At 34.6% G+C, this 144,179-nt stretch overlaps 1 pseudogene; it reads right to left on the reverse strand.

The window, feature by feature from the left end:
* Nucleotides 1–122,682: 122,682 nt before the first annotated feature.
* On the reverse strand, nucleotides 122,683–123,165 carry LOC119041999 (60S ribosomal protein L21-like; annotated as a pseudogene).
* Nucleotides 123,166–144,179: the final 21,014 nt, after the last annotated feature.

Raw genomic sequence — 144,179 nt, forward strand, 5'->3', positions numbered from 1 at the left:
TGGATAATAACTTCTTATTGAAAGAAACCCAAAACAGCAATTCAAAAAAACATAAGCACCCCTATGTTCATTGCAGCATTATTTACAATTACCAAGATTTGGAGACGCCCAAATGTCCATCAGTAGATGAGTGGAAAAAAGACTATGAGATTTTTTATACAATGGACTACAACTTCACTGTAGAGAATGAAGAAAATTTTACCCATTGTGACACCATGAAGGTGCCTGGAGAACATTATGCTAAATGAAATAAGCCAGCAAGAGAAAGACAAATACCATATGATTTTACTCATATGTGGAATCTATTGAACTGAACTAACAAACAAAAGAGGTAGACACATGGATAGAGAGCAGGTTGACAGCTATGAGTGGGGGGCAGATTAGGGGCTGGAGGGACTGAGAAAAAGGAAAACAGACTTATGGACATGGACAACAGTGTGCTCATGGCAAGGGGAGAGGGTTAAATGGTAATGGAAAATACAATAAGAATATTTTAATGTATTATTATTTGTTCCTTACTTTGTGTAATTTCTACAAATATTAATTGTAGCCTTTAATTCTTAAAGTAAAGCGCATATCAGAATGTGTGTTGTTCAGAAAACCAAGTCGAACATGAGGATTTTATCTCAGCATACATTTAATTAAAGACACTATATAACTGGTAATTTGTTTTTTGTAGTTAAAATTGTTTTCATTCAAGTTACTTTTTTAAATATTTTCTTATAGATGAAACTTAATTAAATGCATTTTAATGAGACTCAACTTGTTATTTTTTACATTTGCTCTATATTTTAGAAAACTGCAATGTATTTGCTAATGAGTGTTGTAATTCTTAATAAAATATAATAGAATCTTTGCTGTTATTGTGGAGAAATCTAAATTTATTTTCTTAAAGCCCTTTGAAACTGGTACTTTATTTTTATTTTTATCTACAGGGGCATTTCATGTTTTGAAGCTGACGTGTCATAGTTGGCTGCCCTTGTCATATTACATCAATCATATTTCTTTCAGTGAGACGTAATCTGATTTTAGTTGATGAGCATAATTTGATTTGAGATAGTAGAATCCCATCTTATATAAAAGGTCAAAGAAAATAAAAGTAAAGGTGAAAATTTTAAGATTGAACACAAAGTAAAATCCTTTGTCATGAAGAATTAGAATATATAATATACAATTGAAAATATGTGATTTTATTCTTAGTCTTTAGAGTTTTATTTGTATGTAAATATAGAGCTTTAAAAGATATGTTTACAACAAAACCATTGTGTAGTAAATGCAATTATGTTAGTAGCAATATGCATAAAAGCTTTGACAAATACAAGAAAAAATTTACTAAGAAGATTTTGTTTCATTGCTGATGAAGGTGTTAAATACATTTAAACAATGTCTTTGCCAATACGTTTCAGAAAGTTGTACTTCATTTTGTATCCTTTTATTTTTTTGCAGAACCTAAATTCTATTCAACTATATGGTCTCAGATGGATTTCTCTAAAATCTCTGAGACCAATAGAATGTACCATTTTTGTCATCACAGATATGTCTTCTTTTGCTATTTTTTTTACTAAATAAAATATGCCTGCAATAGGCACAAAATAGTTTTATAATACTTTTCATTATTTATTAGGGCAAGTTATATTATTACTGAATTCAGAATATGAAAAAAGAAAGCAAAGATAAAACTAAATGTTTTCAGTTTGAAATATTCTATAAATATTTTACTATGCTCTTCAATTAGGCTGCATGAAAGATAAAATATCATTGCTTTTATGGACTGTCTTGCTTAGAAATTCTGAATATTTTTATTTTTAACTTACAGTTTTGGACTAAAGTTAGATATAACCATATCTTAATCTCTTTTCACCATGGTCAATAGGAAAATTGACCATGGTCACTGTAGGAAAATTGAAAAATGAATAAAAATCAACGTGAATGGTTCATTATCTTAAGATGCTGATAACCCATAATAGCTTTCCAGTTTGCACTCACAACGGTTGTATAACAAGTTAGTGTTTAATGAATGGCAGGGATGGCAGACCTGCAGTCACATTATATTTGAATTATTTTATCTGGTTTTTATTACAATTGTAGACTTTAGAGTATTGTACCGACTTTTCACATTGGTAGACTTACTTCTTAGAGGTCTTGTTGGTGTACTAAAATATAGAAGAGAGTAAAAAGTTCCCCAATATTGTCTCTTCTCCATCTAGAGTTTCTCTGTTGCTTTGATGTGTTACCTTTCCTACGATGGATGAGCAAATATTAATACATTATTATTACCAAAGCCTATAGGTTACTGTGTGGTTCATTATTCATACTGTTTTAGTCAAATTAATATGCTATATATCCATGCTAACAGTATCATATAGAACAGCTTCACTGTCCTAAGTGTCCCATGTCCCACTATTTACCTTTTTTTTGCCACCAAGCCCATGGTAATCACTGATATTTTATTTTTTCTACAGTCTACCTTTCTGAGAATACCATGAGGTTGGAATTAGATAATACATAAGATTTTTAGACTGGCTTCTTGCACTTAGCAATATGTATTTAAATTCCTCATATTTTGTATTGACATTTTAAAAAAATAAATGAATAATATTTTACTGTATAGACCTACATACTTTGTTCATTAATTCACTTGTTAATGCATATCTTGATTATTTCCAGTTTTTTGTAATTATAAATAATAATTTTTGTTTTTCCAGTATATATTTTCAACTTCAGTAAATGTGCAGGAAAGTAGATTCTGGATTGTGTGGTAAAATTATGGTTAACACTATAAGACATTGTCAAACTGTCTTCCAAAGTGGTTGTACCTTTTTTCAACAACCATGAATGAGAGTTCCGGTTGCCACAAATCCTAGTCAACATTAGGTGCTGTCTACATTTTGGATTTTAGCCATTCTAACAGATTTCTAGTGCTATCTCAGTTCTTTACTGTCCAAGTCCCTATTAACATATGATAGTGAACATATTTTTCTATGCTTATTTTTTGTTTATGCACATTTTCTTTGGTGAGGTGTCTGTTCAGATTTCTTTTGCCCACTTTTTAATTGGGTTTTTAAAATTTTCTTATTGTGGAATTTCAACAATTTTAGTTTATTTTTGGATACAAGTACTTCATCTAATGTGTGTTTGCAAATATTTCCTCCCAGTTTTGGCTTATCTTATAATTCTTTTAACTGTGTCTTTCACAGAACAGAAGTTTTACATTTTAATGAACTTTAATTTAGCAATTTTCCCTTCCATGGATTGTGCTTTTGTGTTGTATCTAAAAACTCTTTGCCAAAACGAGGTCACAAAGCTTTTATTCATTATTCTCTCCGTATGTTTTCTTTTAGAAGTTTTAGAGTTACTCACTTACATTTAATTCTATGTTCTATTTTGAGCCATCATGGAAAGGTGTATGGTTTGTGTCTACATTTATATTTTTATATGTGGATATTCAGTTTTACCAATATTTGTAGGGAATACTGTCCTTTCCCCATTGGATTTCCGGTGCTCTGATGTCATAGATCAGTCAAATATATTTGGATGGGTCTGTTTCTAGGCTCACTATTCCATTCCATTGATCTTTTTTTGTCTATTCTTTCACTAATATTTACACTGTATAGATGTAGTTTTTCTGAGTGTTGAGTGGTATCAATCTTCTGACTTTGTTCTTCAATATATTCTTCACTGGTCTAACTCATTTGTTTGTCTATATAGACACTAAAATATGTTGATCAAGATCCACTTGCTGATCATTTTTATTAGGATTGCATTAAATCTATAAATGAATTTGAGTATAACTGACATTTTAAACAATATTGAGACTTCAAATCCCTGAACATGGAATAACTCTCAATTTGTTGTTTATTTAGAGTTTTTTAAATCAAAGTTTGTAGTTTCTCTCATATTCATATTGTACATATTTTTGTCATATTTCTAACCAAATATTTCTTTTTGGAGGCAGGGTCATGTGAATGTTCTTTTTTTATTTCAAATACCACTGCTCATTGATAGAACATAAGAAAGTGATTGGCTTATATTAACCTTATACCCTGCAACTTTGATGTAAACACCTGTTATAATGTTCACGAGTATTTTTATTAGTTCTTCTGTGTTTTTCTACATTGATAATCATATTGGCAGCAAACAAAGTGGGTTTTATTTTTTTCTTCTCAGTATCTTATGTCCTTTTTCACATCATTGTATGAGGTAGGGCTTTCAGTGCATTTTTTAAAAGGAGTGGTAAGAGAGGACCTCTTTGTGTTTTCTCCTCAATCTTAGTGGGAAGGTATCTAGTTTTTTGCCTTTACGTAATGTTGGCTGTAGGATTTTGGAGGTGCCCAAGTTGATAAAGTTACCTTCTATTCCTATTTTTTCCGAGACTTTTTATAATGAATGCATGTTATTTTTTTGTCAAATGCTGTTTCTCCATCCATATGATCATATGACGTTTCTTCTTCAGCCAAACAATGTAATAGATTCTATTAATTGATTTTTTTAATACGAACCTGCCTTGAATAACCAGAAGAAATCTCACTTGATGGTGTTGTATGCTTTTTAAATACATCATTGAATATGATTTGCTGATAATTTGTTAAGGATATTTGCAACTATATTCATGAGAGACACTATAGTTTTGTTTTTCTTTCGTAATTTATTTGTCTATCTTTGGTTTTAGGGCAATGAGGCTTCATAGAATAAATTAGAAAATGTTCTCTCTGCTTCTCTTTCCCAAGTTAGACTTAAAAAAATAAATATTTTTTGTGCTTCACTTTTTGGTAAAATTCCCCAGTGCAACAAATGGGCTCCTTATTTTCTTATTTTGAAACATTATTGATTGACCTGATTCATTTAGTAGACACTGACTTATTCATATTCTTTAACTTTTATGAATTTAGGTTAATTGTTTATGTTTAAAGAATTATTACACTTTATCTGTTATTACATTTCTGGGCATAGAGTTGTTTGTAGTATTTTTGTTATTTTTTTAATGTCATTGGTATCACTAGTGATGGTCCCTCTTTTATTTCTGATGTCAGTAACTTGTATCTTACCTCCTTTTTTCTGGCTATGCTTGCTAGGTGGTTACCAATTTTACTGTTTGTATCAACTAACAGCTTTTTTTATCACTATTTTCCTTGGGTACCTGTTTTCAATTTTATTAACTTCTGCCCTGAACTCTTATGCTTACTTTGTATTAATATTTTCTTTTTTTCTGGTTTCCAAAGTAGAAAATATGCTTATTAGAACTTTTTTATTTTCTAATATATTAATCTCATTTACAGATTTACTGCTAAGCATTGTTTTTATTGCATCCCAAATTTTTTCGTAGGTTGTATTTCATTTCCATTTTATCCAAACTATTTTAAAAATTTAGATATCTTCTTGAAACTTGTGTAATTTAGAAGTTATAATTTTGCAGCCAAGTATTTGGAGATTTTCTAGTTATCTTTCTCTTATATTCTAGTTTCTGAGTACATTCATTGTACGCTGTCTATTCTTTTAAATTTGACCACATGTGTTTATGAGCAGAAATGTTGTCTCTACTGGAGAATGTTTCATGTAAACATGAGGATAATTTGTATTCTGGCATTGCTGGGTAAAGTATTTTATAAATGTCAATTATGTCCAGTTAATTGATGATACTGTTCAGTTCAACTGTATCCTTTATGATATTATGCATGCTGAATCTGTCAATTACTAATCCAATAGAAGGGTGTTGAAGTTTCCAACTGTGACAGTGGATTTGTCTATTTCTCCATTTAGTTCTATCAGTTTTTGTCTCATGTATTTTACTATTCTATTCTTAGTACTTACGTATCAAGAATTGCTGTTTTCTTGGATAATTCACTCCTTTATTATTATGCAATGTCACTCTTTATACCAATAATTTATCCTGCCTTGAAATCTTTTTTTTGTCTGTGATTAACATAGACACTCCAGTTCTCTTAATCAGTGATAGCATAATATATCCTTCTGTTTCTTTACTTTTAATATATATTTTTGTATTTAGTATAGGTTTCTGGTTGACAATATAATATATAATTGGGTGTTTTTTTGGTTTGGTTTCTTTTACCCATTTTCAAAGTCTGTCTTTCATTTAGTATATTTAGACCGTACATAGTTAAAGTAATAATAATATACTTGGATCCATATCTACATTTGTAATTGTCTTCATTCATTTTATTTATGTATTTATGTATATATATACACATAAATATATATATATATATATGTAAGTATGTATTTATTCCTTCTCTTTTTCTGCCTTCTTTGTTTTTAACCAAACATTTTATATTCTGTTTTCTGTTAGCATACTAGTTATAATTTTTAAATTTGAAAATCTTCAGTAGTTGTCCTAGAAATTGCAATATATATTTAAAAGTACCTCAAATCCCCTGACTGGTGTGGTTCGGTGGGTAGAGTATCAGCCTGTGAACAAAAGTTTCATCTGTTTGATTCCCATTCAGGTCACATGCCTGGGTTGCAGGTCGGGTCCCCATTTGGGGGCACATTAGTGGCAGCCACACATTGATGTTTCTCTCTGTTTTTCTCCCTCCCTTCCTCTCTCTCTAAAAATAAACAAATAAACAAAAAATAAATAATAAAATATTTAAAATATATAATTCAAATCCTCTTTCAAATAGCACTATACTAATTTGAAGGTAGTGTCAGTATCTTAAGACAAAGTACTTTTTATTCTGCCCTCCAATCCCTTCCAACATTGCTGCCATTCATTTCACTTGCATATTAACTACACTTACTAAATGTACTACTACTATTAATATTTTGAAGAAACTCTTAAATGTTATGTAAGTTAAGAAAAATAAAATATTTTATGTTCATTAATTCTTTTTCTAACCCTCTTTCTTACTTTATGTACATCTAAGTTTCTGACCTATTTTATTTTTATTCTTACCAAAGATCTTTAACATTTCTTATGAGTAAGCTTACTAGTAACAAATTATCTTAATTTTTACTTGTTTGAGATACTCTAATTCTTTTTCACTTTTGAAATATGATTTCTCTGGATACAGAATTCTAAGTCTGTGTCTTTATTTTCCTCTTTTTACACTTTAAATATTCTATGTCACTGTCTTCCTGCTTGCATGGTTTCTAAAGAAAAATCTGCTGTCTCTTTTACCTTTTTTGTAGGTAGGTTTCCCTACTCCCCCTGGCTACTTCTAAGATTTTCTCTTTGTCTTTGATTTTGTGAAGTTAGATCCCACTATGATATGCCTATGTCGAGGGTTTTTTTTTTTAAGATTTATCCCGCTTGGATTTTTTTTTTACTTCCTCGATCTCTGGTTTTGTATCTGCCATTAATTTGGGAAAATCACCAGTCATTATTACTGCAAATATTTCTTCTGTTCCTTGTCTTGTTGGTATTCCCACTATATATGTTACACCTTTTGTAACTGTTCCACATACCTTGGAAATTCTGTTTCACCTTTTTTTATTCCTTTATCTATCTGTATTTGAAGTTTTGGGTGTGTGTAATTTCATATTCAGCTTTGGTAATTTTTTTTCTCATCTGTTTGGGCCTAAGGTGATGAACCCATCAAAGACTTTCTTCATTTGGATACAGCCATTTTTTGTTTTTTTCTTAGCATCTTCTTTTGATTTTTCATAAGGTTTTCACATCTCTGCCAAAATACCCATCTCTGCAAAATACCCATGGGTAATGCATCTCTGCCTGCATTACCCATCTGTTTTTGCACATTGTTCAAATGAGAATGTACTAGATGAATCACAGTAATTTTAAATTTTTAGCCTAATAATTATAAAATGTTTGCCATGCCTTAGTCTAGTTTTGATGTTTTCTTTGTCTCTTCAGATTGTTGTTTGCCCTCTAACATACCTTGTAGTTTTTGCCTAAAGCCAGACATAGTATATTGGGTAAACAGAGTAAGGTAGTAAGACATTTATATTTTTTGGACTCAGAGTAAGGGTGTCTTTACTGCCTGTTGAACCTGTTTGGTCATGGGCTAAAATTTCCTATAGTATCCTTGTTTTTTGTTTCCTCTTTTGTTTGGGGGTTTTCCCAGAGACTCCTGAAATAAGGTCTGAAGTGTGCTGGTTTTTAGCTTTAACCCTCTTTTATTATACAGAAGCCCTATTGATGTGGTCTTAGGCCTGTGGGTAGGGAAGCATACTATAGCCTTATGATCAGATCTCAGTTTTTTGGTGACCTCAGATTTTTTGTCTTCTCCCAAATCAAAGGCCAGTAGGTGTTAGAGTTGGGTACTTGCCATTTCCCAGGTTGGTTAGACTCTGATACAATAGTTTCCCTTGAGGGCAGGTCTTAATAAAGAGAACAAAGAACTCTGAGCCTGTATCACAACAGTAACTTTCCCCCTCCTGGTGGAAGGTCAGGATCTTTTCTCCATCTTCAGATTAAATATTTGGTAGGGCTCCTGGAAATAAAATGCATAAAAGTGTGCTGGCCCCTTTAAGTCTGGATCCATCAGACGTTTTTACTCTCCAACTACTCTAATCTGAGCCTCCTACTATATGTCAATTACAGGTTCAAAGCCCCTCAGGATATGGGTGGAAGCTGCTGGGTCTGCTCTGAGCGGCCTCCCCTCCAGGCAGGCTGTGGTTTCCTGTATCTGTCTTTCCAGTGTTCATGACAAAAGTTTGCCCTGTAACCTCAATCCTGTGATTACTCTAGAAAGAATGGCTGATTTTTAGTGTATTTTGCTTTTTAATTGTCTCTTGGTTTATTATAAAAAAGAGAATGATGGTTTGCAAGTTCCATACATGTTGGGCTGGAGGAAATGAATTATATTTTAAAGATTGGCACTACAATGAACAGCTGTTCATACATTTTCAAAACTAATATTTTTAATAATTTGGCCTTATAAGTCTACAAGATTTCTATTTTAAGCAATTAATACTAAATTGTCTTATCAACAATTCTACTTTTCTATGGTAGAAAAGTCATCTATGTCTTCTCTAATTGTATCTTGCTTCAAAACTATCGTAAAGCTTAACTTAAAGTGTTGCCAAATAGTGGAATTTAGTAATTTAATGAAGGCTTGGAAGGCAAACCCTAGGAATGAAAGTAAATGTGGGAAAGGTCTGAGGGAAGGAGAAGAAAGATGCCTGCTTTCCTGAAAAAGCAGGAAGGAAATTTGTGTGTACCTGACCTTGTTTTGAAAATGATCGCAAAGCCCTGTGGGCCTGCGCTGTTTATTCTTGGGAAGTAGTTACTGATGTAGGAGTAGATTGATCCTAGTGCTTGCCCCTAGTTGATCTCTAAAGAAGGTGATTTGATTGTTCTAGAGAAACCAATATTTTTATGGGCTATACAAATACATTATGTGAGGGTTAGGGGTGGGGGTAAAGTTAAAAAGTAAATAATACACTCATACATACATATGTGTATACATCTATTTACACATGCATGCTCATATAAATACACATACAAGTATATGTATATTTTAAAATAATTTTGTATTTCAACTAATTTATACTAATTTTTATTTCATATTACTTCAAAGATAAAAATTTAAAATGGCAAAATACAAGGTTTAAAATTAATTTCAATCACCAAGGCAACTTAAATCATAGTCAATACTATTCTGGTCATTACAGTTCTTAACAGATTTACAGAAGTAATGGGGTGAAAGGTAACTGTCTTGCTTGTGATTGTTTGGTTTGAGGCTAATCTCCCTCTGTTCGGAGTCCACTTTGGACATCTGCGCCTGGCAGATATTTTCTAATGTCTTCACAAGTAAATCTAAATATTTATGTAACTATTACCTTTCTTCCTTTTTTTGTGATAGCATTTTACAGTATTAAATCAAGTACTTTAACAATCCAAGCTGATCTATTTACATTTAGGTCATATTAACAATATTTGAGGCTATGCTAAAGAATGGGATCATTTCTTGGCTTAGAGGGTTGAATGATCCACAGGGCTGGCTTATGAAGTCAAGCCTTTCCACATGAAAGTGTCCACTCATAGAAGCAAGGCAAACAAATGGATACTATCAGAGAAGTGTCCATTTTGTACGTGTTTCCATCTGCCGTGAGTTAAATGTTAGGGTTATCGATCATTCCAGCTTTCTCAGAACAGAGAAGGCTTACAGGACGTGGGAGTTGGAGAGTTAAACCTGAGATGATCCTGGACAGACTGTGCTGTTTTCTCAACTGATTCCAGAGCATGCACATTCATAACTGGAGAAAATATTAAATTATAAAAACAGAATCTTTACACTAAATATTTTATTTCCATTCTCACTATAGAAATTATATCAAGTTCCCAAGATCTGGAACACTTAAACAAGTAGTGTTGGGAACTGCCCTGCCTGGTTTCAGGAGCTATAACGCCCCATGGCTAAGGCTGAGTGAGCGACCTTCAGACCATAAGCCACTAAGCAGACAAAGCTTATCACGTTGGCAGGAGCACTGCTTCTGCTAGTTCATCCATAACTGGCTCCCAATGCTTGATCAGTTAGTCAATGAGGGTAAGATTCCCCAGGGAGAATAGGCCTAAGACAGGCATGATCACATGGAGGCCCCAGGGAAGGACTTGGGGGGCTATGTAGAAAGGGGGTGATGGACCCTCACCCCTCAGCTTTGACGAAGCTTGACTCCCCTGAGTTTGAGAGAAGTCTGCAAAATTCCCTTGGCTATCTGTCTCCTCTGCCTGACTTAAGCCTGAAACAATGACAGAGGGCGGTGCAGCCCTGTGCTGGAATGGGCAGGCACCCCTGGGGTGATCAAGCCTGAGAGAGGATATGTAAAATCCTGCGAAGCATGCTTTGCTAAGAATGCTCTTAGTTAAATGATAAATGTCCAAACAGGAAATGAGTTTGTTTCCCAAAATTTTGTAGCCTTTTAGCTGATACACCCTGACTCAGAAGAAGCCCTAATATTTCTGTGTATGCTATCTACTGTTTGATCCTCACTGCCTTACAGTGATTAATAAGCTGTACCTGTATTGCTGTGCAAATTAAACCCAATAAAAGCCTGTCTAGGTATGGGTCCGCACGCTCTTCCCTTGAGAGAGCGGCCAAGCTGTTCTGAGGTGCTCCCCCCTTGAGGGAGTAGCTGTGTGGCCCCTTTTCCTCCAAAGGACTCGGTAGTCCATGTGAGTTTGTATTGAATTCCATCTATAATGCTGTGTAAACTGAAGGCTGGTGTTTGTGTCAAAGTTGAATTGGACTCTTTATCCTAAAATGGTAGCTCACAGTCATACTGATACAGAACAACAGATTTTGTCAGGGGAGGGGTCATCACTTGTGGGTCATGCAGGCTTCAGTTTAGTAAATTTTTGGTAAAAATGAACAATGAACCACAAATTAAACAATTTAGAAAAGGGTTGATTTTCTATGTGAATTTAAAACTTCATTGTACTTAGCATAACCCTTTACAAAGAGGAGGAAATTTTTTCACATAAATTTAATATATAAAAAATAATAAAATACAACTTCAAAGTGGTGGAGAGTTTCTCTTTCTTTTGGGGGACTTCTAATTACACTCAGAGACAAGAGGTGGTTACTTTACCTTACCTACTTTACTAATAACTTTAATTATGTATTTATTAAACACCTATTATGTATACCTACTATGTGTACTTGTTATATACTATTTAGGAGCTAAAGATATCATAACAAACCTATTTGTGATATACCTGCTGTCAGTGACTTAATAGTTTAATGTATGTGACAAAATGTAAACACCTAAACAAATATATATATGGCAAAATATTAGATAGCCCTAAAAAGACAGACATATATTTGCCTTATTGAATATAAAGGTATGATGGATACTATTTATTTTATTTTTTTAACTTTTTAATTAGGTTTTCTTTAAATTATGGGAATATGTTTCAGCAAGGAAATAGATGATAAAAATTAATAGCATTCTTGGCTATGAAATCACACTTTAAAGTTGGTGACCAAACTTAAAACTTGCATTATCGATTTTGACAGTCTTTTGTACCAGTGGGATATAACTGGAAGCCTTAGAATATATTGAAATTGTTTTTGTATAATTCCAATTTCCTTCACAGTTCTTCTGTAGTTTTATAAGAAAGGAGGACAATTAAGTAGATTGCTGTTTCTGCAGTAAGTGAAAGCTTATCTTGGATTATTGTAATTTGTAGCCAGGATTTTAACTTTTGCTGAGCAGGAGGTGCTGGAAGAGAGAAGGCTACATGTAAATTGAGCTTACTGGTGGTTAACATTGGAGTCGCTCTCAGCACGCTGTCGGAGAGGTTCCTTGTTGCTCTCGACTCTACATCAGTTTATGAAGGAGCTGAAGGAAAGAGAAATAGAGAAACAGTGTCAGGATGAGTGGTGAGAATATGGGAGGAAAATGAACTTGGTTAACTATTTTTTATTTTACTAAGTTTTATTATAGAGAGACAATGAAGGAAAAACAACCAGTCTGTCTGTAGAAACAGAAAATGTCCCCAGTTGTTCATCGCTTTTTTCCAGTTGCTCATAATTTTATGAAGTGGTCAGAATATGCCTGTCTAGAGAAGTGACATTGAACAGAGATCTGGATAAAGCAGAAGAGTCTCATGCAAAATATGCCAGGTCCCGCAAGAGTAACACCTGCTTCAATATAGTTGGTAGGGTAATAATGTGGGTGAATAATTTATAGTTTTAACTTGAACATGTCACCCAAAATGTCATATGGTGTGCTTGAGTGTGATATTGTTATGTTACAGATTACATGCTAATGATTTTGTAATAAACAGGGGCATTATTTGTGTCGTACCTCTGTATTAAAGAGAATAAACAGGACTGAAAATGTTTTCAAGTTCTTGTTTGGAATGTTGGAGAAATATTAAAACAGTTTGTGTCATTGTTTGAAAATTATTCAGAAGTTGCCAGTTGCCCTGAGTTGGGTTACCACATAAGCTTTAGCCAATGGACCCTTGGTGTGGGTATATGTTAGAATCACCTGGGATATGTATTTTTTTTGGGGGGATGGATCTTTAAAACACACTAAAGTCTGTATTCTATCTGTAAACATTTTGACTTACTGAGTAAAGCGTGCCCCTTAGTCATCTGAATATTTTAAAGTTTACCAGGTGATTCTAATGGGCAGCAAGATTTGCCAGTATCACTGTGCTGTAAATTGTCTGAATCCTTGAGCAGCATAAATATTAAATTACATAATAAAAAACAAACTTCACATTCTGGCCTAATTTTTTCCCCAAATTGTATCTACTGTTATATCTTTTGCTGTGTTCATCAGATTTCCCAAGTCCTTTTTCTATCCAGTGCTTTTACTCACTCTGGGTGACACATGCCTTAAATTTTCCTTACTTTTGCCTGGCCTCTCTGAGTAGCTCCCCATTCAAGCTTAACTTCAGCTGTTCGTTATAAGTCATCTAACTCTACCAGGCTAGTGTTCCCATCGTCTCTGTCCATGTCCAGTTTGTTGTTCCAACAAAGTATCAGTAATGATTTCAATTTTGCTCATGAAAGACCCCAGTTTGTACCACAATTTATATGTACACCCTTTAATCTGCACCCACAGTTCACAGCTTATAATTTGTCATAGTACACCATAATTTTCAATTAACTTGAATACTTGCTTTACTATTTTGTAACACTGTACTATACATTTTGGTTTTTTATCTCCCACAAAAAGAACATGGCCCATTAAACAGTAGTCATGAAAACTGTAGAATTCACTTAATGGATGTCTAGAATTTAGTGTATGTGAGAAATGTTGCTCTATTTTTATAAAAAACAATGACAGATACTTGTATTTTAAATTTTAAAACAATTTTAATTCTTACATTTCAGGCCAATCTTTCATCAGGCTGTTTACAATATTGTGGATAGAATTTACACAAATCCAGTTAAGGTCACTTCTGCAACACAGTGAGAATGATTTTACCAACATAGCCTGAAACAAATTGAGGTCAGTGTGCATTTTCTCATAGCCTTGCTCTTCGCTTTCTTCCATAAACTGCAGAAGGTTTCAATTTACTGAAGCACCATGGTAGGTAAGATCCAATCAAAGTAAAAGCAAAATCAATAAATGCTAACCTGGAAAGGCTAAATAGTAGTGACATCAGTCACAAGGAAAAGTTGTTTGCCGGTTTGAAACACGATTGTTCTGTAATGGTGAGAGACTAAAACTGCCCCTATGGGCACTTGTAAGTTTTATTTAACTGAATAAATTGAACATGTAGACAAAGAGTTAGCAAGATGAATTGCAGTATGTTGATTAATAGACTAGTGCTTAATAGGATAAAATGTGCTCTTCTCACTTTATAATATGAAAATATTTGGGCATTTCAGAACATTTTTTTATAATAGGTTCTCAAAAATAGTAAGTTAAAATGTTCAAAGTTTGTGGTAATGTGTACATATGGTTATTTCTTTTAAAATTCATGCTTTTAAAGCATATATGCAAAGATATACATGCATTTAACATCTAGAGAAAAATTGTAATAAATACAAAGGAAGACTAAAACTATGGCTCACAAAACATCGAAAGTGGTTAAAAGCACATACATCTGAGTCAAGAGGCCACTTACTGCTGTGGGAATTTGATCAGGCTATTTATCTTCACTAATCCTACTTTATATTGTTAACACAATATTGCTTTTAAGTATATTGTAGTACGAGAGCACATTAGATGCTATTAAGTAATTATTAAATAAGTGAATAAGTGAGAGGATGCAATCGTAAACAATGCATGGACACTATGTAGCCAGGATGGCATACTTGGGGGGTACTCTGGTTAAATGAGTTAAATCATATAAGTGCCAATTATAAATTGTGAGTTTGTTTTCAGATTAGTTTTTACAGTTTTAGTATTATCATCCATTTTCGCTTTATTGATTCATGGATCAGCCACAGGTAATTGCTTTCTGTGATCATTTTGGACTCGCAAAACCATAGTATTCAACCTAATAGTTTCATTCTTCATATATTTAAGATTCTTAGAGTATCATCTTGTATCTGCTTTTTAAATCTATGAAAAAAATGAGGTAAGGATTGCACACATTTTGTATGATCACATAAAAAAGCTACAATTCTGAACTTTTGACAGGACTTTAAAAATTGTTTTGTACTATTCTGTCACCCAGTACAGGTACCATTATATTCACATTTACTGGTACCTTTCGATAATCATGTCAGTCCCTGTTATTTAAATGCATGATCTTTATACTAACTCTCTAGTATAGCAAAGACACTTCCCGAGCTAGAATGAATGTGGAGTTCATCATATTGCATTCAGCTTTCTGATTTTTAGCAGTGTATGCTTTTTCCAGAGATTTTATAATTCATCCAGGAAAAAGACGGGTTTTTAAACAGAACACCGAAATGAGGTGAGGCTTACATATATTTGCTTAGGGGCAGACAAGTTTATAGACATCACATTCATCTGCACATGAACAAGGTCCATATGAATATTATCCTCTCTCATTTTCCTCTTTTGTTTTCACTTATACCTAATAAAATTTTGATTGAGTGTCTAGTCTGATCTCATTTCTTCCAGGTGGAATGGATGATAGGGTCAAGCAGATAAGTGTGCTAAGGGCTGCTTGAGAACCATATATTATCACGTTAATGGCTTGGAGATCCGAAGGTTAAGATAAACAGGAGGGAAGCAAGAACGTGGCCTGATGAAGTCTAGCCGCATTTTTCACCCAAATGTCCTTTTCTTTTGACAACTTGGATGATATGTATTATTCAGCCTTAAACAAAGATAGAAATCTTCCCTTTCCGACAACATGGATAAACCTGGAGGACATTATGCTAAGTGAAATAAGCCTGACATGGAAAGACAATTATTGCATGATCTCACTTCTCTGGGGAATTTAAAATAGTCAGACAGAGCGTAGAATGTGCTTGCTGGGGCCTGGTAGTGAGAAAAATGGGAGAGATTGTGGTCAAAGCATATAAACATTCAATTATTGAAGTTTTAGAGACCTGCTGGATAGCATGGTGATTATAATGAATAGTAAGGTACAGTACATCTGAAATCTGCTAAGAGTAGATTTCAAGTATCTCAGCACACACTTGTAACTGTGTGGAGTGACTGATATATTAATTAACCTAATTGCTAATTGGCATAGTAGTTAAAATGTATGTATATGAAAAACACCTATATGTACACCTTAAACATACAAAATTTTTATTCATCCATTTTTCCTCAGTAAAGCTGTAGGAAATGTGAACTTCTTTTTCAAATGCTATAGAAAGAATCGGAGATAAACATTGTGTTTTATTTCTACAAATTAAAGAAGAAAATAATTATTTTTATTATTACTTTAACCATAATTTAAAAAATTTATATTTGATTTGAGAGAGAAAGAAAAAATCATTGATTTGTTGTTTCACCTATTTATGCATTCAGTTGGTTGCTTCTTGTGTGTGCACTGACCATTGGACATCACACCTGCAACCTTGGCATATTTGGCTGATGCTCTAACCAACTGAGCCATCTGGCCATGGTGACCATGATATTTTACTAACCCACTCAGGTTTTCAATCTAGAAAATAATGATAAGTATGACCAATACATTTTAATTTCTGAAATTGACGTATAGGTAGAATGAATACAAACTATCGCTTCATACATAGTCAGCATTCAATATTCGATGCCAGAAAGCCCCATACCCCTGGTTGAGAGACCAAAACATATAGCAGTCCCATCTGTGGCAGTAGCTAACATGCAAAAGGCAAACTGAGCTGGAAACGTAGGGGTTAACAAAAACCCAACACATCACCTCGGAAGTCTAGACATTACGGAAATGATAGTCTAGAAGCGAACATTAAAGCAAAAAGATGCAGTTGCAATCCAAGAAACAGGTCAGAGGATGGAAAAGAGGTCAGGAGCCTTGTCTGTCTTAAATCAGTCCTGTTCCCCCTTTTTAAATTAAGGAACATGTGCATAGAAAAAAAATGATTGACTGATTGCAGTAAAAAATAACAAAGTGCAGGAGGAGGGTTTCTGGAACTCATCTTCGGCTGCAGATAATTCAGTAGTAGTATCTATCTGGTTCTTGCTTTTCAGTTGCCTAGTTAGACTTGAAATAGTTATTGGTAGGTTTATTTTTCCTCTTGAAAAACTGGTGCCCAAAGACCAGCCTCAGTTTCTTGTACGACTATCACACATCCACTAACCTATGCCACTCACTCAGATGCTGCTTACAGGAGAAGCAGGAAGTGAGGTTTCACAGAAACTTTAAACAAATCTTAAACTGCCATAAAGTTATGCTTTACTTTGATAGAATTTGAAACTTACTACTCAGTGAAATCTTAAGGGTCCTTTGTGGTACTGATCTCTGGGGAGATAATGCCTCATTGTGAAAACCCACAGGGTCATAGGAGAAGATGATTCTCAAAATCTTTCAAATGCAATTAACTTCTTTTCTAGTTCACATTCCCCGCGTTAAAGCACTGTTTCTACCCACGAGGGACAAAACTCTATGCCCATTTGTGTGAGTGGACAAAGCACGTTACAGTTTTATAGGTCACTGGTTAGTATGGTGCATATGTCAGGTAAAAAGATTTTTGGCTTCACTGTAATGAGTCAAGGTTCACCTGGTTTCCAAGCGTCCTATCAGTTTTGGTTAAATATTGATCACTTTACACAGAAAAACACAGAATGTTTATTTTGTGGGCAGGTAGTAGTCAACTATTAGAATCAGTTTCTATATTCTGTGGGAAGTGCAGAAGTCAGATACTGTGTTAATGTAAAATCCAATGTAATAATAGAAACTTTACAAAGCACAAATGATAATGTCCTACAAGTAAAGTCATATGGTTAAAAACCAGAAATTCTGATCCCAAGTTAATATATAAACACTATTGCTCCCTACAGTAAATGTCATAATATGCCTCTGAGATAGGAGAATTATTAAATATAACTTAAGAAAATGTAACTTACTTTTCTCAGAGAAATTTTGGAAAATCAAGGAACACTATATCCAGGGTGGGACAAAAGTATGTTTACAGTTGTGAGTACATGAAGCACAGAGTTTATTCTTGTATTATTTCATCAGGAGTTCATGGCATAATATTGTTTATTAGTTGGTTCTACAGATGCTGCCATTCTCAACTGTTATTGATATAGTCAGGATGCTATGCTTCCTTACCATTCCTTAGATATGTCTTTTCTGGATAAGCCACTTTTACTGGTGTTTCCTAAACTGATTTTTCTCTAAACTAGTACCTACATATATTTCTATAGAAAACAGAAGTTGTCTTACTTTTTTAGGAAATAAGTTAAAAATATGCATTTCTGTAACTCTTTACACTTTCAACTGAAAATGATCCTCACTCATAGTAATTAGTTTATCATTTTCCATATGTACCTGATTTTTTCTCACCCTATATATTATTATCATTTAAAACTCTCAGAAACCAGAGATAATATTAGGTTTGTAAAATATTCAGTGCTATAGTTGCATATTCATAAGGTATTTGTGTTTCTTCAAACTTAAAATACTTTACATTTAACAAAATTATTTTGCATCATTACCCTATAAAATTATATGCCATTTTCTTCAGAATTTAATATTTTTTCAGCAGTTAGTTGATTAATATTATTAGAAGTAAAACTATCAAATTTTGAAGTAAAATTACATTTTATATAATAGTATAGAAAATAATTTTTGAAAGAGCCATAGCAGGAAATTTATAACAAGAGTAATTTTGTTCTCTCATTTTATCTTTCTTTTCAAAAATATCATTGATAATGGGTGCAAGGTAGAGAGATGATAAAGGGGAGAAAAAATTGGGAAACTTGTAATAGCATAATCAATAAAATATACTTAAAATATGTCATTGAGCAAAAATGTTGTATAATATAGATATACAATGGCAGTGAGCTGGGCTGACCTAGGCATTATAGAATTATGTCAATTTGGGGAATAGAATGTAAAATACCTAATTCTTTAATAGAGATTATAATAAACAGTGCATTGGTTCTTTTGTATATACCGGTAACATCATATCCTCTCGGCCTATTTTATTGCAGCAACTGCTGCAACATTTTGTTCGACACAGACTTTAAACAGTAGCTTTATGTCTTTGTCACCTGATTGTTTTGCAACCACAACCTGCTTGTCTTCTATCTTCTCAGGTACAAAAACCCACCAGCCATTCACACATGCTGTACTCAAAAGTAAGGCACAGTGAGCAACGTTAAATTATCTCTTGGTCAATGGGAGATGGGAAGTGATCAATACATCCTTTTTCTCCACCTTCCACCCTGTTCCACTTCTGTTCTCTAGGATAACATTTGCAAAGAGATCATTCACACATGACTCTTTGCTGTTGGCGCCATTCTGAGGTAAAACTCAGACTAAAATAATAAGCACCATAAATACCTTTAATTAGCAGATTCTACAGATGAGGTTGTGGAGCTAAATTATTCACCATTCAAGTAGCAATAATTATACTTGGCAGAAGTGATGATTCCCGGCATGCATTAATATGGCACAATTGTGCATATTTTCACTTGTAGTTTATTGGGATGGATACAGGTGAAAGGTGGAGTGTTGCCTCTGGCAATGGCTGTGGTACTTCATCAATATGGACAAGAGACTAAGTATAAATATTGTAGGATAATTTGACTTTTATGAACAAACTAAACTAACAAGGAAAATAGAGACCGACCGATAGAGAGCACGCTGACAGCTCTGGAGAGACAGGGGGTTGAAGGTGGGAAGACTGAGCAAAAAAGAAAAATAAAAGGAACTCATGGACGTGAATGAGAGAGTGGTGATTGTAGGGAAGAGGGAGTGGCTGGAACTGGAAGAGGGTATGGGAGATAAATGGTCATAGAAAAATACAATAAAAATAAAGGTAGTGTTACTAGAATTTGCTGATCAATTAGATGTGGAGTTGAGACAGAACAAAAATTGTATTAAGACCTTGGCTTGAGCCAATGGAGAAAGGAGTTACCTCAAAATGTGGAAAGCTATAGTGGGGCAAATTTGAAAAATCCAGATCCCTAAATCATATTTTAAATGTTAGAATTGAGTGTTCTGTTAAGCTTGCAAATTGAAATTGTGAATAGGCAATTTTACTCACACACAGGTCTAGTGTTGATGAAAGTGTTACCCAGAAGGTGAGGAAATGGATGCACTGACTATAAATGCTTCTTTGAAGAACCGTAGCTTCGAAAACAAGAAGGCAATTGAGGATGCAAATGAATATGAATGAAGAGTTTGAAAAAATTATTACATTTTATTTTACACAGACTTTTAAGATTTAGGAAGGTTCAAGTTAAAGAAGGGAGCAAAGATAAATAATCAAAGTTATATTGATATGCTTAATAACCCTGACTCATGGGCATGATATAAATACAATTTTATTTCAGCCTCCTGCTGCCTCCTTAAAACATTCAGTGAGGTAATTTTTTTCTGCCCTTCAATAAAAGTTAGACAAGTGTTATTACTTCCAATCATTCTTAAGACATGAGATCTTTTTAATTTTCAAGTATAGTTTGAACCCAGTATTTAAAATTCCAATCACAGTAAGTTGTGAGGTTAATCTAATACTAAGTATTTTCCCTTCCCTCACCTGGAGTCCTTTACCTTTTAGTCTAGGAAGCAAAGTCAAACCAGGACTAGTTCTTCTGTGAGGTTCACACAACAGTGCCGTTCTCTCTGGGCCTGTTTATACTCACAGATCAGGGCTTTTCTTATGTAATCATTATTCCAAGATGCTTATTATGCCTCTTTTAAGAGGGCAAATTTGTAGTCACTGCCCATCATTTTGTCTCACTAGGTAGTCATAGTTGGAATTCTATTTCTTTTTCCACATAGTTATTTTGTGCTGGGTGTAAATTGCCCTTAGAGATGGGTAATTACTATAAGTTTCAGAGTTGATTCATTAAAAAAACACGCCTGGCCCTGGTTGGCGTGGCGTTCTTGGTTGGAACATTGTCCCATGAACCAAAAGGTGGAGGGTTCAATTCCCAGTTGAGGCACATCCCTAGGTTTCAGGTTTGGTCTCCAGTTAAGGCATGTATGAGCCAACCAGTTGATGTTTCTTGCTCACATCAATGTTTCTCTCTCTTCTTCTTTCTCCTCTCTTTCTCTATCTCTAAAATTCATAAGCATGTCATTGGGTGAGGATAAAAAATAAAAAATAATCATGCCTGAAAAAATACTTCAAAAGGTAGTAATAGTATGCCCCAGACATAGTGGACACCTTCCTTTGCCATGTTACCCAAGTATGTATTTCACCTATGTTACTTCTGTTCTTGAAACTACCTGAGATGGACCAAATTTCAGTTCTTTGAGTAAAATCTAGTCTTTTGGGGTCTGGCAAGTTCTAGAAGTCATATTTCAAACTATCCGTCTCTTCTGTTGAAGTATTTTTCTGTTTCCCTTGGTAGAATAGCATCAATAAATATCTTTACATTTTTCATCCTGCACCTCCCTTTCCCTCACACTACTTCATTTATGAAAAGTGTTCAATAATTTTGATACTTGTACTACAGATTTCCAGCTTCAGGTCTATTAACCATATCAAAATGTCATATCTATTAAATTCAGATGACTCAAATTAAACCTTCTCATTTAACATTCTGCCACATGTAAATTTACTGAGAAGATAAGACTGAAAGTGTTGTAAAAAATAATCCAGTATAAATTGATACGGCAGTCAGCCAGATGGTTTTAATCAGAAATCTCCAAAGCATGAGCTGAGTTTTGTTAAAAACATGTTCTCAGAGGAATTTATAAAATTTATTCTTAATTGTACATTTTAGGGAACATTCCATCCCCCATAACATGATATATTGGAAATAAATTGATTATTTGCAATTTATTTAGGTGATTTTGGTTTGCAAATCACAGTGAGTAACCCTAGGACACAGTAGATCTTCTCTTAAACATACATAGGCCATGACTCCATTTTTTTACCTGGGTCTCCTGTGCTTTCTTTTCTTGTAGCTTAAATAATAAAAGAATCAGTTCAGGAGGACATTTCTGAGATTTTATATTTTGAATATCAGGAAATAAATCAACTACAACAGGAAGATACCAGAGATCCACCTTTTAGAGATCCACCTTTCTGTTAGTCAAAACACTTCTAAATAATACAAAGTAACACAAGTCTCATCCATATGTCAAAATAAATTAAATCCATATAGCAGAGATAATTGTTGGGATTTGTTGAGAGAAGGACTGGCTCCAATGTTATAAGTGTAAGGGAGAAAAATATGTGCAAACACTGAATTCTGTTAAGTTTAGAAGTTTTGTGTCTAGCAGATTTAAAGCCTTCCCAAAAGAGAAGTTGTCTTGAGTACCATCTTGAAGCTAGATGGAAAAGTAGTTGTATGATTCAAAGCATAGGGAGCAAATAATTGTACATGAAGAGAGTGGTAAGAAATGAAGTTGAAACAGAAATCAGGTACTGCATAACAACCTTAGGTGGTATCCTAAAAAGTCTTATATGGTAGAGACAATGGGGGATAAAAAAGCAATCTTCAATTAGGCAAAAATTTATACTGGTGGTGTATATATGTACGGGAATTATGGTGAATAAAGAATTCACACCAGTCAGAATGGCCATCACGAACAAATCAACAAACAAGTGTTGGAAAAGATGCAGAGAAAAGGGAACTCTAGAGCTCTGTTGGTGGAAATGCAGACTGGTGGAGCCACTGTGGAAAACAGTACAAATTTCCTCAGAAAACAAAAAGTGGAACTGCCTTTTAACCCAGAAATTCCACTGCTGGGATTATACCCTAAGAGCCCTAAAACATGAATCTAAAAGAGCCTGTGCACCCCAACGTTCATGGCAGCACAATTTACAATAGCCAAGTGCTGGAAGCAACCTAAGGGCTTATCAGCAAATGAGTGGATCAAAAAACTATAGTACATATACACAATGGAATTCTATGTAGCAGAGAGAAAGAAGAAAGGGTATAAGAGAAAGCTTATACCCTTTGCAACAGCATGGATGGAACTGGAGAGCATTATGCTGAGTGAAATAAACCAGGCGGTGAGAGACAAATACCATATGATCTCATTTTTAAGTGTAACATAATCAACAAAAGAAAACAGCAAACAGAATATAACCAGAGATATTGAAATTAAGAACACTCTAACAATAACCAGAAGGGAGGGGGCAGAGAACAGTGGGGAGAAGGGTTTTCAGGAACTACTATAAAGGACACATGGACAAAACCAAGGGGAAGGGGGGAAGCAAGGGAGGAGGTGGGTTTGGATGGGGTGGGGAGAAAATGCAGACAACTCTAATTGAACAACAATAAAGTAATTTATAAAAAAAAAAGTAAGACCTGGCCAGGCTGCTCAGTTGGTTGGAGTGTTGAACCCATGAACCAGAAGGCTGAGGGTTCAATGTCCAATCAAGGCACATACCAAGCGCATACAGGAGGCAACAGATCAATGTTTCTCTCATCGATGTTTCTCTCTCTCTCTTTCCCTCTCTCCCTCTCTCAATAGAAAGCATATCCTCTAACTGTGAGGATTTAAAAACAAAGCAAAACAGAGGCCACAAGTGAGATTCAGCTAAGGATGCTATTATAGTAGTTAAACTTATAGATAAGAGGGGGAGAATGTGAAGAAGAGTCACCAATTGACACAAATTGGCTAGACCTGGAAAATAACAAGGTACAAAAGTGAAGAGCCCACATTTAAGAATAAGATTAAAACTTTTTAAACAGATGCACATTTTAGTATCAACCAATATAAAATGAAAATGAAGAATTGCACTTTGAGAAAAAGGGGAAGCAATGATAATGTTGAAGAAATAATTTAGTTTTGTAAATATTGATTTTGAGATGCCCACTGGATATTCAAGCAAAGATATAAGGTACAGAGATGTATATCAGAATCTGAGGCTCAGAGGTGTGGGCCAGATAAATTGACTCATTATTCATCAAGATAGGTATGTGCTGAAATTTTGAGAATAGGTGAGATTATCCATATACAACTAGCCTTGTACTGTTGCTTTCTATAGAAGTCATATTACATTTGCAAGCCATAAAAGATGAAAAAACACTTATTTGGTCTTTTATTTGTGTATTTTATTAGATTTTCTTTTCAAATTGGATATATATATATATATATATATATATATATATATATATATTAAGCCAAGCAAACATTAAACTTTTTAAATGTTAAATGTTTTCTAGTTTTGATTATAAATAATTTTACTAATAATACCTTCTATTAAATATTTGGATGCCTTTTTATTTTCATCTCTCTGTAGTACAGGTATACTTTGTGGATATTATGAGTTCAGTTCAAGACCACCGCGATAAAATAAATATTGTGAGAAAGCAAGTCACATAAATCTTGAGGTTTCCTGGTGCATGTAAGAGTTACGTTTATCCCTAACTGGTGTGGCTTGGTTAGTTGGGTGGCATTCTGAATTGCGTAAGGTCACAGGTTTAGGTCCTGGTTAGGGTAAATGCCTTGGTTATAGATTGGGTACCCAGTCTGGGTGTGTACAAGAGGAAACCAATCAATATTTCTCTGTTGCATCAGTGTTTCTCTTTCTGTCTTTTTCTACTCCCCCAAACCATCTTCTCTCTTTAAAAAATAAATAATAAAATATTTTTAAGTTATGTTTATATAATAAGGTGGACTAATAAGTGTGCAGTAGCATTATGTCTAAAAATTGGTGCACACCTTAATTAAAAATATTTTATTGCTAAAAATGCTATCATCTGAACCTTCAGCAAATGCTACTTTTCTTGCTGGTGGAGTGTCTTGCTCCAATGCTTATGGCTGCTGACTGATCAGGTTGGTACTTGCTGAAGGTAGGACTGGGCAATTTCTTAAAATAAGACAACAATAAAGTTTTATGCATTGATTAGCTCTTTAATTCATGAATGACATCTTTGTAGCACACAGTGCCACTGGGTAGCATTCTACCCACAGTAAAACTTCTTTTAAAGCTGGAGTCAACCTTCTCAAACCCAGGTGATGCTTTATCAACTAAGTTTTTGTGATATTCTAAATCCTCTGTTATAATTTTAACAGTCTTCACAGCATCTTTTTAATTGAAATTATTAATTTCTTTATTTCTATTTTTACATTTTGCAGTTCCAATCATTTCCCCCTTTGTCCTCTCTATCCAGCCTGCCCCCCCCCAAAGTCAATCCCCATGCAGTTGTCCATGTCCATGGGTCCTTCCCATATGTTCCTTGACTAGTCCCTTCATGTTTATCAGGAGTGGATTCCATTTGAATGAATCATTTCTTTGCTGGTTTACAAGAAGCAACTCCTTATCTACTCCTTATCTAAAGCTGATCATGGCATTCCAACAATTCAGTCACTTTTTCAAGCTTCATTTTTAATTTTAGTTCTCTTGCTATTTTCACCACACCTGTAGTTACTTCCTTCACTGACATCTTGAACCCCTGAAAGTCATTCACAAGAATTGGAATGAACTTCTTCCAAACTGATCTTTGGACCTCTCTGGACCTCTAGATTTTTGGAGCTCTTCCCATGAATCATGAATGTTATTAACATCTAGAATGGGGAATCCTTTCTAAAAGGTTTTCAATGGTTTGCCCAGATCCATCACTATCTGTGGCAGCTATAGCTTACAAAATGTATTTTTTAAATAATAGAACTTGGAAGTTAACATTGCTCTTTAATCCATGGGCTGAAGAATGACTGATGTGTTATCAGGATGAAAACAACATCAGCACTTGATGCTTCCCTTGTGCTTTTAGGTTGTGGAGACGACTTCTGTCCTTAAACCTTGCACATGAACCTCTGCTAGCTTCCACCTTTTCTTCTGAAGCTTCCTCATTTGCCTCAGTCTTCATATTGAGGAGGATTATGGTCTTGTTCAGTTAGCCTTTGGCCAAAGGAAATGTTGCGGCTGGTTTTGATCTTCCAAAGCAGTCCAACTTTCTCCACATCAACTATAAATCTGCTTCACTTTCTTTCCTTTTTTATAGCCTTTTAAAGTGTTTTTATACTATTACAGTTGTTCTAATGTTCCCCCTTTTCTCCCCTCCTGCCATCCTCCCTTCCCACAGTCTATTTCCACACCATTGGCCATGTCCAGGGTGATGCATATATATGTTCTTTGTCTAATCCATTCATCTGTATTTCAATCAGTCCCTACCTCCACCCTCTCCTCTTACAGATGTTAGCCTTTTCCTTGTGTTTGTTCCTCAGACTCTATTTTGCTTGCTACTTTATTTTGTTTTTAGATTCCAGTTTTAACTGAGATCATATGGTACTTGTCTTTCATTGCCTGACTTACTTTACTTGTTTACTTTCTTATCATTCATGTGTTCCCTGGCTTATCACTTTTCATTTCCTTTCAAGATCTTTCCTTTTGTATTCACAACCCATCTAACTGTCTGGTGCAAGAGGTCCTGGTTTTGCCCTAAGTTTGTGACATACCTTCCTCACTAAGCTTAAATCATTTCTAGCTTCTGATTGATTATGAGAGATATATGATCCTTTCTTTCACTTGAATACTTAGAAGCCATCGTATGGTTATGAATTGGCCTGATTTTAATATTCTTGTATCTCAGGGAGTAGGGAAGCACGCAGATAGAGAGCAAGATGGGGAAATGGCTAGTTGATGTATTGGTCTGAAGACAAAAAACATTTATTGATTGTTTGGTATCTTATAAAGGGTGTGTGGTTTGTGGCTAGATACTTGCAGGCAGGAAATTTACTGGGCAATATACTTAAGAAAGATACCTCTAAGGAAGTGACTGAAATAGGACTGAGCAGAAGAGGAACTTGAATAGGAACACGGTTACAACACAGTCTTCAGTCCATTTTTAGGGGGAATCTGGATATGATATGTCCCTTCAGAGTGGTCCTGAAGGGGGGGGTAGATGACTAAATCCTTTAACAACCATATAAAATAAGTTTTACATGCAGGATGCTTCTGACAAAGGGGAAAACTTTGGATGAGACAACATTCAACACTCAAGGGCAAACTGCCGGAAGGAACTCAACTCTAAGGCTTCAGCAGCCATGACTTCCTACAGCTGTCTTGATCCCGAAGTGGAAGCTGGGTGCAAATCATGGTATTTACCATAAAGTGCAGTTATTTGATAAGCAGTGAGTCTTGTTTTTATGACTTAATCAATGTTAAGGGAGATGGTATATTTTGCTATTAAAAGCATAGGGTCAGTAACAACAAAATAATTATTTGACCTTGAACAAATAATGTAATTTCCCCCAAAATTTTCTCATCTATAAAGCAGTGACAATTAGAGTACAATTGTCCTTCAGTATCTGAAGGGGGATTGGTTCCCGACACCCAAGGAATATAAAAAGCCTTGGTTGCTCAAATCCTTTATATAAAATGATACAGCATTTGCATATAAGCTATCCACATTCCCTCATATACTTTAAATTATCCCTAGATTACTTATGATACTTAATACAATGTAAGTTTAATGCAAATGTTACACTACATTGTTTAGGGAATAATAACATTAGAAAAGCCTTTACATGTTTAGTACAGAGGCAATCATTGTAGGCCTAACTATGTCATATGTGTCAGCAAGAATGTGATTTTTCCCTTCTGAATATTTTTGGTCTGCTTTTGGTTGAATCCCTCAATGCAGAACCCGTGGAGATGGAGGGTCAATGGTACTTATAAAAAGGAATGGTTATGTGGATTATGTAAATGATGCTAGTAGTGGTTAGCAATGTGCTTGGTATGCAGCTTAGTATATAGTAAATATTTAATAAATGATACCTATTAAATATTTTAGGTTTCTTATTATGCCCAGGCACTATCCAAATAGAGATTTTACCCAGCTTTTTGCTATTATTCTAGTGCTTTGAAATGATGGACTATTAAACACAAAAATGCAAATAGCAAGCAAATAAACAAAAACTCTCTGAATCTCCTAACCTAGAGTTGCTACTAAGAACTTTGTGTTCTCACCCTTGACTACAGTACTACTCTTTTCTAGAAAGACGTTCAAATATGAAATGTTCAGTTAAAGCGTCAAAGCATGCAGTGAGGGTCTACTTGAACCGATGCTTCTAATGATGTGGTATTTCACCCAAAGAAAATGCTGTCAGCCTAGGAGAGTGGCAGAGCAATTTCTCAGGCAGGGTAAAAAGAAGGTTCTGGAACAGACAGAGCTGGAAAAAGTATAAGAGAGTGGAATCATACACACTTTTTTTTAAAAGACTGATTAATAAAAGAAGAAGAAGGAAGGTGAGAAAGAGAAGAATCAGGAAAAGAGATGAGGGCAGGAATGAAGGGAGGAAGAAAGGAAAGAGGGAAGGAAGGAAAAAGAAGTGTGAGGATATTAGTAGACTGAACTATAGAGGAGTCAATGAATGACTGTTTTTTATGTTAAGCCACAGAGGGTTTTTAAGTCTATTTTTATCTGAACATTCTAATATTTATCTCTGAAGGAGTTGAGAATGTCCACCCTTCATTACCCTGAAATACTTGCTCAGCCAATTTTTATTTTTCTCATTCAATGTTCTTTATTTTGTTTGTGAAAGACAAGAGGCAGAAGGAAAATGGGGAGAGGAGAAGGAAGGCCAGCTTCTCTATTTTTAGTGTCGTTAGCCATGATTGTCTAATATCCAGCCGTATTGTTATAGAAACAGAATCACCAGTTTCCTCGGTTGTTGGCAAGGGGAGGTGTGTCTCGGAGTCCTGCAGTGAAGACATCTATGGCTGCCATCTTCTTCGCATGAGTGTCCTATTTGGCAAATGTTCTGCATGACTGCTACTGAGCTACCATCTGTCCCAGCTCAGTGTAACACCAAGGACAGGCAATTCAAAAGGGCAATTACTCCACTGTCTAGTGGACTCAGAAATAAAGAAAAAGTAGATAGCATTGTGGGTGTCTACATTAAATAAAAGCAGAGGCTCATTTATTGAGCATGTCTTATGAGCCAAGTATTCTACATATGCTTCCCTTTTAATTAATACAGTATTCCTATGTATATAGCCATTATTTGGTAAAAGAAACCAAGCTCATAACTTAATGATTCTTAATACAGAATTCAAATCAAAATTATTCTATTTAAAAACTTCACTTTGTGTCTTCATCACAATTTTTTTAATACTTAGGAGTTAGCGTGACCTTTAAGATGCAAGAAAATCTTCATTTGAAAATATGCATTCCACATTCTATGTGTCTTCTCTGAAACCACGTCTCGATACTATGTTCTCTCTTGAACCCCCTTTAGACTGTCTCGCCCAGTGCTTAAATGATCCAATTTCATTTAAAAAATTAGATTGCCTCTAGCTGGTTATTTTCTGATTTCTTTTTTATTCTTATTTCATTTAGGAAAATGCATAAAATTGCATTCCTTTGAAAGCCTTCAGGACAGAACTCAGTTCCATCCTTCTAACCCAGCTCATTGTAAATCACATCCTACTCCTGCACCATCCACATGGGTGCATGGACTTAAATGCATTAGCAATGGGCACATGCCCTCCTCCTTCATGTTGTATGTGCTTTACAAAGTGTTGGCTTGCTTTCATTTTTTTTCTCACCTTTCCACAGAAAACATACTTTCTCTATCTGATGGATCATCACTTGTCATTCAAGAATCATGAGGGGTATTCTTTTCTTATCCTCTTTTAATCCCAAAACACCAGTCAGTTTTATTTTTGCTATATTTCTTATTATTCAAAGTATATTCTAATAAAAAGATGTGTTTGCTTTTTGTCTCTCTCCCTTTAGTCTAAAATCCTTGAGAACAAGTACTGGGTGTCATGGTTATTGTTGCAATTCTTCAGCTTAGGTGTGAGCAGATCAAACAAAAGTCTCCCTGTTACAATTGTGTACACAAAGGGGACAATTCATTCCCAACATTCGAAATACTACTTTGAAAAGCCTTGTATTATACTTACTCATAAATTAGAACACACGGCTCATTAACAAGTTTTATATTCTTGCTTAAATTAATAAAGTTCTTTGATAAACTTAAAAATAATATTTATGTTGTATATTTTGTCTTACATGTATATTTTTTAAATATATAGCTCTGCTTTTCTAAAAATTATAAGCTGATATTTAGTCTAACATTATGAACTCTTTCATGGATATTTATAACTGTCAAAACACTTTTTAAAACTTAAAATATCTGTAAAACAGAACAGCTGATTATATGGTCTATTTCAAAAAAGCTGTTTTTTTCCCGCCATTTGTATTTGCTTCCTGAAGTCTCAAAGTGGACTGTCTCATTATTGTTATATAAATTATTTCATCGGTGAAGTGTTTGCAAATGAAATGCAGAACTGATCAATGATGCAAAGTTCAGGATTTGTGGAACATGAGTAGTAAAACAGGAAACTGATGAAAATAGTTTTGTAGGAAAAAATTGAGTCCATATTACATTTTACCCAAAGCTTTATTTAGTAAAACTTCTTTTTATTACCATGCAGTTCACCGAGCATGAGTAATTTCCACATCAATTCTTCTATCCATTGGCAACATAAACACTCACGCTTTCTGAAATAAAGGCCTGGCAGTGTTACAGTTGCTCGGCTCAGGCGGCTATCTGTAAGGTTGTGTCAGCACTTCCATTACACATCCAGTTTCTTGAAGTTTATAACTTGCAGTAAAAACTAACCCTTGGGTTGAATCTTTACTTACCGAAGTATTTTTCAGTGCAACTTATGGAGATATAGCTGCAAGACACCCCATTTCTGTTAATAGAAGTCATGAATCCCTTCCTGGCACATTGAACAGATTTATCCTGTAACTTTCCCACTGGGATAAAATTATTTTTTATCAAAGTGGGAGAAATATTTATATTTGATTTCAGTAAAGTTATAAAGTGCAATACCTATCCCATGCAGGTATGAATTTCAATAGCTCTTCTACACTATGGCATAACACACTCCTCCCGCAAAGTGACCTTGGCAAAGTATAAAAGAGTTAAATCTACTCAGGTATAATTTAAAATAAGCTTATATGTTCTCTCTTAAATGAATTGTTTTTTTTTCCTTGCAGAAAAAAGTTTAAATATATTTCACAAAATAAAGTAAACTTAACAATGGATTATGAATACATCACAGTTCTACCCACAGTAAACATATGGTTCATTCGTTATTTGCTGCTAAGTATGTTTAATAAATAAATATAATAAATACTACAAAGCCCTGATATTTTATGAAAACTTAGGAAGATACAAAGCACATAACTAAAGAAATTACACAATTTTATCATTTATATAAGCAAAATTATACCAAGTTAAAATTGCTAAAATATAATTTAGTTATTTTGTACACTTTTTAAAGCATGACCATTTTATTTTATTTTATTTTATTTTTATTGTTATTCAAGTACAGTTGTCTCTATTTTCCCCCACCATTTTTGCTGACCCTTTCCATCCCTACCTCCCACCTCGATTCGATACCCCTTTGGTTTTGTCTTTGTGCCCTTTATACTTGTTCCTTGATGACCCATCCCCTTCTGCCAACCCCCATTGTGTTCACCCCTGTCTCTCTAGTTACTGTCAGCTTGTTCTTTATTTCAGTGTCTCTGGTTGTATTTTGCTTGCTTGTTTGTTTTGTTGATTAGATCGCACTTATAGGTGAGATCATACGGTAATTCTTTCTTACCAACTGGCTTATTTCACTTAGCATAATGCTCTTCATAATGCTGTCCATCTATTCTGTAGTGAAGGGTAAGAGCTCCTTCTTTCTTTCTGCTCTGTAGTATTTCATTGTAAATGTACCACAGTTTTTTGATCAACTCATTTACAGATAGGCACTTAGGTTGCTTCCAGCACTTGGCTATTGTAAATTGTGCTACTATGATCATTGGGGTGCATAGATTTATTTGAATTGGTGTTTCAGGATTCTTAGGGTATAATCCCAGGAGTTAAATTACTAGGTCCAAGGCAGCTGTTTTTGTTTTGAGGAAATTCTGTACTGTTTTACACAGGGGCTGCACCAGTCTGCATTCCCACCAACAATGCACTAGGGTTCCCTTTTCTCCACAACCTTGCCAGCGCTTGCTGTTTGTTGATTTGGTTATGATGGCCATTCTGATACATTTGACATTGTATCTCTCTGGTTTTAATTTGCATCTCTCTGAGGGCTAGCGATGATGAGCATCCTTTCATATGTCTCTGGGCCCTCTGTATGTCATCCTTGAAGAAGTGTCTGTTCGGGTCCTTTGCCCATTTCATAATTGGTTTGTTTGTTTTTCTGGAGTGTCTTCCTGGAGTCATGTGAGCCAAATAAGTCTTTACATATTTTTTGAGGTCAAACCCTTGTCCAAGGTATCATTGGCAAATATATTTTCTCATATGGTTTCTTTTACATTTTGCTGATGTTTTCTTTAGCCATGCAAAAGCTTTTTATTTTGATGAAGTCACATTGTTTTTCTTTCCCTAAGTCCCTTGCTCTAAGGGACATATTGGTGAAAATATTGCTGTGTGGAATATCTGAGATTTTTCTGCCAATGTTCTCCTCTAGGACTTTTACACTTCTAACACACACACTTAGGTGTCTTTACTGAGTCCATCAAACTATTTTGCCTCCCCCTCACAGACGATTAACTCAAATTTTTCACTGAGAACATATAGGTCATCAGAAGCAAGTATTTTATCTTCCTACCACTACGATCCAATGAATTCCATCTTGCCAGTTGCACTGATGGGGTCATTATCTTCATTTAAATTATTGAAAGTATTTGACATGGTTTATTATCCCATGCTCCTTTAAATGCATTTTTCATGTCACTTCAGGCACACTACATATTCTTGATTTTCCCTACATCACTGTTTTTTTTTCCTTCTTAATTTTCACCACTAGTTTTTTCTCCCCTTGTATACATATAAGGGTTCTCATAATGTTAAACAATGATTTTATTCTCCCTTCAGTATTCTCTAACATTTTAGGTAAACTTATACCCTCTCAAAATTTTAAGTATCTCCTGTTTACTAGAGTATCACACTTTAATTGTTCAACATGTTTTTCCAAAATGCCAGGATTATATTTCCAAATGTCTGTTCGACATCTCTTTAATTCAATGTCTAAATGGCATATCAAATGTAATATATGTATTGAAACCAATTTTTCACTCCTTAACTCAACCAAACACCAATCTTACCCCAGTTTTCCTCATTATGATGAAGCCAACAGAATTTCCCTGAGAATCAGCTTGGGTTTCCCTAGTGACTTATTCTTCACAAGCAAACCGTCAGCAAATTTTACTGGATCTGCAGGTGCCATGTGTTACTGACTCAGAGCCGTCCTCACATCACCAGTCAGTCCTGCCTGTAAACCCGTGGTGACATTTCATCAGGCAAAGGCACGCGGCTCAGTTTTCTAGTTTCAGTTTGGTGCTGCCAGATTCGAACTGAGATGCACATTGAGATTCGCACAAATAAACAAAAAATATTTACTATGCCTCTTAATTTTCAAAACTATTTTAATATAAAGTACTTGAAAATTCTATTTACAATTCTTTATTGGTATTAGAAGGAGTTATTATTGCCTTTTCATATACTGGCCTTATATCTTGCAACTCTTCTTTTTTTTTGTTTTTGTTTTTTAATTTTATTTAGTTATTTTTCAAGTACAGTTTTTTGTCTATTTTTCCCATCCCAGCCTCCCCAGCCCCTTACTCCCCAGCAACTTTACTTTTTATTCCTTATTTCTGTAAGGTTTTCGTAGAATCTTTGTGTGTTTTATGTGCTTTGTGTGTTTTTCCAGCTTTCATGAATCTGCTTGTGAAGATTCATGAAAGCTGGAAGAATAGGCAATTTTATTTTTATTTTTCTAATTTTTATACCTTTTACTATTCTTTCTTGCCATCTTGCCCTGGCTGTGATCCCTATAGGATATAAAATATGAGTAATGAGAGTAAATCTCATTGCCTTGATCCTGATTGTAGACGAAAACAATCTTGCATCACTAAGTATGTCATAATGAGGGTGGGCCATTTTACTGGTAGTTTTTGTCATAAATAATCATTTTCTTTATTATAATTCTCACCAATGATTTTTTATGAGAGAGGAAAATATCAACAATATTAATTAATTGCCCCCTCTATGTGCCCTGACTGGGGATTCAACCCAAAACTCAGGTAATGACCTGACTAGGAATCGAACCTTCAGCCTTTTGGTGCATGGGATAATGCTCTAATCAACTGAGTCACCTGACCAGAACTAAATGATAATGCTTAAATTATTTTTCTCATTCTGCATCTACTATAATAATGTTGTTTTTGTCCTTTATCCTATAGATACCAACTTCACTAATTTTCTAATATTGAATCAGATTTTTACTCCCAGATTAATCCCACTAGGATATTATGTATTATTTTTTAAATGTTAAGAGTAAATATCAATGTATTTGCTTGGCTAAATCTTTTCTTTTAGAATTTTTCATTAATTATTCAGTTTTTTACATTTTAATCTTACATTTATCTTTTTCAGGTTTTTTAAAATTTTATTTATTTATCTTTAGAAGGGAAGGGAAGGAGAGAGGGAGAGAAACATCAATGTGCGGTTGCTTCTGGTGCATCCCCTGCTGGGAACTGACCCCTGGTGGGAAATGGCCTGCAACTCAGGCCTGGGCCCTGATGGGGAATCGAACCGCATCTTTTGGTTCACAGGCCCGTACTCAGTCAACTGAACTACACCAGCTAGGGCTAGTTATTCATTTTTTGATTCATAAAGTTTACTGCTTGGTAGTTTTGTATTCTTATAATGTCTTTTCTTGCTCTGGTATTAGTGCAGTTTTGGCATCATGCAATGAATTGTTACCAGTTTCTTCCTATCCTATATTCTCAAAGACTTTTTGCTGAATTGATATTATATCTTCCTTAAATGATAGGAATAATTAGTCAGTTAAGCCATCTGATTCTGGAGATTTCTTTGTGGAAAAGTCATTAGTTGCAAATTCAATACCTTAAAAGATATGAGATGTTCAGGATATTTCTTTTGGAGTAAGATTTAATTTGTGTCTTTAAAGGAATTTGGTCATTTTACACAAAGTGTAGCATTTATGAACATAGAGTTGTTTGACGTTTTCCACTAATATTCTTTTAATACCTGTAGGTTTTATAGTAACATCCTCTTTTTCATTTTATTTTATTGCATGGAGCAGTGAGGGAGCAGAGCAAGGACCCTCACACAGGTACCTATGAAGGTGATGGGAGGGGTGACTTGTGGAATGTGGGAAACATTCTAATTGGGTAATTTTAATGTGAATGGGTCCACATGGAAAGGAGGGAAAGGGTAAAGGGGAGAAGTCATTATGAGGTGTCAAGCTTGAACACATGGTGGGGACAGATACTCCTTAACAAGCGGTATCTAGGTAAAGGATCCAAACAAGCCAAACAGGGTGAACATGCAAAGGGAGCTATTTATGCAACAAATAGCAGCTTTACATTACAATAGGATAGGGGGTCATGGACCACAGTCACAGCTGTGTAGCACAAAACCCAGATGTTTCTACATTATTGATCTATGAAGAGTAACAAGCTTGGAGAAAAAAGTTTGACGGTAATTAAACAAAGATAAACTTTACTGAAAATGTTTATTGCATAAGGTGGTATACCAGAAAGTTACGGAAAGCAAAACCTAAGCATAATCTGGGACTCAATTCCATAAAATTGTACTCTATCACTGAATACAGAAATTACCATGGTTAACCATTCTAAGACTTGAACTTTATACAATGTACTAACATCCCTGATAAACATGGTAAATTTAAAACAAAAATTTACAGACAAAGGCAAGGGATTTTAAAAAAACAAGGAACGTTTTAATGGACCAGCGTATCTCACAGACTGGTTTTCATGTCTCCATTTTCACTGAAAGGACAACTACCAGCTAATTTACTCTCAGTCCTGATGCTTACTAATTACTAATGTCTTAACCAGGTTATTCATTGACCAGGCAACATATTTTTTTCTTTTTGTTTTAATTTCCTGCAAGCTTCACTTTGGTTAAAAAAATCTTAAACTCTGTTTTTACTGGAATTTTACTACCTCCAAAGATTTAGAATCTGATGACTAATATTTGATCACTAGCTTTAAAGATGTATTTTCTTATGAAAACTGAAATTTCCTGTTCAATTTTTACTTATTTTCCTAGCTTTCTGACTTCAGTTTAAGCACCCTTAATTTCATCAGCTTTCTAGTCCTTCTACTATACAAGCCTTGTTAAAAACCTGTCACACGATATATATAACCATCTGTGTTCTCTCCTCCTGCCCGCAAGCTCTTGGGGTATGTTGGAGAAAATTACATAAGTGATCTGATTAGTGCCAGAGCATATTCACTGACTCACATTCAAAACTTGTGGGAACTTCAGAACTACTCACCAATTATATCCCTTCTCCCAACTTAGTCTTCTTTAAATGTACTATTTGCTAGGAAATGCTTTATCCTCATTCTGTCTAACCTAACTGGCCACGTTTCAATAGTTTGCTTTATAATGAAAATAAAAAATGAAATCCCCAGGAGAGAGTTTCTTAACACCTCAACTATCCCTTGGGTCATCTTTTTAAACATTTAATTCCCAATTACCTCCCAGTTCCTATCTTTCATACAGATTTTCAGTTTATTCATTTTATCTCTAAAGCCTTCCTCTCCCTCATATGTTTACCTTATAGTTTTCTTGCCTTCATGAGACATATTAAAAGGATAGCCTATGCTCACTGCAAATATTTTCTTTCTTCAGCCTATGAGAACCATATTAAACTCTAAAATTGAAATTGTTCTTAGATCATGAACAACCTACTGTATCGACTATTAATTTAATAGACTTGAATCAGATATGTACAGAATTGTAATTTATTATTATTATTATTATTATTATTATATGTAGAATCAAACATTTTTATATCTCGCCCCACTCTTTGTTCCACACTGATTATAATGTTATATCCAAAACGCAACTCATCCCAGTGCCTTTCATTTTCTTTATCTTATGAAAGAGAAAGCGAGGTTCAAATCCTGTGCAACTGTCCCTACTCAGTTTCCTGCATTGCCCTGCACCTCCTGTCTCCATCCTCTGGTCCTTGCTGTGCGACAGGTGAAACAAGCAGAGCATGGCCTATTCAGACCTCACCTATCAGGGGGGCTCAAAACTGCTGCCCCATCGGGGGGGCTCAAAATTGCTGCTCCTCTGCGTATGTCTGTGAATGACTGTGAGAGCAAAAGCATTAATTTGGGGTGACAAACAAGTTTCAGCCACTAGACAGTTTCACAGTTACAAAACTGAATAATGATAATCAATCCTATGTCTTTTAACAGATACGTGGATAAGTAATTTTATATGTAGATACTTTTTTAAAAGTCCTCATTTTGGGTAGATGTAGAAACATAGACATTTGGAAACATATTTCAAAGCAAGAGTCATCAAATCAGTCATTTTTTTTCAATGCTTCTGCCAATTTCTCTCTCCTCATGAGTCCTTTTCTCCTCCCATTCTTTACTATGCCCTGCTTCTAATCTCACCGTTGCCACTTCCCATGGCTAGTTAACAAAATACAGAAAGAACAATTTAAAAATAAGCATGATTGGGCAGACTTTAGTGGAAGCAGGAATCGATCATCCTTTTTTTTTTTGTTCTGTGGCAGACTGCAAAACCAATGGACCAGTTGCAATCTAACTCAGGGATGTTATACTTACCAAGGATATGAATTCACATAAACCTTTGGGGGCATTTGATGTGCTTCTCCTGTGAGCTGTGTGCTCCACAGTGTCTTTCTTTTATATATATCTGCTGGTGAAGAAAAAACAGCTTTTTCCCACCTCTTCTGGAATCACATCCACACCATTAAGGTCTTCTGCTGAGAGGCCAGAGAGATGGTCCATTTGCTTCCAGGGCAGGGCTCTTGCAAGTGCTGGCAAACAACCTGTGGATGCTTTGACATTTTTAATTTCTTCATAGGCTACAGGAAATATGTGGATTTGTGCTATACCAAGCTTGCCTATCCATAAAACTTGGTGCAATGTTTTACCTTTTCTAATACACTTGTCCTTTCACAAAATGGAACAAAGTAAAAAACAGACATCCCTGTGGTCTCTGCCTCTCAACATTTCCCTCATAGGACAGCTGCAGTTTTGCGTCCAAATCTATCCCCCCCACACAATAGCACTCATAATTTATTTCACTTTTTCTACTTAATTTTGGCCACTGTCTTAATTCAAACTCTCACCATTTTATGAAAGTCATTGAAATAATTTTCTAACACAGACATCTGTTTCTGGTTATTTGGTTTCATATTGTTGTCAGAATTGTGTTTTTAAACACAACTTTAAATGTCATAGTTGTCATTTAAAATTGCAATGTGATCTTTTAAAAGTGTTAGTAATAATTGTAATCACAATAAATCTCACATATGTAAGTTACAAAACAGCAGCCTGGGTTTTAAGTGTCACTGATGGCTGTCTGTGAGCCCCCATTTTTATAAGGTGTGATCTAAAATGTCTGGAATAACAATGAACACACTTCAAGATCCTTCCATCTGAATTATCTGCCTTACAAATTTTGAAGTTCCCACAAAATTACACATTAGCTACTTACATCATTTGCTCTTCCAAGAGCAATGTCATGCTTTTTATATACTTCCTTTTTTTATGACATATTCTTTTTAACTGATGGCTGGTAGATTGTTGTTTTCCCCCAAAGTGTATATGCAATGCATCCTTCTCTGTCAAACATTTCCCAGTCCACAAGGCACCATTGATTGTTCTGTTCTCTTATTAAAAAACAAGACTTGGTGTATGAGGAATAAATGTATTCTTGACTAACTGGTTAATAGAATAGACTCAATTTTATCCTTATGGATCCAACTCACTTTCTGTTCTTGGTAACAACACAGTGTCTGGAGTGCCTGTGTGTGTGACAGAGTGCCTTAACCAGAATTGACAAAGAATATATGCTAGAACTAATTCAAGGGCTTCCGAGACCTATGAGATTACTGAGATGTTTGTGAAAAAACACATGCACAGTCTCAACTCTTTTCTCCAAATTGTGTCATGGATGAGCTGTACCAGACATTAACTCCTTCATAGCAAGTTTAGGAATTGTCTGTGTCATCCTTGAGGGCTTGATATACAACCAGTTCAGGAGTAACATGTCCTGGTGCCTGACCTGGCAAAATAAATTTAAAATAATTGTGGCAGGAAAATAGTTATAGGATTGACAGGGACCTGCATTTGTTAAATAGCTGCACAAGCAATAATATTGAGTTCGTGAATAAGTGAATGAGTTCCGTCCAGTAGAAGGGAATCCTCATGGCTGAAAGCTGACAGCGTGGGTTCATTCTGAATCCAATCTAAAGGGGCAACTTTGGGGGAGATGAAACCTTGTGTAAAAGAAAAAGCTGCAGTTGAACTATTGCGTTCACCTGAGCCAAAAAGAAAGTGCTGGGAGGAAACATTTTATTTTTATTATTATAGTTGGGATTTGTTCCAAACCCAGTGTCCCTGAATGCTTATTCAAATGTTTGCTTTTGCTGTGTTATAAAAGAGACACAGGAGGGATGGAAGAATATCTGATAGACTTTTCATTTTCTGTTTTGAAAGCTACCAAAAGCTGTTTTTTTTTAAAAAAATCATATATGTAGTTCTGAACATTATCCACTCAGCTTCTCAGGGGATTTAGTGAGCTTTAAAAAATAATACTTGTAGGGGTTGGGCATAGGTAGGGCAGAGGAGAGTAATGAGGGAAAAATGGGGACAACTATAATTGAAGAAGAATAAAAAGTAATAATACGTGTATCAAAATTTAACTTATGGATAATTCTTATGAAAATTAATTTAGCTCATTGTAAGTGTTCAATTCTGAATATTAATAAATGTATACACAGTTGCCACAATCAGAGTAGATACTACTTACATCACCCAAGAAAGGTTGCTGTGTCCCTTCTGAGCTGACAATTTCACACCATGTCCAAACAACTGCCGATAATATTTTCTTCCATGATAGATTAGATTTGTCTTTTCTTGGCTTCCGATTTTTTCTCATCCCATTTTTCCAATCAATTTATATTTACACTTTTTGTATTTTTCTTTGTAATTGTTTCTTGTTTTTTAGATTAATGTGTGCTCAGCTTAGAAGTAATTGGAATTGGTTCCTTTTTTGTCAAATAATAAAAAACATAATATCATTTAACTCAGCAAACTATACTCCCAATGTAGATAATATTAGGTCAAGTATTTTTTTAATCACTTCTTGTTGACCTTAAAATTTAGATATAAAAATCATTATAGTATATCAATAGCATTGTATAACAATATAAAATAATTTTATTGTTATATATACTATTTCCTTTATAATTTATTTCTTTTCATCTATGTTTCATTAGTGACAGATCTTTTTTGTAGTTTCTGAAATAAATCATTTTAACATTTAATTTACACTTCTTTAAGATGGTGATTAAGAATAGACAAAGATACTGTGAGAAATAATTTCATTTTGATCCTTTGTTACATGAAATTATTTCATTTCCAGTTGGTTTGTATATGAAGATTTGGCCAATACACCTTATTCTTTAAATTTGCTAGTGAGTAACCAAGAGTCAGGGAGATTTCTAAAGACGTAAGTCTCATGGATGATGATTCAAAAAATATGGGATGACAAGTAGTTGTCCAACTATAAGAAGAAAGGCAAATAGAGTAAATTAGGCATCAATCTAAAGCATTTCCAACTATTCATGTTCCTATTTACCAGAAAACATAGTGTGCTTTCAAATTGAAAAGTGATTTGAATCATTCCAATAACTACTGCATGCATTATCTTTTCACTGCATTCAGTCTATGAATGGGACAGAAAAAAAGAGCATATAACTACTTAGATGCTAAGCAAATATTTTAGTAGTCTAATTTTGGGTCCTTTCTGCATACAGAGCAATCATTTAAATGTACAGTATGAGTAAAATTCACAGCAAAATTATTTGCTTGCACATTGATACTACTAAATTTCTTTAAGGATCAATAATTGTAATTTTCACTTTATATGATAAGATTCATTGCTACTGATAGTTTTCTCTTCAGTAACAGGCTTGTTTTATTGTGGATGAAAATATACTCTTGTTTTGGCACCAAAACACAGCAAAGAGTGTGTGTGTGATGGAACTGTTTCTCAGCAACTATGATCTTGCCAATGGTCCCATAGTTGATTCCTCCCCAGCAGGGCAGCTATGCAAGACCAACAGACATATTTCTTAAATACTTTGTTATTTTCTTTTCTATCCATTCTTAATTGCATTGTGGAACAATTCTAAGATCAGTTTCCTCTTGCTTAAATCACATCTTTAGAATTTCTTTTAGTTATAGTCTTTTAATACAAATACTATTTGCTAAGATTGTTTTCATTTTGTCATTCTTTTTAAAGATAGTTTAATCTGACATGATTTTTGTGCGATAGTTACTTTCTTTGTAACTTCAAACATCATTCTGTTGTCATACAACTTTCATTGTTGGTGCTAGTCCACCTCAATTTAATTGTTCCTTTAGGAATTTTTTTTCTCCCTTTGAGTGGTTTTATAATTTCTAGGTTGCTATTTCATTTGAAGTGCAAATGCCTTATAATTTTTCTGCTTCAATGTCATTTTCTTTCATGAATATGAACATTAAAGTCTTTTATAAATTTAAAGGGATTCTTAGTGTTTCCCAGAAATTCAGTTTGAAGTATTTTAGATCTCCTTGCCTTCCCTTTGTGTCTCTTGCAAAAACCTTCCCTTGATTGGTCTCTGTTGCCTTTTGAATACTTTTGTCAGATATAACTAATAGTTCATTGTTTTTTAATTACTCTGTATCCAAAATAATGTTTTATGCATCATTTGAGTTGTTCCTTTTAATACTATAATTCCAGAAGTCAATTATTTTGAAGATCTGCTTGTTACATTTTAGAGTGTCTCATTTGTTTTTCACCCCTTCCTTTTATTTCTTTAAAATATTCAAAATATTAAAATATTTGGGGAGCCAGCCTGGGTGCCGGGGACTCAGCTACGAGAGCCTGACACTCCAAACCCCTGTGACGAACCTGGGTGCCAGAGGAGTCAACTACGGGACCCGGGACATTCTCGGCCCCTGTGCCACTGCCATAGTGAGAGAACTGGATGCCAGGGAGTCAGGTATGGGAGCCGGGACACTCGAGGCCCCTGTGATGGGCCTGGGTGCCAGAGGAGTCAGCTGCGGGAGCTGGGACACTCTCCGCCCCTGTGCTGCTGCCATAGCTATGGGCCTGGTCTCCAGGGAGTCAGCTGCGGGAGCCGGGACACTCAGCAGTGGTAGGCAACCAGCGTGGGGACCAGCGAGAGGACCAGCGTGAGAGCATGTGGAGATGGAGAACATCAAGATACCTGAAGGATTCTGCACCACTGAACTTCACAGGTATCATACCACAGAATTTCACACCATACACCCAAGGAGTCAGAATAGATCAATTTTAGAAGCTGAGACTAACAAGAAGAGTCTCAAACAATGGGAAGACAAAGAAACAATTCCCAAATGAAAGAAAAAGCATAAACTTCAGAAAGAAAGTTAGATGAAATAGAGGCCAATCAACTATCAGATAGTGAATTCAAAGCACTGGTTATTACGAAGTTCAAAGAGCTCACAAGGAGCTATCAGAAACTGCAGGGGAACTACAATGATCTCTCTGAAAACTACATCAACGTGAAAAAGGAAATAGAAAATATCAGCAAAGGATAAGAGGAAATGAAGAATACAATTTCCGAATTGAAGTACACAGTAGATAGTTTCAAAAGTAGGATAGATGAGGCAGAGGATTGGATTAGCGAGTTGTAGGACAAAGTAGAAAGCATCTCACAGAAAGAGCAAGAAAATGAAAAGAGGCTCAGAAAGAATGAAGAGGAATTAAGAGAAATGCAAGACAATATGAAACGTAATAATATCCAAATAATAGGAATACCAGAAGGAGAAGAAGAACAATGGATAGAAAACATATTTAAAAGAGTAATGAGAAAAAATTTCCCTAATTTGATGAGAGAAAAAGTCACACAAATCCAGGAATCACAGAGAGTCCCAATCAAGAGGAACCCAACCAAGGAGGCCCACTTCAAGTCACATCATCATCAAAATGGCAAAATTCCAAGACAAAGAGAGAATCTTAAAGGCAGCAAGGGAGAAAAAAGAAGTAACATACAATGGAGCCCCTATAAGGTTAGCTACTGACTTCTCAATGGAAACACTCCCAGCATGAAGAGAATGGCAAGAAATATTCCAAGTAATGAGAAACAGAGGCCTCCAACCGAGGCTACTTTACCCAGCAAGGCTCTCAATCAAGATAGAAGGCCAAATAAAGAGCTTCCAAGACAAAAGAAGACTAAAAGAATATGCCTCCACCAAACCAGCTCTACAAGAAATATTAAAAGGACTGCTTTAAGGAAAGGAAGGAAAAGAGGGAGACAGAGAGGAACACAGGTACAAAAATGGCAATGACTAAGTACCTATCAATAATAACCTTAAACGTATGGGTTAAATGCTCCAATCAAAAGACACAGAAAAGCTGAATGGATAAGAAAGCATGACCCACACATATGCTGCCTACAAGAGACCCACCTCAGGTCAAAAGATCATCATAGACTAAAAGTGAAAGGCTGGAAACAAGTTTACCAAGCAAATGGACAAGAAAAAAAAGCTGGGGTAGCAATTCTCATATCGGACAAATTAGACTTCAAAAAAAGGGTCATAAAGAGAGACACAGAAGGTCACTTCATTATACTCAAGGGAAGAATCCACCAAGAAGACATTAACAACATATATATATATATATCAAACATAGGGGCACCAAAATATATTAAGAAAATCTTAGAGGACTTCAAGAAAGATACTGACAGCAACACAATTATAGTAGGGGATTTTAACACCCCACTATCAAAAATGGACAGATCCTCCAAACAAAATATCAAAAAAGATATTGCAGCATTAAAAAACACCCTAGATGAAATGGACTTAACTGCTATATATATAGAGCCCTTCATCCCCAAGAAGCTAAATACACATTCTTTTCAAATGCACATGGAACATTTTCAAAGATAGTCCACATGATAGGACACAAAATGAGCCTCAAAAAATTCAAGAAAATAGAAATCATACCAAGCATCTTCTCTGACCACAAGGGACTGAAATTGGAAACCAACCCCAAAGGAAAAAACCCAAAGCATCCAAAATCATGGAGACTGAATGGTACCCTATTAAACAATGAATGGGTCAAGAATGAAATTAGGGAAGAAATCAAAACATTTCTGGAAACAAATGAAAATGAATTCACAACAACCCAAAACTTATGAGACACAGCGAAGGCAGTCCAGAGAGGGAAGTTTATAGCAATACAGGCCTATCTAAAGAAAATAGAAACATTTCAAACAAACAACCTAACCCTATGCCTGCAAGAACTTGAGGAACAACAAAGACAGCCAAGAGCAACCAGAAGAAAGAAAATAACCAAGATTAGAGCAAAATTAAATGACATAGAAACTAAAAGCACAATTCTAAGGATCAATGAATCCAGGAGTCGGTTCTTTGAGAAGATAAACAAAATAGACAAGCCTTTAAGTAGGCTCATCAAGAAAAGAAGAGAGAGGACTCAAATAAATACAATCAGAAATGAAAGAGGAGAGATTACAACTGATACCACAGAAATAGAAGGGATTGTAAGAAATTACTATGAAGAACGGTATGCCAAGAAATTTGAGAACCTAGGGGAAATGGACACATTTCTAGAAAAATACAATCTTCCAAAACTCAGTGAAAAAGAAGCAGAAAATCTAAACACACCAATAACAGCAAAAGAAATTGAAGCAGTAATCAAAAAACTCTCATCACACAAAAGCCCTGGACCAGATGGTTTCACAGGAGAATTCTACAAAGCATTTAAGGAAGAGCTAACCTCTATTCTCCACAGACTATTCCAAAAAATCCAGAAGGGTGGAAAACTCCCAAATTCTTTTTATGAAGCCAGCATCATCTTAATTCCAAAAACAGATAGAGACACAACAAAGAAAGAAAACTTCAGGCCAATATCGCTGATGAACATAGACGCTAAAATCCTCAACAAAATATTGGCAAATCACATCCAACAATATATCAAAAAGATCATACACCATGACCAAGTGGGATTCATCCCAGGGATGCAAGGATGGTTCAATATTCACGAATCAGTAAATGTAATACATCACATAAACAAAAGCAAAGACAAAAATCACATGATCATATCAAGAGACGCGGAAAAATCTTTCGGTAAGGTACAACACCCATTTACGATAAAAACACTCAGCAAAGTGGGAATACAGGGAGCATTTCTCAAAATAATAAGGCCATATATGAGAGACCTACAGCCAATATCATACTCAATGGGAAAAAAACTAAAAGCTTTTCCACTAAGATGAGGAACAAGACAAGGTTGTCCACTTTCACCACTTCTATTCAATATAGTATTGGAAGTTTTAGCCACAGTGATCAGGGAAGAAAAGGAAATAAAAGGCATCCAAATAGGAAAGGAGGAAGCAAAACTGTCACTGTTTGCAGATGACATGATAGTGTACATGGAAAATCCTATAGACTCTACCCAAAAACTGCTCAAACTAATTAATGAGTTTGGCAAAACAGCTGGTTACAAAGTCAATATCCAGAAATCAAAGGCATTTTTGTATACCAACAGTGAATCAGCAGAAGCAAAAATAAAGAGAAAAATCCCATTTGATATAGCAAAAAGAAAAATAAAATATCTGGGAATAAACCTAACTAAAGAGGTAAAAAACCTGTATGCAGAAAACTACACAGCCCTGAAGAACGAAATCAAGGAAGACACAAACAAATGGAAACATATACCTTGTTCATGGATTGGAAGAATTAACATCATCAAAATGTCCATACTACCCGAAGCAATATACAGATTCAATGCAATACCTATTGAAGTACCAATGGCATATTTCACAGACATAGAACAAACACTTCAAAAATTTATATGGAATCATAAACGAGCTCGAATAGCAGCTGCTCTTCTGAGAAAGAAGAACAAAGTAGGGGGGATCACAATACCTGATATCAAACTGTATTACAAGGCCACTGTAATCAAAACAGCCTGGTACTGGCATAAAAACAGGCACATAGACCAATGGAACAGAACAGAGAGCCCAGAAATCAACCCAACTCTCTACAGTCAATTAATATTTGACAAAGGGGTCAGTAACATAAAACAGAGTAAAGATAGCCTCTTCAACAAATGGTGTTGCGAGAACTGGACAGCTACCTGCAAAAAAATGAAACTTGAGCACCAACTTACACCATACACCAAAATAAATTCAAGGTGGATAAAAGACTTAAATATAAGCCATGACACCATTAAAGTCCTAGAGGAGAACATCAGCAAGAAAATCTCAGATATTTCATGCAGCAACATTTTTACTGATATGTCCCCTGGAGCAAGGAATATAAAGGAAAGAATAAACAAATGGGATCTCATCAAAATAGAAAGCTTCTGCATGGCTAAAGAAACCAGTATTAAATTAGCAAGACAACCAACTGTATGGGAAAACATATTTGCCAATGAAACCTCAGACAAAGGTTTAATCTCCAAAATATACAAAGAGCTTACACGACTCCACTCTAAGAAGACAACCAACCCAATTAAAAAATGGGAAAAGGACTTGAACAGACACTTCTCCAAGGAGGACATACGGAACATCCAGAGACACATGAAGAGATGCTCAATATCGTTAGCTATCAGAGAGATGCAAATTAAAACCACAATGAGATACCACTTTACACCAGTCAGGATGGCTATCATAAACAAAGCAACAAACAACAAATGTTGGAGAGGTTGTGGGGAAAAGGGGTCCTTAGATCACTGTTGGTGAGATTGCAGACTGGTACAACCACTATGGAAAACAGTATGGAATTTTCTCAGAAAAATAAAAATCGACCTGCCTTTTGACCCAGCAATTCCACTGCTAGGATTATATCCTAAGAATCCTAAAACATCAATTTCAAAGAACCTATGCACCACTATGTTCATAGCAGCACAATTTACAATAGCCAAGAGTTGGAAGCAACCTAGGTGCCCATCAGTAAATGAATGGATCAAAAAATTGTGGTACATATACACAATGGAATTCTATGCAGTAGAGGGAAAGAAGGAGCTCCTACGGTTTGCAACAACATGGATGAAACTGGAAAGCATTAGGCTGAGTGAAATAGGCCAGGTATTGAAAGACAAATATCATATGATCTCACCTTTAACAGGAAGCTAAATAACAAAACAAACAAGCAAGTAGAATAAAAACAAAGACACTGAAATAGAGAACAAGGGGACAGTGACCAGAGGGGAGAGGGAAGGGAATTTAAGGGGGAAAAGTGGAGGGATTTGGAGGAACAAATACGAAGGACACAGGGATGAGAACTAAAGGGGGTGGAAATGGGAGGGAGGTGGGGAGCATGGGGTGGGTGGGGCTGGGATGGGAGAAATAGACCAAAACTGTACTTGAAAAATAACTAAATAAAATTAATTAAAAAAATAAAAAATATTTGGATCGTGTTAGTTATAGTAATTCCAATATTTTAAAATGTGCAAGATCTGATTATATACTTTCTTGTCTTCTTTCTTTGTAAGTTCATATTCTAATTTTTGTATTTGTATTTATTTTACTTGAAACATTTTTTTGCACTGAAGGTACATACAACTACAGAAGGTTCTCATTAGTTGCAGCCACATAACTGTAGATTACTGAAAATAAAAATTTATATTATAATTATATGTACCACATTGGTGGTGTGGATTTAGGCTTCAAAACAGTTTGTGGCAATGGTTTGGAGAAATTTTTATTTTTCTGTGACTGAAAACAAGACCGGCTCACAAGTTTCTTCATGTCCCTATCATTCTCACATGATGGTTTATATTGTCAGTTTTATGTTGATATCACTTCAGATCTCCCACCTTGGTGGAACACTGCTTTTTTACCCCCTGAACTTTGTACATAGTTTAAGCATCTCAGTATCATCAGAGCTGGTGTTTGCCTCCAGGGAAAACCCTGGTTTAAATCTTTGCCTCCCTAGATTAACTGCTGAGAGTCAACTCTTTTGAAACATACTCACATTGTATTTGGCCCTGATCTTGGTTCTTACCTTCTGAGTGTTTCCATAAAAAGATTTTGTAGTATCTTTTGCCACTTTTAGTTGTTGGCGAAAGGCATGCTCAGGGGCCTGCATGAGGTTGGTGCTGTGGCGATGCCTGGCATGAACAAAAGTAACCTGCAAAGAACATGCCTGTGTTTGTAAACACTCCAGTCTCCCGGGTTCATAAAAATGCAATGTACAAATTTCCACTGGGCTAGGTGCTATGGCTCCTCATTGAATGTAGAACAAAAATCAAACTATGACTTTAAAAATTAATGCACAGATTATCTTATACTTATTTGTATATATATATAGAAATACTGAAAACTAATGTAAGATTAAGATACTTTGTGAATACATCAAATTTCTTTTGTTCCCATTAAGAAGATAGAGGCTAATTACATATCATTATATTGCATGTATAATTAGTATGATATTTCACTTTTTATGTTATCTTGATATTGCATTATACCTAGTATCATATCATAGCTATTTACTGTAATTGTTGTAGTGTACTATATACTAATTGTGTCACCTTAAATGGATTTCACAAATTCTGCAGGCCTTGGATTTTCAATCCATAAACTAAAGCTTTAATTATAGCCTCAAATCGTTATTTTGAAAACTAAGTATTCAATTTCCTAGTCTGTGATAGTCTGTGGTACATAAAAACACTCTCTAATTTTTACTTTTCCTTTTTTCCCACCTTATTTAGGTTGTCACCTTTCATTCCAGTGGAGAGGAAAATGAATTTATCTTAATGTATGCTGACTCTAATACATTTCTTAATGTGGGCTACAGTTTTAAGGCACAACATAAAGCATTTAACTTTAGGCACTTAAAACTGGAACTAAAAGAATGTTATCTTTCTTTTTAAGAGACGGACCATTTAATATGGGGAAAATATACAACTCAGGGCCAGACAAACTTCTTGGCACATGCCCCTTGGACATGGCTAGTGTGAACAAAGCAGACATGACAGTTTTTTGGAATGAGAAGTTTGAACAGAGGTCTCCCAAGCCTGTAGAAAAATGAACTTAATGCCAAAGGAAGAATTAAGTTCCTTGTCAGTAGTGGATAGTAATGAACACATGAAATTAATTGTTTTTTCTAGAATCAAGAAACAATTAAGTTCTTATTTATCTTTGAATCTTAAATATTATTGGAGATTAAAGTCTTTCATTATTTTATCTGATTATATTTCAAGATAGTTATGAAAATTGTGTAGTTTGTTCTAAAAAGTATAATTTTCTATAGTTTCTATAAACTTAACTTTAGAAAGTTAATGTATATGTATATTGAATGGGTATCATTCATTTAACTCTCACAATTAGAAAGTCTTTATCTTACTAGATAGAAAGTAAAACATTTGTTAAGTCTTTACTGTAATAGTGATGATATTACCCCAGATATTATTATTATAGTTAATGCCTGATTGGTTGAGTTTCAATATAGTTGAAAAAACAGAGTTTTGATCCAGTAATCTATTTATAGACAAATGACTAGAAGTAAATTATAGGGAAATCTAAAAATAACATTATACTGGGGAAATTTTTTTTAGATTTTATTTATTTATCTTTAGAGGGGAAGGGAAGGAGAGAGGGAAAGAAATATCACTGTATGGTTGCTTCTCATGCGACCCCTGCTGGGAACTGGCCCCTGCTGGGAACTGGCCTGCAACCCAGGCATGTGCTCTGACTGGGAATCGAACCGTGATCTTTTGGTTTGCAGGCCCGTGCTCAAGCCACTGAGCTACACCAGCCAGGGCTATATACTGGGGACATTTTTAAAAATACTTTTTAAAAATAGGGAACATACAAGAAGAAACAGCTTAACTTGGGAAAAATATATATTGAATTCATTTTAGTAATAATGGAGTTTGTATTTTAATAGGATCTGTTGGTTTATCATAATACTCAGAATCATAATATTAATTACTAAAATAACTCATTTATATTAGTAAAATGTGCAATTCTTTGCTTTTCATTGTGTACCAAAAAAACCCCCAGATTATGTACTTGAAATTTTCCTAAAATAATTTGGAATGTCTTTACATCTTTTGAGTGAACATGGACAATAAAAAAATAAAAAGGGGAAAATCACCCTACATAGTGTACATTGTAAGAAATACGTTTATCTATTTCATTTACATTTTGCACAACTATAATGTTAGTCCATATTCAGTTTAGTGTCCTGATTTGTTTATCTTTTATTTTATTGATTCCCTGGAAAATAGAGACAGAAATGGTCTGTAAGATGATTAGTGGGAAACACTTGGAGAAAATGCAGAAGTCAGACTGGATGTAGAAGTTAAGCTTCAAAGCAATTGTCCCAGAGGTTTTGGCCAGTTTCTTATCCCTGAAGTTGGGATTGCATTTCAGCGACATGATGAATTGAATTGAGCTGAAAATATAGGACTTTTTATGCCCATGTCTACTAATCATTGGATTCAGGCTGATCCTATTGGGTGTAACTATGAGTTCAGCAGCTTCCTTCTGGCAAATGAAATTTCTTGGAACAATATCTTCTGTGATCTGTGTACCAACAACATCAGCAATTAGGAGCAGGATTACCTCAGTCTTAGATTGCGATCTATTACCAAAAACACTGCATCTTCACTTTTATAGGAGTAACTGTTGTCATATCAATGAATAATATGCAGTAGCAATTTTTGTTAAAAGCTATATCATATTTCACCGTAAAGAAATTATGAAATTACTTTTTCATTCCAATCTTGCTTCTGATTTGAATTGTTTTCAGTTTCCACAAGGAAAATATTATTGGAATTATGGTTTAACTTTTTGTTCTCTTTTCTCCTTTCTAGTTCTTTTTTTTCTTTTCCCTTATTTTTATCTTCTAGTAATTTTCCACAGGTTAAATTCAGAGACACAAAATTTGTTGAAGAGGTGAAAAATACTAATAATAGTTATTACCTCCCTGATATAATCCTGGTACCATCTAAAATGAGTCTCCTTAAAGGAGTTTAAGACCTCATGTGACAACTGATCTTGCAGGACCATGAGTACCATACATCTCGACATCATCTAAATGTATTACAAAATAGGCATGCCTTTGCCCTATCGTTGTAAGATTAAATAATAATCTGTTATGCCACAGACTTAATCATAATCCCAATTACAAATATGCCTTTATATATTTTTGGTACACACCCCAATATAATGTTTCTTCTGTTACTGTTTTTTTATTAATTTCTATTTTTTTATTTTTAAAAAAGTTATTGTTCAAGCACAGTTTTCTATCTTTTACTCCCATCCCAGCCCAGCTCCCCAGTGCTCCCCACCTCCCTCCCATTTCCATCCTGTTAGTTTTTGTCCATGTGTCCTCCATACTCGTTCCTGTGAATTCATACCCTTTTCCCCTGAAATTCCCTCCCCTCTACCCTCTGGTCACTTTCCCCCTGTTCTCTATTTCAGTGTCTTTGTTTATATTTTGCTTGCTTGTTTGTTTTATTGTTTAGGTTCCTATTAAAGGTGAGATAACATGGTATTTGTCTTTTACCACCTGGCTTATTTCACTCAGCATAATGCTTTTCAGTTCCATCTATGCTGTTGCAAAGGGTAGGAGCTCCTTCTTTCTCTCTGTTGCATAGAATTCCATTGTGTAAATGTACCATAGTTTTTGGATTAATTCATTTACTGATGGACACCTAGGTTGCTTCCAGCATTTGGCTATTGTAAATTGTGCTGCTATGAACATTGGGGTGTATAGGTTCTTTTGGATTGGGGTTTTAGGGTTCTTAAGATATAATCTTAGCAGTGGAATTGCTGCGTCAAAAGGCAGATTCATTTTTAGTTTTCTTAGAAAGTTCCACACTGTTTTCCATAGTGGTTGTATCAGTCTGCAATCCCACCAACAGTAAACTAGGGTCCCCTTTTCCCCACAACCTCTCCAACATTTGTTGCTTGTTGCTTTGTTTATGATGGCCATTCTGACCAGTATAAAGTGGTATGTCATTGTGGTTTTAATTTGCATCTATCTGATAGCTAGCTACCAATATGGTATTTCTGAGAAATACACACAATATCACTTAGAATTTAAAGGAGTGGATAATTACAAATTAAGCCTATTTGTACTCATTATACATCATTTGGTACTATGTACTTTATGGGTATTAAATTTTTTATTAGTACCTTTCTTTTGTTTACTTATTTGTTTATCCCACAGAGTTTTAGATTTCCAAGGATGGGTTTAGGCTTGGAATACAGGTCTCTGTCTCATGTACAGGACCCTGTCTGTACCATTGTCACTGTTGATACAGCCCATCCTCATTAGTCTGAATGTGTTGAGATATTTGGAAAAACTTAATATACTGTTTTCCATATCTGCTCCATTGGTTTATATGCCACAGCTAATCACCATATTTCATCATAATTTGTAATTCCTAATTTTTGGCACATTTTGTAATTTTAATGAGTGTAAAATTAATCCATTTAGGGTTTAATTTTATGTCTTAAATAATGAATGCGTTCATAGATTTCAGTTCATCTGTATAATATTTACCTTTTATTTATTTTTTTAACTTCTCAATTTTTCTTTTTCTTTTTAAATTTATTTTCTATTTATAGTTGACATGCAATGTTATATTTGTTTCAGGGGTACAACATAGTGATTAAACATTTATATACCTTACAAAATAATCACGCCAATAAATCTAGTGCTCATCTGATACCATACATAAATATTACAAAAATATCGACTGTATTTCCTGCATTGTACATCCCAGTGACTATTTGTTTAACTGCAGTTTCTACTTAATTCCTTTTCACCTTTTTCACCCATTGCCCCAGCCCAATCCCATCTGTGGATAATCTTTGATTTTTAAATTACAGGGAGTAAATTGTATATTGCAGAAGATGATAATGCAGAATGGTATAAAATGGAGAGTGCTCTAGGCACTGATGGTTAATACTTAACCTCTACCCTTCTTTCCCGTCCCCTGCCTTTCTCCTCTAGTCCCCCTCCAACTGATGATATAAACAGATACGTAGTTTCTTTTTATTAAACTAAAGAGCTAATGACCCCAGATGTTTCTTCCAGTTCTAAAATTGGATAATCCATAATAAATAGCAAATTGCAACATTAAAATATACTATTTATGTTCAATTATTCTAAAAGGTGATACTATTATGTAATTTTTGCAGATAGATATTTTTAAGCCCAAAGTTCATGGCAGCATCTATATCTGCTGACTTGAAATCCGCCCTCTCGATTCGATTGCAGACTCCATGCTGAGCTCTGAAAGTGAAGGTGTTGTTTGTAAGCCCACATGCGCTCAAGTAACATTTTCTGTCACAACAGCATTTTGTCTTCACCTGCATTTTTCCTGTATTTTCTGTTTCCTTTAAAGTTTAGACTGTTGATGCCTTCTTTGTTACCTATCCTTGACTGACTTGTTTTCATAATGTGTTCCTATATGAAAGTGTAATACTGTTAATTGTCTAATATTTTATTGAATTCTAGCTATCATCAAGATGCTTAAATAATGTATCACAAGGATTTATATCACTTATAGAAGTAATTTCCTAATTGATATTTAGAACACCTTAATACAGTTCCTAAGTCTTTCATTTTTCTTTATTGATAATTATTAATATTTTAAATTCATTATCTGCTCTCTTTACCATTTTCTTTCAGTACTTAAGTTTATAAGTTCAGTACTTATAAACTTAAGTAAAATTAAGTTTATAATGGTCCTTCTAACAACATGTTTAATATATTTAATAGAATACTTTTTAATGTATTATGTTGAGAACACTTCTTTCCATTCACTTTTATAAATATTTTTATCTCATGTGTTGTTTTTAATTTGTACTGTATGAAATCACTGCACAAAATAATTTTTTCAAAAAAATACTTCTTTAAAGAGAAAGTACTACAAAAGTACTTGATATCAGTATGTGGACTAATATAAATATTTGAGCCTTGCTTTATTAAGATAAATTTCTATGCAAATTCTCCCTGGAATAGACTCCGTTTGCAGCTGTAAAAATGAATACACGAAGAAATGACAAGACAGACAGCCCGTCACAGCAGCAGCTGCTCCGATCTGTATGAGAGACATGGAAGAGAATGAACAGCCTGTCTGGTTTTTTTTTTTTTTTTTTCTGCCCTGAGAGGAGTGAGCTGCTAAAGGGATCATGGCCTTAGGCTTGTCTGTACTCACACCACTTAATTGGAAAGTGAAATATGTGAATTTTTCTAAGTTAACAATGAATTCCAAATGAGAGAGTCTTATCGTTGAACATGCACATTTGTTCCTTAACTTATCTTTAAAGATTATTTGGTTTGAATAACTTCATAAAAATCTCCCAATTTTATAATTTGAATATTAGGTAAAAAATGTTAAGTGAGTCATCTTCATATAGCTTTCTGTTTTTCTTACAACTTTTTTAATCTATTAGGTACAAATTGTTTTTATACAAAATAAGAAAATTGTGTTGAAATATTTGATTGTATGCATTAACTGGTTCTAAGTAAAATAAATTAATATCTCCATAACATGGAATACTTGAAGCAAAGGTGCCTAAAGATTACACAAGGGTATGAATAATAATTAAGTATGGGATTTAGGCTAGTTAAAGACATAGGCGAGATGGAAAAGATAATCAATAGATCACAGATCCTTGTGGAGACTAGGATTATGGAAAGTGTTTCTAGAGTGAAGAAGCTTGAAAGGCAGGACACAATGGTTTTAGAATGAGGTACTTGCGGTCAGTAATACTTAGTAATTCATACTACTTGTAGTAACAATTCCTGGCATTCATGGCCATGGAGAAAATGACTGACTATAATGTAAGGAGAACAAGCCTATTAACCACAAGACTTACTGACAACATGAATAAAAAGCACCAACTATTAGAGCCAGGGTGGTGCTTCTGAGAACATGAAAGTGATCCTAGAGCGAAAATCTACAAAACTTAGGCAGGACCAAGATCTACAGATTACTGAAAGGAGAAGGGACAGTGATGTGTCACGTTGAATTATATGTCAGGTCAGTAGGGAAGATGACAACAGAATGGTCAAAGACAAGCTACCCTAATTCAGTCCTGTTGGTACCAAGGGCTGTGGAAACGTGATGCCAACACTTAGAGGGATTCATAGAAAGCAGTGTCTTCTGAAAAGATCCAACTTTTAGGACAAGAAAGTGAAAGGAATATTGAGAGAAGATAAAACTCAGAGATAAAATTAAGAATTTGAGGAAGGGGATAATTTTTCAGTGACTGAACTTGAATTCCAGTGTGTAGTTTCAGCAGTTCAATAGTAGTTAAGTAATTACAGAAAGAGACAGGTGGGATCAGGTATAAGATTGTATAGACTGTTATAGGAATTACATGATAAGAAATTAGAAAAGAACTCTGAAATAGCTTTCAACATGGATTATGACCAAGAGAGATTACTAATAATATACACAAGAAAGATAATTCTAGAGAATCTGTTAGTCCTAGATAGGGGGAGGGAAGTGGTGATCATTCAAAGCAGGGAAATTATGGGGCTTACGGAACACCCATACTGGTGATGTGGAGTCCAGCTAATGAATAGTTGACTTAGCTTTAGATGCAGCTAGTACCTCTCTTGATTCAGTCAGAGAGAATATGGAAGCCAAGGAGGAATCTGTCCTGATTCAAGCATGTGGGATTCCCAGTTGGCACAAGCGATAAATGCTGGCCAAATAATTCCCAAGACCCATTACAAAATAAAGATGCTGTACCCCTTGATTTAAAAAAAAATGAAAATAATGTTAAAAGCACTACAATTCCAAGTCATATCTGTCTTTCACAATTTAGCAAGGGGAGTTTTATTTGTTAAATATCCTAATTAAAAAATTAAATAATTTAGCATGAATTTTACCAGTTATTTTTGTGATGTGCAATATCAGTTTAAAATTCAAATATAAGAACATCTACACGATATATGAAATCATCAAAATTATACAATTTGTTTTTATGTCGCAGACATGCATTTGTATTTTGTTCTTAACAGGATAATGGAACAATGAAAAGCTAACTCAGATGATTTTTACCTTTTGACATGCATATATTCTACCAAAACTCTCTTTACCTGGGTAACTGATGAATAAGGAAGGATTAAACGAAAAAGGAACATGGGCTGCTTTATATTTCCCAAACTTCAGTGTCATCATTTTCTGTGTAAGTGCTTGGCTCACACAGGAAATAATGTAATCATAAATGATATGATAGGATCGTATGAGTGTGCATGTTTCTTGGAACATCGATGTCTTTTCCAGCATTTGAGGCAAGTTCTTGTTCAATTAGAAAGTGCATCCTCTCAAGACTGTCAGTGCCCCTACTTAATCAGTAGCCTGCTGTAACAAGCTTCTTTTGCACTTGCTTTGAGTCTCATCAAAACTACGTGCATCATGAGTTTACTATAGTTTTGTGCTCTTGGTGTTTGGGGAATGCTATATGTGAATGCCGCAGCAAAGTATAGCCATAGACATGCAATGCGTGTATCTCCTTTGCTCTTGCATATGCTCCCTTGTCTCATTGAATTTAAAACACAAAAGTTCAAAGATAAAATTAAAAGTTCTAAAACAGGAGATAGCAGAGCATTAAACCAAGCGCAGTACTTTTCAGATCATGGAGGCTTTTACAACTGCACAGGTCTCATGTTCATGAAAGATCCTACAGATGGTCTAATTCCAGTTAAAATATATCTGAATCTACATTCTTCAAGATTTCGGTGATCCTCAATTACCTAGACAAGTGTTTATGCCAGTAAAATGTTATTTTTGAATTAGATTTTTATTATGTAAGCATGCACAAGTTAAAATAAAACATTTCTAAGAAAATGTCCTGGCCAGTGTGACTCAGTTGGTTGGAGCACCATCCCATAAGCCTAAATGTTTCAGGTTCGATTCCCAGTCAGGGCACATTGCTAGGTTGTTTGTTGGTCCCTGGTCGAGGAATGTATGGGAGGCCACAAATCATTGTTCTCTCTCACACTGATGTTTCTCCCCTTCTTCCTTTCTCTCCCTTCCCATATCTCTAGAATCTATAACCGAATATATATATATATATATATATATATATACACACACACACACAAGTATATATACATATATATATATATACTTTCTCATATATATCTATCTGAGAAAATGAATTTGGAGAAGTGTTGTTTACTATGCAAATTAATTTGATATGTTTAAGAGAAAGATATTTCTGACTCAGCTTTTGTCAGCAAACGTCAGGAAAACCAATGTGAATGGAATATTCTCTTGGTTATTTATCCTCAATTATGTTTATGGCAAAGCTATATTTATTCTTCAATTCCTGACCAGTCAAATACTCCATGCTTTGATGGACCTTTTCTGGGCTTTTAATTATTGCTATTGTCTTTCAATCTCTCTTGCTCTCTGCACCTATTCATGATTTTAAAAGGGTCAGGACTCACACATTTATGCAGAGTATTTCTAATTATGCTATACTCATAAATCTGGTTTAAAGTACAGAAGTGTGTTGGATTAAAAATAATATTTTTCACATTAGTGTTCCAAAGCTATTTGTTTAAGGACAGATTTTTATTTTTCAACATGTGTAACCATCTCTAGATTTACAAAGTATTTTTATAAAAAATATATGTATATCTAATTAGTAAATATAGATAGAAATCTTCTCAGACACATATATGAAATGTAAAGCTCTGAGACAAGATTTTGCCATAAGTATATTATACCTTCATATTTTTTGTTGCTGTGGATTGCATCCACAATCTATTTGGTTCCTTCATTTATATTATTAACTTTATTTAACGTTAAATACTATTTTCTCTTTGTTTTTTTTGACCTAGGTTTTTTGGAGCAAATTTCTATTATTAGATTCATTTTGAAGGGGTAAGAAGAACAAAGACCATTTTTCTTTAGTGTGGGTACACATTCATCAATTTAGATGGGGATTCCACTGGAAATCAATAAACAGAGAACACAAAAAAGTGTCAAAACTTATCAACTAAATGGCTTTTGGAGCTAGGGAGCTTAGAAAAATCACCCAATTTATGATCACTGGATTAAGTGAGTGAAGTGTAGAGTGATCAGTTCCAAATACATCTTACATGTGATATTCGTCTAACAATTTGTTCTGCCTTTCTTTTTCGTTTTCCTCTGCACATTTCTCATCAAATAATAGGTAATAGTATCAGTTCCTTTGGTAGAATAACACAATTGTAAACTTGAAAAATACATTACAATAATTTCATCATCTAATCACCAGTATTTAGAAAAGTTTGTGTTCAAGAATATTACTAAGGAACCAAAGGAAGTAGTAATGATAAATAGGTTAAGAACAGTTTCTGTTTGTGTTAAAATAGCAAAACAATTTTCTTTAAATCTGGATTATAAATAATTAATATATTTGAGAAATTCACTTGTCCATAGTAAATATTCAGTATTTTTAAACACTAATTACTAAGTAAATAAAGTAGGTCTGTAGAGCTCTTTGTTCTAGAGGCAAAGAAATATGAATTACTGTGAAGTGTATAAATGTGCATGTATCAACCAAAAATGAAAGTGCTTCTTTCAAAATTATATATTTGTTTAAATTAAACATTTTTAGCAATTTCTTTGTTCATAAATTATAAACTTTGAATTGGACTTTACTCTTAATGTTTTTAATATAAGGATGTCTCTGAAGTAATAAATGATTAGTTTACATGTATGTATGTATCATTCTATATGTGCCATTATAGTAAATATGAAATTACATATCAATTTCATTATAAGGAAGAAGTAAAATATTAAAATCAGTTGTATGTAGCCATTTTATCCATAGAGTTATTGACTATATATTAATTTTAATATTTCTTAATGATACTAATAAGCAAATGAAATGTGATTTTTGTATCCTTATTTTTCATCATTTTTTCTCTTACCATCTCTTAAGACCACACAGTTATACTTAATTTATATTGTTTTTTCCATTCTAATAGGTGTCAATTTACTTTTACTGGAATAAAACAAATGACTTTAAAGTGTCAGGATCATTAAATCAAATTATTTTTCTTAAAGATATTGTATTAAATTATATTTAGCTAGTGTGTAAGGCACTGAACGTGCACTTATTGAATAATTCCCACCACTAAGCATATGGTAAACTTTTAGGAAATGCTAGAATGCTAGAGTGACAAATCTCATTTCTATTTTGTCATTCCCTACCCCCCAAGAGGAAAAGGGAGATACATACACAGACTCATACACACATATTGATCCATAGAGTATTATTTTATTAATTATGGTGAGCAACTTTTTTTTTAACTTTGGCTATTTGGGATCACATTTACTATATTTCACTCCTATTAGAAATAGGCTTAAATTTGAAAAAGAATAAATTGATTGCTGTGTAATTTGGGAATCCTTAATCTGTTTAGTTTATTTGCAAATAACCTGTTTTTTTTTCTTCAAAAGAATTTTAAGAGTCAATTAATGCCATTCAATACAATGGCCTAAAAATTGAGATATATAAATACAAATAATACATTTAACAGTCTGAACATATTTAAAAATTTTGATTTAGCCTGTGATGTCCTGGAATTTTTATAATGGGGATAGGAGGCATTATAAATTATTCACATAAGTAACTCATATATAACATTTTAGTATGTACAGTTTTTTTACATTTTTCATTTCATCTTTATTTATATACAAAAAAATATTTTTTCATAGTATCTAGCCGGTCAGCTTTATGTTATACTTAGCCTAACTCAATATCTTTAGGAAGGAATCTTGGGAAAGTATGAAAAGGAATCATAAAGAGTTAAAGATCTTTGGTAAGAAATACAAAACTCTTAGAGTAATTTAATTAATTAGAAAGGAAAATATTTTCAAAAGTTAGTAAGATCTGAAAACTGCTAAATAGAAAGAAATACTATTTCTTTCAGGCAAAAGCTGCAAAAATAATAATAACAAGGGAGTAGTGTTCATTTGGTAGGAAAGATGAGGGGGATAAAGGCAACATAATTCTTAGTTGTGTCCTCTGGGTCTATCAAGGTAACTGGGGTCTTTTTTTTTTTAAATTCTCTGTCACATTTTCTAATACCTTGAAGCTCAAGGAGACAAAGTTGAAGAGTGAAAAGTTTAACTTCAGGAAGAAAGATGGCAGAACATTCAGGTTTCATTTTGGCTTTTCACCTCTAATTTGCAATGCTCCCCTTGGGAGAGAGAGAAAGGATTGTGTATTTCACTGGGATATTTGAAGCTGGTCTTATCAAAAATTTTATTAAGAATACTTTTGTATCAAACTATTTTATATAAGTACTGTAATCATTCATTGTATTGAATATCTGTGGGAAATAAACTGATGCGCCACAGCGTATCTTCTGCTGTGAATGGAATTGGAAAAAATAAACTCTGGGAGTCACAAGACTTGATCAAATTTGGTAGATGTCACATCCCATATTTGTTTATTAAAGTAGGCATTTTAAGTTTTCATCTTGAATCTGTATGGTCTATAAACTTTCACATGGAGTAGGTGACCTTTTTTAATGCTTAGGATGAGTATAAATTTATTTTAAATAGGGCAATTAATATCTACATTAAAATACATTATCACTTAAATCATCTTATTTTTAGTGAGAGCACAACATAGTTTACATAAGGAAAATCAAAACTCCAGCAGAATCTAAAGTTGAATGTCTTACAGCCTCATTATGAACAGATAATTACTTTAGAAAAGGAGAAAAAAGTGAAGGTGACCTAATAGCAACACCAGATGTTAAGGTAAAAATTATAGCAACTGAAGGAACATCAATAATGCAATGTCAATAAATATGCAAATAAGTATTTGACCTACTAATTTCAAATAATTACAAATGTTCTCTAAGGAGCTAAACTCACATTTGAGAGGAAATTTTTTTCTGGAAAAGATTTTGGCACTGAGCCGGAGTTTGTATTCTGCTCTGATAGCTGGTCGAGTATGTACCCCAAATTTTATATTACTTAAGATACAGTTTAGTGTGTCTAAAACTCTCCTGTATTAAATTGTCGGTATCAATTCAGAAATTTAATTATTTAGTTATTTTGTCCTCAGAAGGAACTAAGGACATAATCAAAAGTGTATGTCTTGATTTGTTTTCAAAAAGCATTAATCCCAATCAGTTCTGCAAAGTTCTATTTGTTGATTCACTATGATGTTTTACATTTAAAATTGTAAGCATTTAAAAAATATGCAAGTAGTGGGGGGATTGTTTAAATAATTGCATCAACTTCAAAACAATGATAGGCAATTCTGCTGGCAAAATCTAATGTATTGGGAGAAGCAGGGAAATTTCACTTCAGGACAAGCAAACTATGGCCAACCTTAAATCTAGCAAAGAAAGGAAAAGAGTGTTATATAGAGGAAAGCAGGAAGTTAGGAGGAATTCTTCTGAACAAAATTTCAGTGGAGGAATATAACAGCTGGAATTGGTAGTGGCTTCTCATTGGCTGTCAAGGGCAACTTGATGTTGGCAGTAGAAAATAAATAGTCCTTCCTGCTGGACTATGTAAGCTGTAATGAGTGATATTTGAGACCCCTCCCTTCATCATTTCCAATATTGAGGTAAATTTCCTTAACATATTTTTTCACACCATATGCTCTCAACACTGAAGACATGTTGTTCCATGTTCAGTCATCAGCACAGACTGATGGTGATTCAAAGCTCTGTACGCTGTGAAAAGGGGAGAAATTTAAAGTTTGTTTAAATCAAATCAGTAAGTGTTTTGTCCAGGTCATTCAGTGGGGACAAATAGTTAATCATTAATGAGGCACAGAATGGGAATTTGGAAAGACTATACATGATCTTGTAATAGTTAGAATAGGGAATTATTTGTTGAGTGTTATACAAGTCATATAGGGAAGAGGCAGTTCTTGGAATGTAAAATGTTTGGGAGATTTCTTTATCATTGCTCCCTCCCAGAAGCACAGGGCTCATGTAAGTTTAAATTGCCAAGAGGAATAAATGAATGCATTATTCAAATTTTGTAGCTTACAGTGTGATATACATGGGTATTTATAAATCTACATATCTACCTACATTTTCCTGTGGATTTTATATTGATATGTGTATTTATATGATTTTTTATAAAAGTATGAGAAGATCAGGTTTTTAACATGTCCAATTGTAAGACTAACCTGTGTTTTGCAGCATGTTTATCATCCATGGCTTGTGACCACAATGTGCCAATGACTTCTTGATGTATTATGACAATTAAAAAATACTTCCACCTTTTAATCCAAAGGTAACTTTGCAGAGCAGTTCTGAATTTCTTTGGGAGTCATTAGAATGCAGATGTCAGGATTACATTATAGATCTCAAATACTAAAGCTATATTTTAATATGATGATCTATATTTATTCTCAAAGGGGTATGCGTTGTTACACTGCTTTGTTGCATCTAAATACCAGAAAATACTTGTTTTATTCCATATGATCTCTTTGACCATGAGTGATTCAACCGAGCCAATCATAAGACAGAAATTCTACTTACCTTGTCAGCTAGTGGAATTCTCCTGACAAATGTGACCTCAGGGTAGTCTGAGAAGTTTTTAAAAATGGGTTTCATGTTCATCAGTAAAACACAAACAAAGCAATCGCTTTGCTCTGTCTTGACATTTTCAAAAGTATGTAAAATATGACCATACTAGTTCATGGGAAAAGTCACAATCTATGGGATAAAAAGGAAGAAGTAGTGTGAGAACCCTAATATACAGTTTCTGGAGTTAGTCTTTCTGCAACTGTGTTCATGCAAGTAAACTTTTTTATTGTTTTAGCAAGTATGACTTTGAGATTTTATTAATAGTAGACAAAGTCATCTGATGTGACATACTATATTTTTACTGAGTCCAATAAAATTTTTAAAAAATATTTTTACTATTTCTGAAAACTCAGGAACACATAAGCTATCTTTCCCAAGTTAAAAATGAAATTTCTTTTAGAATAATAATATAAATTATTATTTTTTAAATAAAGAAATATTGACTTAGCAAAAACTTCCCTAATAAGGAAATTAAAGACACCTTTACTTCCTGGAAAGATTTTTTAACAAAAATCTTTTTGGTAGCCATCTTAGGGAGTCAACACTGGAGGTACATTTAAGGAACATGGAGAAATTGCTGTGGAAAATGTTATGTATAAATATTAGTCCACCCTTTGTGTTATATCTAAGTATTTTTTATGTGTGTGAGGCAAAATTAACAATATTTGCTTTTATATGAAATAGTTTTCCAAATAAACTTGTGCACTAGAAGTACTAAGAGAACAGAACCAATAAGAGGCTCTGAGAAGAGGAGAGAAGCAAATGAGGAAATATCAGGAGCTAACTCCACTGCTGGCTGATACTAACTGCTACTTATTGAAATTCCAGAAGAAAAATAAAACCTGAATACTGAAAAGGCTGGTATTAGAAAATTATTTACATGGACTAGGAAATACTGAGAGGGATAGAAACATCAAGTTACTCAGTCGAGATTATGTCTTGAAAACCCAAAACGTCTCAAGCACTGTATGATTCTGGGGATATAACGATCAGAAAGAGTAAGATATTACTTTTTCTCTGATAAAATTTATATTCTTTGTGGGATAAAAATTAACAAACAAGACATGCTTTACATAGCAATTTGTTCTATATGCACACAAAGGAGTGATGGTGGAAAAGGGACTACAATGAATAGAATGGTTTGGAGGAGACAAATAACTGAGAGATGACAGTTTTGTAGAATTCTGAAAAACAAGCATAACCTAGCTATGGGGAAAAATGTGCTGGAAAATGTAACTAATTATTTCAGCATGCAGGCTGAAAGAATCCGTTACAAAGAGGCTCGGGGTAGATTATATTTGCCTCGGTAGCCAATACAAACAAGGCCAGCAAACCTAGGGTATTTTGAGCAAGTGAGATTGTGGATCGAGATGGGATTAAAGGTAAATGTATGGGTCTGACTGAGAAAATTTGCACAGTAAGGAGTTTGGATTATACTCAAACTGCAAAGAAAAAGCTTTTGGGCAGTTATTAGAAGCTAAGTGACATATTTTTTTAACAGATCAAGCTCGGTGCTTAACTGGGGATCATTATAAAGTGGTAATAGAAGAAGTCAAGTGGTGAGTTAAAAGATTATTGCTATACAAGTTCTTAAGTCATTTGGGCTATAATACAGAAAGTGAAGAAATTCAGTAAGTCTTTTGGAAAGATATATAAGATTTTTTCGAGGATTTGGGTTCAGAGGAAGAAGAAAGAGAAGAAACAATAATTTTTAAATCTTTTTTTCTCCCATAAGTACATTGAAGTATGAGATCTCCATTTACTAAAATGGAAACAAAACAAAACAAAACAAAACCCTAGCAAATTAAGAAACTCTTTACTCTCTTTTACATATATCAATTTCAAAATGTATATTATACTTGAATTACTCTCTTTCCAGAAATGTCTGTGATGAAGATTGCTGATCTAAAATTTTTTTCTCACGTGACAATAGTAATCCATCCAGTATTCTTAATATGTTCCAAAGAATTTAATTATCCCTAGAATCCATCCATTAGTTTTAGGAAGAGAATTCACCAGTTTATATGGGCACATTGTTGCTGACCTAAAAAAGAGTTTATTATCTTCCCACAGAACATCACATAAAAATTCCGGATCATTACATCAAGGAATGAATTCCCCCATCCCTACTGGTGAAGAGATGGCATGACTGCTACCTTGAACTTGGACAGGGAGGCAATATTTTAAAACTAGAACCAGCATGGGAGCTCGGTAACCTTGGCTCATATGATAACTTTTTGTAACTAAACTTCCAAAGGTCCAGGACCCCTTCTCTCTATATCATTATGTGGAAGTAAATTTCTCTGTTATTAAAACCATTTTTGAGAATGAATTAGCTTAGCTTGTCCTTTTAGTGATAAATACAGACTTCCTAGAAAATCATGCCTACTAATTAGTGAAAGTTTTAACAACCATAGAAAGATGGACTGTTGGATAGGTGTGTGTGTGTGTGTGTGTGTGTGTGTGTGTGACAAAATAGTATGGGCCAACCAACTGGGAAATTGAATTAAAAATATTATCTAACATTCCAAGTGGAATAAATTGATACTGTTTGTTCTACATTGCTGAATGAGAAAGAATGTGAAATAATGTCCATAATCAATAAGAGTCACTGCTATACTAAATGCTTCTTACAAAAGAACTGAGGCAAGGGAGTGGTACTATGTAAGCAACGTGTTTTCAAATGTTAATCTAGAGTTGGAAATAAATGCCATAGTAAATCAGTCAGGAGATTAACGAGAACCAAGAAAATAATCTAAATTAAGTGTTGGCATCTCTCTGCATGCCACAGAATTCATATAACTTTTATCAAAATCCTGTTTAAAAATGCTTAAGATGTCTGATGCTTTTTAGTGGCGCTGGTGAGGATATAAAAGCCTAGGAAAACTTTATCTTGCAAGTAGGATAATCTGCAAATTTTTTAGTCCTATTTACAATTCTTAATATGGGCATTTTACTTGCTTTTGCATAGCAGCCAAACAGAAAAAAATGCTTTAAATAAGTGAATTAAATTCATTCTACATCCTTTAAAAAAATGAAGCAGATGCAATATGTTCTTCTTCTTGTTTCACAGAAATAAATAGCCATCAATAAAACTGCTATCTTGTATTTTAAAGTTTAATCAAAGTCACCAATTTCAACTTTATATTCAAGACATATTAGTAAGAGACCGGTGACCTGTGAACACCCTAACAAAATATACTTAATGCAAAGAAGATCAATTTAGTTGAAAAATAATGAGAAACGTAGCTCAAACATTTTATTTGTGTTTTACCTTAGTTAAACCTTAGTATGTCAGTGCCATCATGCTTTCCTGATGTGGAAATTTAAAAAAAAAGATAACTATAGATTTAGGTCTTCCTTCTATAATGTACATTGTTTCCAGAAAGAGGCTGTTCAGTTATTGTCTACATTTTCCAAATCACGTCAGAAATATAATAGTTAATGATACAGTAAATTTCATCAAGAGGAAGACAATGAAGAAAAGTTGCATGTTACAAATTGATAAATATTTTGAAATAGTAACATTTGAATTTATAATTATAAACAATCACAAAAACTTTTTGCCTAGCAAAAAACCTCCCTTTGGAAATAGGAAAGTTGGAAATATCACATCATCTATAATTTGTTGCTTTCTCTTGTTACTAAAAATTGGAATGATCAGACTGTATTGTTCAAGTAAGAACCTGAGCTCATTTGAACCACTACTTCTGCCTTGCATGTTTCAGCTGTAGCATTGATGTGGCAAAGCTTATAGAAGAAAAAGACTGGAATTGAGATCGTAATACTTTAACGTTTTCTTCCTACCAACCTCCAAACATGAACATAACCTTTACTTTTATTCTTTTACCAGATTTAAAGTATACTTTGTTAGTTGGATCAAGTGAAGTCTGGTACTTTGTTCATGCCATTGCGGAGAAAACCAGTACAAAATTTCTACAGGATAGGCGAGAACCTGGAGAAGCAGTTTGGAGCACTTCAGCGAGGATATCTATGTAACTGGGTGTAGATAAGTTATAAATTTACAGATTTGTGAACTCTATGCATTAAGCAATCTCTATAAGTTATCATTCCAACTATAATACTTCCGAGATAAGTTGATGATTAGTTGGCAGAGTAGAAATGCATAGAATTCCAGGTCAAAATAACAAGGAAAAAACAGTTACACATATGATCTCACCTATAAGTGGAACCTAATCAACAAAACAAACAAGCAAGCAAAATGTAAGCAGAGTCATTGAAATAAAGAACAAACTGACAGTGATCAGAAAGGAGTGGGGAGGGGGACATGGGGGGAAATGAGGAAGGGTTATCATGGAACATATATAAAGGACACATGGACAAAGCCAAAGGGGAGAAATGGAGACAACTGTACATGAACAATAAAACAAATTACTACCACACACAAAGAAACCACCATAAAATAAAGATGATAGTGATGATGACAATGATTTTTTTTAAGTTACACATAAATATTCTGGTAAAATTAACAGAAAAATCTTACAACTTTGTTGTAGAAAATACATAATATCTACAAAGAAAAAAATATCAAAAGACTACCTGGCATTATATCTTTTTGTTGTTGTTTGCACTAAAAGAAAAATATATTTTTAAAAAATCTGTATGTACAGAAGATTGCCAAGGAATAAGCTCATGACTCTTCAGAAATAAGCTATGAAGACCAGCCTGAAAGTCTGAGAAACACAGTATGATTCTCTAGGATGATAGGAACCATGGCTTAATCACATCTCAACTGATGGGTTGCCTTCTGTTACCAGTAAAATCTCACTTTAGTCTCTCTTAATTCTCAACAAAATTTTATATTTTTCCTCCTTAGTTTGTAATCAGTATACAGATAGCAAACCCAAGATATTTTCTACAAAAATATAAATAATTTGAATAGCCCTGTGTATAAACATATTAATATCTTTATTTCTCAAGCAATTTGATTCAGTATCAGGAGATGTTAGTTATAGATGTTATCATTAACACCACAGGTTTTTCACATTTTGTTTTTCTCACTTTGAAATCAGTAAATGTAATTAAAAGCTTAAAATTTTCAGTATCTTTGATTTTATGCTTTTAAATACAAGTAACTACATATACATTTTTCTTTATAGCATATTAATTTTACTTGAAAGTTATAGTTGAAATGTAGAATAATGTCTTTAGTGTTGATATAATTCATTTTTAACTGTAACCTTAAACTGTGCAGAGAATCAAATAATTCAGAAAAAAGCCAAGCACCGACAGTTTTGACACCAAAGTTATTCTAAAATATTTTATCTCATTCACAAACATGTTTCTCACCACTTGTCCCGCAATCTGCTGGGTGTTATTTTTTCTTTCCTATTTTGACAGGTTTTGTATATACCCTATGAAACTCAACAAGGTTTCAAAAAATATTAAAAAAATATCAGGTAGCTAACAATTTTTCCACATAGAAAAAATCTATTATCATATTAGCTAACAATTTTTCCAAGCAGAATTGTGTTTAAATGTCAACTAGTAATAAAGATGTTTATTATACATAGATAAAACTCAAGAAACAGAGAAAATATTAATAACAATTCAAAAATAAAATCACAGATAAACAAAATAAATTAATCAATTAGATATAAAATAACATTAAAATACTACATATTCATGTCCTTTGTATGATTATACCATATATTTATAGATACATACATAGATATCATAACAATATAGCACTTGTCATTGCATCCATATATTTAGGTAGCCTGGATTTAAAGTAGAAGAGAAGAAATAAATGTATTAGGGGAAGGAAAACAATTTTTGAAATAGCAATTTATTTTCTAGATGAAAAATATAAACTGCAACCTTACATTTGACATGAATATATATCAAAATCTTTCCTCAAATGTGAATTGTACCCTGAGTTGTTATTTGCAGGCCTGATTACAGTGCAAGTTAAGTCCAATAAAAATTATAACACTATACTTGTTATAGGCTCTTTTTTTAAATGAGTATTGATTTTGAAATATTGGTAAAGATTACAGTTTATAGGTAAGAAACTGTTGTCCCAAATAAAATACAAGTATTTTTCTCTAAGTGAACTTGTTAGCTATAATTTGCTGAAGCGATTTAATATGATTAATGAAATTAGAGGTAGCATTGCTTTCTGTTCATTGTCATGCTTGACATGTTAAAGATAGTTTAAAATGTAATGAAAATTCACATGATGAAAGCTCAAAACAAATGAACTCTGGTACGTCAAGTTTATTTAAAATGAGATAATTTATATCACAGATCACTGTACATTTGTTGGTCAATTCATAAGTGCCTCAGCAATTCACAAACCTCAGCAATTCAGTTCATTACCATAATCCATAAAGGCAATTTTTTCTAATCTTAGATACTTTAGAACAGAAAATACTCAAAAGGTGAAAAATTCATTAAATCTAAAAGAACCCTTATTATCAGTATTATAATGAATTGATTGCGATACCATACATTTTTAAACATAAATACTGTATTAATGAATACAGCTATTCTTTTAATAATCTCAATTGATCTCTATTGAATTACTGCATTACACGTAGCTGACAAGTATGATGTAAAATATTTTACTATATTTGTAATGTTTTTCCTAGAAAAAAGTAAAAAAAGATTTACACTTTGTTTAAGTGTAAATGAGTAACAAAGCATTAATCGTTCATATGTCTTAAAACCATCAAATAAAATTACTAAATTTTTTTGTATAATTAAGATTTTAATTAAAACCTTTTCTATAGTTTAAGAATTAGAGATATTACAGGTTGCCGGTACAGATTTGGACATCTTGCTATAGTTTTTCAGCCTCCTTTGCTCCCTGTTTTATCCATGACTAAATAGACTGAACACTAAATCAAAATATCAAATCATGCATGGGTTCTAGCATTGTTGGTTCAGAGGCACAAATACAACCAGGACATGAAACACATTAGCACAACAAGAAGACACTAGCATTTATATAACAATTATAAAACATTCTAATGTATAATTTGACAATACTAACTTTAAGGAAGTAATAGTTCAAATGAGAAATTAATTGTCCTGGAAATCAAGAAATATTTGATCACAAAAAGAGCTATGATTGTTCTACATGTAAGGTATATGCTATATAGTGGTAATGAAGGCATTTCCCACACATTGCAAATAGCTTAGCAAATATTCAATGGTGCAGAGAAGCATTAAGTATGAAATAAATTTATTAATATATATATTAATTAATTCTATTAACATTTACTAAGGACCAGGAACAATTGGGAATAAAAGATGAATATGATCTGACATTTGTTTTTAACAAGAATATCACATATTTTATTTATCAAGCACTTGCTTAATACTGACTAATTACATTCTCCTCTTCATTAAATTCTTAACTGAGTTCCAGGGTCATATCCTTTGGGAAGCCATCTTGGACTTCACTAGGATGGGTCTGTGATCTTCTAGAGTAATCAAAGCGTGGTGTTCTTTGAATATCCTTAGAATAATCATCACTCTTGTATAATTTTACTTAGCTCTGCATTGGACTGTGTAAACATTTAAAAGATACACTATTAGCTTCCAGATTAGTATTTGTCCATCTTTGCCCACTGCCAAACCCTCTCAAATTCAATAGGCATACAAATCATGCTGGGATCACATGAAAATGTAGATTCTGATTCGGTATTTCTTGGTTAGAGACTGCAATTCTGCATTTCTTATCTGATGTTTATAATGTTGATTGGTGGACCACAATTACAGTAACAAGGTAATAGATGTTATTAAATTACTAGCCATTTAATGACTTACAAAGATGACAGGTGAAGAATATTAATACTTAGTGAATGAATGGAGAATATTTTTAAAGATGTTACCAGAGCTTGGATAGCTAAAGAACAATAGAAAATGGAGGATTTAAAGATGCAGAAGTACATCTGGATGAAGTTCAATAAAAATGCAGCTCTTCTTATACCTAATAATTTGTGCAAATGGCCTAAGAATGAAATGGACAGAAGGATATAATCAGAGAGTAAGTGTAGTCTTTCAACATCCATTCATGGAGCAAATATTTATTGAGCATCTATTAAGTGTCAAAGTTTTTTCTAGGCATGTTGAAAAAATATAGTAAGATCCCTGTTCTTATGGGGCAAGAGTGGATAAAAACAAGTAAAGTGAATATGCAATGTAATATAAAGTAGTAATAAATGATGCTAAAAATTAAACATAAAAACAAGAGAAAGAAGTGGAATAGCCATTCTATATTTAATAGCTTTATTCAGCTAAAATTCATAAACCATGTAGTATACCCAGGTAAAGCATATAATTCAGTATATTTTAGTATATTCCCCAAATTGTGCATCTATCATATTACCACAATCAGTTTTAGAACATTTTAATACCTCAAAATAAACCCTTTACCCCTTAGTTGTTATCCTATATGCCACCCCCCTTCCCTAGGCAACTACTAATCTGCTTCTGTGATAACACACTTTTCTTCATAGAAAACAATAGCAGACACCTGCGTGAGATGAAGTGTTTTTTTGTTTAAACATCTAATGTACAGGTGTCCTCTGCTGGAGAAAGCAAATGCAGAAAGACTTTGAAATAGAAACAAGTTTAGTGCATTCTAATAAACATCTAGAAAACCACTATCTGTAACAGTGTGAGCAAGTGAAGGGCCCAAGTCGGAAGACCTGCAGAAATTTGTGGGACACCTCAGGGAGCGTGTCTTTTATTTGGAAATAATGAGAATCCTTTGAATAAATCTGAATAAAAACAGAGCATGAATCGTGTCGCATTGGGGAGTGTGTATATTTACTTGAGGACCGATTCTGGGGAGAACAGAGTGAGTGAAGAGAGACCCTATGAGGAGTCTAATTTAGGTTCCAGCAAACTACAGCCAGATCAAAGCCCCTCCTCTCTGACAAAAGCCCATGGACTAAGAATTGTTTTCATATTCTTAAATGACTGTTATATAAGCACAGGTGATCCTCATTATTCCTGGATACTGTATTTGCAAATTTGCCTGCTTACTAAAATACATTTGTGACACCAGAGTAGTTGAGTCGTCAGCAGACATGCACACAGAGCAAAGAAAATGTGAGTCACCCATGAGCATGTTCCCAGCAGAAATTCAACAGTGCTACACTCTCACTTCTCAATTCAGCTTTCTTACTGTAACTTGTACATTGTTCAAGTATATTTAGTGTCACATATTTCTTCTATTCTTGTGCATTTTGTGGGTGATTTCATTGTTTAAAATGGCCCCTAGAGTAGGGTTAGTGTGCTTTTTAGTGTTCCAAGGTGCTAGAAGGCTGTACTTTATGGAGAAAACACATGTTTTAAATAAGATCTGCTCAGGCATGAATCATACTGCTGTTGGCCCTGAGTTCAATGTTAATGAATAAACAATATACAATAAATAAGGTATCTTGAGACAGCAGCACATTGGAAACAAGTTTAAGTATTGCATGATTGATAAAAATGTTTGATCAGCGGCTCACAGGCACCCAAACTCTTATTTCCCCTAGGAGCAGTGAGTCAGTATTTGGTAATTCAGTGTTTGTAGAGACTGTATAAAACAAAACAACTATTTAGAACAAATCAACTTCAGTTTGCTAGAACTGTCTATAAATACATATATTCTCAGTTTACCTCCTAACCAGAAAAGCCTGAAGTAGTTACTACTTGTTACTATACAATTATGTTTGCCAACCCTATCCCAAGGTGTAATGCAGCAGAAAAAAAAAGAGGTTTCTTTAAACTAGAATGGTGGGTGTGGAGATATGTAGAGATCTTGAGAAGTTCTTATATATATTTACAATATGTATATATGATACATGTAAAGGTAGAGACTATAAAATATTGAAGAATATGTATAGTATATACAGTATGTCTAAATAAAAAAGATACATAGTTGACATTACCAACTATATTTTTTCAAGTACATTGCTTAATTCATTATTATTGCTGTGGAATAATATGTCATAATGATTGTATTTCAGTCTAATGCTACCAACACTATTTACTGTATTTTTTGGACTATAAGACACATTTTTTTACCATATTCTTTGCTTCTATTTTCCCCTATTTTCCTCCTCTAAAACTTAGGTGCATCTCGGATCTGCACCATAAGACTCACTTAGGTTTTTAGAGGAGGAAAATAGGGAAAAAATTTTTGAAGCAAAAAATGTGGTAAAAAAAGGTGTGTTTTATAGTCTGAAAAATACAGAAGCTTTTGGCTTATTATTGATTTTGATGATGGATTATTAGTCATATACATGTTCTCAATTTTTATTGAAGAAAATGTTGTTTTGTTGACTGCATTATAGTTATGATGGTCATTTTGTCAGTTGGATGAGGTTTAACATTTGCACACAGCTATTCTGATTACCATTCTCTAATTTATCTTAACTTTCTGACTGACATTCACATTATCCTTTGCAGAAAAAGTTACCCTTTGAGGATTAGTCAATCATTTCTTTCAAATAAAGCTATAAGGCGCAAGGTGGAAGGGTGAATTAACATGTTAATAGTGGTAATGATGGACTGACAGAATAACATTTGTAATGAAGTTTTAAAAAATATTTTTATTTATTTATTTTTAGAGAGAGAGGAAAGGGGAAGGAAAGAGAGGGAAAGAAACATCAATGTGTGATTGCCTCTCACATGACCCCCAGTGGGGACCTGGCCTGCAACCCAAGCATGTGCCCTGACTGGGAATTGAGCTATGAACTCTTTGGTTCACAGCCTGCACTCAATCCACTGAGCTACACCAGCCAGGGCTATGATGAAGTTTTGATAGGAATGTATAATTGCAGTTGAGATGTAAGTAAGAGTAAGAAAATAAGAAGACTCCTTTTCCTGAAAAGAAGAGTTAAAAAATGAAAATTGTTTTCTCCAACTATGCAATCTTAGAGCAAGTGACTTATGTAAAGTTTGATGCATGTTTTTTGGCATAAGGAAGATGTATTTGTCCAATGTTCAAGAGACATTTTTAGAAAAAGAGTTAAATATTTTGGATAAACCCATAATATGTATGAGAAATAAATGTAGAGAGGATATAAAAGGAATATTAATATGAATATATTTCTTAAAAAGAGAACAGAGTGGTAACCAGAGTATAGGGAATTAAATGATTTGGGATGGATTTAATACTTGATAAATCGCTAAAGAATGTACTTGAATTAACAGCACATATTTAAAAAATATTTTATTTAGCCCTGGCCAACATAGCTCAGTGGATTGAGTGTGGGCTGTGAATCTCACAATCGTGGTTTGATTCCCAGTCAGGGCACATGCCTGGGTTGCAGGCCAGCGCCCGGCAGGGGACTCATAAGAGGCAACCACACATTGATATTTCTCTCCCTCTCCCCTACCCTTCCCCTCTAAAGATTAAAAAAATTCTTTATTTATTTAGTTTTAGAGAGGGGAAGGTAGGGAGAAAGAGAGGAAGGGAAACATTAATGCGTGTTTGCCTCTCGTGTGCCCAACTGGGGACCTGACCTGAAACCCAGGCATGTGCCCTGACTGGGAATCATATCAGTGACTCTTTGGTTCACAGGCCAACACTCAGTCCACTGAGCCACACCAGACAGGGCAACAGCGCACACATATTCACTGCTGACTTTCAAGAAATATTTTTTTGAGAAATCTGCTACTAAAGTAAACTTCAATATATTAAAAAAATAAGTGATGAGAAAATAAGACGTATTTGCCTGTGAAGGGGAAATGAGAGGTACGATTACGGTTATACAATAACATGTTTAAAAAAAGGTTTAATGTTTTATAGAGAAAGTAAATCAACTTGCATTTGGCTATGGTCACACTACTAAATCATCCTACTTCAGTGCCTCATTTCTTCTCATTGTGTCCCAATCCAGTGGGTCAGAAATATTCACTTATTCCTTTATTTATAGCATTGCCACTGTGCACTCAGTTTGCAGTGGCCTAAATGACCAGAGCTGAAAAGGCACATTTGAAAAGAATATTTGTGATCTCTACCTTTTGAATCACCCAAATCACTGAAAATATTTGTTACTTGTTAGTTATCATATGTTCAAAATGGAGCATGACAATCCCAGACATATCTGTATCCTTCTAACACATCACTTCCACAAATGATAGCAGAAATAATATATGTTATACAAGTTTTTTTCCCCATAATGTAGAGCTACTAACTTTAGAATGCTGTTTTTTGGTTTAAATTCATATGGTCAACACAGTATGTTAGGAAGTACATAATACCTAAACTAACCTCTCTTTCTACAATTAAGTTCAAAACATTATTTTGCCAGTATTTGAAATTCTCAAGAGCATCTTGGTTATTTTTTTCCTCCACATTCATACTCATCTTTATTCTTAGCATATTTTGCTATGCTAGTAAACAGGATAATGAAAATTCTTTGTATTGTTTTGTAAAAGATGCACCACATACTAATGTCAAAAGTAGAACAGAATGGATAGGACAAATACCTCCTCCTATATTTTATTGTTGTCGATGTTTTGTTTGTTTATTTGTGATTGTGTCGGGTAATCTGAAATCTATCCAGTCTTTTACGCCCTGGCACACACATCATGGAGAAGTATTTGATAAGGCAGGGAGGAGGAATCTGAGGGAAAGAGTTGAGATCAGATTGGAGAAGCGAGGAATGCTGACCTTGTGGAAGCAACAATATTCTATTGATCCTGAGCGACACGTTTGCGTGTTATTCTTGATTAATGAGAAAACTTTCAGAAGCTGCTTTTGTTCCTTTTAATATCTCTACTTTTGTACTGAAATTTAGATCTATTATCCAGTAATTTCAATAATTACTTTCAAAGCATTTAGCAATTCATCACAATGTTCTACATGTTCCCTCCTAAATTCACTCATTATGAATCTGATTTCGCTTAATTTATCTCTAACATTTCACTAAAATAAAGTTATATGTTCTCATTTAAATGAAATGAGAACTGTATCACGAGATTTATAAAAGAACCATTTTTAATGTCTGTAAGTTTTATTTATTCATATTTTCATTCCATTTTTCTTAATGCCATTGTTTTTACTAGAAGTGTGTGTATTTCTATTGCTTGGTAATGTCTTATCATGAATAGTTATGAAAATACACTTACCACTACATTAAAAGTTCCACATTCTTTTAAATGTTTGTCATCAGAGACATTCAATGCTAATATTTTAAACGGGCTCTTTACTAAAAAGAAAGTGATAAAGCAACTTATTTTTGTGTATTTTATTAAAGAAACTCTCATTTAATTTGATCTTATTTTTACTGAAGATTCACATCTTCATTCATTCATTCCACATATTTTGAAAAGTGGACTTGAGGACAAATGGATGTCTTATTAGAATTTTTGAGTTGTAATTACTTCCAAAGTTTAAAAAGTATTTGCATGTGTATATATGAGTGTAAGTAGGTGACAGAACCTCAGGCAGTGAAGTGTTACAATTATAAACATTGAATAATTTAGGAATAGATTGAAAGTAGTTTTATCATTAAGGTGAAACTAATGTAACTTATATTAGAAATTTCAGTTATAAACAAAAATTATTCTAAGTTACAGAAAAGCAATCATCTCAAACTGACTTATTGTTTTGTTTAATCTTCTGAAAAAAGAGAATAAGAGATGTATTTGGGAATAATAAGAGTTACTCAATAAAAATCAGAACAAAATTAAATGTAAACTTTTTACATGAGGAAACTAATAACAGATACTACACCTTTATTTCATGCTTTGTACTTCATTAATGAGGAGTATTTACTCAAGATAATATTTAGAAATGATATGCTTTTGATTAATTTTAATGTCCAGTGTACTAAAATAATTTTAAGCAATATTTTTATGGAAGATATTTTAAATAATCTGTTTAGCTTATTTCCTTAACAATTTTACTTTTTAAAACCCAACTTACATTGTAATAGTTAGCTGAACAAATATTAAAGCCCTCCTCATTTGCTGTTCATTTTTCTATAATTTTCCTTTGTTGCCTGATGTCCAATATCTTGTAAACCTGCTGCTTTTTATATTATTCTAATTTCTTATCAGTTTGGGTGAAAAGATAAACTTAGTTCCTGTGACTTTTATCTTAACAAAGATGGGAAATATTAAGCTTCAGCGTTTAGGATATTGAGGTATGTTCCCAATTCAGATTTAAGAAATGCTGTGATTATCTTCAGTGCACAGTTTCCAGGTTTTTTGGTTGGTGGTGGTTTCAGAAGATAGAAGGTAGAATAAAGTATGATGTGAAATAAACATACATCACTGAGAAGGAAGTTAAGGAATAGATGTATTTATTCACTGTGTCTTGTGCTAGAACCTAGCACAAGAGCCAGGGCTTGTGCTCAGTTTTGGAGTAACTAAAACCAAGAAAATAAAAGTTTTTCTGTAGGAATTTCAAGTATGTTTGGGAAAACTTCACCCAAACAATATTTTACAGTTATCAATATATTCACCCAAATAAATATTTCAAGGTAGCAAGTTGTTGTAGACACATTAGGTTGCCAACCCAATAGTCATTTCTACTTGTGTCCTTAATAACAATTCAGGATTTGTTCATGTTTGGTGCTCAAGAGAAGGTCAGTCTCTACCATTCCTAGTTCAAAGCCTACTCCTCTTCGATAGTAATGTATAATGGTATGTGTGTGTAGCAAATCTGTAAAATGGCAAAGGGAGATGATGCTGTGGGAACTTCCGGGGAGAAAACAAGGTTTTATCTATAATACAAAGAGAGTGACATACAAAGAAAAAGATTCCGTTTTTCTTGCCTTTGTATGGGGCCATACAGCTTAAAGGAGTGGTAGTGATCTTAACGTCAGAGAGAGAAATCTGACGGCAAAAGTCAAGATGTTGAGAATAGAAGAGTAGACAGCAGAAAAGTTGCCTAATTTCCAAAATTATTTTTAAATTGTTATTTAATTACAGTTATCTTCATTTTCTCCCCATTACTCTCCCCTGCTCTACTGACCACTGACTTCCCACATTCAACCCTGCCCCAACATTGTCTTGGTCCGTGGGTCCTGTATACGCATTCCTTGATGACCCTTCCCCTTCTTCGCCCTCATTATTTCCCTCTACTCTTTGCTTGCTTGTTTGTTTTATAGATGAAGTTTCACTTATAGATGAGGTCATGCGGTATTTGTCTTTCACTGCCTGGCTTGCTTTTGTAATGCTCTCCTGATACATCCATGCTGGAGCAAGGGGTAGGAGCTCGTTTCTTTCCATTGTGTAGTATTCCACTGTGAGAATGTACCTCGGTTTTTTAATCCACTCATTTACTGAAGGGCACTTAGGCTGCTTCCAGAACTTGGCTATAGTAAATTGCATTGCTATGAACATTGGGATGCATAGGTTCTTTTGAACTGATGTTCATTTTTAGATAGGTTGGAAGAGAGGTAAAAAGAGAGGGAGAGAAACATCAACATGAAAGAGAAATATAGATCGGTTGACTCTTGTGTGCCTCTAAGCATGTTCCCTACCTGGGACATAACCCACAAGCCAGTCATGCGCCCTCACCTGGAATCAAACTGGCAACCTTTTGGCTTGTGGGACAACACCCAATCCACTGAGCCATACCAGTCAGGGCCAAAAATTCTTATTAAATGTAATATACTGTATACTCATTATTTAAGCTACATGTATTTGGTTTTGGTTGTTTACAGACAAATTATACTGATTGAAGTAAGTGTATCTTGTAAATGTAGTTTTCAGCCCCAAATGTTAGTACCTTTAGGCATTGCTTCCAGTTCTACAAGTTTTATCTGTAACTATGGAATTTAAAGGCATTAACTGGTTCGATCAGAGATATTTTCAGTACTTAGTTCAAGCACCAACTGACCAACACAATGGGTAAATTATACCTCATGGAACTTTTGATTCAAAATAATTAGTTTTCTAGGTCAAATGAATGGTAATAGTTAATAATTACTTTTTATTTCCTTAAATTTAATTGGAGATTGGAGTTAATGCTGCTAATTATGATGACTGGGTTTAATTTTTTTTGTCTTAACATCCTTTAGCCTAAAATTGGATCTCTTTTTCTTGTTTACATTTCTCTCATGTGCAAAATACTTGAAATTTTAAAAAATATTTGAAATTTTGTTTAAAGTCATGTTTACTTTAAAATGTTAACATGAATGTGTATTTTTGTATCATAAATTCAAAGTAATAATATGCACTTATGATAAATCTACTTAGTATTACGGGAGACTCGTGTATGATCAAGTGTAATTTTCACCTTGATGTCACGAAAGTGCTTCCTTCTTAAAACCACCTGTTCCCAAAGTTCAATTTCCCTTTCTTTGCACTATGACCTTGTGAATAACACCTCCATTTGCACAGTCACAAATGGCAGAAAATTAGAAGCTAATTTGAATATGACTTTTTTCCCTCAGTCACAAACAACCTAAATAGTAAAGTTCAATAGGTTTTACTATCTTGATATATCTTATATTCTTCCTCTCATTCTCTTCTTGTAGATAGCAAATATTTCCTGCATATATTATTTCTCACATGTATTATTGTAACAGTTTTCTAAATTATCTCCTAAGTTCCAAGCTGTTCCTCTCAAGTCGATCTCCTAAATAATGTCATATGGTTCTAAAATGTTAATCTGCCTATTAGATTACTTTGCTGAAAAACCACTAATAGCTTTCAGAATAGTTTTTGGATACTTTACCTTAGCAATTAATGTACTTCAAAGTCTGATCCTTAGGTATTTAATGCAATTGCTTTGTTTCTCCGCACTGATGTCCAATGATATAGGCAACTGCTGAATTCCCAACCTATGTCAGGACATTTTTTTTATTATCAAGAGTTTGTACATTCTGTTCTTTCTGTTCTGAACAATTTTCAATCCTCTATATATAGCTGTCTCTTTCTGATAGTTCATAATTGAGTTCCAAAAAACGGTTTCTGTGAACTTTTCTTTGACATCCCAGTAGGGTGGCTTATTTACTTAATGTTACCATAACAACTTGTGTACATAATTCCTTGCATTATTTAACTTTTATGCCTGCTGTGCCAGCACACTTCTTAGAATATTGAAGGCACACAATAAATGCACATTGAATGCATAACTACAGGGATGAATAGTTTACTACCTTGATTTATTCTTATCTTTTGTGTGTATCATAGATGCTGCCATTTAAAAAGCAATTTACAACTGCTTCTATACACCTGTCATTCAAATTTGTTCATATGGGAAAATACTTGCCAACCTGTGTTGGAGGTAAATGCAAAATAAAACAAATGGCACTGCAACAAAAATTGCATTCTGTAATGTTGACTACTCTCAGACATACTACATAGCTTTCCTTTTCTATTATGAAATTTATTTCTATTTTCTATAATGTCAAAATGTTTATTGTTTCTCAAAACTCACTATATCTTCCAAAACAACTTATTCTTTATTATGCACATATTTGAAGCAATTTCAAATGTGTAAAGAAAACTGTTATGCTATAACACTAATTTTAAGAATATATCCATATTTCACATTTAGTATTTGAAATATTGAGGCCCATAAGAAGATTCAAAAGCCTACCATATGATTTATAACCATGTATCTCTAGTTTCAATATAAGACAAATGAGGTAAAAATATTATTTCATGTAATGTCAGTTAGTATTCTTGATCTAAAGATATGTTATGAAGATAAAACTTGTTCTGATGGCTTGAATTTCTCCTCTAAATATTAACATAAAACCTTACTTATAACATAAAGCTAATGTCACATTATCATAAAACTGTGGTGGAGAAAGCATAATTCTAATAAGTTTCTGAGACTAATACACATGATATTTCTATCAATTTAATATATGTCACATTCTCAATGCTAATATGAATCACACAATATAACTTTACATTAAAGAATATATGTCCATTTTCTTAGAGTCAGAATCTGTTAACTTCATTATATTTCTTAATGATGAGCATATTTTCTAAAATTTGTATGTGGTAGGAAATTAAAGTTAATTAGAATCTGCATCACAAACTGAAGTTTCATTTTATAAAATAAATTTCATGAACAAAAGTACTGAAATCAGCAGAAAATTTCAACACGACATGTGGAATTGATAGAATTCAGAAGCAAAATATAATTCATACATAACATAAAAATAGGTTAAAGTAGAATAGTAATTTACTTGAAACACAGGTAAAGAAAAAATTGATATTGTGGTAGAAATTATCATATTATAGTCATAAAAATGACCTTTGAGGCACTTTAAAGATTGACACTATCTGAATCATTCTTTAATAATAAAACCCACAAAAATGTGCCACATCTAGTTTTAATAAAATCATCTAAAATTATTTAAACATGACACAAAAAGTTTCAAGTAGTAGTCAAAAAATTGTGAAAGGTGTAAAATGGGAGTTAGCATAAAATAAAAATTTTGAAAAATTAATATTTAATTATTAATACAAGTACTAGTGTGTCTGTGTGGGAAAAATAAGCATTGTCTAGCCACTCTCCATTTTTATATAAATGAACAACAGGGAAGTAAAAAAGCTAATAATTTGCTTAGACATAATGCAGCTTATTTGTTATTTTGATATTTGTATTATAAAAAATGTTATATTTGGGAGGGCAGACAACTATAATTGAAAAACAATAAAATGATTTTTAAAAATGTTATGTTTGAGAAAGCTTTAAATGTCTGTTTCTGGTAATCTTCAGGGAAAAATACATTTCTTTTGGATAATCTTTATTTTTGTTTGTTGTAAAAGATGGGCTTCTTTCTTTATTTTAAAAAATACACTAAATCAGCATCAGCAATTCTCTTAGGCTTCAGAAAAAATAAAAATGTATGGCCTCTGACATCGAGGTGCTTACCTGTAATGTCTTGGTTAAGACATTACAATATGGTAAGATAATTGTTATGTCTCCAAGTGTTATGAGAGAACAGAAGAAGCATCTAAATATCACTAAACTCTCCAGGAATAAAAGCTTTGCAAATAAGACAAAGGAAACCAACCTTAAATGAAGGAGAGAGATTTCCATGAGAGAGAAAATCATTATAGGGCAAGGGATTACTACATGCAAAAGTAGCAGAAGGGTTTGGCATGTTCAAAGATCATGCCAAATAATAGTGTCACCCAGACACTATTTTATATAGTGTAATACAAATTATTATGCAATAGTTTGTATGGTAGTGTCACCTGGAAAGAAAGTGACATGGGGGGAGGCTGGAAAACTTGAGTTGCCACATCTGGAATAGGTAATTATTCAATTCAAAACAGTTTGGAGTTCATCCAGTTGTTGGGTTGTTTTAGACCATGGAATTACATAGAACCTCTTTGCATTTCAGAAACATAATTTTGACTTTAGAACACATGGTCTGGAAAGGATTAAGGGCAGGAAGAACAATGAAACCCCTGTAGCAGGAGACTACTCTTTTTTTCACAGTAAGATGGCTCTACTATTGCTTAGTTGTCTTTAATTTCATTTGAAACAATTTTGTTAGATTGTACTGTGCCAGCTATCATATCAATGTGCATTTTTTTAAAGCTTATCAAAAGTGGTAAATTTTTGTGTAGCCATTTTAATATTGAAGATGGCAGAAAATAAGAAACAATTAAACTTCTAGAAAACACACACACATATATATATATATATACCTTAGCTGAAGCAGCTTCACTGCTCCATTGCAGTCCGTCCTTTAAATTGTTGCCCTCCTAGGGATTTCTTTCACATGAAGTGACTGCAAAAGAATATTTCATTATCAAACAATATATATATTTTGGCATTACAAATAGTTTTCACTGGCTTCTAAGGGGCCCGGTGCCATAAAATCTGTCTTGTTGGGAGTGATAAGCATCAGTGAACTCTATGTCATTGTTTGCTATACTACTTTACTGCACATAATTGTCAACATATATGATAAAGTAGCTTTGAAAGTACTGAGATCCATCATGTTTCATTGTGCAGTACAAGAATATGGCAGCTATAATATAGGTGTGGGGGCAGGTCACTAGTATCCTTTAAATAGATTCATACAATGGTTAATTATATCAAAGTTATTTAACATAGAAGAATTCATAATAGTTTTTGTTTACTATCCCTGACACCTGAAAATTAAGCAATGAAAACTATTTAAATGATGCATTCTCAATCACTGTGTATTCTAAAATATTTTCCATGATTAAAAGGATTTTTCTACTTAAATATGTTCTACATTGTTCACCTGAACTCCTGCTAAAAATGACTTTGAATTCAACATCTAATAGATTAGCTTAGAAAACTATCTAAAAGTAGGAATGTAATTATTATTTCTTTTTCATAAAAGCAGTAAGAAGAAACAGTTGCTAACACTTAGCAATGAGGTTTTTATCATCTTATTCAGCATGCAGGTGATTTCTTTCAATATTTTTAGCAGACGTCATCAACAACATCATATAGATGGTGGTATGATGATGATTAATACTGTTAAAGTTATGTGTATTAGTAAATGTATTATATAGCTGCATGAGAAATAATTTCAGCAGAAAATAATCTCTAGCTTAAGTGGAAAATAAAGCAGTTAACGCTAAAATTTGGATCTGCTGCAGGTGCATATTAAAAAGATAAAATAATAAAAGAACAGCAGCAAAAATAAAAACCAGTGACTAACTCCAACACAGAGTCAAACAAGTTTGTCCTGATTTAAAAGATTGCAAATGTTCATTTTTCACATTTGGGTCAAAGTATGAAAATCATTTCCCTGAAGGCATAAATATATTAAACTACAATGAGGTATATTTGACAAAAATTATTAATAGTAACTATAGTAATAAAAGACATCAACAAAGGCATGAGGTGTTATAGGCAGTCTTCTAAGAAATAATCTTATTTAGTTCTCAAAGAACCATTGTATAAAATATGAATATATTCTGCATTTTTCAGATAAAGAAGCTTAGGCTCAAATAGGTTAAACAAATTTTCCAAAGTAGTAAGTTAATATGGGAACCAAGGTTGAAAAGAGTTATCATGACTAGTAAATCCAGACTTCTACAATCACACTGTTTTTTTTTTTTCATCAGAGCACAAAAATACCATATCCAGGATTCTCCAGTGTCACTTCTCCACTTCCACAGAGATTTCCTTTGCTCGTGGAAACATGATGGGACTGAACGTAATGTGTTCTCAGGTACATAAATCGGTAAATGATCTGTGGTACCTCTCCACAATTCAATATGATTAGCACTAAAAAGAAATGAGCTCTCAAGACATGAAAAACATAGAGGAACCTTAAATGCATAATACTAAATGAAAGAAGCAAACCTGAAAAGGCTAACTATTGTATGATTTCAACTATATTACCCTTTGGAGAAGACAAAACAATGGACGTGGTCAAAAACAAAACCAAACACTCACAAGAGGGGTAGCCAAGGGTTAGGAGCAGGGGGGGCAGGGATGAGTAAGCAAAGAGAAGATTTCTAGGCCAGTAAAAGTGTGTTGTATGGTAATATAATGATGAATATGTTCTATCATACACTGTCAAAACTCATAGATATACAACTCAAAGAATGAAGTCTAATGTAAACTATGGACTTTAGGTGACTATGATGCACCAATGTAGGTTCATCACTTACAACAAATGTACCAGTGGTGGGGGATTTAGATAATGGGGAGTTAGATAATAGATCATGTGTAGAGGGCAGAGGGTATATGGGAAAATCTCTGTACTTTCTTTTCAATTTTGCTGAGAACCCAAAACTGCAAAGAAAATGTATCTTACTTATAAAAATACCAGAACAGTGTCATGAAATCCTACAGTGTCCACTCTGTCATATCTGGGACATGAATCCCCCCTTTGTCCAATGTGTCCACACTCTACACTCTACCCGCCTGTTGGTCACTTAGTAGCCATCCCAGCCATCAGATCAACTGTCAAGGCACCACAGTGCTTGTGTTCAAGTAACCATTATTTTACTAACAATGGCCCCTAAGCATGAGAGTAATAATGGTGCCAGTTCACATACACCAAAGAGAAACTGTAAAGTGTCCCCTTTACTTGAAAAGGTGAGTCTAGTGCAAGATACTTTGAGAGAGACCATTGTTGCCTTAACATCACTTTTAGGACAGTCCGTGGCTATATACATTCTTTTTTATCATGAGTTACTACAGTTAAACTCTTACTGTGCCTCTTTTATAAATTAAACTTTATCATAGGTTTGTATAGAAAAAACAGTGTATATAAGGCTGTTACTCTCCCCAGTTTTACACATCAGCTGAGGGTCTTAGAAATACCCCCACAGATAAAGAGTAGCTACTATACTAAGAAATTATTAATTTATAATGTCTTAAGTAATGAAATCCATTGTATTCTGAATCAAAATGATTATTATTATAGTAGAAAGGTATTTAAAATGCATTTATAAGAATAGATACAGATAATTTTATTTCATATTTTGGCTAGAAGGTACTAAATTTAGTGAATACTTTAAAAACATATTAATAAACATTTCTAAAAATTTGGGTCCTTTTAAAATTATGTACTCTATAAAATTATGTATCAAAAGTCTCAACACTGACCAAGAGAAATTGAGTGTCACTATTACCAGTCACAGCTCAGGAGAAATAATTTACTCTTAAGTATTTAACTATTACGTAATTTTGTATTCAAAATAAATAAAAGCTCACTTTCTGTTTCTACTCAGGCGTATATCTTCCTTTGTGCTATGCATTTTAAAATTTTTTCTAGTTTATTTATTAAAATACTAAACTGAGGTAACTAAACATGGTATAATCACATCAAAATCACAATGGAACTGCAGAATAACCATTATTCAGAACTGCCTTAAACTTAGCTGAATGGAAGTCCTACAACTAAAGATATAAAGAAGTCACACTGAGACTTCTAGGAGGGGCACAGATGCAAAAGGGGTGGGTCCCAAACCAAGGGTGACAGTTTAAAATCAAGAGGGATATCGTGGCTGCAGTGGTCCCCCCTGAGGAGAGATGGGTGCCAGCTCAACACCAGAACCCCCAGTCCAAGGCTCCAGTGCCAGGAAGACAAGTTTCCATAATTCTGGAAACCTGAGGGTATTGTGGCCACTGACATCTCAAGCAGTTCTTCTTAAAGGGCCTGCAGACAGACTTACTGCCTTTGAGGTCGAGTATTGTGACAGGAGCTTGAAAGGCAACAGGGACATATGGGGAGGAATCTAATTGTCTGACATCAGGTTGAGGGCTAGAGAGTTAACCTTACATCCTCCACAAGCAATACACTCAATGGGCAGACTGAATGAGCACCAAAGACCCACTGAAGTCAGTCCTGCTGCATATGGTCAGCTCCTGTACAGCAGCTCCTCTGCTGTAGTCACAGCCAGTCCTTGCAGCCAGTCGGCATGGGGGTCGATCTCTCCCAGCAATGTCAACAGCAGTAAAGGCTCAATGACAACAAGACGGTCTACACAGCCCACACAGCAGCACCAGGAGTGCCCAGCGTGGGTGACTGGGGAAGCCGTGCCACCAGGTTGTACAGGACACCTACTATGTAAGGCCAACTACCAAATCCAGGAGATGCAGCAGCTCTACTTAATACATAGAGAGAAAAAAAACACAGGAAAATATCAAAAATGTGGAAACAAAGAAACAAGTCCCAAACGAAAAACCAGGAGAAATCGCTGGAAAAAGAAATAAATAAAAAAGACTCATGTATATGGACAATAGTGTGGTGATTACTGGGGGGGTTGGAGAATAAGGTGGGTTGTATAAGGGGACTAATGGTAATGGTAAAAAAATACAATAAATATTAAATTAAAAGAAAAAGAAATGGAGGCAAGCAAACTACCAGACACAGTCAAACAATGGTTATAAGGTTACTCAAGAAACTTAATAAGAATTTCAACAGCATGAAAAAAGACATATAAATCATAAAATATAACCAGTCAGAAATGAAGGATACACTAACTAAACTGAAGAAAAATTTATTGGGAATTGACAGTAGAGTAGATTATGCCAAAAAATCAAATTAGCAATTTGGAATATAAAGAAAACAAAAACAGCCAATCAAAACAACAAAAAGAAAAAAAAGACCGAAAACGGACAACAAAATAACCCAAAAAAAAAAAAAAAAAAAAAGAATGCAAAACTATGAAGATAGTGTAAGGAGCCTCTGGGACAACTTTAAATGTACCAATATTTGCATCATGGGGTGCCAGAAGGAGAAGAGAGAAAACAAGACATTAAAAACGTACTTGAAAAAATAATAAGAGAAAACTTCCCTAATCTGGTGTAGGAAATAAACATTCAAATCCAGGAATCACAGCGAGTCCCAAACATGAAAACAAAATGGTCTACACCAAACACATTATAATTAAAGTACAAATGTTTAATGACCAAGAGAGAATTTTAAAACCAGGAAGGGGAAATCAGTTACCTACAAGGGAGTACTCATAAAAATTTCAGCTTATTTCGCAAAGAAACTTTGCAGCGCATGGGAGAGTGGCAAGAAATATTCAGAGTGGTAGAAAACAGGAATCTACAACTAAGATTGATCACCCCTATATTTATATCCTCAATATTTACAAGAGCCAAGATTTGGAAACAGCCTAAGCACCCAACAATAAATGAGTGGATGAAAAACCTGTGGTACATTTACACGATGAAACACTATGCAGTAGTTAAAAGAAGAAACTCCTACATTTCGCAACAGGATAGATGGACCTGGAGAAAATTATGCTAAGTGAATTAAGCCCATCAGCAGAAAAATTAAATGATGCAATCTCATTTATATGTGGAATCTAATGAACACAATAAACCAATGAACAAAAGGGTAACAGAGGCTTAGGTACATAAAACAGATTGATAGCTGCTAGAAAGGAGGTGCAAGGGTGTGGAATGGGATGAAAGATGGTGAAGGGATTGACCGAAGGACGTTTACACACAACCAGTGGACACAGGCTACGATATGGTGATTGGCCAGGGATGAGGAGCGGCTGTGGATGGGTGAAGGTGGGGAAAAAGAGAAAAAGCAGGAACAAGTCTAACAGCAAAAACAATAAATATAAAACTTAAAGAATAAATAAAATCTAAGAGGAAAGTAAAATAAAAAGTTATCACTTGGAATTGAAGGACAGATAAAGAGCTTCTCAAGCAAGAAAGAGCTAAGGGAGTTCATCACCACCAAACCAGTATTATATGAAATGTATTTAATGTTATATTTAACATGAAATGTCTTTAAGAAGAAAATTAGATAGAAATATGAATAATAAAATGCCAATAAATACATATTCACCAACAATTGAATCTAAAACAATACAAATGAACAAGCAGAACAGAAACAGAATCATATATACAGAGAATATTTTGATGGTTGCCAGATGGGAGAGGGGTTGGGGGTTGGATGAGAAAGGTCAAAGGATTAGGAAGTACAAATTAGTTACAGAACAGTCACGGGGAAATAAAGTAAAGCATAGAGAATAGAATCAATACTATTCTAATAACTGTGCATAGTATCAGGGATAAGATTTATTGGGGTGATCACTTAATAAGTTACATACTGTGTAATCACTGGGGGGGCATATAATGTCTGTCAACTGTGACTAAAAAACAAAAAAATTAAAAAATAAACCAAGTACATCTTTAATTCTGCAAAAATAAAGTAAACTAAGTTTTATTTAGCTTTTGGAATAATGATCATAAAACAAAAGCAATGCAGAACACAATAGAAGTACACATACACTCTCTCTGCTGTTTGGAGTAAATCCCCAGTTAAGTTGCCACTCTGACTTTGATTCTGTGTACCCCCAAGTGTAACGGGCTTGGAAAATCATTTTCTGTCCATTGAAGAGTGATATTAAGACACACTTCATTCTTCTGAACATATAACCTAGCATAACTGAATTTAAAGCATACAGAGAAAGGTAATTTTTCTTGTTCAAGTCTAAAGAAAAATGCAATTATTAAGATGCCCTTTGTATACCTTAACAAAGTCCCCAAAGACTAATTATGCTTTAACTTTAGTGCTATTCTGATGGCTTTTCGTGTACTGAGATTATTTGAAAATATTGTCTTCCAAAGTGTGGGGGAATTATTTGGATGACATTTTAAGCTCCCGGTGCCAAGCTGGGAAGTTTTCTTCCAAAGGCAGCATCTGGTTCCTTGGCAAATCCATTGATGGTTTTTCTGTACCTCTCGGCCCTATACGTCTGGCTGTTTGTAAGGACCTTTTATGAGTTTATTGAAATGAAGGCCTCTAAAGCACAGGGACATTCTGTGATGTCGGTTTAAGTCTAGCTTAGAAACTAAGGCTCTGCACATGAGACAAGCACAACGGTCACATGTTCTTGCTGTTATACTCGCAGGAACATCTGTTTCTGCAAATGCCTGGGACTGCCTAAATATGCGAGATGGAAGCATATTACATATTCAATAGAAAAATATTTAAAAGTCATTGATATTAATTGAAAATTTATTCTTCACACATTCAGAAGATAATTCATTCAGAAGTGCCAAACAGAAGGAAATTCTGAATCTGCTATTTCTTTTGGTAAAACTATTGGGCAGAAAAAAAAATGTCCTGTGGTGTGAAGTAATACTAACACTTTAGCACAGAAATTTTTGTATTTTCCAAAACATGTTTCATGTGAATAGTGATTCTTTGGAATATAGAATTCACAATTAACAAAGTAGTTACAAGGCAGAATTATTTTCTCTGGATAATTTTAAGTAATGCAATTTGGGGCAACTTTGCCTGCAAAGTCCCCCCATCCTCCATGGATGAAAGTAAACACTACCAAGACACATCTTCTTGGGGAGGAAAAGTGGCCGATCCCTCAAAGGGGAAGGGCCAAGAGCCCCCTGCTTCAGGGGCTTTTCTTGGGTTCATTTGCACAATAATACAGGTAAGGATCAAACAATAGATAGCATTCAAAGTACTATGAGGGCTTATTCTCAGTCAGGGTCAGATAGCTAATGAACCATAAAACTTTGAGGAACAAACTTCTTGCTTGGACCCTTATAATTTAAATGAAAGCATTATAAAAAAAGCAGGTTTCACGGGATTTTTAAATATTCTTTCTTAGGCCTGATCACCGAGGGAACCCGCCCTTTCCAGCACAGGGCTGAACCACCTTCCCCATCACAGGTTTTTAGGTTTAAGTGAATTAGAACCAGGAAGCACTTCTCCCTGAGAACATGGGGATTCAGGCTATGTCAGAATAACCTGGGGGGAAGTGGGGTGAGGGTCCATTGCTCCCTCTTTTTCATAGCCCCCCCCCCAGTCCTTCCCTGATGGCCTACCAAGTGATCATGTCTGGCTTAGGTTGCCCCTCCTGTGAGGAGTCATACTCAACCTAACTGACCAAGCACTGGGGGAAGGGAGTAAGCTGAGGCAGCATTTGCTTCCAGAGACCAGCTTTGTCTCTTTGTGGCTTGCATTCCAGTCACACATTCATCTCTAGCCATGGGGGGTAGTTGCAACTCCTGAAACAAGGCAGAGCAGTTCCCAACAATGCAATTCACTAATTTCTGACATAATGATAAATAAGAGGGTGTACAAAATGAAGTTTAACTTACTAGTATATTTCCCCATTTCTTTTTTGATAGTTATCATTCTCCAAGTAAAAACAAAGGAAAGAAAAACACTCCTCAGTTTTTTTTATAAATCGTAGCACCTGTGTTTGTTCAGTGTCTTACATTCATCAGAAACTTGTATTTTCACAACATTGATAGGAACTTAGGGAAATAAATAACTGTAGAGAAGTTAGCTGCAAGAGAAGTTAAAATGTAACCCAGTGAGCCAAAAGATATTGATACAGGGTGCAGCCAGGGGGGCCCCAAAAAAAGATTTAGAAAGGTGTCCAGAATTCAAAGTGTATAGAAATATTGGAGAGACATATTAAGATGTCCTCACCACCCCCCCCCCCCGGGAAGGGATGAATGGAGCCAGGCCATTGAGAGCTATTTTGCATAGCAACAGTTTTAGAGCTAACCTCTGGAGGAATGGTTATTTAACATATCTATAACCTTTAACTAGTTTCATAGATATGTTAAATAGCAGTGGCCAAGTTTGGAGCCGGAGAGAAGGAACTAGCAGAGACTCAGAATGTAACTAAGGGCTGCTGTCCTGAGTGAGTAGACTGGGACTCAGGAGAATGTAACTAGGGTCGGCGCTCCTGAGAAGGGAGAGAAGGAACTAGCAGGGACTGAGGATGGAACTAGGAGGACTCAGGATGGGAACTAAGGTCTGCTCTCCGGAGTGAGAAGGGCTTGGACTCAGAATGTAACAAGGGGCTGCGCTCCTGAGCGAGATGGCCTGGGTGGGAGCTTGGAAAAGACTGGCTCCGAGACATGAAGGGTCCCCGCCTGGCCAGATGAGAGAGAGCCACGCGGTTTCAGCAGAGTGAGGACCCCCTGTTGGTGAGGTGAAAGAGGGAGCCACGCGGTATTGGCAGGGTGTGGACCCCTTCTTTCCCAGGTGAAAGGGAAGAACCACGCAGCTTTGCCAGAATGGAGATCCCTGCAGCCAGGTGAAGAAGAAAGCCACATGCTTTTGGTGGAGTGCGGACTCCTGCAGCTTTGGTAGAAGAGGCCCACGCGGCTTTGGGGTGCCCCCTTTGGCCGCGGGGCCTGAAAAGCAACAGAGACTTTGACTGGAACTGGGTACAAAGGACTCTTGCCAGTGGACTATGAGAGGGTACCACAGTACTTTGGATTAACTCGAGATCCTGCCTGCACAGTGACACAGCTGATGGTGCCAGCGGCCTGCAACACAGACGTGTGCTCTTTTCCTGATTTACGGTACCCGGAGTTGGGACAGAGGGAAGGGAGCGCTGTGTGGGTGTAGGTGTATAACCTAAAGGACTTTGATATTTTAGTGGTGGCATTAGGCCTAAATAGCATTAAATAAACATTTTGTTTCCTTTTCACAAATCTCTGGCATTAAGAGATGTGTTTCCAATTGGCGGCGGACAGAAGGGCCCAGTAGATTTTATTATTTTGTTTTCGGGAGGGGCCCCTGTTGTATAGCAGTTTTGGGCATCCCTGGATGGGCCAAATATTGTATTGCCCCTCCCTCGGACCACCTCTTGTTCGGTAACAATATGGTTTGTTATAGTATCACAGATGAAGAGCTCATTCTTCCTTGATAAATCATGAAAGTTATAGTAAGGAAGTACAAATTGATCTGTGTCTGAATCCAGGGGTTTAAAGTAAAAAGTTTTAGCTGAATATTCCAGGAACTTGGAAAGCAAGTTATAAAGAGAATGAGTTGTGAAAGTTTATGATTTTCTTAGAGAAACTCAGCATTCCTTGGGCCAATCTGTTATTAAATTATGTGGCAAAATAAAGGCTCAAGCAATCATTTTTTGTCTCTATTTGAAGATTTATGCTTGTGAAATCATCAAGGAACTATGCCTGAGCCAGCCTGCTGGAGAATGAGGGACTTGTGGAGACACACCAAGTAGTTCAAGTCACTCCAGCGAAAGCCAACCCAAATCAGTCAATAGTCAGCCTTGCTAAACATACGAATCAGCACAGTTGAGTTGAAAAAACAATCAACCCCATGGAGTTCTGCCAAAATTGCTTGTAAGCTAAATAAGTGTTTTGTATTGATGTGTTATTGTTTGCCTCCTGTGGCATGATTATGATAGATATTGCTACCGGAGATTGGATGTTATCAAATCAAAATCTAAAATAAAGTAGATTTGTGGAGTGGGGTAGAAAAGGGTAACACATGAAAAGGAAATCATTGTATAAAGATAGAAAATGTTAGCCCTGGCTAGTGTGGCTCAGTGGTTGAGTACCCGCCTGTGAATTAAAGGGTCTTCCAGGTCAATTCCCAGTCAGGGCACAAGGCTGTGTTGTGGGCCAGGTCCCCAGTAGGGGGCGCATGAGAAGCAACCACACATTAATGTTCCTCTCCCTCTCTTTCTCCTTCCCTTCCTCTCTCTAAAAAAATAAATAAAATCTTTTAAAATTAAAAAAAAGAAAATGTTAAAGAAAACGTTATACATTCTTGGAAAAGACCAGTAAGACTGGTATTTAATGATAGAAAAATAGTGAACCATATTATTCATAAACAACATTTTTGGTAAAACTGTTAGAAGGTAGAAATGATATGAGCAAAGGAATTTTCAGAAAGAATATACCTCTTTCATGCAAATCTATTTCCTGGGAAAACCAACCAATGAAATTAGTGACATCTACAACAGTAAGTTTATATCACATGATAATGTTACAGAACAGAGGTTCAAGGTGGGGCAATATTTGGCCCACCTAGGAATGCCAAAAACTGCTACAGAACAATAGTGCCCCCCCCCCCAGCCCAGGACGGTATGCTAATAGCCACTGGGCTCTTCTGTCTGCTGCCAATTGGAAAGACATCTCTCAATGCCAGAGATTTGTAAAAAGGAAAGGAAAGGTTTATTTAAAGCTGTACAGACTTAAAAGTAGTGACCCAATGTCCCCATTAAAATATCAAAGTCCTTTAAGATAATCACAAACGCCCACAGTGCTCCCTTCTCCCACTGTCCCAACTCCGGGTACCGTAAATCAGGAAAAGAAGCACACGTCTGTGTTTCAGGTCACTGGCACCATCAGCTGTGTCACCATCTGGGCAGAATCTCTAATTAATCCAAAGTCATGTTGCATCTTCTCATGACTCAATGGCAGGAGTTCTTTGTACCCATTTTTCCAGTCAAAGTCTCTCCTGCTTCCCAGGCTACATGGCCAAAGGGAGCACCCCAAGGCCATGTGGCCTGTTCTACCAAAGCTGCAGGGGTCAGCACTCTGACCAAAACTGTGTGGCTTTCTTCTTCACCTGGCTGCAGAGGTCCTCATTCTGGCAAAGCCACATGGTTTTCCCATTCACCTGGCTGCAGGGATCTGCACTCTTCCAAAACAGCGTGGCTTTCCTCTCCACCTCACCAAGAGGGAATCCTTACTCTGCTGAAACTGCATGGCTCTTTTTTTCACCTTGGTAAGAGGGGGTCTGCACTCTGCCAAAACCACATGGCTCTCCCTCTCAGTGGCTGCTGGGTCTGGGTTTAAATGCCCACATCCATCCTCCTTTGCAGCCCCATTTCCGACTCCTCCTACAATCAGTTACACCTGCCAGTATTTCTGCATTATTACAAGTTTACTGTGTTGCCATCATTAGTCTGGGCAGGTATGGCCGCATGGCGTGGAGCCAATCAACCCCAAGCTCTCACGCAGGTGCTGTAACTCAGGGGACCTGCCCCCAGTTACATCTTGGGGGGGGGAAGCCATTCCCTTCCCCCTTGCTCAAAACTTGGCCACAGCTATTTAACATATCTATGCAACCAGTTAAACGTTATAGATATGTTCAATGATCATTCCAGAGGTTAGCTGCAAAATTGTTGCCGTGCAAAACAGCTCTCAATGGCCCTGCTCCGTTTGTCCCACCCCCCTGGGGGAGGTGAGGACATCTTAATATATCCCGGACACCCTGAGCTCTGGACCCCATTCCAAACCCTTTTCTGGGGCCCCCCTCTTGGCTGTGCCCTGTTATGATAATATTACGTATTAAAATTAATATAACTATGCTTATTTATTTTAGTAAATTATTATGTATATCATTAAGAAAAATATAGATTTCAAAATGCTCAAGTTTTAATATTCCACTTTGCTGGACAGGTGTCATTTGCAATCACTGACATGAACTGACTCTGTCATTTTCCAGGCCCAGCAAGTACACATGGCATCTTCTACAATCCTGGAGATTCATATGGATACTTCAGTTATATAGGCTATTTGTATTTCTTTCTTTCTTTTTGCAGTTACAGTTCTTTTATTTAAGATGGAAATGATAGTGCCCAACAATTCAGTTTAACTCTTCTGGTATAATCTCCTTCCTCCCTACCTAAAATAATTACACTACCTTGCATCAGCTAGGGCAATCACTGTCTTTATTTGTTTTGCTTTTATTTTTAATTTTTTATTGACTATTGGGTTGACACTGTGTAATAAAATTATATGGGTTCCAAGTGTACAATTTCATATTACATCATCTGTATAATTGCATTGTGTGTTCACCACCCAAAGTCAAATTCTTCCATCCCATTTATCCCTCCTTTACCCTCTCTACCTGCCCCCACCCTCTTTTTCCTTTGCTAATCACCATGTTGTTCTTTGTGGATATGAGGGTTTGGGGTTTTTTTTTTGGCTTAATCCTTTCACTTTTTTTATCTAGTCCCACCCACAAACCACCTTTCCTCTGACAGCTGTCAGTCAGTTTTCTGTATCTATCCATTTCTCCTTCGTTTGTTCATTTTATTTGTTAAATTCAACATATAAGTAAACTCATATGGTATTTGTCTTTCTCTGAGTAGATCATTTCACTTAGCGTAATACTTTCCAGTTCTATCCATGCTATTGTAAAAGGTAAGATTTCCTTCTTTTTCATACCATTCCATTGTGTGAATGCACCAACACATTCCTTTTTTTGATGCATTTCGAAAGACTGTCTGAACTGGAGATCTCACAAAAGAACTGTGAAAAATGGATAATATGTATTTATTGGCTTTGATGAATATCAATATATTGGTTAATTACATGGTATCTATAGAAGAAGTTGAAAGACTTAGGGCTCTGAAATTTTTTTAAATTTTGAGTTGGAAATGCAAGGAAATGCAATGTATTTCCTTAAAGACTGTGAAATCATAGCATATTGAAGGGGTTCTTAACAGCTCTCCCCAAGACATATTGGCATGTGGATTATTTTGAGCTGAAGACATTTGAGACCCAGTGGTCTCAAGAGAAACTTTACCTCTTTCTTAAAGAATTTATGTTGGGGTTTGCCCATGATAAGAGTTAATGTGGAAATAACTTTTTAAGACCTATCTATAAGGCAGAGAAAACTTCTATTTACTGCATGTCTGTTCTTTTCATAAGTCTTCCCCAGGAAGCCCCTATTTGTTACAGAAAACAACTCAGCCGCTTTCGCGTGCATGGAGTGGAAGTTTATTTTCACGTGTGCAGACCCAGAGGAGTCAGTATCCAATTTCTGGGGCCCAATCAGTGGGGAGTAATGGCTTACATAGGGTGAGGGGGGCAGTCTGTCACTTGGACCCTTACTTCTGGCTCGAAAGCAGGAAGCATCTTACAGAAGCAAGAAAGTGGAACTGCTGATAGGAGTTAATAGGAATTTCTTTGTTCTGACTCCTCAGTTACTTAGTTACTTGCTCTCCCTGATCCTGTTGACTCACCGGCTAGCTCCGCTCCTGGGCAGGCCACTACACATTCACTTTATCTTTTAGCTCAGAAAGCCATAGATAGCCTCCTTGTAACTATGTCTCTGAATCTCTCATATATGTGGGGTCCACATACTTATGTATTTATGAAATTTGATCATTTCTCATGCTAACTAGTCTCATGTACATTTTATTATTAGAACAGCTGGAAGAACATACAAATATACAGGAAAGTTTCTTCCTCCTCCCAAATATTAAAGATTCAGACTTTTTCTTCATAGACAAAATCAGCATAATTATGTCTATTATTTTAAGAGGCTGAAAGACATACTAGTCTGTGCATTAAATTACTTTCTAAGCCATTTCATAAATATTCTTCAATTTAACGAAAATTCCCCTAAGAAATATGAAAATCCTAAACATAAAATATTTGAGACATTAAATTCAAAATGATTATAGTCTTGCAGTGTCTTTTAGTAGCATTTGCACTAAAAAACATTGTATTATTAAATCTATTCAATATAAAATATTTTAAACACACATATGTATATACTTTATGAGAAAATATTCAATGTTGCTAGAATATCTATGCTAATATTATTTAACATGAAGAAATAGGTGAAATGCAAAAACACTTTGAGATTTTTAATGAAAATGTATGATTAATAAAACTTTAGTGCTATTAAAATTTAAAAATTCTAATTCATTTATATTTTTCTACCTTAAAATTGGTCTTTTTAAATATCATTTATAAATAAAAGCATCAAACATCAGATCCTTGCTAAGCATTTTACAAATGCAGACTCATTTAACTTTTATAAAAGCCAATAAGGTAAATAAGTATTGTTATTAAATCTTGATTTTGCAGATAAGAAACACTAAGAAAACAATCCAGTTTAAAAATAGGCAAAGGACATGAACAGATGCTTCTCCAAGGTGGGCACACAGAGGGCCCAGAGACATATGAAAGGATGCTCAGCATCATTGGCCATCAGAGAGATGCAAATTAAAACCACAATGAGATACAACTTCACACCAGTACAATGGCCATCATAAACAAATCAACAAACAAGTGCTGTAGAGGTTATGGAGAAAAGGGAACCCTATTATGTTGTTGGTGGAAATACAGAGTTGTAGAGCCACTGTGGAAAATAGTATGGGATTTCCTCAAAAAAAAAAATAAAACTGTCTTTTGACCTAGCAATTCCACCGTTGGGTGTATACCCTAAGGATCCTGAAACACCAATTCAAAAGAACCTATGCACCCCAATGTTCATAGCAACACAATTTACAATAGCCAAGTGCTGGAAACAGCATAAATGTCCATCAGTAGAGGAGTGTATCCAAAAACCATGGTACATTTACTCAATGAAATACTAAGCAGCAGAAAGAAAGAGGGAGCTCCGACCATTTTTGACAGCATGGATGGAACTGGAGAGCATTATGCTAAGTTCGATAAGCCAGGCAGTGAAAGATAAGTACCAGATGATCTCACCTATAAGTGGAACCTAATCAACAAAACAAATGAGCAAGCAAAAAAGAACAGAGGCGTGGAAATAAAGAACAAACTGACAATAACCAGAGGGGAAGGAAGAGGGGGACAATGGAGAAAGAAGGGGAAGGGTCATCAAGCAACATGTATAAAGGACTGATGGAGAAAGACAATGGGGTGTGAGGAGGAGGACTGAATGTGGGAGGTTGCTGGGGGACATAGGGCAGGGAACAATAATGGGGGGAAATGGGGACAAGTGTAATTGAACAACAATATAAATAAATAAATAAATAAGAAAATTCATTAAAAAACACTAAAAATGTAAGAAAAGAAACCTAAGACAAAGAAATATCATATAACTTGCATACATTCACATAACCAAAAAGTATCAGAGCAGGGAAAGAACATAACAGGCTAACTCAAGTGTATGCTCTTGACACACAGTGTTCCTTACTGATAGATTACAACAATCAACTCTTGGGGCTTTCCCATACAATACTTGGCTAAGGATCATTTGATTTGGAGAATACTTACTTGTAAATTAAGAATTCTTTTGTATTCAGTGAAAATCATTGGTCTTAAAAGATTACTTCAGTTCTGGAACGCAAACATTAATGAATGAAACTTTTAATTTAAAAAAACTATTCAACTCTTTATTCTTGAATTTGTGCTTTTTTACTTATTTATTTACTTTTTAGTTAATATCTTCTAATTGTTCATAAAAGAGTAATGATTTAATCCTGATTTATTTACTGATAGGGAAAATATGAAGTGGCTGTGTTGAAAATTATTTAAAAATTCAAATAGTTTATGTTTTATTGTATTTCTTAGTGATTTTTCTCAATGTGTTAGTAAATGATTATACACTGTGCAACGAACAAATGATAATCAATTGTTCTTTAAAGTACCCTCAGAATACGTGTGACAGGACTGTGCAACGGTAAAAATTGAGCAGACAGTAATGCTATGCACTCTCATCTCCAAGAAAAAATAAAATTGTGTTAAAAATGTATAGTTTTTTTCAGAACCCTGTTTCTACAGAGTGAATTTTATAAACCACCTTTTCTTTTCACTTGCTTTTTTTCTGTTTAAAAAATAACACAGCAACACTAATTCTTCCTTGATTAACATTTTTAAATCCTTATGGGGAGTTTAAACAAAAACAAAATGTAGAAATTTCAAATAATACTGCCTTTTACTTTACATTAAGCAGCCTGGTGACAAATATTTTTGTAAAAGGCTTTTTTGTTGATGTCGTTGTTTGATACCAAAATGATTTGAAATGAGAGGACTATTTTACTTATGCCCATAATAGCTCAAATATGGACATGCCTGCGATTGATTATAGTATGTAAATGTGCTCATATGACATGTCAAAGGTACTATTTTTTCATGTACATGACATCATTAGCTTGCAGATTTTCCAGTCTCCATGACTCATTAAAAAATAAAAAAAATCACTCCTTAAAGCTAACCATAGTATGGAAGTCAGTTTTCTGTAATTCTGTCATTTCCAGAGTGTGCAGACTTAAATATATTCTAATAGTGTTATAAAAAAATGTGTCCCAGAGACTAAAAGGAATTAACTTTGACAACTGGCAGTTGGCAAAACTGTCACCCTCATTGCAGATAGACCTCTGGCTTAGTTCATTTTCAATTTTCTTTAGCAGGTACAAGATTCTGTAGATTTATTAAAGTACTCTTGCATTTTAGTATATTACATTTTTGAATTATTGATTTTAACATGAGAAAAAAAGAAAGGGCTATTTTCAACACCTCCACTGTCTCAATACAAATATAAAAACATGATTTTTTTACTCTCTGTAATTGTGATACATCACTATTATCACGTTGAGTAAATTATGCTTCATTTACTAATGTTAATTCATAAATAAACAATATTTTTTAGAATTTTAAACACTAGAACTAAAAATAAGTATATAATAACTTATAATGGTATTTGTTGATTTATCTTAAACTATCTTAAAAGGAAGAGTTCACACAGGTAATCCTATTAAACTAAATGTGTTCAGATTATATTATATTATGCTAATAGCTAAGTCACTATCAATGAAGACAAAGTCCTAGACACCAAAAAAATGATGATAGCTATTTTTTTAGTTGATGTCAACTTTGTCTGCAGTGCTAACTCAAGAAGACTCTTGTGACCACTCAGTTATTTGTCTGTGTGTGTGCACATGTGCACACTTATAATGTGTGTAATGACACCTTAAAATTATTTGTTAGGAACCACCTTCACCCATCCCCATGTATCACACATACACAACATGCACAGTTCATGAAACTATGCTGAGCAATCAAGTGATTCTTGCTCAAGTTTGCATATCAAATATTAAGTTCCATGCATGGTATTTCAAAAGCGCTTGGTGTACTGATATTTTAAAGAAAAAACCTGGCTCAACAAGAAGTAGCTTTAAATATGTAAAAATGTAAAACCTTAGTAGTCAATTCAAAAATTTTACAAGGGATTAATGGTGAATCATGCTGGATTAATGGATATGATGTTGCTTATGCCTTTTCAGTGTGAGTCTTCAATAGACACACAAACTTGCAAAAAAAGATACATTTCATCTTCTCATGTCCCTGAATAAACAAAGAATAATACAATTCTTTCCAGAAATGTCAAGTAAAATCAAACCCTGTATTTCATGGTTAAATTTGTAAAAAAAAAATTACAGTCCTACATATGCTACCCTGTCCTAAGGCAAATTTATGAAGTTTATAATGTTTGGATAAAGGATGTATTGGATATTTAATTTCTTTGTATATTTTAATTTTTATTGATATTACTTTCCTGAATAAATAAAGTATCTGACAGCATAGTGAAGAAGAGGCAGTTGGTGATAGAAAATCGAGAGATCATAATAAATATTAATTTATTGCTAATAATATGTTTGGTGTTCCATGATATGGGCTATGAAAGTATTCACAAAGAGTAGAAAGTGCAGAGTGTAAAGGTTTTATTTAACTTTCCCAAGGGAGGGAAAGGGCTAGGTGTGGAGATGTGCACCAGCAGTAGCCCCAGGAGGTGGGGCTGTGAGTTTTTACCAGGCAATGGGGTGGTTGTGGAGCAGGGCGTGTTCAGTGAGGCTGCAGCTTGTTCCGATGTCATCTTTGGGCGCAGGGTCTGGTGGTCCTTGTGCTCTGGTACCTCCTTTTTCAAAAGTCCCTGGAGCGTCTGCCCTTTCAGGGCATTTCCAGGAATTTTCTAGTCCTGAGGATAAGGCCTCATAAAATAATTAGGATCAGTCATGCCTTATGGGGTCCAGCCAGCTCTGGGAAAGATGGATTGAGAAAGTGGCTTTTGTTCTCCTAATACTAAAAACAAACAAACAAACAAACAAACTATCCTGTGCTCAATCCTTATTTTAAAAAATTACTATTTATACTAATTTAAGCTATTTCTATGGGAATAATAAAATTTGCTTAATATATTTGCTAGGGGTCTGGGAGTGAAGCTAAAGCTGTTGATATTTACAGGCGCTGAGTAATTATAATGAGAATGAAAACAAGTTGTGATAACCAGAGAAATGGCACCAGCCTGGTTTACCTACCATGCATTGCCAACAGAAGGGCATTAGCAGCAATTTCTTAGAGATCTCACCTACCAAAGACCCTCACAGTTCAAAGCACATGGTTTCTTAGAAAACCGTAAATACCCATGACACCCGTGGAAAGAAACCCAAGGGTACACAGCAAATGTACTTGTTTTCTTGTATGATCGTTGTATTACCTCCTGCTTCTGTTAGGTGACAGTCAAATTATAAATGATAACTCTAATTGCTATGTAAGTAAAGCTGAATCCTAAGCTACCTTAGTATGTCCGAGTCCATTGTTTCTAGCGGTTTCACAATGTCTGCCCTCAAGAGTTTCCTTCTTAGTCACAGATATAAGCAATGTCTGTGAAGTGTACACAGATATTGGTGCCATAGGGGGTTTCCCCTTGATCTTGCCATTGAATGTCTGTTTTGGACAATAAAGCACTTGGGTTTCATGTGCTGAATCTGGTGTTGAAAATGTCCATTTCTGCATTTTGTGCATCAAGCATTTATTGCCTCATTGGTGGTTACAAAGAGAAAAGTTAGTTTGGATGATCTGACCTTCTGGTCTCTGTCAGGTGAGACAGAACAGTAAACAATTTATCCATGATGAGTCAATTAACTCTGTATGCAGTTCCACACTTTTGTCCCTTTTGTTTGCCTTTGTCTTGAGAATTTCTACAATTGAGTTACCCATTGTCAGGAAACCAGGTCACAAGAAAATAGTTTAATTGGACTGTTAGCCATTGTCAGTTCTGAGGTTGAGAATTTATTCATATAAATTTTAGATATATTATGTTAACAACTGATATAATACTCCATTTGTCTTATGATATTTATTTTTATTGGTTTTCTCTTTGCCTTTTTATATATAGACATATGGAGGGGGAAAGAGTTCTATGTTGTTCTAAAGAAAAATAGTTTTTCTTTTTTTAAATTTTATTTTTATTGATTATGCCATTACAGTTGTTCTATTTCCCCCCTTCATTCCCCTCCACCCTGCACACCACCCCTCCCCCACCATTCCCCCCTTTAGTTTATGACCATGTGTCTCAAGTTCTTTAGATTCTATATTTCCTATACTATTCTTGCCCCCCGTCTATTTTCTATCTACCATCTATGCTACTTATTTTCTGTGACTTCTCCCCCCCTTCTCCTCCTCCCACTCCCCTGTTGCTAACCCTCCTTGAGATCTTCCTTTCTATGTTTCCACTCCTGATCTAGCTGTCCTTTTAGTTTGCTTTTGTTTTAGGTGTGGTTATTAATAACTGTGAGTTTGCTTTCCTTTCACTGTTCATGTTTTTTTAACTTCTTTTTCTTAGATAAGTTTCTTTAACATTTCATATAATAAGGGCTTGGTGATGATGAACTCCTTGAATTTGATCTTATCTGAGAAGCACTTTATCTGTCCTACCATTCTAAATGAAAGTTTTGCTGGATAGAGCAATCTTGGTTGTAGGTCTTTGGATTTCATGACTTGGAATAACTCTTTTTAGCCCCTTCTTGCCTGTAAGGTCTCTTTTGAGAAATCTGCTGACAGTCTGATGGGAACTCCTTTGTAGGTGACTGTCCCCTTATCTCTTGCTGCTTCTAGGATTCTCTCCTTCATTTTAATCTTGGCTAATGTAATTATGATGTACCTTAGTGTGTTTCTTCTTGGGTCCAACTTCTTTGAGACTCTCTGAGCTTCCTGGATTTCCTGGAAGTCTATTTCCTTTTCCACATTGGGGAAATTCTCTTTAATTATTTGTTCAAATAAGTTTTCCACTGGTGGCTGTTCCTTTCCCCCTTCTAGTACCCCTATAATTCGGATGTTGGAGCATTTAAAGATGTCCTGGAGGTTCCTAAGGCTCTCCTCATTTTTTTGAATTCTTGCTTCTTGACTCTTTTCTGTTTGGCCATTATTTGCTTTCTTCTGGTCCACTCCATTGATTTGAGTCCCAGTTTCCTTTTCATCGCCATTGGTTTCCTGTGCAATTCCATTCATTTTAATTAGTTTTGCCTTCATATGTTTCTCTAATTTGTGTTTCTCTAATATGTTTGCTATAATCAACCAGATCTGTGAGCATCCTGATCACCAGTGTTTTAAACTGTGCGTCTGAGAGTTTTGCTATTTCTTCATCGCTTAGATTTATAGGCTGTGGGGCTTTGAGATCTTCTTGAGCCATTTTTGGTCTGTTCGAGCCCGTTAAGTAGGAGGAACAGAGTTTGGACTCCCAGGTCGCTGGGTTGAGAAGCTGTATGTGGGGGTGTGGTCAGAGCGGGGAAATGGTGACCCCCTCTGCTGCCGCTTGCTGCTGGGGCTGCTGGGTCCCGTCTAACCGCCCACTCCCTCGCACGTCTATCTGTGCATGAATGTGCGACCACAGTCAAATCTTGGCCCTGCTCCCTCACTGGTTCCCCGAGGTTGCTCGCAAGGTTGTTCACTAGGTCCACCCGTTGCAAGCCTGCGCCTGGGGTCCTCGTGTGTGAGTCCCTCTGACTGAGTTTTCCTGTGCAATCCCACTCCACCAGCTGCCGGTTTCGCCTCTCTTACTGGTCAGGCTGAAGAATTTGTTGTTATAAGACTTCCGAAAAATTCAATTTTCTGTGTTCTGACTATGTTTTCTGTTGCTAATATTCAGTTGACTCTCAACTTGGTTGTGTGAGAAAGCAAAGTGTCTCCACCTATGCCTCCATCTTGGCGGAAGTCCAAAAAATAGTTTTTCTAGTTGCACATTTACAATCATCCTTAAATTGCTGTTATCGGTCTTTTAATATTTTTAAATTTAATAAATCATAGCAACTTGTTAAATGTAAATATTGTAGGGTTATATAAATCAAATAGTTTTGTGTCAAAAGGGAAGGATATTTATACAATTTTCTAAAAATAAATATTATTTTGTAAAACTTGAAGACAACTTTAAATGTGAAACTACATATGTATCTGTTGGAAGGAGATCCCAGGTGGAATAGAAAGGATTGCTTTTGTATTGAGTCAAGTATTTTTTTAACAGCTGTATTGAGATATAAGCAACATACCGTATAATCCACCCATTTATAGTATTAAAGTCAATGGCTTTTAGTGTATTCTCAGAATTGCATCTATCACCACAATCAATTTTAGAACATTTGAACCCCCCCCATCCCGACAACAACAACAAATTGTATCCTTTAGCTCTTGCCCTTTAATTCCCCTCTGGTTCCTGTCACAGACAATAACTAATCTCATTTCTGTACATATAAATCTGTCAAACCTCAACATTTCATTTAACAGAATCATAAAATATACTAACCTTAATGATTGGCTGCTTGCAATCAACATAAATTTTTTGTTCATCCATGTAGTATTCCTTCGCATCACCAACTATTTTGTTTTATCAATATAACACACTTGATTCATCAGTTGATGAAAATTTAAGTTGCTTCTAATATTTGGCTGTTATGAGTAGGCTGTTATGAACATTATTGTACAAGTTTTTGTGGACATGTTCAGTTTTTCTGGGTGTATGCATTAGAGTAGAATGTTAGATCTCATGATTATACTTTGTTTAATCATTCAAGTAACCACTGAGTTGTTTTTTTTATTATTGTTGTTCAGTTACAGTTGCCCCAACTTTCCCCCTGTTGCTCTCCCCTGCAAAGTGTTTTTCAAAGTGTCCACACTATTTTTCTTCCATTAGTATATGAGGATTTCAATTTCTTTACATCCTTGACAACTTTTGTTAGGTTTTTGATTATACCTAACCTAGTGTTTATGAAATAATTTCTCACTGTAGACTCACTGAAGACTGGAACCTCTTGACATCTCAAAATATTGAAAGATTTGCATACACATGCCTTTTTTCATCTGTTTTAGGGACAAAAAAAGAGGTGTTATAGAAATACATTCAAATTGGCCTTGTTAGTGATAAAGGGAAAGTTCTGTTTCATAGTAACATGGTGTTAGCAAATCTTAAACTTTAGCCACTGACTGGAACCCCAATAAGATTAGATATGTATTATAGAAAATAGCATAATGTATAAGAAATCCAAAATCTCATATAGGAATTAACCTCTTTAGGAGTTTTATAAGTTTCTTCTACTTTGAAAGTATAAAATATTTTCCAAACAAAACGATAGGTGCACATCCCCAGATAGTCAGGTGTCTTTAAAATAATTCCAATTGCGAATGGCAAATAAAGCAGATTCATATATTTATATGAAATTATGTTATTTCCAGAGACAAAAATATTAATTTTTTTGCTTTGTAAAATACTAGCACTTTAAGGTATTTTCAAGCCATGAATGAATTTCTATCTCAAAAAAGTACATATTCACATGTAATATGTTTTGTGCGTGTGTGTGTCAGTTGAGTGCATGGAATGGTTGCTAAGTTACCACATGAGAAGCAAATATATATTATATCTATAATATACACATATATATTTTCAAGTCAGGCAAACAAAAAGTTGGAGAAAATGCTTTAAAAGCCTCTCTAATTTTAAACAAAGTTTGAAAAATTTTTAAAGAATTGGTATATAAAGACAAGCATATAAATGTAGAGTTTTCTTTTTTTTTAAAATCCAAAGTCTGAATGAATTTATTGGCTTAACTAGAAACAAACAAACAAAATCATCAATTTTCTTCACACTCATTAAGAAATTCAGATAATTGTAACTAATAGTAGCTAACATTTTACCTTACTCCATCTAAAACATAGCTGCCTGGTCAGGGAAACTACCAAAAGTGATTAAACCTAATTAAAGTTGAAGACTAAGGAATTTTTTGTGAGATAATTATAAAAACACTTTATGGGTAAAAACTGCTAAACATAATTACCAAAATTACATTTATACGATTTTTTTTGCTTTAGTTTCCCATTTTATTTATTTTCTTTTTAAAATAATTTTTATTAATGTTCAGATACAATTGTCTCCACGTTCTCACCATCACTTTCCCCTGCCCCACCCACACCCCCTCCAACCCTCAATCCTACCTCCCTTTGGCTTTGTCCATGGGTCCTTTACGCATCTTCCTTGATGGTCCCATTGTTTCCTTCCCCACTCCCCTCTGGTTACTGTCAGTTTGTTCTTTATTTCAATGTCTCTGGTTCTATTTTGCTTTCTTGTTTGTGTTGTTGATTAGGTTCCATTTACAGGTGAGATCATATAGTATTTGTCTTTCACCATCTGACTTACTTTAATTTTTTCAAAGTAGTAAATTCATGGTGGTAAGTGAATGTTCATATAAAATATGCTGCAAAGGTTAGTGTATTTTACAGTAAAAGCTGTAAAGCTAATAATTATTTAATCTGTAGTCATCAATTATGCTGTACTTATACAACAAAGCTATGTTTTTTATGATTTTAAATGCTGATATTTATATAAAAGTAAATTGAATTCACAACAGAAAGGTTTTAAATAAGCGAGTAGTACTTAAGCATATTTTCAGTCTTTGACAATATTTTTTATGCCTTTTTTATTCTCAGATAAATTATAATGACTATTCATCAACTCCAGAAAAGCTTGTCTAATATTCAATTTAATAATACAACTATCGGTGTCAGATCCCATGTAAATAAAATAAATATAGTACATTTAAAAGTAAAATAAATGGCCTGGATTCTACTAAGAATTGAGGATTGTTCACTGCTATTGCATTTGTTTTTTTGTGGTTTCACTCTAAGCCATTTATATACATTATAATCTTTAAAGATAATACCTTTTAGTACCTTTGGATTTTAAGTTCTTATGTATTTAATGCAAGGAAAGCTTCACTGTGGCAGTTCTTTTTATTATTGTTCTTCTTCAAAGTGATAAATATTTAAAGTATCAACAATTTGGGTCATCCTCAGATGTCCATTTGCAGCATCAATTTTTCCTCCTTCCTCTTATTTAAGGAGGGATCCTAAAATATGTTATGTTTAATATTCATTATGTATTAATTAGATCAACCACTATATAAATTCACTAAAAGAACTCACCATCATTTTACTTAATAATGTCCCCAAAGCCTGGAAGTAATCACTCTGGCAATTTGGATATGTCAAAGAGAAGCCTCAAAGTGCATTCTTTAACTTAAAAGGTGGAAGAAAGGTTTTAACGTGAGAGAAAAAATGTATGTGTATGTACACTGAGGTTTCTAAGATCTATAGTAAGAATGAATCTCTCTCTGGAATTGTGAAGAAGGGTGAGTTATACTATAATAAGGTATTTTGAGATAGAGAAAGACCACATTTACAAAACTTTCATTCTGATAATTTGTTATAATTGCCCTATCATGTTATTAGTTACTGTTCATCTCTTACTGCATCTAACTTATAAATTAGACTTTGTCATACATATGTATGTACAGGAAAATAACAGAATTTGTAGTTTTTTGCTGCTATCCACAATATTGGGTATACAATTGGGTTTTGAATGCCTCCCATGTGGATAAGGGGGAGCTACTCCATACTGTTTAGCTTAAATGTCTTTTTAGCGTAGCATCATTCTCAGTTAAAGCCTGCAACCCATTTTGCTAGTTTTGTAATTGTCCTTCTTTAAATAATTCTTGCATTATATTTCTGTAATATTGTTTATGCAATTTCTATATTTATAATCTTATGAGTCAACCTTTGCTGGCCCATCGCTTTCATTCGGTTTATCTAACTAGCAAGCAAACTGTTTATTTTGTTTCCCAAGTATAACCAGTCTTACATTTCTCTTGGCCATCTGTTACAGCCTACCAATTGTTCTCAGCATTAACTTTGTTCCTTCCATATAACATGCTACGGGTGAAGCAAAGAGCATTGTTCAAAAGCAAAACTAATTGTGTGATTTTCTTACTTGAATTCCTTCACTCTAGTCTCATTCATCTTTGTATAAAGGACAATATCCTGTACACGGACTATGTTTGCCTATGTAATGTAAATACTTTTCATTCTCTTACCCCAATGTGTACTTGTACCTCTTCTTGGCCCCTGCTTCAAAGTCTTTTCACTCCAGTTTCCCTTTTATCCTCAGAATTTGCATATGCTTAAAATAACCTATCTCCCCATTTTCCTCTATATTTCTTTCTCTCATTTTATGTTTCTAGTTCAATGCTATTTTTTAATGCAGCCTTAGAATGAGAAGAGTCTCTCCTCAATGTACTCATTATAACAGTGCATGTCTTAGTTTATATTTATTTTATTTTCAAATAAATATTGGCTACACCAGACGCTTTCTATGTAAGTACCATGATTTTCTTTTAATCCCTACAATTTGATAGAATCTGTTTGATTGAATAAGAAAGTAAACAAATGAATGCTTTATTTCTTTCAAACATTGAAATTTGATGCCTATATTAATTAATTTTTAAACAATATCTTGGGAAAAAGTTTTATTTTGTATCTTGGTAACACATTTGTGGGAAAACACAAGCCCACACACATGGCCATAATGCCATCAGGATAGAAGGAAGACAGCAGACAGGTAGTGATGCAGTAATTATGAAGTGTGCGCTGTATGCCACAGAAACTGTCTGGAGTTTACATCAGTGCTTTATGGAAAACTGCAGTTTGAAGAGTGGTGATTTTAAATCATAATGAGTAGTGATTTTATACTGTTCAGAGTTTACACTCAGAATTCTCCATACAATCATAAATAAATGAGCAAATGACCTGTAAAAAATTACCCTATACACATTATTTTCAAAAATGAATGAAATTGCAAAGGAGCAACTTCTACAAACACACGCACACCATGAAGCAATGATTTTTCAGTCAAATTATTTCACTTCATAAATCATACGATTTAGCTCCCATGGATAGTTGTTCTGAGACTTTTGTTTTACTGATGGCTTATGTGTTTTTGGAAAATTTTGCTTGTTGTAGAAGATTTGGAAGGAGTCCTAATTATGCAAGATTTATAGCTCATATAAGGGACACCCACTGTTTTAAAGGGGAACATGGGATTTATAAATTTGCCACAAAGGAAGGGCTGTCTGAAAGATTTAATGGGGTGGGATTTAAACAAAAGATATTCATTCTGTTTCTTTTTTTCTTCACATGCTTTTGTTATGATCAGTTTAATTATTAAGTGCCACAGTGGCATGGAATCCCAGTAAAAGCATCTCACTCACACCATGTGCATGCACCTGATGTGCAGTCGAAATAAAAAAGCACAAAGCACTGGGCGTTTTGCCAGGTGTCTATCTATCCCTGTCAATTTTTAACGCTTGGGGAAGATGCACAATTTTAATAGTTTTTCTCATTTATAAAATGTATTTCCCACTTTTCTTGTTTTATTGCACATGTATATTTGACAATACTGTTAAGTATATTTTATTGATTATTCTATTACACTGGTCCAAATTTTTCCCCTTTGCCCCCTCCATCTGGTACTTCCCTTCCCTCCAGCATGTTCATGTCCATAGGTCATGCATGTAAGTTCTTTGGCTTCTCCATTTTCTATACCATTCTTAACATCTCCCTGTCTATTTTGAACCTACCATTTATGCTTCTTAATCCCTGTACTTTCTCTTCCATTTTCTCCCTTCCCCTCCCCACTGACAACCCTCCAAATGACCTTCATATCTATGATTCTGTTGCTGTTCTAGTTGTTTGCTTAGTTTGTTTTGTTTTGTTTTATATTTGTCATTGTTAATTGTGAGTTTGTTGTCATTTTACTTTTCATAGTTTAAATCTTTTTTTCTTAAGTAAGTTCCTTTAATATTTCATATAGTAATAGCTTGGTAACAATGAACTCCTTTTGCTTTACCTTGTCTGGAAAGGACTTTATCTGACCTTCAATTCTAACTGATAGCTTTGCTGGATAGAATAGTCGTGGTTATAGGTCCATGCTTTACATGACTTTGAATACTTCTTGCCAGTCCCTTTTTTCCTGTGAAATTTCTTTTGATAAATCATCTCATAGTCTTATGAGAACTCCTTTGTAGGTAACTGTCTCCTTTTCTCTTGCTGTTTTTTAAGTTCTCCCTTTATCTTTAACCTTTGACATTTTAATTATAATGTGTCTTGGTGTAGTCCTCTTTGGGTCCAACTTGTTTGGGACTCTCTGTGCTTCCTGGACTTCCTGGAAGTCTATTTTTTTACCAAATTAGGAAAGTTCTCCTCATTATTTTTTCAAGTAAGTTTTCCATTTCTTGCTCTTTCTCTTCTTCTTCTGGTATCCCTACAGTTCGGATGTTGGCACATTTGGAGATATCTAGAGTCTTCTTAATCTCTCCTTTTAAAAAAATTATTTCTTCATTCTGTTCTAGTTGAACTTTTATTTCTTCCCTATGTTTCAAACCATTGATTTGAATTTTGGCACCCATTCCTTCACTGTTAGTTCCCTGTTGATTTTCCTATATTTCACTTAGTGTAGCCTTCATTTCTTCCCTTATGTTTTTGCTGTATTCAATGACTGACTTCTCTCAACATCGTTATCACCAGTGTTTTGAACCCTACATCTGAAATGCTGGCAATCTCTGTTTCACTTAGTTCTTTTTTGGGGCTTGCTCTGTTCTTTTATGTGGACCATATTTCTTTGTCTCTTTGATTTGACAGCCTCCCTGTGTTTGTTTCTGTGTATTAGGTAGAGCTGTTTCGACTCCTTGTTTAGTGCACCTGTTAAACTGTATGGGGGTACAGACTTAGGTATTTACCAGGGTGGGGAACCCACTTTGCTGTTTTGTGGAGCTATGTGGGAGGAAGGGGTTGGAGAGGAGACACAGCTCCTGAGGCTTGCTCAGCACTCGCCCCATCTCCAGTCACTTCACCCCCTTCCTGTAGGCAACTGGTACCCCTCTAGCTGCTGCCCCAGTAGTGGTTCCCAGAGTAGGTGGGTTTGTGTTTGTTCTAGGACCATATGGGCCCCTTAAATGGGCTTTCCAGAGAGACAAGCAGTTTTATCAGCACACCCAACCCCCACTGAATTTACAGCCAGAAGTTAGGAGACTTTATTTCCTAGTGCTGGAACCCTGGGCTGTGTAGTCTAGTCTGGGGCTGGGATCACTTGCTCCCAATGTATCCCTCCTAATTTTATCTACCACCTACCATCTGCCAGCCACCTCACTGCTTCTACCTTGCCATCGCCACACCACTTGCTCTCAGTCCCAGCTCCCCATCTCTGCCCCTCCTGCTCATCAGGATGAATCCAGCCTCTTTAAATCCTTGGATGTTGGATGTCCTTGCAGTTCTATTTTCCGGCAGTTCTGGGTTGTTGGGGTATTTTTTGTTTGTTTGTTTCTTTGTGTTGAGGTTAGTTGTAATCCTTCTTATGATTGTGCAAGGAGGTAAAGAGTATCTACCTATGCCTCCATCTTGGCTGGGAGCCTATTTAATAATAATTTTACATAGAATGCTAACATTACTTCATATTTTACAGAAGGACACTGGTTAACAAAATTACATAGGTTTCAGTTGCACAATTCTACAACATATTATTTGCACACTGTACTGAAACATGGACTCTCTATTAATATTTATACTATAGCACAGCCAAACCCATCTCCTACATAAATGCATTATAATTTGTTTAGAATTTAAAGGCTTAAAGGTATAAATGAGAGGAGGAAAAAGTGTAAAATTTTTACATAAATTAATCAAAAATAAACTCAAGAATTAGTCAATACAGCTCAATATGGCTTCATGCACCCTGAAGGAGGGATGCCCAATTCAGAGGGGTGACTGCTGGTCCCACATGATCTCCTATCTGAAACTCTGTGACTTCAGGGTCATGGAATCGTCAGTCCCCTTCCTCCTGGACGTGGTGCTGCCAATCCCCTTCACTCAACAGCCAGGTCTTTCAAATCCATAAAAACGATTGCAGAATTGAAGTGTGTGCTCTCCTGGGCAGGCTTCTTTGAATAAACCAGTCAGTTCTGTCAGGGTTGCCTCCATCTTTTCCCCATTTGGTATCTCTGAAATTAGAATGCATCTAGGAACAAATGTGACAGGAAAGTCTTTTTATAAAGATGTACAGTGGTTTTTCCAGGTGTAGGTCTGCAGCCCACTGGACCGCAAGTTCCTATGGGAGAAGTTGTCAGTGGGCAGTGATTTTGTCCACTGTTGGTGGTGAAGCTCGGCAGCAGCTGGCGGTGTTTTCTGGTATTCCTGTTGGAGGAGGCATTGGCACATTATAGCATATATGCTCTGCCCTTTAGTTTACTTCATTTTTATTTTCCATAGAAGAATTTTACTAAATGTACCTAAAGATGATATTCAGCTCTGTAATTAATATCTCAATGCCCCAAATGTCTATAATACACAACTGGAAAGATCTTAGCATTGTTTTATTGTACCTGGTCAGCATAATTGGCTTAAAGCTACTGAGTTTAGAATCAGGTTACAATTAACCACAAACTTATACATTGTTGAGGCTACTTTATTGAGTGTAGAGTAAACACACTGAAAATCTAAAATAATTTATTTATTTAAAAATTTGATTTTAAAAGTAAATGTGCAGCTCTTTACAAGAATAATATGCCTTTAATACTGCTTAGTTGTATTCTAAAGTAATTTTGTTTCTGTTGTTTAGTAATACTTTTAGAATTAATATGGTATACACATGTGCTACTAAATGGTAAAATTACGTTTAGTTTAAGACCTATCTAGTAAGCATATGCAGAATGTTGCATATGCTATACTTTTATTATCACCAGTCATCCATCCGGTTGCAGAGCATCTTCTCTTTACAGATTTTATCCACTGAGGTTTAAAATTGTAGTTTAACAGGCCAATAAAAGAGTGTCCTGAAATAAACACGACTCGAAGCTCATGTTGTGTCACTAAGATATGCTGTTTCTAATTATTTTTACTATTTCTTTATAAAATTAAAATATCTAATTTGGTAAATGAAATGTAGGTATCACTTTGCCATCAGGAATTTAAAGATGTAGATGTGATTAAAAATAATTAGAATTACATTAATGAGAAAGAGTAAATAAGTTGTGATTTCAAGTGAAAAGAATAACAATAACAATACTCCCACCCCTGAAAAGAAGAGAAGGGGGAGGAGAAGGAAGGTATTATGGAAAGGAGGAGAAGGACAGAGAAATGAAAAAGAAGAGACACGAGTAAAAGGCAGTTAATATACAGTAAAATTTGGCTTCTAGCAACCAGTAATCCATATTTTGAATGACACTTTTTAGATAAGAACTATGATAAGTGATGTTTGCAATGGTGATGTCTATAAACTTAAATTGGCCAATTACTATTTCAATCATTATTTCATATTTTCAAGAATATCGCTTTTGCTTCTTTACCTTTATAACTACTGATTCTTTTCCCCTAATACTCTATAATTATCTCAATTTCAGAAGTTTGATGTATATATACCAAGGTCAATATTTGAAAGGCCGTCTTGTATTTATTCTGTGCAATATCGAGATTTTTTTTCTCAATACAAGTCAAAATAACCTTCTTATTTGAAATGCATTCCATTCGGTGAGTCCACCCTTGGACTTCTAAGAAAATAACATACTTTACCATACAACAGAGTTCCTATGACACTTCTTTGCTTGCTGTTTCATGATTGGCATTTTTCTTTCTTTCTACTCACTTCTTTCTTTTGTTGTAATCTTCTTGTTCTTTTCTTTTATCTTCATAGCATCCTCAATGGCAGTATGTATAGCTCATCTTTCCTTTTAATACAGTGACCTTTATATGTTCATTTCAATAGTCTCATAGACTTTGTGCCATCTCTCTGAAATAGTAAAATTTATTTCTCCTCCTAAATTCAAATATTGTTTTCCAAGCAAGACCTCTATTGTCCCAATTCTTATTATATAAACTCCCCAATATAACTCACAGAGTGACTACTGAAAGTTGGTAATTAAAACAAATAAAATATGAATATAATTGGCAGTCAATGTGAATATAGACATGTCTTATTTAGATACAAGTTAGGGAGACTTGGAATAATAGTCGATAAAATAAGATATTTATTTGTTACCAAAAATATTATTATTATTCAGGGTTAGTGAAATGCACTATGAAATTTTTGGCCTATAGGATGAACAGGCTTATTAAGAAGGAAACAATGCATCACCTAATCACCGTGTTAAAAATTTTTATGTTAACTTGACTGGATACAGGACACCTACATTAAACATAAAGGGATATTTCTGTGAAGGTGTTTTCTGGATGAAATTAGCAGTTGAATCAGTGGAGTCAATAAAGTAGATTGTTCTCTCCATAATGGGTAAGCATCAACCAATCTGTTGAGAGCCTGAGTAGAACAAATGTGAAGGAATAAGGAACTTACCTGTTTTTTTTCTGCCTAACTGCATGAACTTGTACATCTAATTATGTCTTCTTCTGCACCTGAACTAGGATTTACACAATGAGATCCCCTGGTTCTCAGGTTTTCAGACTTGGAATAAATCATACCACCAGCTTTTCATGGTCTCCAGTTTATAGACAGCAGATCATGGGATTTCTCAGCTCCATAATCACATGAGCCAATTCCTCATTATCTATCTATCTATCTATCTATCTATCTATCTATCCTTTTGTTTCTGTGGAGAACCCTGACTAATAAAATCACCTAACCATACGACTTCATAAATGAAGACAAAACATGTAGCCAACACCCTGAGCAATCATGTATTCAGGTAAATATTCCTTTTCATTGAAAAAAAGGACAACAAAATAATTTGAAATTTAAAATATGTTTAGGGACCTCAGACAATATCAGTTATTTATGTGTGTGTGTAACAATTTGCTTTTATTTAAACTAAATGCATAACTATATTGTTGACCCAGCTGTAATGATTACATCACTTATATCACTGTCAAGAGCTTATGTTCTTTTTCATTGTTATTCTGTTATAGCTGTCCCGATTTTGCCCCTTAGCCTTCCTCTGTCTCAACACCTGCTCCCACAGTGAATTCCCACACTGTTGTCGATGTCCACAGGTCATTCGTACATGTTCCATGACTAGTCCCTTCCCCTTCTTTCCACCATTATCTTCTTCTACCCTCCCCTCTTGTCACTGTCAGTCTGTACCATGTTTTCATGCCTGTGGTTCTATTTTGTTCATTAATTTTTGTTCATTGAATCAAAGATGAATCAGTTCTTACGGTTGAGATCATATGGTATTTCTCTTTCATTGACTGCTGATTTCACTTAGGATAATAGTCTCTAGTTCCATACATGCTGTTGCAAAATGTAATTGTTCCTTTTTTATTTCTCCTGCATAGTATTCCCTTGGGTAAATATACCACAGTTTTTTGAACCACTCATTTACTGATGGGCATTTAGGCTGTTTCCAGCACTTGGCTACTGTAAATAGGACGACTATGAATATAGAAGTGATGCATGCACTGGCCCACAATGCCCATGGAGTCATGGATGAGACATGAGACAAATTCACATGAACTACCAAGTCCTGTGCAGGAAAAGGGATAGCACGGCTACCCTTACTTACCCTTAAGGGTAAAAGGATAGTGCCTTGGAGCGACCTGGCCACTGTCTAAGGGGAGAGCGTGCTGACCCTTGCCTAGACAGACTTTTATTGGGTTTTATTTGCGCGGGAATACAGGTACAGCTCATTAATCATTGTCAGGCAGTAAAGATCAAACAATAGATAGCATACAAATAACTATTAGGGCTTCTTCTGAGTCAGGGTTTATCAGCTAAAAGGCTACAAAACTTTGGGAAACAAACTCATTTCTTGCTCGGACCTTTATCATTTAATTGAGAGCATTCTTAGCAAAGCAGACTTCACAGGATTTTACATATTCTTGCTCAGGCCTGATCACCAGGGAGCCCACCCTTTCCAGCACAGGGCTGCACTGCCCTCTGTCATTGTTCTAGGCTCAAGTCAGGCAGAGGAGTCAGATAGCCAAGTAAATTTCAGAAACTTCTCTGGGACTCAGGGGACTCAGGCTTTGTCAAAGCTGAGGGGTAAGAGTCCATCACCCCTTTCTACATAGCCCCCCAAGTCCTTCCCTGGGGCCTCCACGTGATCGTGCCTGTCTTAGGTCGATCCCCTCCTTGAGGAGTCTTACCCATCATTGGCTAACCGACCAAGCACTGGATGCCAGTTATGGAAAAAGGAGCAGAAGTGGTGCTCCTGCCAGGGAGATGAGCTTTCTCTCCTTATTGGCTTATGGTTCGAAGGTCACTCACTCAGCCTTAGCCATGGGGGCAGGTTGAGTTATAGCTCCTGAAACCAGGCAGTGTGGCTCCCAACATAGGGGTGCATAGGTTCTTTTAAATTGGTGGTTTGGGATTCTTAGGGTATATTCCCAGCAGTGGAATTGCTAGATCAAAAAGCAGTTGCACCATATACCAGAATAAACTAAAATGATAAAAGACTTAAATATAAGTTGTGACACCATAAAAGTCCTAGAGGAAAACACAGACAGTAAAATTTCAGATATCCCACATGCCAACATTTTTGCCAATATATGTCCCAGTACAACATAAAGGCAAAAGTAAACAAATGGGACTACATCAAATTAAAAAGTTTCTTCACAGCTAAAGAAACCATCATCATTAGCCCTGGCTGGTGTAGTTCAGTGGATTGAGCATGGGCCTGTGAACCAAAAGATCATGGTTCCATTCCCTATCAGGGTACATGCCTGGGTTGCAGGCCAGTGCCCATCAGGGGCCAGTTCCCAGCAGGGGATGCACCAGAAGCAACCACACATTGATATTCCTCTCCTTCTCTCCTTCCCTTCCCTTCTAAAGATAAATAAATAAATAATTTATAAAAAATAAAAAGAAAAAAAGAAACTATGAAAAAAAGAAACCATCATCAAAATGAAAAGGGAACCAATTGTACCAGAGAACATATTTGTCAATGATACATTGTACAAGGATTTAATATTCAAAATGTATAAAAAACTCAGATGCTCTACCCTCTAACCGCCACACCCCCCCCTCACCCTTCCGCCCCAACCCTCTTCATTAAATTCCCTAATCCCTCATTTCCCACAACAACTCAACACCAGGAAGACAAACAATGCAATTAAAAAATGGACAAAGGACCTGAATAGATACATTACCAAGGAGGATATGCAGATGGCCCATAGACATGTAAAAAGATGCTCACCATCACTAGCCATCAGAGAGATGAATTCATGCTGCAATGAGATAACACCTCACACCTGTCAGAATGGCCATCATGAACAAATCAACAAGCAACAAGTGTTGGAGAGGTTGTGGAGATAAGGGAAACCCGGTATACTGCTGGTGGGAATTCAGACTGGTGCAGGTATTGTGGAAAACAGTAGAGAATTCACTCAAAAAATTAAAAGCAAACAAAAAACACCCATAAAAATAGCAATTCTTACATCTTTTAAAGAACAAAAGCATGATAAAATATTAGGCTAAAATAAAACAAAAGCAGTTTGTATAAAGAAATAATAATTCAAAAGACCATGAATGATCATTATTGTCACTTAAAATGTATCAAACTCTCAAAGAAGGACTAAAAGGTTGACTGTACACTGTCAACAATAAAGAAATAAAAATTCAAAAGTATCACATGTGATAGGGAGAATATATCTGAGGGACTTCAATATAACTTCAACATCCAAAACACAGTTTAAAAGAGAAGAATACAGGGAATGATGGAAACCTGATATTTAAGTAGAGAGTAGCTGAGCTTTTTCCTGAATTATAACCATGAGTAGCTTTCCAGAAAGTGCACACTGAGTGAAAAGCAAGGAGCATAACATTAAATACAAACATAGGTTTATCTATTCAAATCTCAAGCCATCAAAGATAAAAAATTTTAAAGCTTTTAGGGAGAAAAATATAGATTATATAAAAGTAAACAACTCTTACATTGACAATAGATTAGTAATCATAAAGTAGATATAGGCAGGCAACAAAATAATAGCTTCAAATTGTCAAAGGAAAATCAGCAAAACTGTAGTCTGAGGGAAGGCATACAACATTTTATCAGACAGCTTACAGCCAGCAGACTTCATAAAATATGTTCAAAGGTTTACTTTGCTGATTAGAAAATATATACAGAGGCAAAAAGTGAAACAAAAGAACAAATGGTCAGCAAATACATTGTCAAAAACCTAGACATTACTTATAAAATTACACTTATTACTTCAAAACTTTTAAATCATATTGAGAATAAAATTATCCACAACTGAGATACATTTCTATTGCACCTCTAACAAACTTAGTAGTTTAAGCCACTAACTTTTTCATCTCACAGTTTTATGGGTCAGAGGTTGTTAAGAGTCCCGTTGTACAAAAGTCGAGGTGCCATATTTGCAGATGTTGCAATGTGAATAACACAAAAAAATGGAGAAACTACACTTTGAGTTTTGAGAAACTATTAAGTTCAGAAAAGAAGTGACTCCCATTATTGAAAAATAAGTGGAGTCAGATGAGCATCATCATTGTTTCATTTTTATCTACTTTAATGTTAAATATGGACCAATATTCATGCTGGAAGTATTGCATATATTCATTCATAAGTTACAACCAAAATTTTTAAAAAGATTTTATGCATTTATTTTCAGAGGGAGGCCAAGGGGCGGGGAGAAAGGGAAGGAGAGAAACATCAACGTGTGGATGCCTCTCACTTGGCCCCCACTGGGGACTTTGACCTGCAATAAGTTGCAACCATAATTTGACTAGAGATGCAAGCATTCAGAAAAAAAAAATAATCAAACTGTTCTATGAGACACAAATAGTAATTGTGTGCTGCAGAGTTTATAAAAGGAAAAATAATAATCATGTATGTCTTAATATTTTAAAGAGCTAGTTTTAAAAAATTCTCTAGCATGTTACTGGTTCTGAGCCATTCAAATTAGGTTTACTATAATTCTCACAAGCAAAGTTCAGATGTGAAGAAATCTGACTCTTGGTACATGTTAGGTTAATTTGGTAGGCATGTATGCATATGGACATGTGTGATAGCTACTTACTATATTTCATATGGACATTCCCGTTCTATCTTGACCTTTGACTTTCACATAAATAGTATTAATTTATTATGATATATCAAACAACATAATTATCCAGCGCAAGAAAACACATCTGCCAAATTGTATATTCCAGACATTTCAGTTGATCTTTTCAGATACTTAGTGATCTCCCTTCAGAATGTGAACAGGCGGGGCCCCTGGAGCTTCCACATCAAAAGGGCATTAAAGTGACTCTTAGTGAAACGCGCTTTATTTCAATGTTCGTATACATGTAGAGGATTAAAAGGGAATGTAAAATTGTGTCTGCGGTTGAAAAGCAATAGTGAAGAGATTTGGTAAAAATTACTTAACTAGATATGTATTTCAAACATGGTATCATTTGTCAATAAAGTTATTTTAACTCTAACCTATTAGGAAAATGCAGGGCATTTCTAACCATTTGTGACAATCATACAACTCTAATGTCACTTTTATAACTATCCATTTAGTGGTGGTGTGGGTAAGTGTGGCGTAGCTTTTCCTCAGATTTGACAGTCGTATTTTCAGTAGATTTTGAGATCGTAAATAAGGCATCCTGTTAGAGTGGAATGTAAATGGGAGTTCCGCACATTTATAGGGTGTGCTTTCCGGCTCCGTGTTTCCCATCTCTCTACCTGAAACTGTAATCACCCTTAGTAGACTTCTTCTGTCAAAACCATATCATAGGATAACTTGATTGCTCAAGCCTAAAAATATTCAGTCAGAGAGTGCTACTTAAAAAATCTTCACAAATAAATCAAAAACTGTGTGTGTGTGTGTGTGTGTGTGTGTGTGTGTGTGCTATGGCTGTAGTGAAATCAGCAAAATTACCTTAGATCTTTTTATGTTTTATTTTTATTCTCTCTTCTGTCTTGTATATTACTTACACTTAAATTTTCAGAGGTTTTAAATATTATCTTTCAGATCAACTATGTTACCAGTAATGAAACTGAAACACTCCATTGCTCATCTGCATCCTATGTTTTAAATGCCTACCCCCACTTTATTTAATCCCTTCCCAGGAGACCCCCTTAATTGTAAGTTTCTCATGGTCAAACCCAGCTGGATTGGCTACTTAGCAAGTTTCTCTCTGAATCCTTAAGGACGTCTGTAGCTCTTACATGGTGGACTCCTAAAGCCTTCTTCTCTCCCTTCCACTTTATTTAGGAAGATTGTGACTCTGGAGCATGATCATATCAGCTTCAATATTTCTCTCATCCATTTTTTTCTTCCCCATTCTTTAGTCCAGTGGGAGTGATGCCCTTTTTCAAGTTGAGCCCTCCCGTTCCCGGACTCCAATTTGAAAGCACATCCATGCCAATGGTGTGAGAGGAAATGTCATGGGAAAGGGAGTTTCAGGATGGTGTGGCGAGAAAATGCCTCAGAGAAGGGTGGAAGCATCTCTTCCTGGCAGAAGAGCAAGCGGCATTTGGGAGAGAAGAGAAACAGATGGTGACTGACAAAAAGGGACATGATAATACGTCCTCTGCATAAAATAAACACTAGTTGACTATGAAAACTAGAAGGTTAACTAAATATTTTTGGTAAACCTCCAAGTTCATGGTAAGTATGAATCAAGCTTTTGATTTCAGACATGTAAAATACATAGACCCTCAAATGCAATTTCCTTTGTTCATTAAATTAGCTAGAAATAAAGGCATACTTTTAGCGCCTAAGAGGAAAGATCACTCCCAGCTCATCTCAAAAATGCGAAGCAATAAACACTTTAAAAATTGAGAATTTTGTGTAAGAAGATAGGTATATAGTTTAAATTTAAAATCATAATATGTTATTCTGTTTTGATCTCCTTATTATAATTCTTACAAGAATGATTTTGTAACATATAGCAGACACAGGGTGAATAAAGTAAGGTACATTTTTATCAAATTGTTACTTGGAGAAGTGGAGCCTGATACAGCTTTAAATCATGTTTATATTTCAATGTATTATCTATCAACTTTACATCATGTCTATTATTACCAAGGAAAAGAGTATTCAGTGTTCTCATGCTATTCTCTACTTTGTTTCTTCCCCACCTGTTTCAATATTTTAAAGGAAGTAACATTTTAAAATGTATCCTACTGAATACACTTCAATGTTAAAATGTTATTAGCCACCATTTGCAGTTATATCAACATTTAAAATTATCTATGAATTACATGAAAGGAAAATATTAATGGTCTTCCCTTTCAACCCACATGGCTCCCCTAGTTCTACATCCCCCAAATGTCATCTATCAATTTAATTTATACTTTTCACTTTAATCTTATTTTTCTCTCTTTATAGTTTCTAACTACAGTTCACATATAATATCATGTTAGTTTCAACAACATAGTGATTAGCCATTTATATAACTTGTAAATCTAGTAAATCATGACACTATATACATAGTTTTCCCAGTAAAATAATATTGACTATATCCCCTTTGCTGTACTTTAAATCCCCATGACTATTTTTATAACTGTACTTTTTCATTAAAAAGTACAAATTGACCTTTTTCACCTAGTCCCCCAACCTTTCTTCCCCTGGCAACCATCAATTTGTTCTCTGTATCTATGAGTTTGTTTCTGATTTGTTTATTTTTTCAGATTGCGCACATATGTAAAATTATATAATATTGCATTCGTCTAACTTATTTCACTTGTTTTACACTGTAATCTTTTACAATTGATACTTTTTCTGTGCATCACCTTTGCTTTTCTGTCAAATAATATGCCTACATATTATCCCAGAAAGTTTTTCTCAAAAGGTAACGCTTGCCTGGTAACTCCAGTGTACAACTTAAATACTCCTGCTCTAAGTCCACTCATAGTGTCTTTTCAATCCCCACTCTTCCTTAAAAGAACCAACTTTTTTTCTATACTACACACCAAAATTAACTCAGGAAAAATGGATTTAACCTTTTCAAGTAAATTCATATGTGAAATTGTTCTTGGTTTACACACTCAATTTGTCAGAATAATAATGTCTAAATTAAAATAATTGTGTTTATATACTATAAATATTTTTTCAATTGTCTTCTCTAGCATGGAGGAATTCTCATCAATAGGCTGATGCCAGGGAGATTCTTCTCCCCTTGTAGATTCTCTTTGGTGTTTTTTTTTCTCCAAATGAGAATTCTTATGAAATATCTAGGTTGGTATTTACCTCCACCTTATATTTACTTCAGCTTTATTTTCTCTGTATCAATGATAATTTTCTTTCTACCCATACCATTTTTTGTTTTTGTTTTTGTAATAGTTTTCAGTTCTTTTCAAATGTCTGTTTGAATATTTTCTCTTCTCCAGTTTTTCTATTATCTAGGTTGTGTTTTCTTTCAAATATCTATCAATTTGCTCTATCCTCTGAGAAATCAATTTAGCTTTACATTCTAGTTCTTCCATAGAATTTGTCATTGTAGAAATCATAATTTTTATTCTTAATAAATGTTTATGTTCCACTTTCCTCTTCTTCATCCCCCTCCATCACCTCTTCCTTCTTCTCTTTTGTTTATATGTAATTACTTTAAAAATTCATCTGCATAAGATATTTTGTTCTTTCCATGGCTAGTGTTGCTCAGTGGTTTGGGTGCCAGCCTGAGAACCAAAAGGTTGCCAGTTCAATTCCCAGTCAGGGCACATTTTGGGGTTGCAGGCCAGGTCCCCATCTGGGGGCACGCAAGAGGCAACTGATCAATGTAACTCTTGCACACGGAGCTTTCTCTCCCTCTTTTCATTCCCTTTCCCTCTCTCTAAAAATAAATAAAATGTTTTTTAAAAAATATATTTTCTTTTTCTTGGTTGTCTTCTAACAAATTTCTGGTTTTTCTTGGTTTTTATATTTTGTGCCTTCAGTTTTTATCATATAGCTGATAACTGTTGATGCTTAAATTGAAACTAGAAATTATTTTAGGTTAATATTATTGCCTTATTTTGCTCTTTTGTGAAGATTATTTCCCCAGTAGATCTCCCTATTGATATAAAAAGGCCACATTTATACTTTCATTTAAAAATAATATTTTATATGTCACAGTAAATGCTATCTTTTAAATTTCTTATAAGTTCTCTGCTTTGTTTTTTTTTGTCAGTATAGGCCATTTCCCCACACACACACACTTATCGTGCTATGAACTCATAGGGCACGGGTTCCAGCAGCTCAGCCTCCTTCCCACTGGTTCTCACACAGTGTGCTGCTCTGGGTGGAGCAGGATGACGCTTCAGTTGAACCCAGGTACCTTTCTGGCTTCCCTAATTTTCTGATAATTTCCATCACACATTTCAGAAAGCTATCTTGGCTCTTAGAGTGGTTAATATACTCAACACGTACCTTAATTCCCTTGGCAAGAATCTTGCCCTTAGCCTGTTTGTTTACAACATTGCCCACCACAAGCTGGGTAACACTGCAGACCCCCAGTTTTGCCTTGGGAACATTTGTGGGGCATTCCTTTTTGAACAGTGTCCATTCCCTTGATGTCTATAATATAACCTTTCTGGTAGATTTGCATGTGTGTGACCAGGGAAACAAGTCCATGTTTTCTAAAAGACCTAGGGAAACATGGAGTGGGTACCTCTCTTCTTTCACTCTGTGCTAGTCATTTCAGTGAATAATGGGAAGGTGAGAGTTCTAGTCAAAAAGAACTGTTACGTGCTTTGCACAGGATTCACCAGCATCTCACTTTAAAAAGTAGAGTTCAGAAGTTTTCTCTTACTGTTCCTTTAACTTATTAATCACATTAAATATCCAGAAAATTGTAATTTTCACTTTGTAGTTGTTATTAAATATGTACCTTGCTTTTAGTTTTGAATTGATTTCAATAGCCACTCCTAAGTTCCATTACACAAGCCTACAATGTGAATGATCATATAAATTTTTAAGGACATTTTACCCAGTGAACTAAGATAAAATTTATCACTCAGGCAAAGCAGGTGATATAAAATATAGTATATTGCAGTTGACAAGTGGGAGAGTAGTATTTCTATAAACTGTCTATAAGAGGAATGCGGTATAAAAGAGTACCAAAAAACCTTGTCTTGTTATTATCATAATCCATCGTATTATGTACATGTTTTCTATACCAGTTATTTCATGGAATCTTTTCTTTATTACATAAAGCTTAAATATGATGGGGAATAATTTTTAGGAAATGAGCACTTGAAAAGAGTATAAAATAAAAATGCATTGAAGATTAAATCTTGCACCTAAAATTATAACATATTGCCATTTTCCAGTATTGTACAGAAATGATGTCATTGTAATAAGAAAACAGTAAAGAAAAAGAATTGCAGAGAAAAAGATTGGATACTTTGATTTGCTTCTGAATTGACGTAGCAAAAATGTATATTATATGATGTGCACTTTAGAACAGGTTTGACAAGAAAGAAGAATAATTATGGGAATTGCAATTCATTTTTACTATTAAAGGTTTTTACTTTAATAGTAAAAGAATCTTTCCAAGCAATTTATTATAAGCTATTTGTCATCAAATATTTTTTAAATGGAGAAAGATATAATGGAAAGAAGAGGGAAAAAAGGGAAGGGCAGGAAAAGGAAGGAGAGACATATAACTTTTGTATTTTGAGAGTAAAATGTTATTAACAAACCATTCTATGCACATAATGATTAAGGAGAATGAAGACTCATTCTGTGTCCATGACAGTTTTGGGAGCATTCATTCAAGTGCTCAGGAAGGTCCTAGAGCAGTGATGAACCAAAGTGTTGCGGACTCTGTCCAGCAGAGTCCGCCTGTTGTGGTATACGACGAGAATCAATGCACAGGCAACAACAATCCTGTGTGGAAAAAGGGAACAGGCACGACTACTCTCTCAAGGGGAGAGTGCCTATGGTGCCTCGGCCACTCCCTCAAGAGGGGAGGGCTCCGACCCGTGCCTAGACAGGCTTTTATTGTCTTCCTGGGGTCTTACATCAAAGAAAGATTTATTACCTATCATACAGAACATTATTGTCTACATTCTAGGTACAATCAAGGAAATGAAAATAACATGCAGAGGGGGATGGCAATGAGCTGATTAGCTCTGTCCTTGGGAGAGTTCACACAGGCTTTGGAAGTTTCCTTGAGGATAAACAGTATATATTTGTTGCTTTAGACCGGGATGAGGGAATTTTAGTAAAAGCAAGCCATAACAGGTATGTAAGTATTTTCTAGGCCTGATTCCCATGGGAAAACTCAGTTTGAAGATCTGGCTCCTGCCCACCACTTTGCATCTGTAGGTTTTCCATACAGAGCTGAGTCACATTTGCCAGGCCAAGACAATCCGGTCCCCTATACCAAAGTAAAAGGGTGATGGATTACAATTGAGCATATGGTTCTTATGCAAAAATGTGAAATGCAAGATATTAGAGATTGAGCTCTTTTAGATAGCAATAAACTTTATACAATTGAGGTCCAATAGAAATATATGAGTCATATATGTTATTTTAAAATATTTGGTAGCTACAATAAAAACATAAAAAGAAATAGGTAGAATTAAATTTAAAAATGTATTTTAACCAATAGATTAAAATATTGCAACACTCAATCTATGTTAAAGTATATTTTCTACTGCAAAAAAGTTAAACTAGATCTGTTTACTCATATCAAGCCTTCAAAAATTATTGTGCATTTTATACTCTTACCATGGCTCAATTCAGATGTTAATATTTTAATAAGAAATGCTTTTCTGTACTTAGGTTTTAAAAATTTTGAAGTTGAAAAATTAGATTTGTATGCACAAGTTTCCTAACAATTAAGGATAGTTCAATCACTGAATCAGTTAACAAAAACATTTTCTCTTAATATTTATATCCATATCAATTTGTTTCATTTATTAGGGAAGAGTTGTTTTGACTTTGGAGACAATGAATAGCTGTTTCATAATAATGTATTTTTAATTGAATTTATCAGGGCAGTATCCATTCACAAAACCACACAGGTTTCAAGTGTAAAACTCAATAAAACTTCATCTGTACACTGCATTGTACATCCATTGCCCTGAGCAAAGTCTCTTTTTTAAATTATTGAGTTTACTATCACTTGTGTAATCTTAATATTATAAACATCAAATTTAAATAAGCATTTCATAAGTTAAATTATGATTCTATATTTTTCAATATCAGAAAACTTCTCATTTTTAATTCAGATTTTAGCACTCAATTTAAATAATGCTCTCTAGTAAAATTAAAATCTGAATATGGAATGGTGCCACAAACTAAGTAAAACTACTATTGACAAATATGACAGAGAAGTTCAATTTCAACACAAATTTTGCATATGCTTTCTGCTAAGTAACCTATAAAAACTGTAGTTCCTTGAAACTTTAAATTTAGCACATTCTAATTATATTTGATATTATTTAAGAAAATGTAAATCATACAGACTCTTTGATCACTGAATATTTTGCAAGCATTCCTTATGTGTCAAAAAATGTAAAAAAAACTTGAATTGGGTTAACAGTACATAAGTCATTGAATGCTTCTATAAGTCACTTGTTGAGCTTTGGCAAATAATATAAAATTATTATTTTCCTTTCACTTCAACAGTTTTATAAACAAGAAGTAATTCATAGTATTTACCTTAACATGCCAAAAGCTTTTCCATGACACTTTTCACTGATGTCACTTCAGAAAGGAAAGCAAAAGTATCAGTGATGCTTCATGGCATGAAATGAAGCTGTGTGACCAAAGCCAAAAAAGAAAGAGCTTCAGCTGCCTGTTGCCACAAAAGCCAGACTCATGAGGTAGATGCTGGGGTGAAAGGAGAGAGGTTTTTTTCAGATGCTGAGTTATCTGGGAATATGGCAGACTCTTGTCTCAAATCCCATCTCCTCAACAAGACCAAGACAAAAGATAGTGTCCCGAGTTCCTGCTCCAAAATAAGGTACAGTCTTTTGGAGCCACAGCTGGCTGCCAAATGATCATAGTCCCCACCCAGGTAGCATAGCATGTTCCCGACTGCTGTTCATTTCAGGCTCCTCCTGGAGCCTGTATGTGGAGCCTGCATGGCCATTGGTCCTGAGGCTGCCAAGGCCACAAGATCATGTGTCCCCAGGAAAGCATGGGAAGGCAGTGGCTAATAATAACCAGGTAGGCAAGACAGAGAGAGAGACTTCCTCCTGAAGTCCACAAGCCACATTGCTACTGAGGTCACATAGCCTGTGGAGAGAATAGATGAGTACCCGTGTGAGTGCAGGCCACAAACAGGAAGTGCCACAAGCCAGAGAGTGAGCTTTTATTCCCATGGGATTATATAAATTTAGGAGTGGGACAGGGAAGGTGCTTTGTCAAAATGACCAGTTAATTTTCAAAACTTTCTCGTGCTTCAGGTGAGTCCACCTCCCAACCTATCCATTCTTTCCCCAGGCTAGACAGACAGTTCTATTTGATCCAGCACCTTCTACCTGCAGAGTTTGACTTCTGCGGGTCACATGTGCGCCTTTCCCTGCTCACACCCTCAATCTGGTACCGGAAGTGGTGGAGGGCAGGACTTTTCCTATCCAATTAGCTTGCTAGCTTTGTGTGTGCTTGGGTCCTATCCATTGATATTTCTAACTTTCCACATACTCAGTGTGAGAACCTGACCCTTCCATCATCTTCGCTGATGGGGGAGACTCCCAGATGCTCCAGGCAGACAGTCCACGTGTAAAAAAGCGTGAGAAAAATATCAAAATGTCAGCCACTTGTTTTAAAATCCCAATAAATCTGGATATTGGACTTACTATAACTGGAACATATGCCATCGGGATGAAAACAGATGGTTTATATATCAGATTGAAGTTATTCTTTGATAAATATAGAAGATTAAAATAAAATTTGTCATTAGTTTAATTTTTAGTCCATAAAACTGCTTCTTCATAAATTTAAAAATCACCTGATACAAAAAAAACACAAATTAGTAGTTGTATTTTTACTCAAATTGTATGACTCATCTAAAACTAAAGTGACCTATTCAAACTTTATAAAATTTCAAATTAATTGGACCTCAGTGATGTTAAAAAGACCTTCTGTGAGTGATTGGTTATAATTTAAGGCCTTTCATTTTTTTGTAAAATATAAGTTAAATTTACCATATCTCTCATAAGTTTATAATAAAATTTCTGTTATTGAAGTAAGAATGTACCATGTCTCTGACTAAAAGTAGTGTGCATACTTGTGTTAGTGTAAGAATCCAAGCTCATTTCATAGCTGGAAAGTTGCAAATATCAAAATCTCTTAAAACCATTAAATTTTTTGTTGGACATTCAATTCTGATTTTAAGTATCAATTTTATTGAATTTTTTTACTTTTGATAATAAAATCAGCTAATCAGATTTGATATAAAATGTTTCTTAATGTTTCTAATTGTATTATCTTTTAAAATATTTTACACAGTGTTTTTTCTTTTCTAATGTTGCAGCAAATTTCAGATCACAAATTATGAAATTTATAAAAAATATCATGGCTGCTGTTTTTCACTATTCCAGTTGCAGTACTAGCTTCTGCATCTCCACTAGGTCTGCACTATTTGTGTGCTTTGGTTCTAAACTAAAAATTCTGTATAAAATACCAAAACCTCCTCAATGGGGAAAGGATAATCTCTTCAACTAACTATGTAGGGAAGTCCAGGTATCTATATGTAAAAGAATGAAATTTAACTCTTATTATATACCATGTACAAAGGTTAACTCAAAATGTATTAAAGATTTAAAAATAAGACCTAAAACTATTAAAAAATACCCTAGAAGAAAACTTAGGAACATAAGTCCTGAAACTATAAAACACCTGGAAGAACATATAGGGGAATAGCTTTGTAACATAGGACTTGACAATACTTTTTTTACATATAACATTTAAAAACCCAAGCACCAAAAGCAAAAATAGACAAATGGGAGTACATAAGACTTAGAAAATAAAGTTTTTTTCTCCAAAAGGGCACACGATCCAGAGACTGCAAAAGCGATCTACAGAATGGAGAATGGCAGAAAATATTAGCAAGTCACACATCTGATAAGAAGTCAGTGTCTGGAATATATTAAAAAACTTTTCCAAATAAGTGGCATAAATTAATCAAATTAACAAGATTTTAAAATAGACAAAGAACTTGAATAGACATTTCTCCAAAAATGTTATATGAACATTCAACAAGTCTATGAAAAGATCCTCAGTATCACTAATACCAGAGAAATGTAAATCAAAACCACAATATCCCCTACCCATCAAGATGATTCCCCAAAAAATGAGACAGAGAGAGAGAGAGAGCAAACTGCTAGATATTTACATACCCATGTTCCCAGTGGTACTATTCACAAAAACCAAGAGGTAGAAGCAACCCAAATTTTAATCAAATAATGAGTGAATAAATAAGCCAGTGGAAGTATGTACATACTTGGAATATGATTCAGCCTCTAAAGAAATGGAAATCATGTTACATGGTACAAATGGATGGTCCTTGAGGATATCATGCTAAGTAAAAATAATTCAGTCACAAAAAGCACAGTGTTCTTCCACTCATATAAACTATCTAAAGTTGTCAAATTCATAGAAACAGAATGTACAGTGGTGATTACTGGGGGCTGGTGGGAGGAAGAAAAAGGAAAATTGTTTTTTGATTGTTATAAAATTATATGATGAAAAGGTTCTGCAGAACTTTTTTTCAACCACATGAATATGTTTAATGTTATTTGACTGCATATTTCAAAATAGTCAAGATAGTGATTTTTGTTCTTACTACAATAAAACAAATGAAGAAAAGAGTATATACAAAGTGGGACTAAAATATTGCATACATTAGGGTATCCACAACATAGTGATGTAGAGATGTCAGGATACTATGAAGAAAACAAAAGTCTACAGTGGACAGATTTTTAAAATTGTAATAGTACTCATGGATTTTACTGAACACAGGGGACTCTGTTCTGATATTAGGATCCCAGAAGGTCCTAAAGTGTAAGAAGCAAGAAGCAGAAATGTAGGTCAATATAAAAGGGAAAATATAAACAGTAATTCTTGTGAAAATATGGGTATTGTCTTAGTTTGGGTTTCATAGTATCATTGACTGGGTAGTTTATAAACAACAGAAATAAATGTCTCCCATTCTGAAAGCTGGAAGTTTGAATTGAGGGTGGCCATATGGTCAGGTTCATGTGAAAGCTATCAGTCCTGGTTGCAGACTTCCTACTGCCTAATTGCTTCACCTTTTTCACTCAGCACCCCAACATATCACCCCCTTTCTTCTGACAGTTGCCAGTCCTAGAAGAACATCCTTTATCTGTAAAGTGCTTAGCTAAGATATACAATCTTTATTGTACTTGCTTATTGTAAATAAAGTTAGAATTTGCATCTCTTAGGAAATGCCACAAACTCTGTGTCATAATGAATATAAAATAGAGATCTTCTATGACCAGGGAGCTTCTTTAATGCAAGTGATGTCCTTTAAGCCTTACATGAGCCCACATGTGTTGGATCTGAAGAAAACCCACCCAAATGTGATGAGGAAGGAACTATAGAACTATACTGGCAGCTTCAGATTTCCCATGCTTCACTGATATCTCACAATTGCCTGACTCATTTGAATTCTTAATACAGTCTTATTTTGTATAAATTCTCTTATTCTTGTGAGTCTGATTTCAGAATCTGAACTTTTTGTTTGGGAAGCCATTGGGAACATCAGTTTTTCCATTAGCTCTTTCATATGCAAGTTTGTCTTGGGTCAATAAAGATTCATTGCTTCTCAGTTCTCCAAAATGGCAGACATAATTTCAAAGAGCAATTGCCTCAGTTATCAGTAAAAAAAAATGCTAGAAACACAAGCCTTGGGTTAGAGTAGTGTCTTCTCAAGGCTTTTTTGGAATGTTGTGATCAGCACAGCCTTAAAGTTCCTTTCAAATTGTCTAAAGTTCCTAAACTTTAGACAGTTGTCTTCTTGATTATAGGCTTCTCTTTCTCTTTATTTAGAGTGTTTACTTCAAAAAATTTGTAATGGTAAGTTTTTTTTCTCTGCCTTTGCCTGTGTAAACCTTTTTAAAAGCTTCTTACTGGCCATCTTTGAGGTACAATTATCAAGGAAGACAGTGCCATGCTCTCCCAGTGTTTGCAGGAAGGTAGGAGCCTACCATTGAGAGCCTCGCTCCAGGTTGAATAACTATCTCCTGTCATAAAAATATGTGAAGCTTTTTTTAACCCTCACTCAAGGACTAGTTTCCATTTATTTTTTAAAAGATTTTATTTGTCTATCTTTAGAGGGGAAGGGAAGGAGAGAGGGAGAGAAATATCAATGTATGGTTGCCTTCGTGGGTCCCCTGCTGGGAACTGGCCTGCAACCCAGGCATGTGCCCTGACTAGGAATCGAACCATGATTGTCTGGTTCCCAGGCCCTCGCTCAATCCACTGAGCTACACCAGCCAGGGCCTGTTTCCATTTATTTTGAGGGAGGGAGGAAGGGGGAGAGAGAGAGAGAGAGACATCAATGTGAGAGAGAAACATAGACTGGTTGTCCCCTGTACATGCCCTACCTGGGATCCAACTTAAAACCTAGGTATGTGCTCTGACTGGGAATCTGACCAGCAGGCAGCCTTTCAGGTGCAGAGTCAGTGTTCGGGGTAGCAGAGCCACACGGCCAGGGCAAGAAAACAACTTTACATTTATTCGGACAACGCTGATTAGCAAATAGACATAGCCTATGATCCTATACCTCAAGTTTTTTAAAGTATTTTTTATTGATTATGCTATTACAGTTGTCCCATTTTTTCTCCCCTTTATTCCCTTCCACCTCAAACCCCCTCCCACCAGCATTCCCTACACGTAGTTCATGTCCATGGGTCATATATACAAGTTCTTTGGCTTCTCCATTTCCTATCACTCCAGGCTTCTGTTCCCAGAGTTGAATTCTGACTGAGATGTGGCTTCACTTCCCTGCTGTAATACCCTTGAATAAATTCTTTGTTTTATGTTTAATTTTGTCTAATGCAATTTTTGCTTTCACTGTGTCCGAGTTCACTACAGTGATAGCTGCATTTATTATATGGTATAAACTGAGCATCATTTAACAAATATCCATATAAAATAAGCATTTAGTAAATGCTTGTTGAACTGACTTTATTTGAAAGCTCTGTCATCTGAATTTCCTTGGACCTGTACATACAGGTCTAGGGTCACATGAGTGGAGTTTATTAAACCATAGCTTAGGCTTAATGTTAATTAAAATTACAGTTTATTATTCATTCACTCAACTTATTTTATGTAATTACTAGCTCCAATTACAGTGTAGGATGAAATCTATTTTAATCATGCCCACAAACAACTGCTTTCTAAAATAATAAATTTTAAATATTTTTTTATTTTATAGTTTTGAACAAGATTGCTTAAATATGAAGATACTGTTCATTTACAATGAATAGTAATTGGAAAAAATAAAGATTTAATTCTATACAATATAGAATTAAAACTTCAAATTTTAAGTACTTACAATTCTAGTTGTGGCTTATTAAAAGTGAGGGAAGTTGGTATATTTGCCTTGAATTTAGCTCATATACTCAGGATAATAAAACCCCAATTCAATTCATGTATTTTTGACTCAGTAAATGTCACTACCATCCATTTAATACCTTAAATTTGACATTTGTCTTATATCATATTTAACTATCCTTAAAATATTCAAAAATTTCCTTCTGGCTTTTCAATATATTTTGAAGGTAATTCCCCTCGATGACCACTGAGATTAGCCAGAGAATTTAAGCAGGGCAAGAGGCAGCTCAGCACAGTATCACAAAATTACCCACGTGGACTAATCAAATTGAGCACCAATTATGAAGTGCTGAACAAAAGAAAGAAATGAACTTTAAAAACCTGAAATTAAAAAAAATATGCCTGTTTGTGCAGTGAATTAAAAAAGGAGGGCCTGAAGAGCTAACTTCTTCATTAAACCTAAAGACTAATAGTCACAGTCTTCTGGAGACGGGTGATTGAAGGTAGAACTGATGCTACTGACCCTTCTTCAAATGTAATTTGTGTTTCTGAGCTCTTGCTAAGGCTTTTGTTCATGGGATATGAAGAAAATTCAGGACATCTTTCAAAGATAGAAGATATATTCAACTACATGCCTCATACCACATCCTCAGATGCTTACTGCTGCTCAGTGTTATTGCAGGCACAGTGCAGAAGCATATTTCTCACTGACCTCTTCCCCCTAAACCTGCTTGGAGAAGTCATGGAAATCATCACTGCCATGTGTGTTCCTTTCGGTGCAGTGTGAGATGTACTTGTATCTGAAACCAAATATTCCTGTAACTAGATATAGCTAATATACAAAGCTTTCTATCTATAATACAGAAGCAATCATTTCTAAGTTATTCACTGAAATAAATAAAAATATTCACCACCCAGAAGCACTGCTCTTTGCCCTTGTTTTTCCCTTCAAGTCACCACTCACCAGGGTTAACCACAATCACAACTTCTAACACTATAAAACAGTTTGACCTGTTTTGCACTTTTTTAATAAATGCAGTCATTTAGGATGTAATCATTTGTGTCTAATTTCTTTCATCAATGTTGTTTCATGAAGTTTTTAAATTTTTCTTTTTCAGTCAATTTTGGTGCATAATATTCCATGAGGTGCATGTAGCAATGATTATTTTTCATTAAATTTAGGTGCATTTAGAGAGTTTCTAGTTTATATTATCATCCATGCTGGTACCTTGAACATTATTAGCCTAATTATTATAAGAATATATGTGTGCATTTATTTTTTATGTATTTGGTTGCCTTTCATTCTCTTACTAGTGTATTTTCTTGGTAACCAAATAAGTTAAAATGAAAATTAAATAATAATACCCAAGGCTTCCTATTTCATTACAAATTAAATTCAAATTCTTCCTAGATTTTCACGTCATCTGGCTCCTGCATTGCTCCAAAACCTATCTCATGCTGTTTCCACTCATTGTGGCTTAGTCCTTTGAGTCTGTCACCTCCTAGAATATAAGTTCAATTTTACCTTCAGAGAATTAATTATCCTGTTAACCCTTAATGAAAAAATTATGTCTTTTATTTCACACATATTTGACTCCTTCTCCTTCAAGGTACCACCTTAGAAAGTCATTGCTTGACACCCACAACCAGAGTAAGTTAACCGCTTGTTTTCTATGAGCACACTATTATGATTTATAAATTTTGTAAACATTTATATTTTTCATAATAATTAATAAAAAATGAGTTATATCTGTATCTTCTAGACTATCAGCACATGCCTGTTTTGTTTATTTTGGTATACAAATCTAAATAGATGTAGATGTGAGGTCTTTGAGAGGTAATTGGGTCACAACACAGGCTTCAGCTGTCTGGGTCCACTTAATACATGGATCTTTTTTCAATGAATAAAGTCCAGGGAATATGTGCAATTTTCACATCCAAGGATTCAACCATCTGCAGAGCACAGATACTGAGAACAGGCGTGAGAGGCGATGGGTGAAAAAAGGTGAAGAGGTTAAACAAAGGAAAAAAACCCTCATAGACACAGATATCAGTATGGCGATTACCAGAAGGAAAGGGAAGTGAAGGTGGATAGAAGAGGAAAAGAGGGAATAAATTGTGATGGAAGGAGACTTAACTTTGGGTGGTGAACACAAAATACAATATAAATATGAGGTATTATAGAACTGTACACCTGAAACCTATAATTTTTATTAACCAATGTCACCACAATAAATTCAATAAAAATATTTTATTACTGTTCAGTTACAGCTGTTCTGCCTTTTCCCCCATTGCTCATCCCTACCTCACCCCCCTACTCCCACAATCAATTCTCCCCATTGTCCCTGTCCCTGAGTCCTCTATTCACCTTCCTTTGCTTGACCCTTCCCCTTCTTTCCCCAGTTATTCCCTTCCCCTGCCCCCTCTGGTCACTGTCAGTTTGTTCTTTATTTCCAAGTCTCTGGTTCCATTTTGCTCACTTGTTTGTTATGTTGATTATGTTCTACTTACAGGTGAGATCATACGGTATTTGTCTTTCACCACCTGGCTCATTTCACTCAGCATAATACACTCCAGTTCCATCCAAGCTGTTGTGAAGGGCAAGAGCTCCTTTTTTCTTTCTGCTACATAGCATTCCATTGTGTACATGTACCACAGATTTTTAATCCACTCATTTGCTGATGGGCGCTAAGGTTGCTTCCAGTGCTTGGCTATTGTAAATTGTGCTGCTATGAACACTGGGGTGCACAGGTTCTTTTGAATTGGTGTTTCAGGATTCTTGGGCTATAGTCCCAGCAGTGAGATCATTGGATCAAAAGGCAGTTCCCTCTTTAGGTTTTTGAAAAAATTCCACACTGCTTTCCACAAAAGCTGCACCAGTCTGCATTCCAACCAACAGTGCACTAGGGTTCCATCTTCTCCACAACGTCACCAGCTCTTGTTGTTTATTAATTTATTAGTGACAGCCCATCTGACTGATGTGAAATGGTATCCCATTGTGGTTTTAATTTGAATCTTTTTAATGATGTTGAATCTCGCTAGTGATGTTGGACATTTTTTCACATGTCTCTGGGCCCTCCGTATGTCCTCCTTGGAGAAGTGTCTGTTCAGGTCTTTTGCCTATTTTTTAAGTGGATTGCTTGTCTTCCTGATGTAGATTCCTGTGAGTTCTTTATATATTTTGGAGATCAAACCCTTGTCTGAGGTATTATTGGCAAATATTAAAAAAAAATTTAATAATGTAAACTGTATTTTCTTATTCAAAGTTACAGTTTCTGAAATGCAGATTCCCATCTGGGATTAAAAATATTGTTTGCAACTCATGGTTGGTTGACTCCATGGATCTACAGGCCAACTGTAGTTGTGTTTTGGGGAAGGCAAAAATTATATGTAGATTTTGACTGTAGAGAGGAAGTGGCAACCCTCATCCCTTAGTCTGCCATGTGAGAATTCAAGCAGTGGGAAGTCTGCAACCAAGACTGACAGCTTTTATCAGAACCTGATCATGTGGGCACCCTAAATTCAAACTTTCAGCCTTCAGAACTGTGAGACATTTACTTCTGTTGTTTATAAACCAGCCAGTCTATGGCACTATGACAACCCAAACTAAGACAATACCTGTGTTATCTGTTATATATTCACACTAATCACTGTTTATATTTTCCTTTTTATATTGGACCTACATTTCTGATTCTGGCTTCTAACACTTTATGACCTCACCAAATCCTGATACCACTACAGAGTTCCCCACGTTCAGTTAAATCAGTGAGTACTATTAGTATCCTAAATATCAATATAAAGGCTGTATATATTTTTTAAACTGAGAAACAGGACAAGAATCATTAAACAGTCTAGTGAATCACATAGACAATCTGTCAAATGGTTACAGTGCAAATGCAATAGTATAAATATAAAATAAGCATCATATAAACAATGAACTCATTGGCTCAAGCATGTAGAGGAGATAAGAAGGTTTTAGTAGAAATCACAACTTAGGATGGATGTTTTACACAGGATTTCACCTACTGCACTGTTCATATATTTGCTTATAAAATAATAAAATGTAAAACTTGCCTACACCTCTGTTCCCTCAGTTCCTTTTCCATATTATGAAGTATAACATGTTCCTAAAAAGTATTCCTTGCAGTCATTCACTGAGCAACTATTTACTGAAGCCATATTCTAGGCTCCAGGTAACCAAAGATACATATAGAGAAAGAGTAAAGGAAATTGCCATCATAAAATTGACATCATGATTATGAAGAATTTTATCTCATATTCCTGTTTTATTTATCCAGTGTTTAATTATAATTCAAATATATTACACAGTCTTGATCATTCCCTTCTTCTCATATTTATTTCCTCCATGAAATCTAATCAAAATATGACATATGTTTTATTTTTCCTAAGTTTTTTTTTTTTTTACTTAGTGGGAGCAGGGAGAGAGATTAGAAGGAGAAAAAAAAAAGCATGCTGTTTGGGGCCATGGAATCATCATTTCAGATCCACAGTGATATAGGCTACATAACTGCCTTTGATAATTTAAATGATGATAATGCCACTGTCTTCACACCTCAGCAACTTGGTATATGTGTTCACACTAATGTCAATTTTATACTCAAAAACTCAAGAAGGCAGCATCGTACCTCAAATGTGCTCCAGCCCATACATTGTACAGATGAGCATTTCCTTGTCAGCTGAGAGATGGATATGAGAGCTGTGATTCTGGAAACTTTATAAATGGAAAAACATACTTTTCTACTCTGTAATAACTCAGGAACAACTGGGAAAATGTTCTTTAACTGTACCAAAACCAACTTGCAGGTGAAGTCTAAACATAAAAATTTCATCCTGAGTGATATCTATAAAACAAGTGTGATTGACAGAAAATGGAGGCCTGCAATGAAAGATGTCTCACAAAGCACACTTATATTTTCTACCACAAAAAAGAAATACACACCATGAGTTAAGGTCCCATTTCTGAGTAATATGATCGAGTTTGCAATATATTGTTATTGACATTGATATATTAATATTGATTTCTAAGCTGCACTACATAGTTGAAGCTGTTTTCTTTTACTTTCTTTACTAAATGGATGAAAGTAAGAACGTTGAATTATGGATTGTGAGCTGACTTGATTTTTGATAAAATATCAACAGCATGACTTCTCAATGTCAGATTTCATCAGCAGTAATTAATTGCTTTAAAAGTGTGCTTTCCGATAAAACTTAGTCATTTTAAATTTAAGCTTAGATATATTTAGAAGAACCAAAGATTTAAATTGCAAATATGATTTTATTTGTTATTTTTAAAACAGGAAATTTAGATGTAGGATAATTACAGGGATATAATTATTTTACATCATCATGGTATCTCTAATATTAAGCCAAGCTAATTTTAGCTCTTTTTTTCCAATGGATTTTTATGGATTTAGAGAAAAGTAGACATTTATTACTATCCGTTTTCTTTAACATTTTAAGAGAAAATACTGTGAATACTGCTGTGTCTTGAAAAGTCCTGCTAAAAATTATTATACCTATCAATTAATATTACTATATGTGATAAGATTAAATAATCAATGTTGTTGTGAAGAAAAACAATTTTTTGAATTTTTCAGATTCTCATATTAACATAGCATTATAATTAAGGAAATTATAAAATATATCACACTAATAATTTAATAACTAGGATTATAGCTTCATAGGCATTAGATCCATCTTAAATGTAAATATGTTGCTATTAGTTCCCATTGTGCCCTTAACTTATTTTGTTAACTTCTCTCCCTATAAAACTGACCATTTATTAAACAATCTGCTCTTCCATACAAGTGTGCACTAGTGTTTTCCATCAATACATATTTTCTGTGTTATTTGCTGTTTCTGGTTTCCTAGTGCCCTGTTCTACCCTATCTGTCTCTACAGTTTGGACTTCAAACTTCATCAATCTTTAATTCCTTTTCCTTATATTAAATACATATTCTGTTTATGTCCAATTTTGTTAAAGACATATTTAATTGGTGAAAAATCACAAACTTCATTCCTTATCTTTCCATGTTAATGCATATCAGTGTTACAATGTGCTAGATGGTAAACTATGCTGGTCAGTGTTACAATCCGATAGATTGTAAGCCATTTAAGAGGAATAACTTAAAATGCAATTCTTTATGTTGCTAATGCCTAGCGTAGTGAGTCCTTCATGTGCATATATCTGTAAATATGTAATATTATTAAAGCAGTATTTAATATCTTCCTATTTTATCCAAATTGTGCAAGGTTTTATCTGTTTGCCAAAAACTTGATTCTTTGTTAAACAGCAGTAAGGATGTCAGCTTACACAGATTTGTTCAGTATGGCTCGGCGTCTTCTGCTTACCCTGCTTACCTCTGCATCAACCAGTACATGTAGTTTTCATACCATTGGTATTTTCATCAGCAAGTATGAATATGAATTGATCTCTCTAAATAAGCATAATTAATATGTCACTACAGAAATGAAACCAGTTGCTTAGTGTATATAAAGGTGATTTCAAGGAGCTCACATAAATATGTCTGCAAACAAGGCAAGATCCACTGTAAATATTCCTTGCAATAAATGCCTCTAGATTATGTGCAATGATTTAAAAGTATCTGGTGCTGTGCGATAGACTGATTGACTTTTTGAAAATCTATCACCAAGAAATTAATTGGATGCTGCACAGTTACTCATAGTTGTTCTACTTAAGTCACTAAGTCAACCAAAATTACTGGACCACAAAATGAACATTCTAGTTATTTGGGCAGGCTCATCTGAATGGAAATGATTATGCATTGATCAAATCAGGTTCTTTGGGGCTTGATTATTATGAGAACTCAAAGGCTTGAACTCACCATAATTTATTTTTTGTTGTTGATTTGTCAAACCTGTTTGTGTAGTTTCTCACTGATACAGAATTCACTGACTGAAAATCACTTTAAGACAATATTTGTTCATTTGTGTCTGTTTCAAGAGACTTTACATTGAAAACCTAAGAACCTAAATATAGTACTGTTGAAATTTTCAGTCTTAAAAGACTGCAGAAATGATAAAAATATATTTTGTTTTTCCAACAAAAAAAATTTGATTGGTAATATGACTACTTTCAGTATGAATCAGCATTTAAAAGTCTTCTTTGCTAAATATTTCAATGTATAAAATATTACATTGAATGTATGATTTCATTTTTAATGTCTTTCTTTTATATTTATTGTTAGCAGTTACAAATTAAATGTATTTTAGGGACCAAATGTATCAAACATAATTATACCACTTGAAACCGTATATTTTTCCAAGTAACACTTTCAGAAAAATAATAAATGGACATTAAATACCCTTTAAATGTGGTTACAGAGGACATGTTAGTTTTGCTTTTTAAATTAACATTACTATTAGCTCATTTAAAGTTTTATATAGATAACTTGCTGAAGTTTAGTTATTCCTACTGAAATATTTAAGCACCAAAATATTCTCTACAATATTTAAAGAAAATAAGCAGAAATCATTTTCACTGTATTCATCACTAATATTAAGGCTAAAATAGAGCCATGTGGCTTACAAAATAATTTTTGCAACTCTATTTGCAAACAAAAAAAGAAATGGAAGGGAGGTGGGGAGCAAGGGGTGGGGGAGGCTGGGATGGGAAAAATAAACAAAAAACTGTGCTTGAAAAATAACTAAATAAAATTAATTTTTAAAAAAAGAAACTTTTTAAAATAAATGTAATTTGACACCCATATTGAAAACTCTTAGACATAACCTTTTTCATCAGCTGCTTTATTTGTTCTACATTAATTACACCCAATTTCATTCAAGAAAGGATTTGAGAAAACATTTAAATACAATGCATACATTGTAAAAAAGCTGTGAAGAAAATATTGCCAGGATAAGTAAAATTACCTGCTGTATTTGGAATATGATTTTCTATGGTTAAGGGTTGCACTTACATGTGGCACTAAGCACTATATATGCCAAAGAAAGGAAGAAAACTCAAACTAGTACAAGATTCAAATTACATATGAGACATAGAGAAGCAGTTGTTCAGTGAAAGCAGTTCCTTATTTGATTTCATTTTGTATTGTTTCCAACAGTCACACATGATGAAAATAATCTGAATATTTTATAAAACACATATTCCTAAAAAAATCTCTGTATCAACCAGCTGTATACAAATCAGTAGTTACAAAATAGTCACAGGGATATAAAGTACAGCATAGGGATGATAGTCAATAGTATTGTGATAACTATATATGGAGCCAGGTGGATACTGGAAATACGGAGGGTGGGAACACTTTGTAAAATGTATGATTGTCTAACCACTATGTTGTACACCTGAAACCAATATGAAATAATGTTGAAAGTAATGGTTAAAGGGAGCCAAATATATGATGATAGATGGTGATTGGACTTTGGGTGTAGAATATACAATAGGCAGATCATGTATCATAGAAATGTACACTTATAGAAATGTAGAAATAAAATCCCTATAATCTGTATGAAATGTAGAAGTGAAATCTATATAATCTTATTAATCAATGTCACCCCAATAAATTTAATTGAAATGGTTTTAAGAAAAGAAAGCAAACTATACATTCAAATAAAAAAGTAATTTAAATAAAATGTGGGAGAGGTTCTGTGCTTTTTGGTCAGTTTCAAAATAGATCACGCCAGTTTTTCTTACTTAGTAAATATTCCATTATTAAATATATAAATAAATTAATCATATGAAAATCCAAGTTCAAAAGTTAAAGAACAATTTAGTAATACCAATTCCACAAAAGATCATAGCAGTAGGGTTCAGATGTATACTAAGATTGATCTATAAAATTTGAAATAACTAACAAAGTTTATCATAATATTTATACCAGATTATGAAAAGAAAATAGCATTTGAGTGTTTATGGAATATGGCAAATTCCAGTTATTTTCTCTTGGAAAATTGAACCCTGAGATATTTGCTCCTCAATTTTAAAATGAGTGATATAAGGAAAAGCCCAATTATACCAAAAATGTTAGAGTCATAATGCATATGGCTACATAAGGGAAAAAGAATTGTAGAAAAATCTGAAACCCTAAAATTATCTTCAAGCCATTTTTTTTGATGTCCTAGAAATCTTTACAAAGGTCATGTCTTCTAGGGATAAAAAGAGTTTATTGCTATAGGAAAAGAAAAGATTGAAAATTTTGGTTGGAAAAATTGATACAGTATGTTTTTTCTAATTTGTGAAATAATTAGCATTGGTTGGAGGTAACTGGTGAAAGCTGTTTTAATGAATTCAGCATATTCACAGAAATGAAGCAAAGGGTTGATATGCATTTGGGACAATTGACACTGAGCTGCAATGGTCTTTGTTGATGCGTTCTCTCTTTGTCATTCTCCAGTGCCAACATCCACAGCTCACCAGACCATCAGGTCATATTCTAACTTCAGAGCTCCTTGTTCATTTTCGCTTGGGGCAGATTTCCACCATTTTCAAAGAAGCTCTGTAAACCAGAAAATTATATAAATCATCTGGTTTTTCATTAATCAATGTTTAAAATACAAATATACAAATTTAATTATAATTGTATATAAAATTATATATATATATATATATAAATTCTTCCAGCATACTTTGTTGAATAGGCAGTCCTTATCCACTTGATTGTTTTTATTCATTTGTCAAAAATTGATTAGCTTTACTTCTGTAGGTCTCCGTACGTCATTCCCTTGTTCTACCCAAATTTTCTACTTGATCATTTGTTTGCTGATATTCACAAATAACTTGTTGGGAGTAAGACTGAGATTGCATTGAATCTATATACCAAGTTGGTATGCCCTGACATCTTAATGTATCAATATATCAAAGTTTTCTATCTATGGCATGGAATACTTCTTCATTTATTTATATTTTCTTTGAGTTTTTCACCAGAGTTTTCCAGTCTTACTCACATAGTTCTTTTATGTATTTTGTTAAATTTACATGTAAGTAGCATTTATATGAGGAATTTGCTCTTAGGCTACATGCCTGTACATCCTGTTACTGTACAAAACAGTATGACGGTAAGTGAAGCACAAGAAAAAAGATACAACCAAGAGATATGACAAACACAAAAAGTGTGAGGCTGCTGCCTACATAACAGGATATTCTATTTTATAGCAAATATATTTTTATAAGTGAAAAAGTGTGCCCTCTAAAGTAATGAGTACATAAACCAGTAACATAATTTATTGTCTTCAAGTACTATGTACTGTACGTAATTGTATACACCACCATACTTTTGTATCCCTGGTAGCATAGTAAGTGTGTTTACGCCAGCATCACCATAAGCATGTGATTATCCACTGCGCTGCGATGCTACAATAGCTAGGATGTCACTAGACAACAGAAATTTTTCAGTTTCATTATAATCTTATGGGCACACACCATCATATATGTTGTCCTTTGTTGGCAGAAATGTTATTTGTATCGTGGAACTGTGCTTGGATAGGAGTAAGGCTGCAGCTGTCTGTGTGAAAGGCTGAATTTTATTTTAATGTCTCCCTTATATCTTCGGGTTTTCTGGAGACTCCATCTTAAATATCCTTCTGAGTCTTACTGTCTTTCAGCGGTAACACACACTCATATAGGAGCCTGTTTGCTGTGGCAGTGAAGTGTTCTAAATTTGTGTGCTTAGGCCCCAGCACTTTAGTGAATCTATGCTTCTGAGTTGTGGCCTTGACAAGTGTTTCTCAGGTCTTTTCCCACCTTAAAAGAGAAGAATGCTAAATGTATTGAAATTAGTTATTTCCCTTCCTCCATATCAGTTGTTTTTTGGAAAATTCACCAGATTGCTAGGCTATAATATAATAGTTTCTTTGGAATACTATGCAGTAGAGAGAAAGAGGGAGCTCCTACCCTTCCCAACAGAATGGATGAAACTGGAGAATATTATGCTAAGTGAAATAAGCCAGGAGCTGAAAGACAAATACCATATGATCTCACCTAATCAACAAAAGAAACAAGCAAGCTAAAATGTAACCAGAGTCATTGAAATAAAGGTCAAACTCACAGAAACCAGAGGGGAGGTGGGAGAGAAATAGCAGGGGAAAGAAGTGAAAGGGTCATCAAGGAACATGTATAAAGGACTAATGGACAAAGCTAAAGGGGGTAGGACTGAGGGCGGGAGTGGGGATGGGTGGGGTGGGGGAAGAGTGGGTGGGGGAGAAATGGAGACAACCATACTTGAACAATAACAACAACAATGAAAAGAGCAGGCCTCACCTGGGAAAGCGTATGTCCTGGGCCTATTTCATAATAATGGCGTTTCCCATCTTTTTACTGGAAGTACAGAGAGATTTATTTTTTTCTGGCCTTCACCCGGAGAACTTGGTGGGACTTCTGGTGTTGAAACTCATGGGAACACCCCTAATATTGATTACCCAGTGTTTTTATCTCTGAAGCTAGTCCACACTGAACTCCTACGATCTGTCACTGATGGCATCTGCTGTTGCCAGGACTTAATCCAGAAGGTGACCTTCTGTCCCTGGGCTTCTGGCCCAGACAGAAGCAGTACCTCACTGATAAGCTGTGTAAACATTTCTCTCTCTTTGTACTATCTCTTCTGCTTGCTTTTTTCCCCAAAGTGTCTTTTTCAGTGGCAATACAAAACTGTTTATTTAACTGTAATTACACAGTATATTTTATATAATCAAAAGAGTTTTTCTCTAATTATTATTCTTTTTCAAAAACTTAACTAGCCGTTTGGATCTATTTTCTCATTCCGGTAAACTTTGAAACGTGTCCAATTCCATTTAAAAATTTTGTTGGGACATTAACTGAAATTGTATTAAATTTATAAATGTAGTTCTAATAGCAGAAAATATTGGCTCCCTATCCTAGTCACTCATACTTTATATGTGTGTGTGTCTCTTATTTCTTCAGTACTGTATGTTCTCTCTATTAAGTTGCCATCTTGTTTCCACTGTTACTTCAAGCATTTTCAAAAAATGTTATCGTTATTTTGAATGAAACCTTTTTCATTATATTTAACAGCTTATTGGTGGTGTGCAAAAAATATGTATTGATTTTTATTTGTTGACAGTTTTCTAGTTCCCTTGTGTAACTCTCCTATTGCAACTAATCGCTTTCCAGTTGATTGCCTTGAGTCCTATATTTTAAAAAATTCCAAACTTCTGCAAATAATGA

Source organism: Artibeus jamaicensis, unplaced genomic scaffold, assembly GCF_021234435.1.
Source record: "Artibeus jamaicensis isolate MK-2021 breed Jamaican fruit bat unplaced genomic scaffold, CSHL_Jam_final contig_415, whole genome shotgun sequence".
Lineage (NCBI taxonomy): Eukaryota > Metazoa > Chordata > Mammalia > Chiroptera > Phyllostomidae > Artibeus > Artibeus jamaicensis.